General features: G+C 37.8%; 1 protein-coding gene across 2 annotated transcripts; it reads right to left on the bottom strand.

The window, feature by feature from the left end:
* Positions 1 to 16,715: 16,715 nt before the first annotated feature.
* ZFR (zinc finger RNA binding protein) lies at positions 16,716 to 97,964 on the bottom strand. 2 transcript variants are annotated; one of them, XM_036278860.1, is made up of 20 exons: positions 97,846 to 97,964; positions 97,458 to 97,557; positions 73,080 to 73,362; positions 70,218 to 70,362; positions 67,596 to 67,814; positions 61,703 to 61,950; positions 58,135 to 58,326; positions 57,315 to 57,606; positions 55,565 to 55,758; positions 52,689 to 52,808; positions 51,667 to 51,812; positions 47,610 to 47,772; positions 46,104 to 46,309; positions 44,881 to 45,031; positions 43,432 to 43,573; positions 38,550 to 38,647; positions 37,585 to 37,680; positions 19,762 to 19,873; positions 19,558 to 19,655; positions 16,716 to 18,301 (listed from the first exon to the last, which is right to left on the bottom strand). In XM_036278860.1, exons 1-20 carry the CDS (start codon positions 97,880 to 97,882, stop codon positions 18,122 to 18,124), a joined length of 3,222 nt encoding a protein of 1,073 aa, XP_036134753.1. In that variant the 5' UTR covers positions 97,883 to 97,964; the 3' UTR covers positions 16,716 to 18,121. The 2 variants fall into 2 exon arrangements, 1 of the variants encoding a protein (XP_036134753.1); XR_004961633.1 differs by lacking the exon at positions 38,550 to 38,647 and having other exon boundaries at positions 16,721 to 18,301.
* Between the last annotated feature and the right edge of the window lie 3,097 nt (positions 97,965 to 101,061).

Below are 101,061 nucleotides of genomic sequence, written 5' to 3'. Positions count from 1 at the left end.
GGCCCTCCCTGACCAAACCTGGGACTGCTGCTAATCTCTGTGAGGGCAGCAACCGGGCCTCATTGCCCAGGAGGGGTGAGGGAGGAATCTCGAGTTCTGCCATCACCACCCACCCTTTGTCCCCGTGAGTGCCTGGGCAGCAACTAGATGATCAGGATTAGGTACAGCCCCCCAACTCATTCCTGTGTCTCTGGAGGAGATAAGCAACCATCCTTGCCCTAGGCTGGTGGCACCATGGTAACTGGCTGGAACCTCTCATCCACCCCCATTCCGATACCTAGGGTGGCCAGGCACAAAGGCGCCAATCCCTTGGGGATCACCGCTACCCTGTGGAAAGGGAATTGCTTCTCTGCCATGGGCCAGGACCCCACATTTTCATTTTACACTGGGCCCTGCAAATTTTTGGCTGGCCTTGCCTACGCCTTTCACCTGTGTCCTTGGGCAATTTACTTTACCTCCCTGTGCCTCTACTTCTCTCTAGGTCTAGGATGATAGGAGCAACAATAATAATTACTTCGTGGTTGGGGATTATTTTGAAGATTAAACGAGGTATTCAGGTGATGCCTGGTAGGCAGCAAGAACTAAATAGGGCTGGCTGTCCTTAGTACAATCTCACCAAGCAGGACATAGTTTAGCCCTACTCCTGGACTGTAGAAAGAGAAGCAAAGTGATTTCTCCCAATAGTCAGTTATGGGACTCTGTTAAGCAAAGAGGTTTTGTTTGTTTGCTTGCTTTGTTTTTAACTTCTGCCCCAATCCTTGGACTAGAAATAATGGCTTTTATCTCTAATCCACCATACCACATTCCCTTCCCTTCAGACCATCCTGCACTGTAATAATGCCTTGATCCTGCTCTTCAGCATCCAGTGGGTTTGCAGTGTGCAGAGCCTGGAAACGTGACACTTCCGCTGCATCGTCCATGCTCAGAACACTATGGCCCACACGTGAAGGCAGTTCAAGACAGAAAGGCCGCCCTGGCTGGTTTGGCTCAGTGGTTAGAGCGTTGGCCCCCGGACCAGAGAGCTGGGTTCGGTTCCCGCTAGGGGCATGTACCACAAAAAAAAAAAAGAAAAGAAAAGAAAAAAGAAAGGCCAGCTGCTCCCAGGGGCAGTTTCGACTCAGTCAGGAAAAGCCATCCCTTCTTTAGGGATGCAAACAGTGAATGAGGACAGAGAAGAAGCTAACATCTGTTTCCATCTCCCTCTGAAGGTTCCCCAGCTACCAGCATATTTCTACATAAGATTTAGGGTGTGGGTCAGAACTCCTTGGGAGAGTCTCTCTCTCAACTGACTGAAAAATTTCTGTCATGCTGAGGCCAAATAATTCTCTGTCTATTAATAAACACAGATGGTAGCCCTCAGACTTTGAAATGTTTTAATTTACACACAATAGTTTAAGCTCACTCTTTTCTCCTAATGCTGCTCTAAGCTTTCTTGGAGAATTACAATTAGGAACAAGTCGACTCTGAGCTCTTAGCTCCCGCAGGGGAGGGCAGTGGTTTCTCCCCAGGCACTGCCCCCACGGGGAGGCGCAGTCCTCCTAGTGGACGAGTGATGGAGCCTCACCTTGTGTGTTCCCTCCCATTTGGAGTCACTTGAAACAGCCTGCTCATGCCCTGGCCGGTCTGGCTCAGTGGTTAGAGCATCAGCCCGCGGACCAGAGAGTCCTGGGTTCGGTTCCCACTAAGGGCACAGACCTCGGTTGCAGTTTGTCCCTGGCCCCGGTTGGGGTTGTGTGGGTGGCAACCGGTCGATGTGTCTCTCTCACATCAATGTTTCTCTCTCTCTCTTCCCCCACCCTCTCCCTCCTGCTCTATCCGAAGATAAATGCAAAAACGTCCTCGAGTGAGGATTAAAAAGAAAAAAATGAAGCAGCCTGCTTGTGTGTGCAGTCTTCTTTGTCTAACAGGTAGAAATTCAGTAAATATCTGCACTCTGCACCTCAGCGAGTAAAATGATATTAGATGAAAAGCAGCCTGGGAAGCAATTGCTTAGTAAGCAGGAAAAGAAAGAGTTCAAACTCTGGCATCTAGGTTAGAGCCTATACTTTTAAATCTCTTAGATACAAACTAAGACCTGATTTAAAAATATATAAAGAAAGAAATAAAATTCTATATTAGATATAACATTATATAATATAGAATTATATAGAGTCTTATTTATAATTATAAATATATAATATATAAATATAAACCTAATTTATATGTTATTTATATATGACATATGTATACAAAATAGTCAAGGACTAAAATGCATGTGTTAGGCCCGGCAGTGTGGCTCAGTGGTTGAACGTGGACCCATGCACCAAGAGGTCGCCTGTTCGATTCCTGGTCAGGGCACATGCCCAGGTTGTGGGCCTGATCCCCAGTAGGGGGCATGCAGGAGGTGGCAATCGATGTTCTCTCTCATCAAATTTCTCTCTCTCTCCCTCTCCCTTCCTCTCTCTCTCAAATCAATAAAGAAAATAACATTTTAAAAATGCATGTGCTAGTTAATGGCCACTTGCCAAACTTCATTTTAGCCAATGGTCAAGATCTGAAGGTTTAACTGGCCCCAGAAAGTTCCTTAGCCTCTTGATGCAACCATGGATCTTCTAACTCTCTGAAGATGGTTAAGAAAATAGCTGGATTAAGAAGCATTTGGATTATTGTCAGTCCTGTCGTACCATAATCTGAGGGCCTGCTGGCGAGACTCAACAATTATAAACAAGGACTTCCTGGTGACAGCCCCTCCAAAACACACAATCTAAGCTGGTGATAGAGTGGGGGACTTAATGAGCCTATTCTATATAATCTGTATTCTGTCTTTTTTAAAACACAAGTTCACAAGTTCATGGCCTCCAATAAGACTGGAAGTTCTCAAGGGCAGGGATGGTCTCCTCTATAACCAGGACCTCACCGCGCATTAGTGCTACAACATTAAGTGAGCCTGCAGTGAGGAGGGGGAGAAACAGGGGTTCTCATCCTTACTTAGGGAGGAGGGTAAATTGATGGGGCAAGATGGTGGACAATTTTGGAGTATCCATCAAAAATTACATCAGGAATTTTGCTTCTAAAAATGTATCCGACAGATCCATATATACATGTGAAATGCCATATATCCGAGCAAGCGTGCTCACTGCAGCAAGTTTTGTAACAGCAGAAGACTGGAAAAAGCCTAAAACAATCCAACAATAGGGACATGTTGAACCAATTACGGCACAGCCATAGAATGGGACAGTATGCATCTGTAAAAAAGAATGAGAATGTTATTTAGGTAGAGGCTGTCAAGTTTAATCATAAAAGCAAACATTCTGATGTTGGACTGCCTGGGTTCAAGTCCTGGCTCCACTGATTACTAGATTGTGACCTTTAGGCATTTATCTTCTTGGACCTCAATTTTCTTGCCTGTAAACATGAGGGTTATGAGGGTTACAATGGCATCTACCTCACAGTATTGTTGTGAGGATTAAATGAGTAAATAAATATAAAGTGTTTAGAGTGTTGGCACATAAGATACGAGAGTCAGGATATATTCAATGATGAAAGTGGAACGGTATGCAGAATAGGCTAACGTTTGTGTAAAAAAAAAGAGATGGAAATAAAGACGATATATACCTAGCTCTTTATGTTTGCGTAGAACATCTCTGGCTAAATACAAAACTATGGCATTAGTTGCTGTTGGAGGGAAACTGGGTGTTTGGGGAAAAGAGTGAAAGATGAGTTCTTACAGACGAAGGGATAAGAAGTACAGATTGGTAGTTACAAAATAGTCACGGGATGTAAAGTACAGCATAAGGAATATAATCAATAATAGTGTAATAACTATGTATGATGCTAGCTGGGTACTTGAAATATCAGGGGGAACACTTTGTAAAGTGTATGATTGTCTAACTAACCACTATGTTGTACACCTGAAACTAAAAATAATAATGAATGCAAACTATAATGGAAAACTTAAATTAAAAAAAGAAAGAAGACCCTGGCCAGTTTGGCTCAGCGGTTAGAGCGTCGGCCTGTGGACCAGAGTCGCAGGTTCGATTCCGGCCAAGGGCACGTACCTTGGTTGCAGTTCATCCCTGGCCCTGGTCAGGGTTGTGCTGGAGGCAGCCAATTGAGCTCTCCTCTCTCTCTCTCTCTCTCCCTCTCTCTCTCTCTCTCTCTCTCTCTCTCTCTCCCCCCCCTCCATCCCACTCTCTCTGAAGATAAATGGAAAAGTATCCTCATGTGAGGATTAAAAAAAAGAAGTTTTCACTGTATACTTTTTTTACCTTTGGATTTTGAACCATGAGAATTATTACCTAGCTTAACAATAAATAAATTAAAATCTACACACACACACACCTATCTCATGTAGTTTATTTTATAATTTCTCTTTCTTTATTTTTTTTTATTTATTCATTTATTTTTGTTCAGATAGAGCGGGAGGGAGAGAGAGGAAGAGAGAGAGAGAGAGAGAGAAACATCGATGTGAAGGGACACATCGAGTGGCTGCCACCCGCACAACCAACCAGGGCCGGGGACAAACTGCAACCGAGGTACATGCCCTTAGCGGGAACCGAACCCGGGTCTCTCTGTACCACAGGCCAACGCTCTAACCGCTGAGCCAAACCGGCCAGGGCTCATGTAGTTTATTTTAATTGAGGCAAAAGTCACATAAGGTGACTTTATTAGCCATTTTAAAGTGAACAATTAAAATACATTGGATTTAAAATAAAAAACAAGTGACTTTACCAAGACCTTGCCATTTTCTGTCTCTGCTTGTCTTGGTATTTGTGTCCATCCATCAAGGTCTACTCCCAATGCCACCACCTTTCTGACATCTTCCTTAGAGACTGTTGGAACCAGTCTAGACTCTCCTGAATTCCTAAGCACCCAGAATCTGTATGCTGCGTCAACTTGAACATATGTTGGGATCACTAGGTCTCTCTGTCTCCTTCCTTAGAGCTATCCCCAGAGCTTCTCAGGGTCAGAGGCAGCCCTCCTGTGCTTCTTGACATTCCCTATAGTGTTGAACTTGGTGGTTGGAAGAGATTATTGGATGGATGGGTGGGTGGGTGGGTGGGTGGATGGATGGATGGATGGATGAACCTTCAAACCTGAGGGAATCATCCACACTCTGAACCCTGGAAGCCTCTGGGATAAGGTACCAGCGCCCTCTACAGGACTATTTTAAAAGTGGTGAGTCAGGAAGGTATCAAGCACAGGTTGGGTACAGGATAAAGAAAATAATACAAGAGGAGGCTGGGACTCTTCCTTCCAGGCCTTCTTCACCAGGCTGCCTCTGGGCACACTTCCTGGACCCACAACATGAAGCATGAACTAAAAACGTGCCTTGAATCAGCTGCTGCGCCACCCCTAGACACTGTAGAACTGCTCCGAGAGCTGGACACAAATTCCTTTTGGAGAGCCCAGGGGTGGGGGGTGGGGAAGTCACAAGGCCCAGAGAAGAACAACTCATCCGATCTGATTTCTGAATATGAATTCTAATCCACTGTGGTCTAACTCAATCTGGTTATTTCTGAGCTTACTTTGTTGCTTCAAATCTTCTAAGGCGGTCACAGTCCATTTCAGAACCCGTATTCTCTGGGCACAAAGCTCCAGCCAGGCCTGGCGTGGGAGCGGGGAAGGTACCCATCTCCCTCACTTGGGCCCATTACTTGTCCTGTGTGTTCCTGGGCAGGGAAGGGGCCACCTTGGGGCCTGCAGTCCCTGTCCTGCTGCAGTGCAGCTGGCCGGCTGGTGGTTCTTCAGAGGTGCAGCTGAGTTCTCGTCCCTGGGCTGGATTGTGCCTCCACCAGGCAGCCTCCCAGCAGCAGCTTGGCCCTCTCTCCAAATTACTTTCCAGGTCTCACTCAGGGGCCATGGAAACTGTGGGTCATTTCCAGAAGAGTCAAGGGGCTTTTGCAAGTTCTGGAAAGGTTTCACGTACTCTGTGCCTAGAAACAGGCGGGGAGATACCAGCAGGGCTACCGCACTCCAAAAGTCCCAGATGGGATGTAAGACTCAGGCCCACTGGTCTCAGTTCCTGTAAGTGATAGGGTGACTGTGAGGCAGGGGACTGAGTACAGGGACACTACTGCTTCTCTCTCCCCAGCTCAGAGCCCTGGTGTGTGTGTGTGTGTCTGAAGTGGGAGGGAGAATGGGAGGGCGGAACCAGCAGGCAGGATAACCTGTTGTTTTGGTTGGCTTTCTGTTTCCAAGTTCTCTTGACTCATGCCAGGCGAACAGCAGCAGGAGAAGAGAGATCTGGCATGTGATTCCGAGATGACCTCCAGGAGAAAAGAATGAGAAAAGCTGGCTGACGTCTCAAATTCGTATGATTGACGTAACAACACTTTCCATGTCATTCAGTCACCCGAAGGCTGAGCATCACAACATAAAAATAACGTGTTATTCCTTCTTGAATTTTTACTGAGGTCGAAGCATCCAGTTTCAATCTTAGAATTTCTGAGAGCTGGTTGGGGGAAAAGTGAGGGACCTGGTATCCAAGCTGTTTATCCTGTAATTTGAAGGGAAATGGCATTGAATCTTCTGTTCCTTCCAAGTTTTGCTTGGGGCTGAATCTGGGACAACCGTGGGAGGACACCTCTTTTCCACAGTGTTTGGGGCCCAGTGATGGTCTTAGAGGGGGAAGAAGGAAGCTTTTCTGTCAAAGGGCCGGGAGAACCTTCTCAAATAAAAACAGGCCAAGCGTGCCTCCCCACTGGGACAATTTGATCTTTGCTCCAAGTGCGGTCGGGCCTGTTTGGAGCTTGGCTAACCCATCCCCACTCACTGAGAACCTGAAAGGCGCATTGTTCAGGTGTCTGAAAGAACAAACACAGAGGTGTTTTCCGTTTGAAATCGTCGTCTGTCCCAAGGTGAAAATGGATTCAAAGTTGTGTTTAAAAACCTTTTCTGTCCAAAGGCAAAAAGACAATGCACGGGGTGGAAACGGCTGAGCTGCAAAGAACCGTCTCGATCTTTTTTACAGAGTAACTTTCCCGATCAGCCATTTCCCGTTTCCCTGCAGAACACTGGTGTCTATTCACCATTCATTCACCTGGGCTCTGGAACGGATTCTAGGGCGGCCAAGTAAAGCACCAAACAAGTCCGTTTCAGACTTTGTAAACATCTTATGCAGGTTTAAGAAGTCTGAAAAGAAGTTTTATGGCTCAGCTCAACGGGGGGCCCAAAAGAGAGGAGGGAAAAATCCATTTATTCTCCCACCCCATGTGAGACATCAACTGAAGGGAAAATACTAAGAGAAACTTAAACTGGAACCACATAAGGGCAGAACAGCAATAGATTAAAAAAAAAACAATAAAACCTCTCTTTGCAATCTGGACCTTCTGTTGGAGATGGGGAATACCAAGGAAAAAAGGGTTGCATCTTATTCTTATCAGTGGACTTTGATGGAAAGAGATAAACAGGTCTCTGGAGTTAATTGTTACTATGTGTCAAAGGGTTTGGAGAACATTGATTAAGGAAGCATTTTCCTGATTGATGAAAAATAACTCAGTTACGTTCATCTACCCCTGCTAGAAGGTTATGCAGTGTATTATGTAATGTGTAATAAAAATTAAAAAACAAAACAAAACTCTCTTTGCTTTATTATTTTCCTGGTCTCCATGTATGCCAGGGTGACATCTTCCTCCATCCCAAAAGAAAGGCTGTCCCTCTTGGTCAGAAAGGGAGCACCCACACAAGCCCCCGGGGGCTGACTCAGAGCAGCAGGACGTGGCACCAGGTGAAGAGGTGACAGCAAGTGCCCCGCTCTGGGGCTGACACTGTGCCTCCTAGTACAGGGAGCAGCAGGACAAGAGGCTGGAAAAACAGGTGAGAAGGGCGGTGTGTGGGGCCCTGAATACCCTGCTAAACATTTTGGGATTTGTCCTTAAGGCGTGTGGAGATATTGCAGGGTCTCCACAACATTTTCTACATTTAAAGGATTACTATGCTGTAATTATTTAAGAATGACTAGGTATTTATTATGTGGTAAAAGTTATTATAGAAACAGAGATGAGCAAACCTCCTAATCAGATAGAAATAAAAAACCCCAAACTGAACAAAGTCATAATCATACTACACAGAGGTGACTACAGGAAACGTTTTGGAAAATAGTCTCTCTATATATGATTGTCTATTAAAACAAAAAGGGCTAATACTTTACACATGGTTTTATTATCTTATCTTTTTACTAAACATTGTAAATTTCTTCATGTATTATTCTACTACATAGTTATTTTCAACTTTTTTCCAACCCAACATTCCTGAGAGAGATGACACCCTCTCATGAGTCATAGGGGTTGAATAACGAGGATTTTCAAGAAGAGGAACCCCCCCCCCCCCCGCCCCCCCGCCCCCGGCCTTTAGAATTACTGGTCTAGCCCTGGCCGGTTTGGCTCAGCGATTAGAGCTCAGCCCATGGACCAGAGAGTTTCGGGTTCGGTTCCCGCTAAGGGCATGTACCTCGGTTGCAGTTTGTCCCCGGCCCTGGTTGGGGTTGTGTGGGTGGCAACCACTCAATGTCTCTCTCAATGGATGTTTCTCTCTCTCTTCCTCCCTCTCTCCTTCCCACTCTATCTGAAGATAAATGCAAAAATGTCCCCGGGTGAGGATAAAAAAAAAAAAAAAAAAGAATGACTGGTCTTTAATATAGTTTAGATGGTTGAGCTGTATTTCATGTACGTACTTACTGGACATTTCAGTTGTTTCTAATCTTACATATTAGCCAATAGTGCTTCAGTAAAAATATTTGAATTAGTTGTTTTGTATACTTACCTGATTAGGTTTAATTATTTAAGATAAAGTCTTTGAAGTTCAGTTGCTAGGGAAAAGCTTCTCCCTCTTCATTTGTCTATGTATCTTTATATTTAAAAAACAAAAAAGAAAGATCATTCTGATGTTGACTGAGCTAGTGCCCCTTGCCTTTTGCCTTTGCAATCTTGATATTACTAGTTAAGACCTGATTATTTTCAATCTTTATAACCTTTGTCAATCCGGCTGACAAAAAGTCTATTATCTTGTTTTTTTAAAATTTGTATTTCTTTTATTACTAGTAAGGTTAAAATTTTTTCATAGGGCTAATGGCCATTTATCTTTCTTTCGAGAATATATACTTTTTCGAGAATTGTCCACACATGTACGTTGCTCACTTATCCTTTTAAAGAAAGTTCTTCTTCCTCTTCCCGTGTGTGGCCTGAAGTAACCTCTGAAAATGGTTAACTATTCATTTGACCCAGAAAACCCCACAAAATCATGCAAATCAAGAGGTTCAAATCTTTTTGTTCTGCTTAAAAAATGAAGAGTAATGCTGAAATTAGTTTACATGTAGATTCTCTTGTCATTGAACACATCCAGGCAAACAAAGCTCCCAAGATGGGGCACAGAATTTATAGCACTCAGGGAGCATGAACCCACACATGAGCTCTCCCTGCCACACGGAGGTGATCTGTACTGAGAAAGAGCAGATTCTTCCTAAATCAGAAGAAGAGGTTGCACAAAGCAAAAGATATCCCTGAAGAAAGCGAAGAAACAAAAACATATGGCCCAGGAGTAAATTCAGCATAAAATAAATGCCAATAAAAGTACACACACAAAAAAGAAGTTTTTATCTTATTATTATTACCAAAGTATTCCATGTTCATTGTCAAAACATCTGAATCAATTGAAAAAGTCATCCAGGATCTCATAACCCAGAGCTAACCAATGTGAACAGTTTGAGTTAGGACTTCTGCTATGTATGTGTGTGCACATGTGGATGCATGTATTGCAAAAGTGGACACTTACACACATCCTGGTTTTACACTTGATATTTGTGAACATCTCAGCTTGTTGATAAGTACATAGCAACATCATTATTTGTAATGATCCACTATATGGATGTCCCAATCCTCCAATTCTTAATTGAGGTTGTAAATCTTTATGCCTGTGTCCAATTCTTTTCTTAGTGGAATCAGATTAAAATGATTTGAACATCTTTATCAATATCAACTCTTTGGTATATTATGTTGTATGGCTTCCCCAGTTATTTCTTTAGACTTTATTTATTCTAGGATACACTTAGTTTTATGCTTTTAGTAAAATTCATACATTGATTCATTTTCACATATTGAACCAGATTTGCATTCTGAAGATAAATTCCACTTGGTTGTGGTATGTTTTTGTTAATTCTCACCTGAGGACTTTTTTCTTTCTTTATTTATCCTCACCTGGGGATATTTTTCTATTTATCATCAGGTAGAGAGAAAGGGAGAGTTAGATACATCAACATGTGAGGGACACACTGACTGGTTGCTTCCTGCATGACCCAACCAGGCCGGGGACGAACCGCAACCGAGGCACGTGTCCTTGGCCGGAATCAAACCCAGGACTCACTGGTCCATGGCCGATGCTCCACTGCAGAGCCGAACAGGCCAGGGCCCGAGAATATTTTTCCATTTAATTTCATATAGAATAGAAAGGATGGAGGGAGAGAGACAGAAAAACACTGATGTGATCAGTAGGTTGGTTGCCTCCTGGGGCCAGGGATCGAACCTGCAACTCAGGTACATACCCTTGGATCAGAAACCAAACCCACAACCCCTTGGACCTCAGGCTAACACTCTAAACCTGCCAGGGCAGTTGTGGTATGTTTTTATCTGGTTTTGATATCAGGGTCATGTTTGCCTCACAAAAAAACTTAGGGTTGAGCCTTGGAAAAAATTTATTAAATTATTCATGAATAACGTTATGGGGTCCTAGCACCTCCCTCTCCCATCTGCCCAGTATGTTCCAGTTCCCAGGGACTTGCCTTCATCATCCTCTGACCAGAAACCTGGGGCTTTGATTACACCTTGCCATACTCTTCCACGGCTGTGCTCATGTCCAAGGCTAAGCCATGAGTGTACCCTCAGAGGGAGAGACAGCCAACTGTCAGTTTGATAATACTTCATTTGTGATCTGCCCCAATCTGTCTGCCCCTAATTATGTTTCAGAGTCCTCAAATTGCTGCTCTTTGCTGCTCTCAGCATTTTATCCGGATTTCATAGTTGCATTCAGAGGGAGAGACAGTGTAAAGGGTGTTTACTTCATCTTATCTGGAGCTGAAACTCATAAATTGAGTTTCCAAGTACTTTACTTGCAGCTCCCTTTCCACTTTACCACATACTAAGCTCTCTCCTTTTCATCTCTTCTGATGTACACTAATATTTCATAAAAAGAAAAAATTTAAAGAACTTATACAATTAGGAATTTTGCCATCTAGCGTGTCTTATTTTCCTTTTAGTCCATCTCTGTTCTTCTCTTCAACTCCCATAGCCTTTTCTTCTCTTTCTGTCACCAAAGAGCAGACAGAAGACAGGCAGGCTGCTCCAATGTTTCAAGATTTTTAGGAGATAGGGTTTAGTCTCTACTCTGCAAAAAGGATTCCCTTACTGCTGTAGCTTGTTTGAATCTCAGGCCTCCTTGCTGACATTCCTCTGGAAACAATTAATGCAGAAAGTGCAAGTGTTTCTTTATGACACTAAATGTGGAGAACATCAAGTGTACCAGTGCAGGAAACACATGATCACAGAACTGAGGAATTTTGGAACTAAGTAATTTGAGAGATTCTCTGGGACTCAGTTTAGCAGATGTAGTTGCACACTAAAATTGGGAGAGTCCACAGGCAAAATGGCTGGCATCTGAGATGAACAGAGGAGAAAGCGGTGGTAAGAAGAGGCTGTCTCCAATCTATTGCTCAGCTCTAGCTAATTATTACCATGTAGTAACACATGTCCTGTCATCAAAACTGCCAATTTTTCGAAAGAAGTCAAATTAGGATTTTTGTGTGTAAAATCTTCAATATCGGCTCAGAGTTTCAAACAGTGTTTGGGCCAAATAACACATAGCTATATCCTGGATATAGTACGTAAGATATCCGTTCTGACTTCTGGCTCTGGTAAAGGTTAAGATACAGAGCAAAGGAGATGGGATTCCCCTTACTTTTCCATCCTTACTTAGCCACTGACCTTAAAAGAGACACAGCTTCGTACGTTCTTCAGAATAGAGAGGTGAAAGGCTGACGGGGCAGGCCCTTGGAGTAGATCAACACTGGGATCCTTAAAATCTATTTGTACATCATGTCTTGAGCATTTAAATTCTACAGAAAGAGGGTTGGCTAGAAACACATTTATAGGAGGTACATGGCATAAAGATGAAAAGCTCAGGCTGTGAAGTCCACAGAACTCTCCAAGTATGTAGCTTTCTGATAAGCTGAGCCAATTTGAGAGACTATATCATTCAAACAATCTTTTATTACAGCAAGTTACTTAACTTCACATCCTGGTCTGCTCACGTGTCGTAACTACCACATAGCGGTATTGTTTACACAGTGATGTGGAGTCACTTGAAGGTCTTTTGAGTAGAGTAACATGATCAAACAGATACCGTGGGACTAATCTGGTTGTAGGCTAAATAGTGTAGATACCGGAGGGTGGAAAGAAAAAAAAAAAGCAAGACTGGGGTTTGGATAAAGACAGAATTTGGAAATTATTTATTTTTTTATCCTCACCCTAGGACATTTTTCCATTTTTTGTTCAGATAGAGTGGGAAGGAAAGAGAAACATCGATGTGAAAGGGACACATCGAGTGGTTACCACTCACATGACCCAACCAGGGCCGGGGACAAACTGCAACCGAGGTATGTGCCCTTAGCGGGAACCGAACCTGGGTCTCTCTGGACCGCAGGCCGACGCTCCAACCGCTGAGCCAAACTGGCCAGGGCAGAATTCGGAAATAATTTTAACAAAACGAGCATCTAAAACTTGGAAGATGAATGAGATAATCAATAAATAGCATGTACATACACAGAAGATGCTGATGACAAAAACATGGAAAGTGCTCTTTAGAAGCAGCAGAAGCAGAGAAGAAGTGTTCAGAGAGATAGGAGGAAAAACCCCAGGAACTACAGTGCCATGGAAAACAAGGGGAAAATTAACAAGGTATAGCAACACCAGCACCTGTTTTTCCAGTCTTATTCTGGATGCCATGAAATAATTCTTACCAACTTTGAGGCAATTAGCATTTGAGTCCTATTCAAATGACCTTTATAGGTACATGGACTAATAACAGCATATTAAATTTGGAAAAGATCCAATCATGTTATATACTTTCATACAGAATGCAAGAACCTTAACCAAAACCTTACACAGGTGGCTGTAATTATGAACATGGGCAACAACTTCTTTGCAAGTGACCTCCATCCATTTTATTGTTGCAGTTGAACATTTTATATTTAAAAAAAATTTTTTTATCTTCACCTGTGGACATTTTCCCTTTTTTTTTCAGATAGAGTGGGAGGGAGGGGGAGAGAGAGAGAAACACTGACGTGAAAGGGACACATCGAGTGGCTGCCACCTGCACGACCCAGCCAGGGCAGGGACAAACCGCAACCGAGGTACATGCCCTTAGCAGGAACCGAACCCAGGTCTCTCCGGACCACAGGCCGACACCCTCACTGCTGAGCCAAACCAGCCAGGGCACAGTTAACATTTAAAAAAAGCCATTTCTTCAAGTGATATTTTCCCGTAACTATTCATATTAGAAAATATTTACAATTCTTTCTCTCCTCCACATCATCTCTTGTCCCTCCCTCCCGCTCTGTAGTTCTAACTATACATGATATGGTTTCCAACAAATTCACTACACTGGTCATGCTCTTTTGAGTATCACTTAAAAAATAATGCCCCAAACTGAACACCATATTTCAGATGTGGTGTGACCAACGCCAAGCGTAGAACTATACACAGTAGTTCCCCTTATTCATGGGGAAGACATTCCACATGCCCTAGTGGATGCCTGAAACTGAGGATAGTGCCAAACCCTATATATGCTATGTGTTTTTTTACTATACACACACACCTACAATAAAGTTTAATTTATAAATTAGGCACAGTAAGAAACTCTAAAATAGAACAATTATAACAATACATTAGAATAAAAGTTATGTGGCTGTGGTCTCTGATAATCAATCAAAACTAAATGGCTAAGTGACTAATACGCGGGTGGTGTATACAGTGTGGGTATGCTAGACAGAGATGATTCATGTCCCCGGGTAAAATGAAGTGGGATGGCTTGAGATTTATCATGCTACTTAGAACAGTGCACAATTTTAAAACTTGTAAGCTAGTTCCAGAATTTTCCAATTAATATTCTTGGACATGGTTGACTGTGGACAACAAACTGTTGAAAGTGAAACAACAGATTAAGGGGGCGGCGGAACTATTGTTTCTCTCACTTTGGAGATCACTGAGATAAAGGACACAAGTAAGGGTTAAAAGGGTTCTAACGGTATCTCACTAAAATCAGATGTTTGCTAATGTAAATGTTAACTTCCCTCCAACCGCCCACACTGTGCATTAACAAAAGGCAGGCCTGCTTTTATCTGCATTTTACTGCACACTGAAATACAGCTCACTTTTTAAACAGTTCATAATAAAACTGGAGATAAATTACAACCCTGGACTTTTCCTCATAAGAATCTGTCATACTGCATTTTCCTGTTTATTTTTAATACAGGGCCCACACTGATCAGAGCCATAGGTGTGTTCTCTGTTTTTTTCCCTTTCTACTTTTGAACTCTTTAATATTCATGTATTTTAAAAGTGATTAATCAGCTGAGACAAATTTAATTCTCTAGCCTTACTTGGGATTACATTAGGATGAGGTGAACATAGTAGTTTTGTATTTAACATGAAACCAGTTTAAGTATTGTTCAAAAATATTATTCAGGCCCTGGCTGGTTTGGTTCAGCGGTTAGAACATTGGCCTGTGGTCCAGAGAGACCCGGGTTCGGTTCCCACTAAGGGCACATACCTTGGTTGCAGTTTGTCCCCGGCCCTGGTTGGGTTGTGCGGGTGGCAGCCACTCGATGTGTCCCTTTCACATCGATGTTTCTCTCTCTCTCTCTCTCCCTCCAACTCTATCTGAACAAAAAATTAAAAAATGTCCTCAGGTGAGGATAAAAAAAAAATTATTCAGGCCTTAATAAAATGGTTTCCCACTTTCAGATTTTATTTTCCATCTAATAATACACTAAGCAAGATAAAGGAAGGCTAAAATTGCCTATAGCTAATAGAATTGCTCAGAGAACGGGGATATTACGACTTGCGGAATGTTCTAATTAACTTATTGCTACATATAATGTATGGCTGATAAAACACCTTTAATATTAAATTTAAAACATAATTTGTTTTTGCCCTGGCCAGTTTGGCTCAGCGGTTAGAGCGTCAGCCTGCAGTCTGGAGAGACCCGGGTTCGGTTCCCGCTAAGGGCACGTACTTCGGTTGCAGTTTGTCCCCGGCCCTGGTTGGTCGTGCGGGTGGCAGCCACACGATGTGTCTCTTCACGTCGAAGTTTCTCTCTCTCTCTCCCTCCCACTCCATCTGTACAAAAAATGGAAAAATATCCTCGGGTGAGGATAAAAAACAACAACAACAACATAATTTGTTTTTGGACTAGAGTACATTATGGTCACTGCTATAAAGCATGTTTATTAAAGCATGATCTGCCTGGCCAGGTGGCTCAGTTGGTTGGAGCTTTGTCCCATACACCTAAAGGTTGTAGGTTCAACTCCTAGTCAGGACACCTACTTAGGTTGTGAGTTTGATCGATGTTCTCTCTCATCGATGTTTCTATCTCTCTTTCCCTTCCTCTCACTCTAACATCAATTTAAAAAAATGTATCAAGTATGTTTTGTTATGCTGTTGATGTAATTTTGCATTTTTAATTCTAGCTTATTCAAAGAAATAAAAATAAACAATGGTAGTGAAAACAAAATCCTAATTTGGAATGTCATATAATTGGGGGTGGATTAGAGAAATCCATCTGTTTTATTTGGTATCATTAAATTACTAACATAAGCATGCACTAATAGCAGGGGAAGCAGACTGAGATGCAGACAATAACAAATAAGTAAATCAGTTGCCAGAACAATTGGTTCAAGAATGTATTACCAGGATGACAACTAATGCTGCTTTTGACTCGAGTTTAGTTTTCTTTAAAAATTGTCAAAGCAGAAGAAAAGATACTAAAGAATGTTCAATCCATGTTATTTTATACAAGATGGTTAATGCAGGTCTAGCCACAGCCATGAAAACAATTAAGCCATGCAAAAAATACCAAAATAATTATTTTAGTGAAAAACTTAAATGGCACCAACTATATACATGGATAAAGACACCTAAACCAAATGCAAAATTTTGAGACATGAGATTAAAACATTTTAAAAACAAAATTGCAAGAGAAAGGGAGCAGCCTAGCAAAGTGCTGAGCATAAACGTTAAAACCTCAGTTTCAACTCTGCCACTGAAATTGGTGTGCGAGCTTTAAGTTAGCCATTCTGGACTTCAATTTCCTCTTCTGAAAACTAAGAAATATAGCACCTTCACTTATTGTTATGATAGTTTTAAACAGAAAAATGTATAAAAATACTAGACGTGGTATCTGTCATCGGTGTGTAATAAATTTCAGTTCTTTTCTTCTCTATTAAGATAAGCTGTGAAAAACAAAAGAGTAAAATCAGACCCAGAAATATTAAAATTATAAAAAGAAAAAGGCATGCCCAAGTTTCCTGTTCTAGTTCCCCACATCTCCCGGTCCTCTAGAGTCCAGAGGAAGATTCTAACCCAAGAAAGAAATGGAACCAATAAACACGGTACTAAAAATTATCTGGAAATGATGTGCTCAGGCAACAAACGTTTGTCAGGAATAACAAGATGTAACTACCCAATACTTTTGAATATGGTTTTACTAAAGTATAAGTCAATTCAAAGCAAAAGTAGTTTATGATGTCAATTCTAACATATAATACATTTAAGTCATAATATGAATTTAAGTTTTTATTTGTGTATTTCACTGTAGTGCTATGACAACAAAATGACATCTGTGTACCAGAGCATACACACATCAACAGTAAGATGTAACTTTTCATTACACCACTGCTAGAATATTTAGCTTTTTGTAGGACACATAAGCATATAAGATGGCCACACCAAATAATTTTCTGTTTTTTTTTTCCTTAATCTTAATTTTTTATCAGTAATACTTTATCAACCTCACTGTTAATAGAACTGTAAATTATCTGGGTGATAGGGTATGGGGGCAGGGGGAAGAAATCATTTAACTGTGTTATACTGTAATAGTCGCTAGAGTAATCTCACACACACCAACTAGGAACTGTCATCATAATTAAGGGCTAGTTACTGTTGTTAGTTGCACAATGATAAAGTTCTTTTCAAAATATTGGTTAGCCCACTTATAGTATGAAAAATGCCCTCTTCACATATGCAGAAGAAAAAAATATTCAGAAAGTTATTTTTGGCCTTGCTATGTCAAAAAGTCAACTGTACAAAGATCTACGTGTCAAACCTAAAATTATAATTTTAAAAGTCTATTAAAAACAAAATGTCATGCATTTTTATTAATTATGCAGAGGCTTTAAAACTGTTGCAAGACCATATAGTATATATTAGCTTTTATACTGCTAATGCACAACTAACAGCAAACTTGATTAGATTAACAGAAATCTGTCTTAATTACACCTTTATATATCACACTAGAGACAAATGCCACAAGATCTGCAGAAACATTCAGTTCTGAGCACTTAAATGGCAGGATAACTTTTTGTGTTGTAATCCATCACATTTAGAATAACAAAACAAAAGGAAAAAATTCTGCAGTCTCACGTTACAAAAAAATGTACTGCTGTAAAATATTGAGTAAAGGATATCATCTATAACACAAACTAGTGTCAAAGAACAAACAAAACCTCTAAATAAAAATCTCAAAATACACATAGCAACTGAAGCACAAATACTGCATTAAATACAGTAAAGATTTAATAAGACTAGTTAATAAAAGACACAAAAATAGAAGGAACTAGAGCAACCAGTAAATAAAACAAAAATAATGAGGAAAAAATTTGAACCATTGTCTTCCCCCTAGCTGGAACACAATTTTGGGGGTGTCTTTCCATTCATATAACACCTAACACTGTACATGAAGATTTTAATGTCACAGAAAAACTTGGTTCTTCCATGAAATTCTTGATAAATTTTTTGAAGTAGACATTACTATGAATGAAAAACAGCCAACAAATGGGCACCTATTGTTTTTAACACTGCAGATTTACATAAACTTTTTAAAAGTTATCATAATCCTTTTTGTCTTTTTTCCCCTCAGCTTCAAATCCATCAACTCCATCGCTATCCCTTCTTCGTTTTCTGTTGTTGTGGATGTTAAAACGTTGGCTCATTTGGGGTAATGGGTCCATGCCCAGAACTTTGTGTATCTGGCGGAATGCAAGGAGTCTCAGTGCAAACTGCAACAAAAAGAGTTAGAATTTAATTTAAAAAGCCAAAATAATAATTCTTATTAGGTTTACACCCCATATGTAAAAACTCCTCTGTTTAATGAAAGAAATACCTTGAACAATATTAGTTTCATAACTAAAACTAATTCACCCATCCCAGTTAACAACTGATGAACATTTGGGATATTTCCACTTTTGGCTATTATGCATAGTGCTCTTATATAGATTCATATACAAGATTTTGTGTGGACAAAAACTTGGGTTTTTGGGTTTCTCAAACAGTTTTTCAAAATGGCTGCTATTTAGACTATTCTTAACCCCTCTTTATTTTCTTCAGCTGAGCTAGTACATGTCTGGAATCCAAAAAAAAAAAAAAGGAAAGCTATAGCAGTTTTAGATCGATTGACCAATTTTTTTCATTCATTCATTCATGTTCACATATTCTATTCTTTCCCATAATTCTTCTTCTAATAGGGCTGATAAATGATATGATGATAATAGCCAACATAAATCTGGATAGTGAAGGTCAATAGGAAAAAAATTGACCCATTGGAAACATGGTGTTGGAGGAGAGTTCTACGAATACAACGGACCACCAGAAAGATGAACAAATGGGTCTTAGAGAAAATTAAACCTGAAACACTGCTGGAGGGCTGGAAGCAAAAATGACAAAACTGAAGCTGTTCTACTTTGGGCACATCATGAGAAGGCTGCAGGAAAAGAGACAGACAAATAGGAGATGGACTGACTCCATAAAAGAAGTCACAGGCATGAGTCTACAGGAGCTGGGCAGGGCTGCCGATGACAAGACATTGTGGACATCACTCATTCTTACAGTCACAAGGAATCACAGCTGACTTAACAGTACGTAAACACAGCCTTTCACAGTGGCAGGAGAGGCTAAATTATAACAATATTTAGCATAAACCACATAGCACATTACTTCTGTACAAACAGATGACATAGTTTCTCTATTGATATTTGATATATAACTTAATACTCAGATTTAATGAGACACTGAAAATACTACTTTATTTTTATATTTATATAATATACTTAATTAGACACACAAATAGTAAAAATAATTAAGTTTCAGATTACATTAGTGAAATCTAGTTTAAATTACAACCCCTTTTAGGACTTACATATTAAAGAAGCAAAAGAATGAATACTATACAGTATTTCTTATAAAGGACAATTATAAAAAAACAAAACCTTGAAGGCAGTGACCCAACAGAGCTATGGGATTAGGAAAACACTTTTACCTGCGCACTGGATGTGATGTCCTCACGCTGCTGGTCAGTCATTGTTGCCAAGGTATCAAAAGGATCCTTCTCACAAGGATCCAGAAGTCCAGGACTACCTACAGCCATTACCACAGTGAGAAGAAAACATTAGCTTTTTGTAAAAGAAAAAAGAGTTCTTATTCAATTATCAAACACAAACATTAAAAACGAAGTAAAACTTACCTTTCAGAATAATTCCTGAAGAAATGCACTCAAACACTCTTCTCAGTGCATCTCCAGGGCTCTGAGGACTTGAAGCACTACTGATTGCCTTCTCTACTAGTAACTCCATAGCCTAAAAATAAAAACACAACGTGTGCAACAGCTTACAAACCAAACACCAGAATGACAAATTACTTAACAACAACAACAAAATGCATGTAATATTAAAAAGTTAAATAAAACAAATAATGAAAACAAAACTCATAAGGTAATACAAAATTTACACTTAAAATTTTTTTTATAGTTCTTTAAAAATTTTTATTGACTGATTTTAGAGAGGAAGGGAAAGAAGGGGGGGAGTGAGGGAGGGAGGAAGAATAGAGAGAGAGAGAGAAGCAATGATTTATTGTTCCACTTATTAATGCATTCATTGGCTGGCTCTTGTATGTGCCCTGACCAGGAATTGAACCCTCAACCTTGGCATATAGGGATGACACTCTAAACCAACTTACCTACCCAACCAGGGCTACAATTTATTCTTTAACAACAACATAAAAGTGCCCTGGCTGGTTTGGCTCAGCAGTGAGAGCGTTGGCCCATGGACCAGAGAGACCCGGGTTTGGTTCCCACTAAGGGCACGTACCTCGGTTGCAGTTCGTCTCCGGCCCCAAGTGGGGTCGTGTGAGTGGCAACCAGTCAATGTGTCTCTCTCACATAGATGTTTCTCTCTCTCTCTTCCCCCCTTTACCTCCTTGCTCTCTCTGAAGATAAAATGCAAAAATGTCCTCGAGTGAGGATTTAAAAAAAAAAGTGTTTTTGTTGATTTTTTAGAGAGAGGAAGGGAGGAGAGAGAGAAATATCAATGTAAGGGAGAAGTATTCATTGGTTGCCACCTGCAGGCTGCCCTTACTGGGGATTGAGCCTGAAATCCAGGCATATGCCCTGACCCGGTATTAAACCAGAACCTCTCAGTCCAAGGGACAACACTCAATCCACTGAGCCACACCGGCCAGGCTGCAATTTATTCTTAAAAAAAAAAAAAATTATTTTTCTTAATTGATTTTGTTTTTTACAGAGAGAGAGAAAGAGAGGGAAAGATAGATGGAAATATCAATGAGAGAGAACATCAATTAGCCACCTCCTGCATTCCCCCACACTGGGGATCAGGCCCACAACCTGGGCATGTGCCCTGACTGGGAATTGAACTGGTTACTCCTTGGTGCATGGGTCAACACTCAACCACTGAGCCACACCAGCTCGGCTACAATTTCTTCTTCTTTTTTTTTTTTTATCCTCACCCAAGGACATTTTTCCATTTTTTTGTTCAGATAGAGTAGGAGGGAGAGAGAGGGAGAGAGAGAGAGACATCGACATGAAAGGGACACATCGCACGACCAACCAGGGCCGGGGACAAACTATAACCAAGGTACGCGCCCTTAGCGGGAACTGAACCTGGGTCTCTCTGGACCGCAGGCAGATGCTCTAACTGCTGAGCCAAACTGGCCAGGGCTACAATTTATTCTTAATGAAGAAAATGTAAAATAGATTAATACTTTATTTTATTTTTATTGTTTAAAGTATTGCTATGTTTTCCTATTAAAAAAGGACACTCAAAATTCTTTAGACATTTGTTCTTTAATACCTACAGACTGCTGATACTAGGGAATGACAGCAGAGAAGACTTTTGTTTTTCCTTTATAAACAATGTATATTATTTAAATTTTCATTTAATTTACAACTGAACTTCTATTATCCCTGAGGAAAATACAACTTACGCTTTCACTGTAAATTATATTCGAGACTCAAAATCTAAAGCAATGAATAAAAGACAAAAGCAAGCCCTGGCCAATTTGGCTTAGTGGTTAGAGCATCGGCCTGCAGTCCGGAGAGACCCAGGTTAGGTTCCTGCTAAGGGCACGTATCTCGGTTGCAGTATGTTCCCAGCCCTGGTTGGGTCGTGTGGGTGGCAGCCACTTGATGTGTCCCTTTCACGTTGATGTTTCTCTCTCTCTCTCCCGCCCTCTCCCTCCCACTCTATTTGAACAAAAAATGGAAAAATGTCCTCGGGTGAGGATTAAAAAAAAAAAAAGACAAAAGTAAAAGTATAGCCCTGGCTGGTTTGGCTCAGCAGTTAGAGCATCGGCCCGCGGACCAGAGACCTGGGTTTGGTTCCTGCAAAGGGCACGTACCTCAGTTGCAGTTTGTCCCTGGCCCCGGATGGGGTTGTGTGGGTAGCAGCCAATCCATGTGTCTCTCTCACATAGATGTTTCTCTCTGTGTCTGCCCCCTCCCTCCCCCCATTTGAAGATAAATGCAAAAATGTCCTCAGGTGAGAATTAAAAAAAAAAAAGTAAAAGTATACACTTAGAAAGCAGCTAATCCAGAAGTATTTTAAAGGGCCTATTAGAAAATTTGCTTTCATTTAGATTTTTAAAATTGAGATATAATTCCTATGATAACATTCACTTTTAAAATTTACAATTCAGTGGTTTTTAGTATCCTTACAAAGCTGTTCAACCATAACCACCATCTAATTCCAGAACACATTCATCATCCCCAAAAGAAACTCCTTACCCATTAGTAGTCATTCTCCATTCTCCCTTTCCCTCATCCACCCGGCAATGACTAAATCACTTTCTATTTCTCTAGATTTGCCTGTTCTGGATATTTCATACAAATGAAACCATGTAAAATGTGTTTTTTTGTATCTGGCTTCGTCATTTAGCATAATGTTAAGGTTCACCCATGGCGTAGCTTTTAACTTAAATTGTAAATAAGACCACCAATAAAAATTCAAAGCAAATAGACCCAAAATACAATGAAATCCCTAAAATAATACTGAAGCTGAAAATATCTTAGTAAGAATCCATTTTTAGTTGGCAGCTTAAAAAGCTCATAGATTTAATCAGAGGTAAAAAAAACTATGTAAAGCTATTCACTACAAAGCCATTATTCAAACGTTTTAAATAAGAATTCTACACTGTTTGGACATGTGAAGACTGCAGTCCCAAACAAATTAGTAAAACAAATTATGATAGATTGGGAACTTAAAGATACAGTGCACATTAACAGCAATAAAAAAAAAAAAAAGACTGCCCTGGCCGGTTTGGCTCAGCGGTTAGAGCAGCGGCCTGCGGTCCTGAGAGACCCGGGTTCGGTTCCCGCTAAGGGCACGTACTTCGGTTGCAGTTTGTCCCCGGCCCTGGTTGGTTGTGCGGGTGGCAGCCACTCGATGTGTTCCTTTCACGTCGATGTTTCTCTCTCTCTCTCTCTGTTCCTCTCTCTCCCTCCCACTCTACCTGAACAAAAAATGGAAAAATGTCCTCGGGTGAGGATAAAAAAAAAAAAAAAAAAAAAAAAAAGACTGCTGGCAGCATGGGAGATTGAAAAATAAAATAAAATGAATATTCATAATGATAAATATAAATAACTATAAAAACAAAACAAAACAAAACAAAAAAAATCACAGGAGCCCTGCAGTGTGGCTCAGGGTTGCTTGCTCAATCCCTGGTGGGGGGGTGTATGGAGGCAGCCAATCAATGTTTGTCTCCCATCGATGTTTTTCTCTCTCTCTCTCTTCCCCTCTTTCCTTTCCTCTCTCTTTCTAAAATAAATAAAAACATAATAATAATAATAAAAAAAATCAGGGCATTTGGTTTACTCAGTTTAAAAATGCAGAGGATATTCAAGATTTTAAAAGGATGTTCATTAAAAAATTTTAGTATTTCAAGGAATCAGCTTGTTTTCTAGACAACTCCACAAATGTATAGTAACTATCTCCTTGCCAAACAAATGAAGTATTATTTTAAGATGTCCAACACACTGAAATCCTGAGGGATAAGGTCAATGTCATCTTATTTTAAACCCCTTTGCCTAGCATAAATGGCCAGTATACAGAAAATAATAAATATTTGTGAAATGAATACTTTGAGAAAGAATGTGAAAATAATCCTGCTGATAAAAGAAACCAACGGTAATAAGCAATTACTTACTGATGTGCTTAAAATATAAAACTGGAGTAATAAAATAGGCAACTTTTCATAAATAAACTTTCACTAAGTATCTATAGAAAATATTAAGAGAAAAATGAATATTAAATAATCACCTATAATATAGGTCAAGATATAGAATGTGTTTCAAATAGTTCAAATCTTTTCAAAATCTGCTTTTAGACTGACCTCAAGAAGTGGGAATTTGTGATTTATACTTGCATGTAAGTGTAGACAGAACCAAGAAAGAAATGAATTATTTATGAAAAACACTAAGTCAATATATTTAAACATACAATGAAACTAAGTCAACAACCTGACCTCTCAGATCATTTGCTGTCAAGAAAGCACTTTAAAAATATTAATTTTCTGTTCGGCCGGTGTGGCTCAGTGGTTGAGCGTCGACCCATGCACCAAAAGGTTGCCTGTTTGATTCCCAGTCAGGGCACATGCCCAGGTTGTGAGCCCAATTTCCAGTGGGAGGCATGCGGGAGGCGACCAATCTATGTTCTTTCTCATCTATGTTTCTCTCTCCCTCCTTCCTCTCTCTAAAAAAACAATAAGAAAAAATATTTAAAAAAAAAAAATAATTTTCTACAGATCATGGTTATTCTCCAAGCAGTTATCCACAGTTATGAAAACAACAAAAAGCAGAATATATGTGGTTTATAAACTCTGAAATATATGCATTCAAAAGTAAAAGGACAACATCAAAGATGAAGAATCAAATTAGGGAGATGATAATCAGGCTGTACTATAAATGATTTGAAATCAATGATTACAAATAGCATTGGCTTTAAAATACAGCCATGAGCCCTTCCGGTGTGGCTCAGTTGGCTGAGCCTCCTCCCATGCATCAAGAGGTCGCCGGCTCAATTCCTGGTCAAGACACATGCCCAGTTTCAGGCTTGATCCCCAGTAGGGGGTATGCAGGAAGTGCCAATTGATATTTCTCTCTCATCGATATTTCTATCATCTCTGTCTCCCCCGCTACTCTAAAAAAATTCAATTAAATAAAAAAGTCATAAATCATATTTTTCGTTCCCATCTTTAGTATTAATAACAATAATGTTTACTAAGTGGCAGGCACCATGCTAAGCACTTTAAATGCATGATTCCATTAAATTCTCCTAACTAGATGCTATCATACCACAATTTTAAAGATTAAAAAAACTTAGAGGTTAGGTAGTTTGTCTAAAGTCATACAATTATAAGGTTAAAAGACTAGGATTTGTACCCAAGTCTGACTCAAATCCTGTTTTTGTTTGTTTTTCAATATTTTTATTAATTTTTTTAGAGAAAGGGAGGGAGAAATAGAAACATTGATGTGAGGGAGAAACATCAATCGTCTGTCCCGCACACCTCCTTCTGGGTATTGAGCCCTCAGTCAGGCATGTGCCCCCACCAGGAATAGAAACAGAACCTCTCAGTCCATGTGGCGATCCACTGAGCCACACTGGCTGGGCTGTTTTTTACACAACTATATTTCAATAAATACCCTTTTCTAGCTCTGGTATAGGTGAAGAGTCATTAAAAAAACAACAACACAAAAATCTGTGGGATTGTAACGACATGTATTTTCATTTGGTAGGAGTATAAACTGGTAAAACCTTTTTTTTTTTTAAATCCTCACTCCAAGACATTTTTTTGCATTTATCGTCAGATAGAGCGGGAGGGAGAAAGAGAGAGAAACATTGATGTGAAAGAGACACATGGAGTGGCTGCCACCCATACAACCCCAACCAGGGCCAGGGACAAACTGCAACCAAGGCACGTGCCCTTAGCGGGAACCAAACCTGGGTCTCTCTGGTCTATGGGCCAACGCTCCAACTGCTAAGCCAAACTGGCCAGGGCGGTAAAACCTGTTTTTAGCACATAACTGGCAAGCTGAAAGGCACATACCAGCAATGACAGTACTAAAGATTATAATAGAGCTATTATAGTTAAATGAAAACCCAAGAAAATATTCAGTGTGGCTGTTTATCTGTAATGGACTGAAAACAATAGAAATATGTAACACTAGGAATTCTGGTTAAATAATAGTAATAGTAGCAGTTATCCTCTTCACCATTATAACTTATTCTATACTAAGCACTGTTTTGAGCCTTTACATCAACCAATTTTAATCATCACAATCATTGTTAGGAGACAGGTATGGCTGTGATTCCCATTTTACAAATAAATAGGATTTTACGAGTACCATTTGAAACAAGTAATTGAATATAAAGAAGACCTTTCTATATTCCAGCTGACATAGGGTAATATTGATACATGTATGACAAACTTCTATTCCTAAATTCATTTACAGAATGTTATATTTGTATATTTTATTTATGCACAGCACCTTATTTTATACTCAACAATTTTTAGTAAAAACTTAAGTTTTGTGGGGAAAAATAGTTTACTCAGAGCTACTGGTGATTTGAGAGTGTATGGGCACTTAAGTAGATTGTTTTAATTCAAGGGTAGCTAAGTGATGTTATTACTATTAAGCTAAAGTGAATGAGATGATACAGTCCAAGTATAATTTGCTGGTTCTTTTGCAAATAAGAGAATGTATTTGTTATTTGTCCCGAGATATCAGTGTGCTATCATTTAAAAATTCTTCATTGGTTTTATTTTTATTTTTTATCCTCACCCGAGGACATTTTTCCTTTTTTGCTCTGGTAGAGTGGGAGGGAGAGACAGGAACAGAGAGAGAGAGAGAGAGAGAGAGAGAGAGAGAGAGAGAGAGAGAGAGAGAGAAACATCTATGTGAAAGGGACACATCGAGTGGCTGCCACCCACATGACCCAACCAGGGCCGGGGACAAACTGCAACTGAGGTACGCGCCCTTAGCGGGAACCGAACCCAGGCCTCTCGGGACCGCAGGTCGATGCTCTAACCGCTGAGCCAAACTGGCCAGGGCTCTTCATTGGTTTTAAAAGTGATAGAAAGGAACTCTCTTACCATAAGCCACCATCACTAAAATCTAAATTATTTGTATCTATCTAAAATACTCTTAAAAAAAATATGTGAAAAGAAATGTTAAATCACATATTTTAATTGCTGTTTGAACAGAAAGTATAATTATAATATTTCTCTCAGCCTCCTCTTTGGTAATTGTTCTTTTACACTTGACAGATCATTCTTTTTTAACAAATATTTTTATTGATTTTTAGAGAGAGAAACAGAAACATCAATATTAGAGAGAAACATCGATCGGCTGTCTCCTCCATGCCCCCTACTGGGAATTGAACCCAGACTGGGAATCGAACCAGGACCTCTCAGTCCATGGGATTATGCTCAATCCACTGAGCCACACTGGTGGGGAGATAGATCATTCTTTACAAACACAAAAACAAAACAAGTGAGGTCCTGGCTGGGTAGCTCAGTTGGTTGGAGTGTCATCCCAATATGCCAAGTTGTGGGTTCTAACCCTGGTCCAGGCACATACAAGAAACAAACATTGAATGCATAATTAAGTGGGACAACAACAAAAAAAACAAAACAAGAAAAACAAGTGAGGTAAAATTCACATAACATAAAATTAACTATTTTAAAGTGAATAATTCAGTGGCATTTAGTACATTCATTATGTTTTACAACCACCACTTCTGTCTAGTTCAAACTATTTCCATCACTTCAAAGCAAAGCTCCTTACCCATTAAGCAGTTTCTACCCCCTCTCTCCTTCCCCACCAATCTGTACTCTGTCTCTATGGATTTTCCTATTCGGTATATTTCATACAAATGCAATCATATACTGTGATTTTTGTGTGTGTCTGGCTTCATTCACATTTTGGAGGTTCATCCTCATCCGAGGACATTCTTCCATTTTAATTCAGATAGAGTGGGAGGGAGAGAGAGGAAGAGAGAGAGAGAGAGAGAGAGAGAGAGACACACACACACACATTGATGTGGCTGTGGCTACCTCTCGCATGACCCCAGGGCCGGGGATGAACCGCAACCGAGGTATGTGCCCCCCGACTGGAACTGAATCCGCAACTCATTGGTCCCCCGGCTGTCGCTCTAACCGGCCAGGGTGATTTTTTTTTTTTTTTAAATATTCCTCATTCTAATATATACAGTTTAGGAATATACAATAAACACTAAAAATTAACTATATGCTTTTTTGCAAATTATAGCAAGTATACCATTCTAAAGGAGGTTTAGATATTACATAACAATTCTGATGTCAAACCAACCTTACACTAGAACTCTACCTGTATTTACTTCATTACCATGAATTTCGGACAAAGGAAGAACTCATCTGAAGGCAGAGTACATTTTCAGTACTAACTGCAGTGGTAAAAGAGCCTAAAAGCAGGCACTGTTACTTAAGATTTATTCAAATGAAGTAACCTGAATGCTTAAATAAAATTGAAGATAAAAAAATTACTCTCTGGTTAAGGTGACAGCAAAAAGTCAAATCTCAAGATCTCTTCCCTCCAAACATGATTATGATTAAGAAATATGTTACAGCCCTGGCCGGTTTGGCTCAGCGATTAGAGCACTGGCCTGCGGTCCAGAGAGACTTGGGTTCAGTTCCCGCTAAGGGCGCGTACCTCAGTTGCAGTTTGTCCCCGGCCCTGGTTGGTCGTGGTATCCCTTTCACGTCGATGTTTCTCTCTCTCCCTCCCACTCTATCTGAACAAAATGTGGAAAAATGTCCTCGGGTGAGGATTAAAAAAAAAATGTTACAACACACACTACTGCCACCCAAGCAAACTCTAACAGCTTCAATCAAACAGAGAAAAAGGCCAGTGAAAGAACATTTCCAAGAACCTGAGTGGCTTTCCAACTCTCCATGTAGCTCCTAACTTGGTTTTCTAGAGAAAAGATGTGGGTGGTGTTGGCAGTTGAGTGAAAAAAAATACAAAAAAACTTGAAGAACTTCCCAACTTGGGAGAGGCATAAAAAGTCATGTTGCAGATAGTCCCAAGAGAAGAATGTTCCTAAACGTAAAAACCCTCTCTGACCACCTTCTATCTCACCAGAAAAGGTAAAGTAATAGAATTCACCATCCTAAAGAATCTTTATGGAAGTAAGGAAGGGAATAGTACAAGAATCCTAATTATCCACATTGAATTATCTCTAACAATAAACAGACATTTGCCTAACATGCAGATAAAAGAAAAAATAAGGTAATTATCTTCCAAAGGATAAGAGGTTAGGAAAAAGTGATACATAAGATGGATGTGAACTCTCCAACACAAGTCTACCAAAGTGACTTCACAACCCCAATCTCCTGTGGGTTCAGGAGAAAATGTAAGATGTTTCTGAGATGGTGAATAGGCTCACAAAACAAATACAGCAGATTCTGCATAGGCAAAGGCTCCAGGAGTCCGTCCAGGGTTTGAAACCTGAAGCCTGAAGGTGCGCCAATGGAACCACTTCATAGAGTACATTTGATCAAGGCACAAGAAAAACCACAACTCATGTCTTAACAAGGCTGCACATAACAAAACCTTACTCCTTTCCACAAGTAATCCTCAAAGGAGAGCTCGTAATTGAAGAAAAAGGAGAGGTATTTCAAAACGTGTACACAAATTCAAAACAATTCTTGTTCGGATGTTTCAGTACAAAAAACCTGACAATGCTAAGCACTAATGAAAAAAACATGTATTTGGGTGGAACGCTGCATGAAAAAAAGATGAAAAATTTATTCTCTATGGACTCTGAGAGATAATGATGTATGTTAACATAGGTTCATCCCTCGTAACAAATGTACTGCTCTATTGTGAAATGCTGAGGGGGTAAGTTGTAGGTGGTATCTCTTCATACGTTGCTCAATTTTGCTGTGACCAAAAACTAATCTAAGAAATAATGTTAATTAACAAAAAATCCACTCTGGAGAAACTTAATTTAAGGGAATAAAGATATAATCTGCTATTGTTCTGAGTTATAAAAAAACTTGATAAATACAAAAATAAAAAATATACTTAGGAGCTCAAAGTTGAGATGAAAAGATTGAAGAGCAATAAAGAAAACTGAAATGTAAAATAACATTATTATAGAAGAAATAAATGAATTATAACTAGCACAGAAGAGGACACAGTTGAAAAATCAAGTTACTACCAAATAACTCCCTGGCTGGTGTGGCTCAGTTTGTTTATCGTCCCACGCACCGAAAGGTCACCACTTTGATTCCTGGTCAGGGCACATGCCCAGGTTGTACGTATGGGAGGCATTGATCAATGTCTCTCTCTCACATCCATGTTTCTTTAAAAAAAAAACAACTTTTTTTTCTTTATTGACTTTTAGAGAGAGAGGAAGGGAGAGGGAGAGGGAGTGGGAGAGAGAGAGAGGGAGAGAGAAACATCAATCGTTGCCTCCTACGTGCCCCCCTCTGGGGATTTGGCCCACTACCTGGGCAGGTGTCCTGACAGAACTGAACCGATGACTTCTTGGTGCAGGGGTTGATGCTCAACCACTGAGCCACACAGGCTGGGCTCACATCCATGTTTCTTTCTCTCTCTCCCCCTCCCTCTCTAAAATCAATACAAACATATTTTTAAAAAGAGAGACAATTACCCTGTCCAGTTTGGCTCAGTGGTTAGAGTGTCAGCCTGTGGACCAAAGTGTTGTGTGTTTGATTCCTGGTCAAGGGCATGTACCTGGGTTGCAGGTTCCATCCCTGGCCCTGGTCGGAGTCATGCAGGAAACAACCAATCAATGTGTCTTTCTCACAGCGATGTGTGTGTATGTGTCTGTCTGTCTGTCTGTCTGTCTCTCTCTCTCTCTCCTACACAGAGAAGACAACAGATATGCAGGACAAAGGCAATCCAAAATAAGGATAATTGGTGTCCCTAAAATAGAAAATCATATTAATCTGACATAATAAAAGATTGTCCCCCCCCAACTGAAAGATTTCTTTTTTTTTTAATCCTCACCCGAGGATATTTTTTCCATTTTTTGTACAGATAGAGTGGGAGGGAGAGAGAGGAAGGGGGAGAGAGAGAGAGAGAGAGAGAAACATTGACGTGAAGGGATACATCGAGTGGCTGCCACCCGCACGACCAACCAGGGCCGGGGACAAACTGCAACCGAAGTACGTGCCCTTAGCGGGAACCGAACCCGGGTCTCTCCGGACCGCAGGCCGATGATCTAACCATTGAGCCAAACTGGCCAGGGCCCAACTGAAAGATTTCAATGAAATGCTTGCTGACAGTGAACAACAAACAGATTCCAAGCCATAATTTGGTTAAATTACTGAAATTCAAGGATAAACAAGGAATTCTTTTAGGGGCCTGTAAAAAAAAAAAGGGCAAAATAATTAGGCTGAATCTAGATTTAGCAATATTCAATGCTGGAGGATAATGGAGCAATACTAGAAATGGAGAAGAAAAAACTTGACTTAATAATGTATTTTTCATTAAAGTAATGGCAGCTAGCAGAGATTTCCAAACATAAAAGAAATTTTAAAAAATGTAAACACTTTTTGATAAAAAGGATTTGATGACAAATGTAATTGATCAAGAAATGAAAAGGAGAAACCCCAGTAAAAACACAAAACAACAAAAAAATGTAGTGGTTGGCACTGAACTATTTAAATATAGAACATTAAACATGAATCACAGTAAGACTACAGAAGGCAAATATAGTTATTTCTACACTTTTAAGATTTAAAATAGTATGTGTGTTATGTAAATCCCCTCCTTGTCTAAGTGGAATCAGTATATACTAAGATAAATAAATCAAGAAATAAATTTAGATACATTAAAGAAATGCATGAAACAGCCTGACTGGTGTGGCTCAGTGGACTGAGCATTGTCCCATGGACTGAGAGGTGCTGGTTCAATTCCTTCAGGGCACAGGCCCGGGGTTGTGAGCTCAATCCCCAGTAGGGGGCGTGCAGGAGGCAGCCAACTGATGTTTCTCTCACATTGATGCTTCTAACTCTCCCCCTTCCCGTCTCTCTAAAAAAGTCAATAAAAATACATTAAAAGACAGAATTAAAAAAAAAAAAAGAATAAAACAAATGAAAGGAAAAAAAAAACCAAAAAAACGAAGGGAGTAGAAAGAGAAGTATGGCCTTGGCTGGTGTGGCTCAGTTGGTTGGGCGTGGTCCCATGCACCAGGAGGATGCCTGTTGCCAGTCTGATTCCCGGTCAAGGGCACATAATTTTGTGGGCTCCATCCCTGGTAGGGGGCGTGCAGGAGGCAGCCAATCGATACTGTGCTCTTACAATGATGTTTCTCTCTCTCTCTCCTCTCCCTAAAAATCAATCAACTATTTTTTTTTAAAGTACATAATAATTTTCTCAGTTTTTATAGATGAGAGGTTGATAGACATTATCTCAAATTGTTTTTTTTTTAAAAAACAAGAGATGAATGAGAATACCAAATAAAAGTATAAGGGCAACAACTGTTATATACAAAAAAAGTTACCCTCCTTCAATCACATAAATATTAAAAATTCCCTCAAAAGCACTCTGGCTTAAGGATAAAATCAAAACACATTTCAGAGAGCACAGAAAATGAAACAAATATTACACATATAGCCAAAAATTTATGTTTGGCTTTAAATGAGTTTTAAAACCTCTATATCATTAAAATGTGAGTGAATGAAACAAGTATCAAACTCAAGAAGTTTGTAAAAGAACAATAACAATAAACCCAAGGTAAACAGAAATTAGGATTGAATGAATTATAAAAGAGGAAAATGGTAGATCTGGCAGATAAATTCAAAGAGTTAATTCTTTTGGGAGAAGAAAAAATAAACCACTGCCTTTAAAAATACAATACTAGGAATAATTTTTAAATTTCAAAAGACTGACATGTGTGTTTTCAATTACTTAAATACTGGTGTTCTTTATGTTATATGTATGATTTCAAAGATCAGCCAGAAGCTTTGTTCGTCCTCCCTGACTCTCCCATCATTACGCTGCCATGGCCTATGTGCCCATTAATTCCTTTCACCTGTGCACCCTCTTGCCCTCTCTTTTAGAAAAAAATATTTTTCTTTGATTTTAGAGAGAGAAGAAGGGAGAGGGAGAAAAAGAGGGAAACATCAATGAGAAAAAACAATAACTGGCTGCCTCCTGCATGCCTCTCACTGGGGATTTGGCCCACAACCTGGGTATGTGCCCTGACCAGGAATCAAACCTTGGTGCATGGGTCGACGCTCGACCAGTGAGCCACACCAGCCGTGCTCACCCTGTCTTTCCCACTGAGTTCTTACAGCTCTGCACCCTCAAAGGAGAGTGCACTCTATGAAGTTGAGGCTATCTCTGATAAAGAGGAAAAATAAGGTGTAGGGCAAAGCACATGCTGGACTTCCGGACTCCATGAGTGGCTCAGGAGTGGCCTGAGAGACCATTCTCACAAGTATTGAAGTGTAAACTTTCTACAACAGAAAACGCCTCAAGGGCACCTGGGATGAGGGAACAGAAGTTGAAGAAAGCAGGAAGTAGAATGATATATGATGCTTATATCTTAAAATTTTTTTAACATTTGAAGTTATAATGGTTATCATTTTTTATATTTAAAATCTATTAAGAATTTAGTGAATTCTGATTACAAATAAATGCTGAAATACCCATTTGTGATTTTGTTCCTATATGGCAATTGCTATTACTGCCTAGTCTAATCAAACAAGGAAAAATTAAAAGCAGAAAAAGTAATAATAAATATGTTGCAAGATATTTAAAAAACCTGAAGTTAGCAAAACTCTATTATATAAAAATCTGAATTATCTGGCTAAACTGATTTTTCTGGCAAAATATCAGTTACCAAAATTAACCCTAGGAGAGAGAAAATTGGATTAATCAATCACAATAGAAGAAATTTTAAAAAGCTACCCCTAAAAAAGATTGGGAACCAATGATATCATGTGAATTTTATAAACTGTACAGGAACGATGGTCATGATGCCACAAAAAGTAATTTCAGAATTTAGAGAAATAACAAAACTTCCCCATTGTTTTAAAAATTAGTTCATTACTGATTCAAAATCTGATCAAGAGGACAAACATAAAACTATAAAAAATTATTTTATATCACTGCAAAATTCCTAAACTATCAGCAAACAGAACTTAACAGTACATTAAGATCATTATTTACAATGAGACTCAACTCTGGAATGCAAATGTAACTAAATATGAGAACACTTATTTATAATCCATAATATTAACAAATTAAAGGAGAAAAAACTATACATTGATGTCAATAAACCTTGAAAATTTATGTGTTAAAGTTCATTTTCCATTCCTGATTCAATATTACTTAGCAAACTAGGAAAAGACCGATACTTCTAACATGACAAAGTAAATATCTCAAGGATTTTCACTACAATTAGGAACATAACATGCATAGGAAAGCATTATTTCTTTTATTCCATATTTCTTGTAAAAGCATCAATTAGAAAAAGAAGAAAAAATATTGGGAAGAAGGTAAAATATTACTTTTAGGTATGCTTCTTCTTTTTTCTTTATTGATTTTCAGAGAGAGAGAGAAACATCAATGAGAGAGAACATCAATTCGCTGCCTCCTGCATGCCTCCCACTAGGGATTGGGCCCGCAACCTGGGCACATGCCCTGACCAGGAATCAAACTGGTGACCATTTGGTGCATGAGTCAACACTCAACAACTGAGCCACACAAGCTGGGCTCTTTTTAAAAAAAAATTTATTGATTGATTTCACACAGAAACGGAGGGGGAGGGAGGGGGAGAAAGAGAGAGACATTAATTTGTTTTCCCACTTATTGATGCATTCTTTGGCTGTTTCTTGTATGTGCCCTGACCAGAGATCAAACCCGTAACCTTGGCATATCGGGATGATGCTCTAATCAACTGAGCTACCTGGTTAGGACCTAAATAGAATGGTGAGACTGAAAAACCCAAGAGAATCACATGAAAAAAAAATTATTACAAATAAAGGAATGCAGTCAGGTGGTAGGTTACAAAATTAATATCCAAAGCTAATAGTTTTTACATATGTAAACAATAACCAGAAAATACAATGTGAGAAAAAAAACTCTGAGATAAAATACTTAGGTACAAAAAAACAAAAACAAAGAACATGCACAGATGCTATTCAAATCTAAATGGGTACATAAAATTAATTTCAATAAGTAGGACATCCCATACTCTTGACTAAGAAGAGTTAATATTATAAAAGTGATGCTATTCCCCCAAATTAATCCATTCATGAAATGTAGTCTTATTTAGAAAACATCAATAGAGCTTTTGGGAAAATCAACAAAATGGTAAAGTTCATTTAAAAAACAAACAAACAAACATATGAGAGCCAAAAAATTCTGTGCAAAACAGTATTTATAATGGGGGTTAGAAAATGGAGAGGGAGGAACATGATGAAAAGGACAATCAAAATTCAAAACACATTATGAAGCTTCAATAATTAAGAGTTTAGTATGAGAGAAGAAAACAGACTAAGGAGTAAACAACAACTGCAGAAATAGGCCCACAAAAACAAAAATTTGGTTTATGACAGTGTTTCTCAACCTCAGCACTATTGATAACCAGTTTTGATAACTAAAAATGTCTCCAGACATTGCCAAATGTCCCCTAGAGGGCAAAACTACCCCAGGTTGAGAACCACAGATAATCATTATTTAAAAAACCCTGTTAGATGGTATGAAATAATTGGCAAGTGGTCTGGTAAAACATATAGCTGAATCTACATTTAATCCACTTATAATTTTTAAATTTTACAAGCAATAAATGTATATTTTATCCCGGTAAAAACCAAACATTACAGTTCTCTATCCTAATCATCCCTTCCTCTCACTCTTCAGACACAACCATAGTAAGTAGTTGAAATATACTCTTCTAGAAGCTTTTGCTAGGTAGGGGGGGGGGGTGTGTGTGTGTGTGTGTGTGTGTGTGTGTGTGTGTGTGTGTGTGTGTGTAGGAAATGGAATTTGATGGGGGAGAAAAAACTATAAGAAAGCATGTGTGAACTGATTTATAATCTAACCTAAATTAAAAATTTTATAAGTAGAATACAAAACCCAGAAGTCATAAAAAATTAAAGAGTTAGAATTTGCAAAAATTTTAAAATTTTCATATAGCAAAAATTCTATAAAGTTGAAAGGCAAATAAAAAAAGAGAAAAAGTAATTTTTAATAACAAAAAAGAGCCAATTTCTTTCCTTTTTTTTTTTTTAATTCTCAACTGAAGACATCTTTGCATTTCTCTTCAGAGCAGGAGGGAGAGAGGAAGAGAGAAAGAGAAACATTGATGTGAGAGACACGTCGAGTGCTTGCCACCCACACGACCCTAACCAGGGCCCGGGATGAACCACCACTGAGGTATGTGCCCTTAGCAAGAACCAAACCCAGGACTCTCCAGTTTGCGGGCCGATGCTCTAACTGCTGAGCCAAACTGGCCAGGGCAAGCCAATTTCTTATAGAAAGAATATAAATTATTAAGAAAATGATGAGTAACAAAGGAAATGAAATGGCAATTAAAGAGAAAAATAATTACAAATGCCAGCAATCACTCAAAGAAATGTAAATTTGAAAAATGAGACATCATCCGGCTGGTGTGGCTCAGTGGTTGAGTGTTGTTGACCCATGCACCAAGAGGTCGCCAGTTCGAATCCCCGTCAGGGCACATGCCCAGGTTGTGGGCCTGATTCCTAGTGGGGGGCATGGAGGAGGCAGCCAATCAATGTTCTCTCTCATTGATATTTCTATCTCTCCCTCTCCCTTTCTCTCTCTCTAGTCAATAAAGGAAAAAAAAATTTTTAAAAAAAGAGAAATCATTTTTCACTTACACTGTTAATACATATGATAATATCCCACAGTTAGTGAGTGTATGAAGGAAACAATCACTCAGTTTTGGGAAGTTTTAACGATACAACTTTCTGGTGAACTAATCTCAGCACATGTTCTTTGACCTTGGAATTCCAGCCCTATAATTTATCACATGTATAATACTCACAAAAGTTACATAACACTACGAACATTTAATAGCAAAACACTACAAATAACCCAAATGTCCATCAATAGATATCAGTTAAATAAAATATGGCATGTCCACACAAAGAGAATACCATGTAGTCAATGTAGAGAATGAGGCAGACCCAACTGTGCCATTCTCAAAGAACTCCAGATGCATTTTGTTAAGAATAATGCAAATACTATAAATAACACGATCACTCCTGTGTGAAACAGAGAAAGAGAAAGGGCAAGGGCAAGAGAGGAAAGCTGACTTAAGGTAACCCTGGCTATTCAACTCTCACTAACACAACCCAACTGTGGAATCAAAGGGTTCAAATTATATTTTGATGACTCCCTCTCTGAATTTGTTCTATTCAGAAACCAAAAAGGTTCAAATATCAAGGGGCTACTTGCACATATTAAAAATAAAAACATGTATGTGATGTATATGCATACACTCTTCCCCTGGAAGAAATCACAACCAACCGTTAAGATATAATCTGTCTTTAAAATGATAAGATTTTCACTTCCTATTTTGTGCCTTTCTGCATTATTTGAATGGCCTACCATTCTACATTATTTCTGAATAATGTATATTTCTGAATTTTTAAAATTCCTAACCTTACCCATTATTTAAAAGAAAAAGGTCAACAAAACCCTGCAAAGGAAAATTAATAGCTCATTTTTAATCTTTGTACTGATATCTATGTAAATGCCAATTAATAACTGCTGTCACTGTAAGACCAGCAAAGAAAGGAAAGGAAAATATAAAAAAGAAACATCAAGTACAGTTCTTTAAATACTAAATTTTCAGAAAATTAAAAACTTTAAGACCCCCCAGGATTTCTCACTAGAAGAAGAAACTACATTTAGGAAATGAAAACAAATATAAGATGAGGCTATAAAAACTGCAAAAGTATTTCCTATATGTTCATTTTTGACACCATTCAATTGCATACTACTTACCCAGCTTGGAAAATCAGACCAAGTTGGAACTCGCTGACAAAGATCCCGGAGAATACGTATGATAATCACACAGGACTGCAGACCATTAGCTCTAGCCTTGAGAGCAACACAAAAACCAATTGAATTAATCTTAGAAATATTGAAAATATCCCTTGATGAAAAAAAGTTAAAATACCACTGTTCAATGGAAGCTCAGATAAAAATAAAACAAAAATAATCACACTTGAAATTGGATTCAATGAGCTGCCATTTACAGCAATATTTTATGCCAGGGTTAGTATTTAAAAGCTGGTATTTTAGGTCAAAGTAAGCAGATTATACAAGAATAATATTTCTTGATACCCTGTGAACCTTGACCTGTAATCATTTAAATCAATAAACTAAAAAAAAAAAAAAATCTGCCTACATTAGAAATAAAAGAAAAAGTAAAGAGCTAAAAAGTTTGTCTAGGGACTGAAAGGTTAAGGAAATCTGTTTGGTTTCCTTTCTGTGCCTTTGCATGACTGCAAAGTCACTAAACCAAACAGCTGCTTCCTCACCTTTCACTCCCTACACTTATTAACTTAGAGAAAGAGTGGGGGAAAATCTTAAAACTATACACAAAGCTTTAAACACATATTCCATTATTTAAAGCAAAGTTAATCTGCAGCCTTATGGAATATAATATATATACACAAACATGTGATGTTCCTAAACAAGTCAACTTTAAATATAGCTACTAAAAATAAAAATAAAATAACCCAAACTACAAAACACCCCCAAAACCTAAGTTCACTGTCAAATTAATAGTAACTGCAATATGCAGATCTTCAAACCGAGCTTTCTATAATAACATCTTTTCTGAGATTTAATTTAAAATAGTGTTGCTTGGGCAATCTTTTGAAATGTTTAAACACAGTTAAACATGTTGCACTGAACTACTCTCTCATAAGGCTACAATAAAAAAGTAAAATGATGTTCCGAACCTGGAACCACTTAGCGTGGCGTAGAGCAGCCAGAGCGTCAAGGCATTTTTGCCTGTCCAAGACGTCCGGTGGGTCTTTCACCATACCCGAGGTTACATCTAAAATGGATTGAATTGGCAAAATGCAGTGAGGAATGGGTGTTTGACCAGGTGAGCAAGACACTTCCTTAAAGTAGCATCAGTGTCACACGAGCCATTTGAGAGTTTATCAGCACTTTAACGTATCCAGGGAATTATTTTCAACAAATTTATATATTCCAACATGATGACCAAAAGGAGACTTAAACTCTTAATTTAGAAATGTAATGATTTCTGCAAATGTAAACCCTACCCACCAAAATAAAATCAAGAGGAAGGATTACTGGACACAGCGCACCAGCACAAAGATGACAAGACAAGAGGGAACACAAAAATCCACCTTAATAAATGAGAATGCACAATACATTACTGAGTTTATTCCATATTTCAAATGGTGATAGGTTATTCTGGGGCTAACATAGCAAAGAATTAATGATAAATATGAAATGACAACACAATAATAATCATAGAAAAAATAAAGAGGCAAAAATTGGCATTTCTAAGAGTTCAATACCTTCTATTCCACAAGGAGATTTTTAGTTGTAAGGGAACATAAACTGCCTTTTAAAATTCAAAGTTCTCATAAAGTGTTCCAAAGAACAACTGGAGAGAGACAATGGGTAACATAGAAAATAGCAATAGGAACTATTATGGTTAAATAGAGTAAGTACAGAAATAGAAGAGATGGAGTAAGCAGAACATTTTGATGATAATAGGTAAGGTTTAAGGTTATAATAACTGATTTTAATCAGATTATTACATTAAAACATAATGAGCTAAATAAAACTTGAGAAGAAAATCTGAACCTCAATCAGGACAAGAGGTTAACTTTACATTCACAAAAGTAGTTGGAGGGCCAGCTTCATATACACCTAAACATATCTGTAAAATGTGTTTAAATGTAACAGTAAATTTGCTAATCAAAATATTCACAAATAAATAGCAATTAAATCCATTAAATTCATAATTCTTGGTGATTGTAACAGTATAAATATTTTCTAAATTATAGAAATGACATACCAGGTAAGTAATCTACTAAATTTAACACTCTTCTGGCAAAACAGCACCAAAATTATGGGGCATTTAGGATATAATTTAATAAATTATTGAAGGCACCAAATGAAGAAAAAGAAGAAATATGTGACTAAAGAAAAAGTTAAAGGATGATTTTATTTTAAGAGTACTATTGCAACTCTGGGCAAGTTATTGTATATTTTATATGACCATTCAGGAATCTTGAGGCACTTGTTCATATTTTGAGTAGATAAAATATAAAAAAATTGTATTTTTAAGTGATAAAGAATTCTATACCCAGTCTGGATACCCTATTGTTAGTTCCTACACCTCAAATAATCAGGTGGCACAGATTTCTTTTTGTATCCTCACCCGAGGACATTTTTGTGTTTATCTTCAGATAGAGCAGGAGGGAGAGAGGGTGGAAGAGAGAGAGACACATCAAGTGGCCGCTACCCACACGACCCCAACCAGGGCCGGGGACAAACTGCAACCAAGGTACGTGCTTTTAGCAGGAGCCAAACCCGGGTCTCTCTGGTCCGCGGGCCGACACTCCAACCGCTGAGCCAAACCGACCAGAGCAATGGCACAGATTTTTCAGAAGACATTTTAGAAGGAAGATTTTCAGATAATCAAAGAACACTATGTGGTATTCTGAGAATGAACACTAACAGGAACCTGTGTACTAAAAGAAACTATCAAGACAAAATATTACTTATTTTTAAGTAATAATCTCAAAACCTTCAAAGACCAACTACTGAATCCAGAAATTTATTGAATGTAAGAAATGGGCTATTCTGAGATTTAAAAAACCAAGAAAAGCACAGCTAACTTAGGAAGAAAAACAACAACAAAAACCCCACTGCTCAAAGCAGGGTTACACAACATGCTGAAAGACCCTCTTTTCATGACCCTAATAATTTATATTATTTGCTAAAGCTAGAATGCAAATAGGTGATAATGTGCAATCTCTTTCTAAAAATGTTTCTGAATTTCTAATGTTAAATCAGAATGTTATAATTTCCTTCAAAATGTAAAAAAAATTTCCTTTTTGCATATAAGCATTCGTAACTTTGAAAATTTTAATGATACAATTTCAAAGATGTCAAGACACCTACTGCAATTTAAAAACAAATTAAGCTAGAAAATTTTAGTGTGGATTTTTGCACCCATTTTATATTTCAAGTGGATTAACCCCTTAGATATACTGTACTAAAATCATACTTGTTGCCTAATACCCAGTTAAAACAAAACAATTTACTTAAAAAAAAAAAAAAAAAAGGCAAATTCTTACCCTGCATGAATGTATTTCGTAAAATTTAAGGGGTTAATCACCAGTTAGAAAACATGCTGTGTCCACACTATTTCATGATTAAAAGTTAATGGGAATATATTAATTTAAATTAACATGGTTATGTAAAATATATAATCCACCCAGCCATTTAAAAACTAGTGTGAACACTGCTCAATTCTAGAAGACACAAAGACAAAACAGCCACACAAAGGACAATAAATGCCAGGCTCTGCATCCAAAATCTCTTCTTAATCAAATGGCAGGTGTGACACTGAGCTTTTGAAAACCTTGGTCAAAAATCCTTCCGATGTCTTGGCAGCAACCCCTGACAGGAATCAATCCCCTCTGCTAGAAGGCTTTGGACCGGGCCTGATAAGCTACAGGTGAAAAAACACACACACAATACTTGACTTGCTGCAGAAAAGACTCTGTAGCAAGGGTTAGAGCATTTTGAACACGTCAAGCTTCAAGTCAATTAAACGTTTACTTAATATTTAACTGTCAAACACAGCACCATAAAATAGATCTATCATGCGTTTAACAGTTATTTGAGCAATTTAATAATTTCCTTTAAATAATTTTTGGTATTAAATAGGACTATTACGCATGAAAGAAGCTACCACACTATGCGCAAGTCTCAAGTCCTGTGGTTTACAATCGCTGTTCCGGCAAAGCCTTCCTTACCCCCTGTACTAACTCCCCAAAGCAAGCTATAGGCTTTAAATGATTTTAAGACACAGAGCATTGGGAGCTGCAGTGAGAGAGAATACATACCGTTATTCTGCAGCAAGAAAGAAGCAATCTTCATAATGAAGCTAAAGACATGGTTTGCTGCAGTTATCTGCAGCAAGGAACACTCTATCAGTGTTTCTACACTTTTTGCACATCCAACTTTTCAGCTCAGTGTCTTGAAGTAAAATCTTTCAATTTTGGGCTGATCATTTCTCTCAACAATATTTATGAAATTCAGAACAATAATTCTAAATCAAATCTGGGTCAGACAAAAATATAATTTTGTTTCCTTTAAAAGGGATAGGTTATTAAACACTCTACTACAAATATGATACTAATGACTTTAGACTTTTGTAACATAATGAAATGACTTGATACTGCACAAATTAAATAGCCCAAGTTTAATTGGATACAATATGCTCTGAAATAAAGTTAAATGGTTATAAAAATATTAATTTCATCCTAAATATAGCAACTTTTATTTATAATACGTATTAGATTTTTCCCCCAAATCCTAAAATCATAGGCTGCATATGAATTGACCAGATTGACTCAGCAACTGTTTTTCCAGTAATATCCATGACCAGACCTTGAGTGGAAATTCATGTTAAAAGATCCTTTACACAAAACGCATTTATTTTAAAGATGCAAAGCTTATAGAACATACAAGTCCTGATATGGTGTATATACGAAGTATGCAAGTCTTCCAATGATGTTTAAAATAAATTTTTTTCTGGGTTGTAGAAAGCCCAGCACCTTAAAAAGTTGCTTTGCTGTAAGAAAACAAATATAAAGTGACAGTAATTGAGAGCCTACTGATGCTATTTTAAACAAATTTTAATAAATATGTAGTATTCTTTTCTCTTGTATATATATCACAAAGAAATATTATTGTAGACTATAACTCCATAATCAACAAGCTAAGATGTACAAAAACAACATGAAAGGAAACAAAGTAAATTTTATCTGACCCATAAAACAACAGAACCAACATATGGCAGACACTGACCATGCTTTTTGGCTTAAGCTTTTGAAGCTTTGAAAATGTTACAGAATAGTCCCTAAAGCAACATTGCTGGCACCAGCAGGATTTCATATTCTACAATTGTAAAGTAAATCCTGAATTGTACTATATAAGTCACCATACCTACACCATTTATTTTTCAGTATCTCTAGTATAATAGCGGGGTCAAATTGCCCAAATCTACGTGCATTAGGATACTCTGCATTTATGAAAGCACTCCAAACCAAAGAACAACCTCAGAGAACTAGAAATAGTTTTACCACAGGACAAGCCAAATCCATGATTACATATATAACAATGCTTCTAAAAATATAACTTAAAGTGTTTAACCAATTTTACTTCTGAAACTCTCGTCTTTTTTGTAAGAACAAGAACTTCTTAAAAGAAGTTAAATTTATGGCCCCTTACAAGCAACATTTAATTTTTTTTCATGTGTCGTGACTATGCCAGTAGGAATAATTTTGAACTTTTTTTTTCCAGAAATCTGAGGTTAGCAAGAAAAGAGAAAAAAAATCAAGAAAATCAATAATACCATGAGTGTTTTATATAAAAGTGCATTACTAAAAAGAGCATTTACTTTCTGGGAAATGATCTTAAGTAAAACTGGTTGCTATATAAGTCAAATCCATCAAATTCATATATAATGCCAGCATGTTGCCTTCTAGGGCTTAATGCCATCTTAAAGAGTAGGTAAATTTTAAAGAGTTAATAGAAAAGTAGAATGTTTAATGGCTTTCCAACCTCCTTCCCTCATGTTCTCTTCTCGAATAATTGGAGATGTTAGGGTGATAGTGACTTGCATTTTGGGTTCCACACACGAATTCAAAATTATTGCCGCTTCAGACACAGCACATTTTATGTCATACTTCTCAGGACTTATAACCTATGTAATGAAGGGTACAAGAAATTAGTTGGACCTCTTACATTATCAGACAAAGCAGATTTATCATGGCTCTTTCACTTTCTCACTATCATAACCATTTTATAAGGACTAGATCATATACTACTTGCCTTGAGAAACCTTGCAATAAATGCATTTACTATTGCTAAACTATTGCTCCACTTTTCCTTAAGAATTCATTGAACTTCCTTACACCAGTTTCTGTAAAATGGGAACAGGAATTCTATACATAGGATCAATCTATAGGATTGTTGGAGGATTAAGTGAATTAACTATATAAGTCACTGTTTAGATACAGTGGGAGGGAGAGAGGAAAAGAAAAGGAGAGAGAGAGAAACACTGACATGAGAGGAACACATTGACTGGTTGCCTCTCGCAAGACCCCAACCAGGGCTGGGTATGAACTGCAACCAAGGTACGTGCCCTTGGCTGGAATCAACCTGAGACTCATTGGTCCTCGGGCCAACACTCTACTGCTGAGCCAAACCGGCCAGGGCGCATCACCATGATCTAATAAATGGACACCAGAGAAGGAATTCCTACTGTAGCAACATGTAGAAAACTGAAAATAACAATAAAGCTGGGAAAATTTGAATCAGAAAGACTTTATATTTTATTTAAGACATGCATTTAACTAGCCCTGGCCTGTTTGTCTCAGCAGTTAAGAGTATCAGCCCATGGACCAGTGAGTCTCGCGTTCAATTCCGGTCAAGGGCATGTACCTCGGTTTCGGTTCGTCCCTGGCCCTGGTCGGGTCGTGCGGAAGGCAACGAGTCGATGTGGCTCTATCACATCGATGTTTCTCGCTGTCTCTGTCTCTCTCTCCCTCCCTCCCAGTCTATCTAATGATAAGTAAATAAAATATCACGGGGTGAGGAATAAAAAAACAACAACATATATTTAACGAGGCAAGAGGCTCATAATTTTTAAAAATTTAAGTGTGCTATATATACACGGGCTTTGTTTAAAAAAAAATCGCTTTCTGTTCTGAACAACTGCCTTCTCTCTGATGATTCAAATCTTGGAAATATACAAGAAAGAGGACATACAATTTTACATTTTAAAATAAATTCATAAGATGGCTTTATGACAAACACAAGCACTACAAAACCTAAAAAGAAAAAATACAAAATAGCCCTACCAATTCACACAACTAAGAATAAAACTAATATGGAAAGTGAAGCCAAAATTTTAAAGCCTGGTTTACATTTAAGCTGAAGCACAGTTAGTTCTGCCAAAAACTTTTGAACCAGACAAGGGGTAAAATTGAACATTTCCATAATACTTACGGCAAGCTGTTTGGGTAGGTTTTCCGCAATTCGGCTTAATAATGTCTTTGAAGGTTTCTCTGAGCACAGCAAAACAAGGTTGACATTTCTATCTCCTCGGAGAAGTAATCCTTTTGCCAATACACCCACTCGCAAAACTCCTTTTAAAGCTCTGCAGTAAAATCAAATTATATTATGACTTTTCTCTTCTCAACCAGAACCAAGATAGTCTCTGAACACATAATAGTAAATTAAATAACTTTTTTTTTTTTTGTATGTGCCCCTAGCGAGAACCAAACTTGGGACTCTCTGGTCTGCAGGCCAACGCTCCAACTGCTGAGCCAAACCAGCCAGGGCTAAATAACTTTTATACTATTAAATTTTTCATCAACTACTGTATAAGGACATTCAGTACCTTTCATTTACATAAGAAATGTAGATAAAGAGTTAAGTTTTCACAGGAACAAATAAAGAACAAGGAACATTAACACTTCTGTGTCACATTTTTCAAATTAGAGTAAGAGTCATTTCTAATATACTATAAAATTATTTCCAAATAAAGGAAGCATGAAAAGTCAATGCAAAACTTGAAAGTTGCCAAAGCTTGGGCTTATTCATGCTTTATGGTCGACACATTAAGAAAAAAGAAGTTGCTAAAACAAAGACTGAATGTGGGACAGATGCAATAAATAAATAAAAACAACAGCAGATGAATACAATTAGAAAAGTACAAAGGTGGCTTTGAAAACAGACTCATAGTTGTTTTTTTTTTAATTTATCCTCATCTGAGGACATTTTTGCATTTATCTTCAGATAGAACGGGTGGAAGAGAGAGAGAAACATCAATGTGAGAGAGACACATTGAGTGGTTGCCACCCACACGACCCCAACTGGGGCCAGGGACAAACTGCAATGGAGGTATGTGCCTTTATCGGGAACTGAACTCGGGACTCTCTGGTCCACGGGCCAACGCTCCAACAACTGAGCCAAACCGGCCAGGGCCAGACTCAAATAGTTTTATATAAATATAAACAAAATATGTATATTTACAAGGTTGGAGATTGTATAGAACTGCGTATTTATCAATTTAGCAAAAGAGTGGTTGAATACATTAGATATCTAACCCATACCTGGTAAGCATGTAGACTCACACCAGAGTTTTCAGTCTTTGTAACTTTTATTTCAAGTGTAAGTCCATGTACGGAAAAGCAAAAATACTGAAATAGGTAACTCTGAAAACACACCTGTCTTTACCTCCCTCTTTCTTATCATCTCCCTCTTTGCTCTTGTTCTTCTCATGTTCAGACAAACTATCTGAAACAAGTTTTAAAGCACGTTCAGTGATAGAAACAATTTTCTGAACTGCCTGTAATTCCTCTTCAGTTGGGTAAATGGTTGCATGTTTTGTCATCACATAACGGTCATCAGATGAGTCAGGACGACGTAAAGGCTACAGAAAAGAAAGTTGCTTCATTTAAAAAAATTTTTACTGAGCAAAAGTAAACTATTATATTTAAAATATACATATTTTCATCATATCTTCTTAACAACAAAGTCAAATATGCAAAATGTCCATTTAAAACTATCTTCTCTTTTTTTCCATTTTAGTAAAAGCAAAAATGCAAACTACAGAAAGCTACACTACCTAGAGTTTGTACGTATGTAGACATACTTTGCCTCAAAACAAGTAAAATTATAATACACACTAAATTTATGACAACAGTGTTTTACTCAACTTTATTTATTTTTATCCTCACCCAAGAACATTTTTACATCTATCTTGAGAGAGAGCGGGAAGGAGAGAGGAAGGGGGAGAGAGAGAGAGAGAAACATCAACACGAGAGAGACACTTCGAGTGGTTGCCAAATACACGACCCCAATCGGGTCCGGGGACAAACTGCAACCAGGGTATGTGCCCTTAGCAGGACCTGAACCCGGGACTCTGGTCTGCAGGCTGACACTTTAACCACTGAGCCAAAACAGCCAGGGCATTTTACTCAACTTTAAAAACCAGTGACTCTGAAATAGTTTTTTTTTCTTTTAATAAAATGTTTTACTGATCCTTATTCTGTGTAAAGACAAAAGAAAAAGAGAACAGGTTAAAGAGAAATGTGTATTGTCACCTAAGTGCTCTCTAGAAAACAAAACAAAAAGATCCTCCTGTATTCTGTAGTCTGAACTTCTAGGAAATGTTCCTCACACACCAGGAGTCTCTTCTTTTACCCAGATTCCACAGAACACACATTCTTAAGATGCAGATCTTTCCCATAGTTTTTCTAATACATCAACTGTGGTGCTAATCTTGAACTATTTATGTACTACCCCTTATCCTACACTCAATTCAGAAGCAGTAGTAGGTTTCAGATGGTCAGGATCTGAAGAAGGAAAAAATATTGTAAATCACTAATAATGGAAAGATACATTAGTTCCTGCTAATCTAATCTAAATAACAACAAAGGCAAGAGAATACCTAATGTTGGCAAAGAAGCTCTACTCCCATTTAGCTAATACTGAAAGAAAAGACTCATGGAAGCTCAATGAAGTCCTTATACATAAAGATAGGCATTGAGAACTTGTAATAAAAGGATGAAAAATTCTAAATCTGATGAAAAAAATTCTAAATCAGATGAAAGAGTTACATCAAGATTAAGAGATTATTAAATCTAAGAATTGGCCCCCCAAAACTGTTATCTTCTAATGCTGAAACAGTTTCATACTTTCACCCCCACGTAAACAAAGTGGACACTTACTGCAGGCCCCTGTGGCTGAGGAGGCATGCCTGGTCGGACTCCGAGAAGTCCTAATGGACCTGGGGGACCATGAGGATAGCCACCGTCAGGCATTCGGCGGCGATCGTCCCAATGATGTTGTTCTTCCTCCATTCTTCTCCAGTACATATCCTCCTCATAACGTCTGAAACACAGAGCGTGACATTATAAGCCTATAAGAAAATTACAACCCAAGAACTTACATTAATAATGACATAAAAAGCAATTTTAGATATCTGCCTTTCTAACACCCTTGTTTTTTCCTCTTGTATCTGATTTCCCTTATTTGCTTTCATTTAGAAGTACACGGAAGTGAATACAAGTGAAAAGAGGTGAGAAAACAAAGAGAAAAGCAAAACAAAATTTCACAGTTGAGGTCAAAGTTGAAAGAACAAGCATCAGAAACCTCAGTTCCTTCCAACCTCTCCCTCTTTAAGGGAGAAACTATCAACTTGAATGCCTACCTAAAGTGGCCAGACGAATAATGTGTGTGAGTAAAAGATCCAAAGCAAACATTTAGAAATTTCTTTGTGTATCCAAAGAAATGTGATCTCTTCTATTTTTTTCCTTAGAGAGAACCTCTTAAGACTACCTTTAATTTCCCCATTTATGATACAGGTAGAGACAAGACAATGACATTTCTCTACTATGAGTAACAACAACAGTACAAGACAATGATAAATGGCAACTCACATTATGTCTCATTCTTGGGAATATTAGAGTGATGGGGACTATAGTAAAAGTAGAAAGCATATGTTCTGGCTGGAGACAACGGCTGTAATTCAGCCTCTATTAATTACTGCCATAAGGTAATACATGTAACACCAAGGTCACCAGGATTTTAATGTCTTTAAATGTCTTTGATGTTGGTCTTTAAGTGTTAGTCCAGACGTAAAAACACCATGTATATCAAATAAAACACCCATGGGCTTAACTTGGATTGTGGATAGCTAGTAGACAGTCGATGCCTTAATGGTCAACATTTTCAGAATCTAACTCTCACTCTCTTTCAGTTCTATCCTCACTTTCAGTTTCAAACTAGGATACCAATAACTCCCAGGGGAAATCATGTCTCTAAAGAAAGTTTTTGGAACAATAATTTTTTATTAGACAAATGTCTTTAATACAAAAGAAGTATGCTTTTCAAGTAGCACTGTAGAAAACTGCAAATTTTGTCAGACTGGGAATAAGCAGTGCTTTTTAGGTCATCCAACTTAGGACCACCACACTTTCATGTTATTTAGGCCTTGAGAAAAAATGAATAACAACAGCTTGAAGGCTCTAGCAAACCATGTTCATTCCAGTTTCAAATAGTTATTACTATAGATGTTTAAGTTAAATAAGGGCAGGGATCTTTATCCATTGTTTACCAATTCACACTCAGTGCCGAATACTTCAGGTGCAAGAGAGGTGCTTAATAAATATATATCGGTGAAGAGAAAATAACAGCATAATATAGGAATAGAGAAGAAATCTCCAAAGCATGACAAAGGCAGAAACTTTGTAAAAAATGTGATTAGATTTAAATACGTTTAAAAAAAAAAATCAATACAGAAATAAGAAAAACTATTTAAAAGTAACATGTTAATAATGGATTAATATCTACAAGTGTCTATATAAATCAACAATGGGTAAGTAAAAAAAAATTAATAGTTTACCACAGAAGAAATGTTAAGTAGTCAAGCAAGAAATAAAAATTCAATTTGTACCCTCGCCAGTTTGGCTCAGCAGTTAAGAGTGCTGGCCCACGGACTGAAGGATTGTAGGTTCAATCCCCGGCCCCAGGTTAGGGCCTTGTGGGATGCAGCCAATTGATGTGTCTCTCTCACATCAATGTCCACCCTCCCGCCCCCGCCTTCCACTCTGTCTAAAAATCAATGAAAAATATCCTCGGGTGAGGGTTAATAAAAATATATATACTTAATTTGCCAGTCATACAAACAATTCAAATTGAAACAAAAATGTTTTTCACATTTCACTCTCTCCTTGGCAGAGATTCTTTTCTTAAAAGAATAGTTTATTGATTTTTTAGAGAGAAAGGAGGGAGAGGAAAAGAGAGAGAGAGAGAAAGACATTGATGTGAGAGTACAACATAGACCGGCCACTTCCTGCACACCCCGTACCAAGGATCAAGCCTGAAGCCCGGGCATGTACCCTTGACAACAGAAAAAGACAAAAGAAAAAGTCTGGTGCATGAGATGATGCCCAACCAACTGAGCCACACCAGCCAGGGCTTATTGGCAGAGATTTTAGTAAGTTATAGCAGCAGTTCTCAAAGTATTATCTAAGAACCCCAGATGGTCCCTGAGACACCTTCAGGGGAGCAATGACTTCAAAATTTCATAATAATGCTAATACATTATTTGCCTTTTCCGTTCTCATTCTCTGTGTGTGTACAATGGAGTTATCCAGAAGCAAAATATGGTATCATGACATATTGAACAATAACAGATATGAGAATTATACTGCCTTCTTTTAAGTCACACATTAAAGAGATTTGCAAAAATGTAAAACAGTGTCATTGTCATGATTTTGGGGAAGAAATATAGTTAATTTATAGTTAATTTTACATTATATTTATTAACTATTGAATATATTATGTTTACATTTTAACAAGTACAGTTAAAATGTCATTTAAAAATTAAACTCATAAATATTTAAACTTCTCAGTTTTCATTTCTAATACAGTAAATCTTGACGGCTATAATCCACACAAGCAAAAACTCACTGAAGTCATCAATTATATTGAGTACAAAGGGTCCCAAAATCAAAAGTTTAATAATCACTATGTTATACTACCCAGTACAGGCCAAAGTATGGGTATCCTTGAATCAAACATTTCCAATTCTGGGATTTTATTATTAACGACGAATCATGATTTATGCAATAATAAAGCCTCAAGAATGGTCAATATAATTATATTAGAGAAATAATGGAAACAATTCAAATATTTAACAACACAGAACTGATTATAAAGAATATTTTACCTCTGTACAAGACAATATTATGCTACCAACCAAAAAAACCCTGGCTTTTTAAAAAAAAAGTTGCTATGTAAATGAAAAAAACAAAACAAAACAGGGTTATAAAATATGCATACATTATGCTTCTGCTCATATTTTTTTGAAATTATATTTTAAAACTGGCACACAAATACCCATAGCAGCAGTATTAATAACTCAAAAGTGGAAACACCATAAATGTCCACCAATTGATGAACAAAATGTGGTAGTCATAAGGAATGTAGTGACATATACAATGACATGCATGAACCTTGAAAACATTATGCTAAGTGAAAGTAGCCAGACAAAAAATACCATATATTGTATGATTCCATTTATATGAAATCTCCAGAATAGGCAAATCTCTAGAGACAGAAGTGTATTCGTGGTTGCCTAGGGGTGAAAGGAGGGGTTGGGGGAAAAAATAGGCAGTGGATGCTAACACAGGTTCGTGGTTTTTTGGGGAGATGATGAAAATGTTCTAAAACTGATTGTAGTGATGGTTGCATAACTGTGAATGTAAGTGAATTGTACAATTTAAAGATATGTCAGTTAAATCAACAAAAATGAAGATCTCTCTGGAAGATATGTTTCACTTCTTTCCTTTTCTATAGTCTCTAAAGTTTCTATAATAAACTTTCTTTTTAATAAAACAACACTGAGATGTCTAGACTCTACCAAATCTTATATTCAATATTTTTAGAATGTAACCAAATGTTCTGGAATGTAACCAAACGTTTAGTTTTAAACTAAAGCATTTATTTATAACATTCAACTATTTCTTCACATATGTAATACCTATAAGATACCACTTAACCATGTAATTCCTATCACCAAGGCCACAGTCAAATATTATAATAGCCAATAACCTCATTTAATGCATTTTTTTCCAGACCTAGGATCTTCCTAGCTAAAAATTAAAAGTATATTAAATAAATATGGATTGCTCTGAATGGGAGTCACATACTTAAAATAGCTGTTTTTTTTTAAAGAAAGGCTGAACCACTTATTACACTACTAAAAGTTAAAGATATTACCTCATTTCCATTCTCCAGCGTTCTTCTTCTTCTCGTCTTCGCCAATACTCTTCTTTCTGCATTTGTTTCCTCATTTTCTCTTCTTGAATCTTTCTTGCTCGAATACTGGGCTTTACTTCTACTTGCAAATCCGGATTCACTTTTTTCTGTAAATATATATAAGACATTTCAAAAACTCGCACCCCCCCCAACAATCTACACATTTTAAAAATCAAAAATCCCACATATTCTTTCATCATAGAGGCTTTTCAGTTGCAAATTCCCTATTATATAAGAGTAAATTCAGCATATAAATTTAATCAAAGATTCAGAAAACATTCGTTTTCCCCTCCCACCCCCAAAATTCTTAACTATCCAAAGTTTAAAACAATATACTTAGAACGTAGAAAGTATATACCTTAGTGCTGACCAGAAGAGATCCTTACGAAATTAATATTTAATTTTCCTTTATTTTTTGTAAATAGATGATTCTAAATGTCTAAGTATGAAATTAAAAAGTTTCTTTTCATAAAAAATTAACAGACTATTTTAATTTTCACCACCTCTATGTTTATAAGAGAAAACATAGATCTAATGCATTAGGTTAGTCCAGCCTAATTAAAAACTTTACATGCAGTATTTATATTTAACCTAACGCCTGAAGTATTTTCAATGAAGAATTCCTTCTTAAAATTCATTTTAGTAGAAATTCCACCAAGATAACGAAGGTAAATGGAGACCTGACACTTTTTTCAAAACACTTTATTATGTGAAAGAACTATCTTTACAGGATTACTTGATCCAAGCAATGTTACAATTTAGCTAGTCAATAAGAATGATGAAAATGGTTACAATCTTCTTACCTAATTATAACAAACTGATAATCAGTAAAACCCAAACATCTGAATCTAAGAGAGACATAATATGCCAATCTTGGAGGGGGGTTCATGGACTCTGTGAGAGTTATGCTTAGATGCTTTGTTTTACATCTAGAATGTTCCAAGCTGTTTTAAAAAAAGAAAATAGTTGAAATTTTTACTCACTTTATATTGCAGTCTGTGTCTTCGCCCTTTTAAGTGCATTTCCTTAGCATTGGGATCATTAAAGCTGCACTCACATAATTTACAATGGAATCGAATTACTTTTCCCTCATCATTTCGTACCTTGGGGGAGGAAAAAATCCAAGAATCATATTGGGAACGTTACAGCTGAAGATTTCATTGATATGGCCTCCCAGATTCTCTAATAATGAAATGTTGTAGAAAATTAGAGGAAAAAGGCAATGTAATTTTTTGTTGTTATTTTTTCCATTGATTTTTAGAGAGGGAGGGAGGAAGGGTGGGGGAGACAGAGATGTGAGAAAGACACATAAATTGAATGCCCCCTGCACATGCCTCAAATGGGCTGGGGGATCGAACCTGCAACCCAGGTACTTGCCCTCGACCAAGAATCAAACCCATGAATATCTGGTGCACAGGCCAAAGCTCTAACCACTGAGCGACACCAGCCAAGGCTGTCTATAATTTTCTTTAAACTAATATATAAAAATAAACTGTTGGAATCTTTTTAACTGTACTATTAGCATGCAAGGTATGTTCACATACTGCTTTTGTAAGTAACTTTAATATTTCTGTCTCTATGTAAATATTTAAATGCAATGATATACCTTAAATTCTCTAATAGTTACTGAACACCAGGTACTGTTGTTGAGATGAAGATAAAGATGTTTAGAGACATTGTTTTGTCATACAAATTTCTACAAAGCTCTGGATTTTATACATGTAACTTTATGGAAAAATCAATGTCAATTTTTTCCAACTGCATAACCAGTTAGGAAGACAAGTAGACTGGAGTGTTATTAAGAAGTTTATGATGGACCTGGCTGGTCTGGCACATTGGCACAGGGACCAAAGAACAGCGGGTTCAATTCAAGTCAAGAGCATGTACCTGGGTTGCTGGTTTGATCCCTGACCCTGGTCAGAGTTGTGTGGGAGGCAACCAATTGACGTCCCTCTCTTCTCTCTCCCTCCCTTCCACTCTCTCTAAAAATCAATGGAAAAAAATATTCTCGGGTGAGGATTTAAAAACAAAGTTTATGATGTCTACTATGTTCAAATTGCATGGCAAGCTTTAAAGACTGGCTTTGAATGCATACATCTGAAGGATTACTTAATTAACTATTATCATTAGAGATTATGGTATTCTGGAGGTATGCATTTTTTTAGATAACCATACCTTAGCCTTTTAAATTAAAATTATATGTGAACTAATTATAAACTACATCACCCAGTTTTCTAATTTGTAAACAAAGAACCCAACATAATTTGACAAGGAAAAGGATAAAGGAACACGTATTTATCAAAAATCTTCTATATGTTAGATACTTTATTTCATTTAATCTTCACAACTTTGTTGGGGAATAGCCAATTTTTATAGCTATAGACACTGAAGTTCAGAGAACTTATATTTGTTCTACAATAAAGAGTAAAGAACAGTGCTACAGTACTCTATGTTTGTCTTTCTATTAACAGCAAATTCATATAAATACTCTCTGATGTTTCCTCACTTCTCCATTTACTGACTTTACTGTCCTATGAAACAGGAATAGTTTTCTAGTCAGCTTGAAAAACCAAATAAACAGGATCTTTTAAATTAAAAACCCTAATTTAACACAGAAAACTAAGTGATTGTTCAGAAAGAGATTGGTGGAAATGTAAACTGGTGCAGCCACTATGAAAAACAGTATGGTGTTCCCTCAAAAAATTAAAAATTGAATTGCCATTTGACCTAGTGATCCCACTTCTAGGAACATATCCTAAGAAGCCTGAAACATCAATCAGAAAGAATATATGTACCCATGTGTTCATAGCAGCACTATTTACAATCGCTAAGATTTGAAAACAGCCCAAGTGTCCATCAATAGATGAGTGGATAAAAAAGCTGTGGTACATATATACAATGGAGTACTATGCAGCTGTAAGAAAGATCTCTTATCCTTTGAGACAACATGTAGGGACCTTGAGAGTATTATGCTAAGCAAAATAAGCCAATCAGAGACAAATACCACATGATCTCACTTATTTGTGGAATATAATGAACAAGGTGGGCTGATGAACGAAATAGACCCAGAGACATAGAAAGGAGTATGGTTCAGACGGACAAACCTCAGGGTAGGGGGTGGAGGGAATGGATGAGATGAACCAAAGAACTTATATGCATAACCAATGGACATAGACAACAATGCTAGGGGGTGGGAGTGGGGAGCAGGATGGGGAGGAGGGTGTCTAGGGGGTTAAAAAAAAACACATCTGTAACAAAAATAAATTAATAAAAACTGGGGAAAAAAGAAAAAGAAATACTGGCTTTCTTTGTGAAAATTTTTGGTGCTCACAATTTTTAAAATTTTTATGTTCAGCACAGTTGAAAAATACAAGAATGCCTACCAAATAAATGGTGAGTTACTTTATACCACAGTTATGGTGTAAGCAGGAAAAAAGATAAAATTATTGTGATGTCACTTAGGTAAGCTTAAAGGACATGCTTTTGAAAACCCTTTAAAAGATCCCTTTGAGCTCAGCCGGTGTGGCTCAGCAGTTGAGCGTCAACCCCTGCGCCAAGAGGTTGCCAGTTCTATTCCTGGTCAGGACACAGGCCCAGGTTGTGGGCCAACTCCTCAGTGGGGGCATGCAGGAGGCAGCCAATCGATGTTTTCTCTCATCGATGTTTCCATTTCTCTCCCTTTCTCTCTAAAATCAATAAAGAAAAAATAAAATAAAAGATCCCTTTGATATTCTTTCCTAAGTAACCTAAATCTAAAATATAATTGAATTTAGTTTTACATATAAAGCATGCCTACAACAAAGTGACACACTTTTTCCCTTTATCTAATCTCACAGCAATAATATTCTTTAATCAATACCTCCTCCACATAATCATGGCCCACTGGCTGCACATCACTCTGCAAAGCAGCAAGAGATGCAGGCGTGACTGGTTCTGACACTGTGTCTGACTTTACTTCTGAAATCTGTACAGACGTGATGGGAGTGCTTTTAACACATTCGTTTCCTTTTAAGTCTTCTGTTTTATTTCCTGTTGATTGCAGCTTATTACCACCTAGAAAAGCATAAGAGAATTAAAATAATTTTAACTTTCTTTTTGTGTAAATGTATAACCTGACACAACAAAAACTTCTTATGTTCTGGTAATATAGTAAGAATAAGACAATGTAGCTGCTTTTGAGGTGCCAACAATTAAGGGAATATATAAGTAATTATAACAATGTTAAGGGCTGTAATAAGTATGAATAGAGTACTGTAGGATTAAAGCAAAGAAGCCACTACCCTTTAACATGAAAGAAGAGTAACAAGTATGAACTGGCCAGGCAGAAAGAGGAGAATAATGTCTAAACAGAAAGAAAAGCATGTGAAAAAAACCACAACATGAAGTTAAAAAGACTACATTAAATTTAAGTAGATTCAGTAATTCACTATGAATTACTACCTAGGTAGAGATGATAACATATGAGGCAGGAGCCAGAATATGAAAGGGCTTAGATGACATAATTAAGGAATATAGATTTTTTCCTATACCAAGGAGAATGACATTGAAAACTTTTAATCAGGAGTCTAACATAATTTGATATGTATTTTTACAAAATGACTTTGACAAGTGTTGGAGAGACTGATGCAATAAGAAACAAAGCTCTGAGGAGTAGACTTTGAAGGCCTAAAAACAAGGGAGTGGCTATGAAGAAGACATTTTCTTGGAGGGTAGGAATATTGTAGTGATAGAAACAAAAGGACTAGGTAAACAACTAGAGGGGGCAATAAATAGGAAGAAATAATGTCAATGAAGTTTCCCAAGTGAAAAAGCAGCAATTTTATGAGATTATTTCATGGTACTCTTATGAGACAATGGGTTAGAATGAGACACTGTTAAGGATCTATAAAGCTGCACAGATAACGACTACGGAATACCTAGCATATGGCTCTAGACTCAGATGGGGGTGTTGAGTTTACCCAAAAGATTTTCAAGTCACTGCACTTGTGAATACTAAGTGAGCAGAGTAAGAAGAGAATGGAATCAGAATCTTAGGAACACCACCATTTAATGAACATGAAGGCAGGAGAACCAATAAAGATACCTGAGAAAGGGGTGGGCAGACAGATCATAAATAGATAGAGACATATCTTAAGGTTTAAGGTATAGCAGTCAACTGTGTCAAATGTTAGAGAGGTCAACAGAATGAAACTGAAGACTGGCCACTGAATTTGGCAATTAGGTCTTTGGTGACTCCTGAAAGCAGTTTCAGAAAAGGGTAGAGTGGAAATACTGTAACTGATTGAGGACTGGATAAAAAGTATAGAAGTAGAGAAATAAGAATTAGGTTAGCAGATTGAGAGGATAACAGTAACGGTAAAACATCTTTTTAAAATTTAAAACTATGAAAGATAAAGGTATACCTGCATGGCTTTAGAGAAGAAAGAAGAAACAGTTAGAGGACTGACTAAAAATTCAAGAAAAAAAATAGAAATCTGTATTCAACAAGGTCCCAGAGAAGAAGGGAAAAGATAGATACAAGAGCATAAGCAGAAGGGTTAGTCCTAGACTGGAAGAAAAATGTTACTTTGATGGAGTTAGGTAGAACATAAAGAATCTTTAGTACTTGCCAACAAAGTTTATTTTGGGTGTAGATGTCTTCTTGGCAGCCATATTTGTAGGCACTGCTGATACTTTAGTGTTGGATGTGCTATTAAGAGACGAGTTTCCTGTAGTTGTAAGACCTTTCACGGAGGAAGTGGCAATTGATGAAGTATTCACAGTACAATTGCTTGCTGCAATGCTTGAAGGAGAGGCAGTCGGCTTTGAAACAGACACAGCTGTTGAAGCAGTAGCTTGGCTAACAACATTTGGTTCTGTTGAAGGAATGGGTTTACCAAGTTTTGTGTGTAATTTAACCACCTACAAAATAAAAGCACATTTATTCATTAGGAAACTCAGAATGTAGATTTTTAAGTTTGTTTTAAACATTATAAAGTTAAAATATAAACTATATTTTCTTTGCTGTATTTTTTTGTTATATATTTTTAGACACAAACACATTCCTTTCCAAATAATCTCTGTGAAGCAGACAGGGATATATATTCTGTCTATTACCAATGAGGAAACTGACAGAGAAAGATGAAATTACTAGGTCACATGCATACCAACCTAGACTTAAGCATGATAAAAGAGGAAAATAAACATATAATTTTCTAATTGGCAGAATGATGTAGTTGAATTTAAATAAGTCTCTGGTCTTTGCCTCTTTAAGCAATGACTATTTGATGTCACCTTTATATATATGTTAGCATAAAAACAGGGCTCATAACACACTCAGTTTGGGAGCCACTTTACTTTATAACCCCCCCCACCCCCCCACCCCCCGATTAGAAAAGTAAAAGAAAATAGAGTAAGACATAAGGGTGTGTGGGGGAAAAAAACACCTACTTTCTGATGCTTTGCACCACGAATGTGGGCGGCATATGCATCTGCTCCTGTACAAGACACATCGCACAGCTCACAACGTAGCTGATTTTGAGTCCCACGAGTAGAGTTGTTGCTGCTGCTGGTATTTTGTGAGGCTTTCAATGCGGCTTCTTTTTTTTTATGTTTCTGTCCTTCTAAATGTTCTTTGTAGGTCTGTTTCAAACAAAAAAGAAAAATTTTGTTTTATTAATTTTCTAGATACAAATCATTCAATTCTCAAATCTCTAATAGTCATTTAAAAAATGAGCACTAAATAATTTTAAAAGCAATTTAAGAAAAGCATATGGGACTTCCTATGCACATGATACATCTGTGGTTCTCTGTACCTTGTTTACCAAGAATACATTTGTCAACACTTTGACTTGCAAAGAACTTTCACACACAGCCATATTATCAATATAAGATAATTGCTTTCTCTGTCAGTTTCAAGAATTTGTATCTTGCCCTGGCTGGGTAGCTCAGTTTAGAGCATTGTCCCAATGCACCAAGGCTGCAGGTTGGATCCCAGTCAGTGCACATGCAGGTATCAGCCCATGAGTGCATGGAAGGGTGGAACAACAAATTTCTCTCTCTCAAAAATCAATCAATAAATAAATATTTCAAAAAAAAATTTGTATCTTTTACTGCTTATGTATAATGCTGAATAGAGAACACTAGACAGTGATCATTCCACAAAGAAATTAACTAGATTAAGACAGACTAGGGGAAATGTGTCTACATCACGAGAAGGAAAAGTAGTTACTGTACGGTAACAGGACTCTTCACAAACAGGTATGTTTATTTATAAAATTGACTTTTCTAACTCAGAATGCACTATCACATAAAATTCTTGCCACCCTAAACAAAAGCCTATTTAAAATATAACGGTAAAAATTGTAAAATTGCAAGAAAAAATATTATTGTAATACTAGTTAACAAAATAGTGGAATTATACATTAAAAATTGTCTTGAAGCCCGGCTGGTGTGGCTCAGTGGTTGTGCTGACCCATGCACCAAGAGCTCGCCTGTTCGATTCTGGGTCAAGGCACAAGCCTGGTTTCGGGAGTGATCCCCTGTGGGAGGTGTTCAGGAGGCAGCCAATCGAGGTTTCTCTCTCTCCCTCTCCTTTTCTCTAAGATAATCAATAAAAACATTTTTTAAAATGTCTTGAATGCAGACAATTAAGAAGGTATATTTGCCCTGGCCGGTTTGGCTCAGTGGTTAGAGCTTCGGCCTGCGGTCCAGAGAGACCTGGGTTTGGTTCCCACTAAGAGCACGTACCTCGAATGCAGTCTGTCCCAGCCCTGGTTGGGTCATGTGGGTGGCAACCACTCGATGTGTCCCTCTCACATCGATTTCTCTCACACTTCGGCTCTCTCTCCTCCTCGCTCTATGCAAAAATGTCCTCAGGTGAGGGAAAAAAATTTAAAGAAGGTAGATTTATTAAAATGAGAGGAAGTAAATATGGACTGCTGGTTATTCTTTTTAAAAAAAAATCCCCACCCCAGGATATTTTTCCATTGATATTGATAGGGAAGGAGGGAGGAAGAAAGAGAGAAAGAGAGAGAGAGACAGACAGACAGACAGACATTGACCTGAGAGAGACACATCAACTCGCTGCCTCCCGCACGGGCCAGGGTCAAACTGAAACTGAGGTACATGCCCTTGACTGGAATCAAACCCGCAAGCCAAATCGGCCAGGGCAGTTTGTTTATTCTTGAGTGGAGCCAAATAGTTACTCTTGTTTAAGACAGACATGATTAGCATAAAATTATATATTCATCATTGAGAGCAGCATGGAATTTTGAAGTTACCCAAAATAATGACTTTTCTAATTTTTAAATGAGGATCCTTTCTATAAATAATATTACACACAAGTGAGAGAAGCTGCTGTTTTTGAAACAAAAGAGGGAGACCTAAGACCCAGACATTTGATTCTTCTCTCATCTGTGGCAGCCTGAAGTGGCTCCATGAAGCAGGTAAAGCCTCAGTTATTTAGGACAAGTCCCTATTACAGAATTGAAGAAAAAAAAGCCCAAAGAAGTAAAGGTCTCTGACTTGACCAAGGCCACAGTTAGTGGTAGAGCCAGGACTGAAACCATGGATCCTTAAACCTGAACCAACTACTCCCCCACCTTATGTTCACTCCTAGACTCTAACTCACCATCTCAATATTTTTTCTCTAAGGCTCATTTAGCTAACCTCTTAAGGCGCTGCACCTAACTTGTAGAAGTACCCATGGCTTGTTCTTGTGTAACCACTCAGACACCCCAAATCAAATAACCTATCACTGTAGAACCAGCCATGTTCTATCTTTCTATATGGGTGCCACATATTCAATAAATCTCTTAGGTTTACATTTGCCACTCATAGCATCATCCTCTCTAAAAAGCCATCATAGAGTAGGATACACTCCTCAAAAATTAAGACCAACATACTTGTTCCCTTTCATATTTAATCCTGGTCATTTTATTTTATTTTTTAAAATCTTTACCCGAGGACAAACCACAACCAAGGTATATGCCCTTGACTGGAATCAAACCTGTCTCATTGGTCCGCAGGCCAATGCTCTACCACTGAGCAAAACTGGCCAGGGCTAATCCCGGTCATTTAAAATATTCCTCGCCTGTCCCCTCTCCTCTAACCATGCAGTCATAATGAAACCATTTCCTATCACACTCAAAATAGGGAGAAAAAAAGCCCGGCCTGAGTGGCTGAGTGGATTGAGCGTCATCCCATGGACTGAGAGGTCCTGGTTATGATTCCCAGTCAGGGCACATGCCCAGGTTGTGGGCTTGATCCCCAGCAGTAGGGGGCGTGCAGGAGGCAGCAGATCGATGTTTCTCACATCTCTCTTTCAATGTTTCTATCTCTCTCCCTTCCTCTCTCTCTAAAAATCAATGAAAACATATTTTTTTAAAAAGTCAGTTACATTAGAAATGTTATCCCCAAAATTGTACATTGTTAAAATAACTTATTTTAAGAATTTTTAAAATTCCTAAAAGATAATTTTTCCTGCTAGTTACATGCTCCAAAAATAATACATTTGACAAAGTCCTTTCATCTTTAATGCAAGTGTGTAAACTATTATTTCTATAAAATTCTATACATACACTCAATTATGGACCTTGAAGAAGAAATAGCTAGGGAAACCAAGAATTTTGTATAAAGACATTAAAAAACAAATTATAAATGCTAAAAAATAAAATTCAATCTTTTCCCCAAATCCCAATGAATATATATAAACCTTTAAGCTAAATTTAAATCTTATTTGAAAGAACAAAGTATCCTTCTTGAAAAAAAGCTCACTTTGCCCATTTTTACATTACATTCATAATCATTTTTAGTTTTCTCTTAATAGAATTCTTATGTCTTACCACAAATACCTTTTCAAAAATGGCCATTTAGTGAACTACGTATGTGCTAGTTAAAAGCTAACGAGAAAGAAAATGCAAACCTTCTTTGTAGGCGCAAAAGTTACAATATCAACCATACTTAACTATTAAAAATAATCACTGAAAACTTTTGGTAAAACACACAATGTAAGTACCTGTGGTCCAGCACAGCTGATCTTACAAACATCACAATAGTGAATCTGGGGTGGTTTAGGAGGCTGTTTTGGTTTCAGTTGCTTATTTTGGAATGGTGCTTTTTTAGTAAAGGTGGTCCCTGTCCAGGCAGCTGTTGCAGCAGCAGCAGCAGCTGCTGCTGCGGCCTGCTTCTGTTGCTGCTGCTGTTGTTGGTAGTAGGAGGATGCAGCTGAATACACTGCTGCTTCATAACCTGAATAAGACGTACCTTACAAACAAAAATCAAACAAAAATTATGTTACATAATTATAAAAGGCCAAGTTAAATGTTATGAATTCAATAACTTCTGTTAATAAAGGCAGGTTTACATGTGCATATTTAAAAATAATGTTTATCTTACAAACCTAGAAAACATGTATCTTCCTTTTATATATGTCAATCAACAAGTATTTACTCAACACATACCAGGTGTTACAGAGTTATAAAGAAAGTGTAAGGTATAAGATTTGGTCCTTGCCTTCAAGAAGCTTCTAGTGCAATTGAAGGAATGTGACAGAACATTTGTTAACGTATTTAGCTACAGAACCTGTTATTATTTCCCCAAATAGAATTCCTCTACATACAACTGGGGAAGTGTTGGATTTGAGGAAGGGTCTGAAATAGGATACTAAATAGGAAAAAAAAGAAACTCATGAAATTAAAATTTCATATGCTTGGTGGCTAAGATGATGAAAGATATGAAGAAGAAATGATATAAAAAATGATACCAAGATTTTTAATTCCAGCAATCAGTGTGTTGTGTATCTGATAAAAGCAAGGAGCTGACAGAAGCTGGTTTGGAATGGCAAGGTATAAATAAAGCTTAGCGGAAGTGTGATATGGAGCCAGGGTACAGATGAATGTACAGTACAGCAGATAAAAGATTCTGGAATTAAGGACCACTGGGTTTCATTTTCTAAAAGATAAAAAAAGCACTGTATTTTCTGGTTAAATGTATGAATTTTATCCATTTCCGTTGTTCAAAGTCTCTTAATAAATAAGCACATTAATCTAGTTATTGACATAATATGTACATGTTGTTTACATTCAGTGATTTATAGATTTATGAAAGTTTTAAAGTTAACAAAAGTTGCTGATTTTACTTGTAAGCCTACCTTCTAAACTAAGATCTCTGAAAATTTTGTGGACACTCATTCATTATATATTCCACTAAGATTTCTTTTTTTCCCTGAAGTGGAAATGAGTGAGCAAATAGCCATGTAAGGGTTAAGAGTGAGAGATTCCTAGTTGCCAGGATGGTACAGAAGGATTAGTTTCTCAAATGCAGACTGGTATACTGAAAAATAAGAACTTATGACCCACTGATTCCAATATATCTACACACAGGAAAGAAAACATGAATTAGAAAGGTTAGAGTTAAGATGCATGGGACATCACAATCACAGGAATCCAAAACTGGACATATCCAGGAGCAAGAGAGTAGTTGGGCAAAACTTCCATGAAAAGCCTTCCCAGACGTTTAAGCCAGGTTATTCAATTGTATACATTCTTATGAAGATATAAAGAAAGTATGATAAGAAAACATCTAAAAAGAATGAAAGTAGGAAGAAGTAGGTAAACATACCAATAATAAGCATATGATCAGATATAAAACAATTAGAAAACAATCAATGTAACTGGTTAAAAGAAAAACTCTATTGATCAATAAACTGTTTACTGGTCAGTCCTACCAATGTCCTCTATTACTAAAGAATGTGATAAAAGAACATAATTAAGCTCACAGCCAAATGCTTTCAAATTTATGGGCAGAAAAACATGTACAGTTTAAAGTTTGCTCTTAAAACACCACCATAAAATTGTCCAATTAAAAACTAACAAAACTATTTTTACATCACTACCAGTTAGGACCATGATTTATATATAATATCTTTAAAATAGACATTTTCCAAATGACCAGTTGTTGTGTATGAAAATTATAAAAATGCCCCTTTAATATAACTTCATAAATTATGGATCAGGAATATAAAAAGTAGAATAAGGCAACAGCATTCTATAATGCTGGAGGATCAGGAATTTTAGTGTGTGTTTTTTAACTGAAAATCCACAATATGAGAGGCAGTGTTTCAGACACAGTGAAGTTTCAGAACAGATCTTTAAGGCAGGTATTACTATGACTTTATAGGTGAGAAAACTGAGGCTAAGAGAGTGTGACTTCCTTTAAACACTGAGTTATTTAAACTACAAAAATCACCAGGTTAAGCTTAATATTTACAAAATACTCTTCTTCATTTGTACACATGTAGTCTAAAACTAGTAAAAGACAAGCTTAATTATAGCCTACTATTTAGTTTTTGAAATGTCAAAGCACGCACTGAAAGGTAGGCTAAAGATTCTGGAACTCCATTAAAGTCTTTAAATCTTTAAATCTCCTATGACTACTAGCAAACAAATGTACATTTCTTGTAAAAGCAATGTGGAAAAACAAATATAAGGCTATATCTCTAATTTAAGTAAAAGCTCAATTTTTGAATGCTAAAACAGTTTCATTTAAATATAATATTTAAATGTACAATATCTGAAATAAAAACCTACACTTTCTATAGTAAATCAATCATGCTGTAAGTCACTGTTTAGTGACAATACTCTAGAACTCATTTTAATGAGACAAAAAGAATAGCTGACCTAAGTTCTAGTTGATATAATTACAGATACAGAACTTAGATGGCCTAAAAACGATCACTCTAGATGGCAAATGCATACTGTGTATCACTTATTCTTTAAAAAGTGCATATCCTTTGATGTAACAGTTCCAAATATAGGAATTTATCCTAGAAAAATAACTGGCACATACACAAATCTGTACATAAAAGGATTATTTATTTTACCCAGTGTTGTTTTTAATTTTTCTATAATATGAAACTAAACGTCCCCATATAGAAACTTTAAAATAAAATATGCATACAATAAAATATTATGCAGCCATTAAAATTCTGTATTTCTAAGCACAAATCTCCTAAATACCACTGCCATGTAAGAAACCATGGCTCCTTTGTAAAAATGGCTGTGAGTGTAATGCAGGAAAATCGCAGAGTGTATCTGTTGCATCTTACTGTGCCCAAAAGGAAAGAAGTGATCAAAGACTAATGATGCCAAAGCCAAGTCTCAGAAACTGGTTTGAAAAGAATCCCACTGTCCAAATTTGGGGCAATGTGTCCCTCAAAAAGAAAAAAAAAAAAAAAAAACACCAAAAAAACCCCACCCCACAAGAGTAATGGATTATACTACACTGAATAATAAAGAATGAGTGTACAGTAATACTATAAAAGGATTCTGTAAACACCATTCTAAAATCTTGATTCAGTTAAGAGATTTTCAAATGATCTAACACTGTAAAAGTGAAAGGTAGATGAAAAGTAACAAGCCCACAGAATACTTGGTTAATTAAAAAGAAAAAAAGGCATCTTTACAATGGAGATATTTGGCAGTCACCACTTTAACCAGTGATTTATACTTGGTACCATCAATAAAGAATTGACATTATTTGCCCTGGCCGGTTTGGCTCAGCGGTTAGAGCGTCGGCCTGCGGTCCGCAGAGACCCGGGTTCGGTTCCCGCTAAGGGCACGTACTTCGGTTGCAGTTTGTCCCCGGCCCTGGTTGGTCGTGCGGGTGGCAGCCACTCGATGTGTCCCTTCACGTCGATGTTTCTCTCTCTCTCCCTCCCAGTCTATCTGTACAAAAAATGGAAAAATATCCTCGGGTGAGGATAAAAAAAAAAAAAAAAAAAAAAAAAAAAAGAATTGACATTATTTATTATGTGCTCCTGATATGATGAAATGGAAAGCTTATTTAGTTTTATTGACTAAAAAGCTGCCAGAATCTAAGCATAAAGAAATCAGATAAATCCGTATGTGGGAGAGTCTATAACTGGTCTAACTCTTAAAAAATGTCAAGGTCATGAGAGAGAAGATAAAAATAGGGGATTACTCTATACAAAACAAAAAAACAAACAAAAACTCTCAAACTAAGAAGACATGACAACTAAACACAACCCATGATCCTTGACTGGATCCTGAATTTTAAAGAGAAGCACAAACACACAGAAAACCCAACCATAAGACACATCTGTGGAACTTTAGAAAAATTTATTAGATAAAAATCCACATTCAATTCCTTTTTATGACATGTGCATTGTGGCTATTTAAAAGAATGCCCTTATTCTTAGAAAATACATGCTGAAAAATTCTGGGCAAAGCACCATTTCATCTGCAACTTTTATATATTGCTGAACCATTTGAAAATATGTTTTAAGAGAAGAGATGAAGTAAATGTGATAAAATATTAATAATTGGTGAATCTAGGTAAATGGTATATGGGTATCTGTACTATTTTTTCAACTTTTCTGCAGAGGGAAATTTTTCTAAAATAAAAAGCTAGAGAATAACGTTAATAAAAGGAATGTATCTTCGTATTTAGTGACATGAAAAGGCATTCACAATAATAAAGTAGTTTACACAATATAAGACAAATTCTTTTTTATAAAGAAACCATGATGTTTACATATGTACATTCCTATGGGAGAAAAGTATAGCAAGTATGCAGTACAATATTAATGGCAGTTAACATTAACATTATAGTGTCTAGGGCAGGTGTCCAGTGATTTGATTTTTTCCTTCTTTTTTATCTATTGTTTCTAGTTTTAAAATAATGATGTATTATTAATGTAATAGAAAGGAAAGCATACTATTATACTTTGTATTCTGAACCTAATGTGGACATAACAAAAAAAAACTATCCACTCAGATTTCATTGAAATAACCCATTACAGTTATAACTGGTTAATCAGATAAAGAGAGGAAGAAAAGCTGTATCTGGGCAACCCTGAATGACAGATCTAGGAAAAATAACATCTCCTCACTCCAATTCACTTCCATGTGATTGTTCCATTTCATAGGATCTCCTCTTGGCACCCTTTCTATCCACAAGATAAAGACTGACACCACAGCAGAGCCTACAAGTCTTTTTCACAGTGACGTTTCCAGTCTCATCTCCTGGTATTATCCATATATCCTGTATGCCAGTCCCAGTGAACTCTCATTCCCAAATATTCCTAATTCATCATTGTATTCCTAGCATCCATCACAGCATTTGACACAGGGTAACAGATTTTTAAAAAATCTCTTGAGAAATTAAAAAATATTTAATTCAGTAGCTAGGCTTCTAACACTTAAGCTACAACAAAGTATCAAGAGGTAAGAACTGAAATTACCCATGTCACCTTAAATCCTCCATGGAACAAAATAGGGTATATTAAGGAACAAATAAAATGCCAAACAATAAACCATCCAGTAGTATAAGACTAAGTGTCAATAAAAAAAGTAATGTATGATTTAATTATTGAAATACTGCAGGTACCTCAGCCAGAAATTTGCAAGAGAACTGGACATAGCATGGTTTTATTGATTCTAGTTCTCCAGGAAAAATACATTTAAGGAAAATGAAACTACTCTGTCCTTCCGAGATGTGTATTATATAACTATTATCTTATGAATGTTTACAAGTGCTAACCAATATTGTCAAGATTACTTATTCCTGATAATAAATATGAAAAAATAGGTTCTCGAGAGCTGAAATAAACAATATAATTTGTCAGTGGTATTCCTTTGTTAACTTGGAGTTTTCGAATTCATTTGAAAAAGTCGGAAAGGAAACAGAATATTCGTAGAATACTGTTTTGTTTTTTTTTTAACGGCAATGCTAAGCCCAAGATTCATGACTAGCTTTCAAATGCTCAAAGAGCATTTCATGCTCTGCTAAAGTTTTCCTGGCTTTTAAAAAAAACAAAACAAACCATACAACTTACAAAGTGTCTTTCTAATTTCTTTCTTTATTTAAACAAAGTTTATCAGTCTTACCAGAATAAGTAACAGCCGTGGTACTATAAGTAGCACTCTGGGTGTAGGATGGCACCACAGTAGCTGCAGCTGCTACTGGCTGTACGGTGGAAGATACAGGATAAATGGAGAAAGTAGTAGTAGCTGGACTCGGTGTCGCTGGTTTTATGGCTGTCACTTGTCGAGTTTGCTGGGCTTGTGTATACTGAGTTGCACCTTGGCTATAACCTGCTTTGGGGGCTAAATTGAAAAAGAGACATCAGAAAATTAGAAGGGTAAACCACTTATACTGTTAAGTGGTTTTCAACCTTCCTAATGCCACGACCCTTTAATACAGTTCCTCATGTTGTATGTGGCATATTTGCATGTGAACGGACCCACCAGGAGACGAATAGAGGAGTGGTGTCTCAGTTCCTAAGACCATCAGAAAATATGTGTTTTCTGATGGTCTTAGGTGACCCCTATGAAAGGGTCGTTCGACCCCCAATGGGGTCGTGACCCACAGGTTGAGAACCGCTGACTTATAGTATTCACTTTACTGCAGTGGTCTGAAACCAAACCCACAATATCTCCAAGGTATGCCTACAGTTACTGTACCAAAATCATGGAAAACTAGAAAAAGTAGGTTAAATTTTAACTGTAAATTAGATGCTAGCAATCTCTTCTTGGCAAAAAGGGTAAAATTCTTATTACAAACTGAACAAAATATAACATCTATATAAATTACTATCCCATCCCAGGCAAGCGCCACATAATTCCAAAACAGTATTTTGTAAAAATTTACAACTAACTAAAATAGCAGTATTACTTAAAATAGGTATTGATAAATAAGGTTTTTGGAAAAGGAATATGTGTGTGTGTGTATTTAGGTTAGTCAGTCTACTTGAGTTATGCTTAATATTGGGAAAAGAGAGAGAGCCTCAAAGTACACATTTCAATTCACAGTAAAAATTTCAATGTTTAATTATATAAAACTTGTTCATATGCCAGTCATCACATTTTATTGATTTATCCACAATTCCAACTTATAAGGCACTGACAACTCTTCAAATGCAAAAGCTTGAGTGCAGCTATTCTTAAATCGCTACTATTAATGTCTGCTAAACATTCTGCTGCCTCTGATCATATTCAAAACAAATCTTACGAGCCTTAGTATCAATCACTGAATTAATAATTAATCACCAATGAATGATCACTAAAGCATACAAATGTAATTCTAAGAAAGGCCCAAATATCAGGGGACCAAACTCATTTTATGCTCAATTATATAAAGGTTGCTTAAATAAATAGCACAAGTTTATAAAACTTTATTTTTAGAGAGGAAGGGAGACAAAGAGAAAAATGTCTGTTGGTAGCCTCCCGCATGTACTCCAACTAGTGATAGAACCCGAAACATGGGTATGTGCCCTGATTAGGAATAAAACATGACACCTTTTGGTGTCAGGATGACGTTCCAACCAACTGAACCACACTGGCCAGGGCAAGAGTTTATAAAACTCTTCGAAAAAAACATTTTGAAAAAGAAAACTAAAGTTACGTAGTTAATGTGAGAACTTAGACTAAATCAAGGTCTTCTGACTCTTAGATAACTCAGTAATTTTAAGCACAATCTAATCTTGATCATTAAAGATTGCTGTATTTGCAAATCAGAGATCAGACTATAAGAAAATTCAGGGTCATTTTAATTAAAAATATTTTTAAACCACTTTTAAAAACCATATAAAATCTTAGAATTAGAAGTACCATAGACAGATCTAGGTCAAATACCTCATTTACAAGTAAGAGAACAGAGATGAGAGGAGGTAAAGATCACTTGCCCACATTAGTGGTAAAGCCAGTATTAGGAGCCAATTCTACTTTTTCCTAATCCAAGGCTCTACACCCACTCTCTCATGCTCCTTCAATTAAAATAAAGGAATTGTTTACATTTCAAAACCCAGAGAGCTTTGTTTTAAAAGTTGTCAAATCTTGTCCTGGCTGGGTGGTTCAGTTGATTGGAACGTCATCCTGTACACCAAAAATGTTGTGGGTTTGATTCCTGCTTGGGGCTCGTGTGGAAGGCAGCTAATACGTTTCTCTCTCACATCGATGTTTCTCTCTCTCTCTAAAAATCAATAAAAACATATCCTTGGGTGAGGATTAAAAAAAAATTGAAAATGGTCAAACCTCTATGAAAAAAATCCATCTTTTAAAGAGCACAAAATTGTAGGATTCTTTGCAAACAAAGTATTTCCTGCATTTGAGCAAACTGTACTATCGGTGGCTGGTTACAAAATCACCTGTCATTACAGATCAGAGAAAGATGGTCCTGGGCATTTCTGGCGAAGAAGGTGGCCAGAAGTTATCACCACAACTTCTTTTGTATAGCTTATTTCAGCAGAAGTGAACTGAATGCTGAAGACCAAACTGAAATACATTTCCAGGAGAGAAGAGCATGATTATGAGTTGCTTCCATGGCCTTCTCTCTTTGGGACTCAAAGGCATTTTAGTAGAAGAAGAGAAAGGCATGGCTACAACCTGCCTCTCGAGGTAATATAGCACAATGAGTTTGGATGAACTCAAAAGCATATCTTCATTAAAAAACATCCTGAGTAATATATTTCAGTAGTTAACAATGAAGCCATATGTGTTAATAAAACCTACCTGTCTGATAGTAGGTTTCAGCAACAGAAGGCTGAGGCTGGGCAGCAGCAGCTACAGCAGCAGCAGTTGCTGTTGGTTGTTGGTAGTACTGCTTACTATCGTAAGCTACAGCAGGAGCTGTGGATCTTACATATGAGTATGAGTCCTAAGATAAAAGAATGAAAGAAAATCTTGCTGTCAGTGAGGAGGCAGTAAATGCCCCTCATTTTTACTATATAAAAGTATAATAAAGGAAATAATTCAGTTACAAAGTGGATTCATTTTGGACTTCATTAAATAAGGTCAAAACCATTTCAAGCAGCATATTTAACTTTTAAAATCAGAAAAATTACCAAAAGCATTTAAAAATAACGCTTATTTTTTTTTAAATGTATTTTATTTAAAAATTCAAGGCAGTTTTTCCTTAAAGATGGATCCCATCTTTTGTGATTGTTCCAGCTTTCTTTTCATTCTTCTTATTTACTACCACCATTAACATAGTAATGAATAGGAGCTTCCAGATAAAGGGAAGGGGAACAGAGGTACCAGGGAGAAGGCCCATTATATATAAATCTCCAAAACAATGAAGATCAAGGTGAGCTGAGTGAATTCTGGTACTGCGTAAGGTGAGAGATGGGAAGGTATATAGGCAGAAAGACTGAAGAAGTAGGCAGGGTGCAGAAAAAGATGCGCTTCATACACCCTATTAAAAAATTTGAACTCATTATATTCTGTCTCTGGACATAAAACAATCACAAAAGTCAAAAGGAATCCCATGTTTAGTAACTTGCCAAATATTATAGCAAATACTCATTGTTGATTCACATGTCAATTTCTTAACAAAATAAGTTACTATAATTAGAAAGAATATAAAAAACAAGGCTTAGTCCAGAAGGATAAAAGTTTAAAAAACAGATTCTAAAAACACACAAATGAAAAAGAGGGATAACATATTTGCCAATGATACATTTGATAAGGGGTTAATAACCAAAAATTAATAAATAACTTATACAACTCAACACACACACAAAAAAATCCAATTAAAAAATGGGCAAAGGACCTGAATAGACACTTCTCCAAAGAGGACACAGATGACCAATAAACAAATGAGAGGATACTCAACATCACTAATCAATAGAGAAATGCAAATTAAAACCACAATGAGCTATCACCTCACACCTGTCAGAATGGCTATCATAAGTAAACCAACAAACAAGTGTTGAGGAGGATGTGGAGAAAAGGGAACCTTCGTGCATTGTTGGTGGGAATGCAGACAGTGCAGCCACTTTGGAAAGCAGTATGAAGTTACCTCAAAAAATTAAAAATGGAGCCCTGGCCAGTTTTGCTCAGCGGTTAGAGTGTTGGCCTGTGGTCCAGAAAGACCCAGGTTCGGTTCCCGCTACGGGCATGTACCTCAGTTTCGGTTTGTCCCCAGCCCTGGTTGGGTCTTATGGGAGGCAGCCACTCAACGTGTCCCTTTTACATCGATGTTTCTCCCTCTCTCTCCCCCACACTCTATCTGAACAAAAAAATGGAAAAATATCCTCAAGCGAGGATATAAAAAAAAAAATTTAAAAATGGAACTTCCTTATGACCCGGCAATTCTACTTCTAAGAATATTATTTGAAGAAACCGGAAACACTGATTCAACATAATATATGTACCCCTATGTTCCACTGCAGCGTTATTTACAATAGCCAAGATTTGGAAGCAGCCAAGAGTCCGTCAGTAGGTAAGTGGATAAAAAAGCTGTGGTACATTTATAAAATGGAACACTATTTGGCCTTAAAAAAGGAAATCTTACCCTTTGCAACAGCATGAATGAACCTGGAAAGCATTATGGTAAGTGAAATAAGCCAGTCAGAGAAAGACAAGTACATACGATTTCACTCATATGTGGAATCTAATGAACAAAACACAAAATAGAAACAGACTCATAAAGAAAACAGACTGACAGCAGTTAGAGGGAAGGAGTGATAAAGGTGAAGGGGTTAAGTAAAACAAAACAAAAACAAACAAAAAAAACCTCACAGACACAAACAACAGTATGGTGATTACCAGAGGGTAGGGAGAGATGGAGGAGGGTAATGGGGGGAGATAAAGGGTGATGGAAGGAGACTTTGAGTTGGAACACACAATACAATATACAGATGATGTATTATAGAATTGTACACCTGAAACCTTTATAATTTTATTAACCAATGTCACCCCAATAAATTCAATAAAAATAAAATGGGTTAAAGAAAAATAGGACCAAATTAGTTACGTAGTAATTTAGTACCATAATAAATGTAATACTATAAAGATAATTAGGTCTTTATTCCCCATAGGGCTGAACAAAAGACAACTAGATGAATAAGAGCAGGATTATTTTCTGTTACATACTAAGGAAGAACACCTTGAGGGAAAGAATATAGACAACAGAAATTCCACCCTTGGTAAGTTTAAAGAAGACACTATAATTTGTATGTCCTGTATAGCTTATTCTCATGGTTCTCAAAATAGGAGACACAGCTGTGTTCCAAGTGGACAAATAATGCCATAGTACAAACAAGGGGCATTTTCCCTATATCTTAATTTTTCTCAAAAACTTTTGGTAAAATTAAAATATCTAATAAATGTAAAATTTTCAAAATTAAAGCAAACAGATATACTGGAATAGACTGGGGGAGATTAGTAATATATAACTCACAGCAAGGAACCTTAATGCTTGGACTATGTATGCCCCTAAATTACCTAAGAATACATATTTACTTTTTTCTATCTTTACAGGTATATTTTGAAATACCAAAGTTTGAGAAGCACGGGCTTGTACATCACATCATACATTGAGGACACTGAAGTCTGTATGTCAAAGGCTATTGAAACTAACAGTTTTCTTACCTGGTAGTTTTGTGTAGTAGCTGGAGGTGGTGGTGGTGGTGCTTCTTGTTGTCTCTGGGTATAACCATAATCTGTTGCTGTGTGTGCAGTGGGGTAGCCTCCATAAGCAGCAGCTGTTGCAGCAGCTGCAACAGCTACAGGAGCAGGCCGGGCAACTGCAACTGTGGCAGCTGCTGGTGCATAGGCAGCAGTAACTGTGTGAGCAGCTACTGGAGCCTGATGGACAGTGTAGCTAGCAACTGTAGTTGGATGAGAGTAGGCTACACCCGAAGCTGGCTGCTGGCTATATTGTGGAGTAGAAGAATAAACACAATACAATTTATTAAAATCTAGGAGTTTAATCGACGTAAATAAAAAGTACATTTTCAAGGAAGTGACTCATGGACTACAAAAGACACAGTATTTTATTTGAACTTAATAAACCCCCCAATCAATGCCATATTTGTTATTATTATATAATTTTGATTCTTTCATCTCAATACATTAGATAGTCACACATTATGTTTCAGATCACAGATCATATCACAGAGTAGGGATGACGAACTGGTATAAGAAGCCGTATTAGAAAAAAAAGTTGATCAAACTTGGAGTTTTAAAAAATATTTGTTGTACATAATTCTTTGTTATGCTCTACAGTTTAAAAAAAATCTCTGAAGAGAGATGTTAAGAAAATTATTGTATTCTAACTCCAATTATGGAAAACATTTAAGGTAAAAACTATTGCCCTGGCTGGCTTTGCTCAGTGGTTAGAGAGCACTGGCCCACAGACCAATGAGTCTCATGTTCGATTCCAGTCAAGGGCACGTAAGTTGGTTGTGGTTGGATCACCGGCCCTGGTCGGGTCATGTGGGAGGCAACCAATTGATGTGTCTCTCTCACATCGATGTTTCTCTCTCTCCATCCCTCCCACTCTATCTAATGATAAATGTAAAAGTATCCTTGGGTGAGGATTAAAAAAACTATTATCCAGTGGACTTAAGAAATACTTCTCCTGCTCTATCTAGGGCAGTGGTTCTCAAATGGGGGAGATTTTATTGTCCCCACCATCTTCCCCCTCCCCCTGGAACACCTGGCCATGTCTGGAGATATTTTTGATGGTCAAACTGCAGAGAAGGTGTGGTGATGTGTTACTGACATCTAGTGGGTAGAGGCCAGAGATGCTGTTACATATCCTACAATGCACAGGATAGCTACTCACAAAAAAGAATTCTGCAAAGAATGTCAATAGTGCTGACATTGAGAAACCCTGTTCTAGGGTACAAAACCTACAACGCAGTATCTATTATTTTAGATAAATTTTCCAGATTATAGGCAGAATTTTATCATACACATTTATTTTTCTCTTTAAAATGTAGATGTTGCAAAAGGGGACCTAAGTCAGATATTTGCAATTATAACCATTTAAATCTAAAAGAGGCAAAAACATTGTCCAAAACTGTAAATCAAGAAATTTGCAGCCAAAATTCTTAATTTTTACTTTAACTTTTATTTATTGATTGATTTAAATACATTTTTATTGATTTTTTGAGAAAGATGAAGGGGGGGGGAGAGAGAGAGACACATCAATGTGAGAGAGAAAGCATCAATCGGCTGCCTCCTGCACACCCTGTACTGGGGATGGAGCCCTAAACCCAGGCATGTGCCCTGACCAGGAATCAAACCAGGACCTCTCAGTCTATGGGACGATGCTCAATCCACCAAGCCACACTGGCCGGGTTTACTTTAACATTTAAATTGAAAGACTATGTCACAAAAATACAAAGCCTAAAGATGCTATCTCTAAGTAGTACATTCACAAGTACATACTAAAGCTATATTACCAAGACAGAAATGCCTTCTAAAAAATTGAGAGTTCCAAAGTTATTTAGCTGACAGTGTTTAGCTGACCATAAGTTTTAATACGAGTCAATAGGTAATAGTACAGGGTATTCTTCACTGGTGTTCACAATACCATAAAAACATGGCACAGAATTACATTTTGGGGCCATCATATTTTAACTGTATCATGGACATCACTGATAATTAGGAATTACTAAAAGGGAATCAAGCCCTGGCCAGTTTTACTCAGTGGTTAGAACATCGGCCCACGGACCAAAGGGTTGTGGGTTCAATTCCAGGTCAAGGGCACGTACCTGAGTTGCAGGTTTGAACCCTGGCCCTGGTTGGGGTCATGTGGGAGGCACCAATCAATGTATCTCTCTCACATCGATGTCTGTATGTCTGTCTGTCTCTGTCTCCCCACCCCACTCTATCTAAAAATCAATGTAAAAAAAAAAAAAAAAAGTAAAATAAATAAATAAAAGGGAATCAATATGGAGCTTATCAGTATAGGCATAATTTCATATAAAAAGTGAAAGACCTGGGAACATTCAATCTAGAAAAGGTGACTGAAGAAGATATTACAGCTGCCTTCTAATAGAAGAGACTTACTCCAAGCTGCTCCAGAGAACAGAACTAGAACCAATGGATGGAAGGGTGGCAGAATTCAGCCCAATATGAAAAAGAAAACAAACAAAAACTTAGAAAGGAGTCCAAAGAAACTCTTATAATTTCTATTTGGATGAAGTTTTCCATATTTTGATATTAAAATTAGCTAACATTTTCTACATATATGCCAAATTATAAGACAGAAAAAGGGAATTTTAAATTGTAATAATGGGAAACTGGTTTGGGATTGATATTTTCTATGGATAACTCCACATCCTTAAGAAAAAAATGCCAGTAACATATTATGCTTCTTCAAAATTCCTAGAACTAGAAAAAGAATTATATTTAAAATATAAGTACTCCAGTTCTGTGAAACTTGTATTTAACATTTACTGATAAGATTTCATACCATCCAGACTACATTGCATATATAAAAGGGGTTTTGGTTATGTAAAAATTCAGATAATTTTGGATTCCTGTACTATTTCCATTCATTTCACTGCTCTTTATCAAGTGTCTGTTCACAATTATTTCTCCCCAAAATTTGTCCTAATAGATAAAAAGCAAGGTGGGAACAGAATAGGAATGGCAAGTCAAATCGGCAATCTGACATACTATCTCTTACATAAAGTCACGTGACTCAGGATGGGCTAACTACATGCTCTGGTTTATGTTCACTGTCCCAGCATAATTATTAATAGTACTCTCTTTCACTCTTCTACGTGTCTCAGTATGAACAGTAAACTTTATAGTCACTTTTCCGAGAAACTATATAAAAAGATACCAGTGCATTTAGCAATTACCATCTACATCTCTAAGACTGCTTAACTAACTCTGCTCTGTATAGCCAGGTCCCTACCCATCTTCTGGGCTGACCATATCCTCCACCAAAAGCATCATGAACAATGATGATCTAGTCCCAGTTCCCAGTGGGTCAAGGCTAGGGTAGCTGACTGCTTGCTGTTCAGAATAAAGATTCTAAGATTCTCTGGGTTGTTGTCTTAGACCCATCTGGGAATATCTCTTTCAGTTTCAAATATCCTTAGAGAAACTGTCCTTTATATGACATAGATGACCAGACTGGACTATACCAATTTAATTAAGTATCCAGTGACTACATCTAAATAAATAAATATTTAAAAATTTAGGTCAAATCAAGTTCAAATTCATTTACGTAAAACTTATCTAAGTAGAAATAGTTCAAATAAAGGTTTTTGCCTAACTTGGGATAGAATAAAAGGTGTTAAATTATATCCCTACATAAAATATAAGACTTACTATCTTTAAATTATATAAAGCTGAATATAAAAGAAATAACCCAAATCTTGTGCCATAAAATACATTTGTGAAATATGAGAAGACTTTCATTTACTAAGCATCCAGCAGAGTGAAAGTTTCTATTTAGATAATATTATCTTTTGTGACTAAATTAAATCTAACCAGCCTCAGTTTTTAACCAGAACAAACTAAATAATAAATGATGAAACAAACATTAAAAAATGGGTAAAAAGGTTAAGAAGTAATTGAAGAATCAGACATAAAATGGAAGGATATTTCTCTTGAAAGGAAAAAGAAAAAGAGAATTTAGGGTATTATTAATATTAAAGAGTAAAAACACTTTATAATATTCTTGGTTAAGTCTACCTGCTTACCAAAAAGTGAAGCCAGCCAGAGGGCTTACCAAAATAGCCAAACAAAATTACCATATATTTAAAGAAAGCCTAATACAAACTGCCAAAAACAAAACAACAACAACAACAAACCCACCACGAATGACCCTGTGGAAATCAACTATTTCAAGGCAACAGACAAGAATTTTCAAAAGCTCTAATGTGTATCCATAAAACAAAAACTTTATACTAGTTAGAAGATAAAGTTGAAGGATACATACAAGACAAAGATATGAAAACTATGAAAGAAGAAAACATAAATCTAAGACGTCCAATATTCAACTAGAAGGATTTCTAGAGGAAAAAAAAAAAATGAAAGAAATTAAGAAATAAAATTTCCCACACCTAAAAGGAGGCACAAATTTTCAAATTCAAAGGGCCTACACAGTGCACAGCAGAATTAAAGAACCATGTCAAGATACATACAGCAGCCCTGGCCAGTTTGGCTCAGCGGTTGGAGCGTTGGCCTGCGGTACAGAGAGACCCAGGTTCGGTTCCCGCTAGGGGCACGTACCTCGGTTGCAGTTTGTCCCCGGCCCTGGTTGGTCGTGCGGGTGGCAGCCACTAGATGTGTCCCTTTCACATCGATGTTTCTCTCCCTCTCTCTCTCTCTCTCTCTCTCTCTCTCTCTCTTTTCCTCTCTCTCCCTCCCACTCTATCTGAACAAAAAATGAAAAAATGTCCTCGGGTGAGGATAAAAAATAAAAAAAAAGATACAGCATTTCACAACATCTCACAACGGAAAAAACAGGTCACCAAAACAAAACTAAATGTAAATCAGTATCTTATTGATAACACTAGTGTCTAGAAGACAACTGGATGTCTTGAAAATTCAAGGGAAATTGATTATTAATGTTGAATTCTGTACCCAGATAAACTATTAAGAACACAGATTTTTCTTGGTATTCAAGGACTGCTGGGATTTATCTCCTATATACCTTTTCTTCCTCTTCTAAAAAGAGTATGTTTTTATTGATTTCGGAGAGAAAGAGAAGAGAGAGAGAAACATTAATGAGAGAGAAACATCAATCAGCTGCCTCCTATGTCCCCTACCCAGGACTGAACCCACAACCTGGGCATGTGCCCTGACCAAGAATCGAACCTGCGACCTCCTGCTGTATGGGACAATGCTCAATCCACTGAGCCACATCGACTAGGCCTATATACCTTTTCTTAGGGTGCTACATGACAATGTATTTCAACAACGACAACAACAAAAATCAACCAATCAAGAAAAAAACCTGTGGAATTCTACAAACATGGATCCAAACCCAGGGGCAAGATGAAAGCCCAGGTCAGCAGCTGTATAGCAGTCCAGAAAGGCAATGAGCTTAGATTGGAATCAAAAGAAGGACAGAAGTCTCCAAGAGCAAGATGTTCAGGAAACAGGAATGGACAATAGACAGTAGACTGGGAGCCTGAAAATATCTTAAAATATAATCAAGGCACCAAAAATATTTGGGGGGGGAGGGAGGTAATGAAAGACTTCAAGAAATACAAAGCTGCTAAAGAAAGGCATGATCCTGGTAAAAGACACCACAATCGAACAATTAGTAGGGCTAAAAAAGGGGGGAAATCCATTTTAATTTGAGTCTACTATTAAGCAGTGCAGGGCTGTAAAAATGAAACATATTAGGAATTACAATCATAGGCCAGTACTTGGCTCACAGTAAATACTATTTATACAGTCATAATAGTGAACATTTTTGCTTTAAAGTTTTAGACTCAACCTAAATTACAGAAGGTAAACTATGAATATAGAACATAATGTAAATGGTATCACAAGTAAAACTAGCTAAGAGGAGGATTGGAAGGTGAAAGCACAAGAGTTTCAAGATTCTTTTCCTAAAATAGTACTGAGATACTGTCTACCTCTGATGAAACTAGAAATGGAGTGAATTGTTTATAGTAACAGAAATAGCCATATCACTGAATTTGGGAGGAGAAATAAGCAGTAAGATAGAGTATGTACTAATTCCTAATTATGATTGTAGGAAATCAAAATATAATGTATAAAGCCAACAAAATAAGACATAGAAAAGCAAGTTATTTAGAGATACAAAGGTTAGAAATAAAACCAGAATGCTTAAAAGGTGGGGGTCTCTAGGAAGTAGAATTGGGAGGCAGGGAGGAGGAAAATAAAAATGTTGTTTTCATTATAAGTCCTCCTATACTACTTTTTTTTTAAAAAAAAGCATAAAGGTATTGGAATAGAACTCTTAAACTGGCAACTTGAGTGACTAACAAACCCCAAATTTAAATACTACTTTCTAGCCCTGGCTGGTTTGGCTCAGCAGTTAGAATGTTGACCTGCTGATCAGAGTCTTGGGTTTTATTCCTGGTAAAGGGCATGTACCTTGGTTGCAGGTTCAATCCCTGGCCCCGGTTGGGGTCATGCAGGAAGTGACCAACTGATGTGTCTCTCACATCGATGTTTCTCACTCGCTCTCGCTCTCTCTTTCTCCATCCCTCCCTCCTACTCTATCTAAAAAAATCAATGGAAAAATATTCTCGGGTGAGGATTAAAAATACATACATACATACTACTTTCTAGTTATTCTAACTCAACTCTAACATCTACATTTCTAGCCTCAACCTTAACCTATATCTAACTCTGGACCCATTTTTAGTGTTTTCAAATTCCATTGCCATGATATGGCTTTACATTATACTAAATTTATAGTCACTACTGAAATTAAAATAACTTATGTGTACAAATAGCTTGTCCATATAAGTGGCATATGGTTAACAGGGAAAATAGTTCTATACCTCCTCTAGTTTCTATATAACAGTGATTCTCAAAATGTGATCCAAAGATCACTAAAGGTCCCTAAGGGACCTTTTTGAGGGTCGGGGAGGTTCCCCCTTTTTCAATTATAGATTGCCTTTGTATATTTTAATCTAAACAATTTTTTAGTACAGACTGAATGCAGAAGATTTGAGAATTCAACCATCATAACTGAGATATTAAAAGGATTTGTAAAAATGTAAAACAATTCCTCTCATCTCACTATTTTTTGGGAGGTTGGAATATAGGTATTTTTCACAATGATATTTTTTAGTTAGCATATAGTAATTTATTATTCTTATTTTAAGATGATTTGCTAAATATATTTTAAAAATTTCTTATAGTATTATATAACCCATATAAACAAAAGCTCTCAGGATCTTTAATAATTAGAAGTGTCAGAGGGGTCCCAAAACCAAAAAGTTTGAGAACTGCCATTTCACGATACAGAACATTCACAGAGTAGTCACCTTTCATTTTCCTGCTTTTTAATTACCTTTAAGCAAAATGTTTCCTTCTATCCAACAGGGAAACGGTGTCAGTTCTCAGGGAAAAGGAGCAGTGCATGAGTGTCCAGAGCCCCAAGCCTGTCATCTGCAACTGCAGTATCTTTAACCAGGGCTTCAAATCGCCCTGTTTACCCAGTGTGCTGCTATACAAATATTTTCTGTGTTAACAAACACATGAAAGGCATTGGGAAGCAATGGCCCAGAACTCTGGGACTCACACAAGAAACCAGAACATAGGGTGAATTACAAAAAAGTGAACTTTGTCCCCCTTTAAGAAACAACTGTAAGGAAACTTTCTTGTCTCAGTCCTGGCTCTGGGTAAAGAGGAGGGAAGTCTTCCCTGATGATTGTTAACCATAAGCCAACCCTCTCCCTAAATTTGGGCTCTGGAATTCACATTATCTGAACAGGAAAACGCTAAGCCAGGAAGTTAGTTTAATGTATCTCTTGGATGGCAATGTTTCCAAGTGCCACAAAAAATGCGTTTTCCTCTCTAAATGCTACAATGTTCCAAGAAACAAGAGAGCTCAATCCAAAAAAAATCACAACAAAACCCATAAAGAAGGTACAACCAACAAGAATTTGCAGAATTAAAAATTTTTTGAAAAGACTAAAAGTATTAGAATAACTGGAGACAAAATATAAAATAAGTACAAAGAAGTAAAAGAGGCTATCAAAACCAAGACCAGCTCTGGCTGGTTTGGCTCAGTAGTTAAGAGTGTAGGCCTTTGGACCAAATGGTTTCGAGTTCAATTCCCAGTCAAGGGCATGTACCTGAGTTGCAGGTTGGATCCCCAGGTCAGGTTCATGTAGTAGGCAACTAACTGATGTGTCTCTCTCCCTATCTAAAAATCAATGGAGCCCAGCCAGTGTGGCTCAGTGGATTGAACATTGTCCCATGGACTGAGAGGTTCTAGTTCAATTCCTGGTCAAGGCACATGCCTGGGTTGCAAACTCAATCTGTAGTAGGGGGTGTGCAGGAGGCAGCCAACGGATGTTCCTCTCTCGCATCAATGTTTCTATCTCTCTCTTTCTTCCTCTCTATCTGGGGGAAAAAAATCAGTAAAAATATATTTAAGAAAAAGTTTTGAAAAATATCCTCAAGTGAGGATTAACAACAACAAAAACCACAAACAAAACTAAGACCAAGGATTGATCAAAAACAACCAGATAATTTTTTTTTTTTATTTCTCACCCAAGGATATGTTTTTATTGATTAAATTTAGAAGTGAAGGGAGAGAGAAACATCGATCGGTTACCTCCCATAGGCACCCCAACCGAGGATCAAACTTGCAACCCTAGGTATATGCCCTGACCAGGAATTGAACCCACAATATTTTGTTGTAAGGGACAATGCTCCAACCAATTGAGCGACCTGGCCAGGGCCAGATTAATTTTTAAAAGAACCAAACAGAAATATAGTATATAAAAATTATCATTAAAAACTCAGAAAGGCATTACATAGTTGATTAGACATAATTGGCAAAAAAATTAGTGAACTAGAAAGTGTCTATAAAAATTACCTAGAATGTACAGAAAGACAGAGATGAAAAATATTAAAGGTTAAAAGACCTGGAGAATAGAATAAAAAGTGGTAACATATCTACTTAGAGTTGCAAATGAAGAAAAATAATGGGAGAGGGGGAACAAAAAGAATGTCTGAAATTTCCCAGAATTAATAAAAGATAAAAATCATCAGATTCAGGAGCCTCAACAATTGCCAAATAGTAATAAATTAAAAGGGATTCTCACCAAGATACCTCTAAGTAAAAGAGAAGCACTTACAAGCAGTCTGAAGGGGAAACAACTTCCTACAGAGACTTAAGTGATGATTTCTCAAGAATGAGGGTGAATAAAGATGTTTTAAAATTTTTAAAAATATATATTAGTAGACCCACATTAAAGGACATTCTCAAAGATTTACTTCAGGAAGAATGAAAATTTCAGAATGAATGAATGATAAGTAAAAAAACAAAAAAAGTCTTAGCCCTGGCCGGTTTGGCTCAGCGGTTAGAGCGTTGGCCTGTAGATCAGAATCCCGGGTTTGGTTCTCCCTACAGGTACCTCAGTTGCAGTTTGTCCCCAGCCCTGGTTGGGGTCATGTGGGTGGCAACAAGTCAACGTGTCTCTCTCACATCGATGTTTCTCTCTCTCTCTTCCTCCTTCTCTCCCTCCTGCTCTATCTGAAGATAAATGCAAAAATGTCGAGTGAGGATAAAAAAAAGTGGTAAATTTAAATAATCATCGACTACATAAAATAATAATTTTGTTCAACAATGATTGGTTGTGGGATTAAAAAAAATCTAAAATATTGTAGAATAGAGCAAAACTAAGAAGGGGATTGATCAAGGTTAAAGCATTTTAAGTTCTTATAATGTTTTAGGAGAGCAAAGATAATGATGAACTCGTCCTAGCCCCGGGTGGCTCGGTTGGTTGGATCCTCATTTTGTACACCAAAAGGTCGAGGATTCGATTCCTCGCCAGGTCATGTATGGGAGGCAACTGATCAATGTTTCTCTCTTTCTCTCTAAATTTAATCAAAAGAAACGTATCCTTTGGTGAGGATTAAAAAAAAAAAACAGGATAATAATTAACTTTGGTCTAAATGAAATATGCTACATTTGTAGAGGAACTACAAGGACAGAAGCAAAATGTTTCATTTCTAACCTTATAAAAGAAATGGGGAAAAGTCTCCATCAAGAAAACATACGCCCTGGCCGGTTTGGCCCAGCGGTTAGAGCATCAGCCTGCGGTCCCGAGAGACCTGGGTTCGGTTCCCACTAAGGGCATGTACCTTGGTTGCAGTTTGTCCCCGGCCCTGGTCGGTCGTGCGGGTGGCAGCCACTCGATGTGTCCCTTTCACATCGATGTTTCTCTTCCTCTCTCTCCCTCCCACTCTACCTGAACAAAAAATGTCCTCGGGTGAGGATAAAAATAAATAAATAAAAGAAAACATAGACATTTTGAGTTTCTTAAATTTGTTGAGTGGGTGTTATTGACGGCTTATCTTTAGTGTGATAATGCAGAGGAATGCATGGTGATTACTCATAGAAATTACAAAAAATAAAAAAATAAAAATGTAGTCCGGCTGGTGTGGCTCAGTGGTGAACACTGACCCATGCATCAAGAGGTCGCCAGTTCGATTTCCGGCCAGGACACATGCCCAGATTGTGGGCCTGACCCCTAGTGGGGGGGCATGTGGGAGGTGGTCAATAGGTGTTCCTATCTCTCTCTCCCTTTCACCTCCTCTCTCTCTCAAAATCAATAAAGGGAAAAAAAATTTTAAAAAGAAAATGTAGACAGCTTCTGTCACTTACATTAGATGGAAAACGTGTGTGTGTGTGTGTGTGTGTGTGTGTGTGTGTGTTCCCACACTGGTTACAGTGTTGGATATCAAAAGGTAACTGATGGAAATAGTATTTTTTTTCTTTTTCATGGCACACAAAACACAATCTAACCTTTCCATTAGTCCAAATGAATGCTCAACATTGTTGGACTTTTCTAGGTCAAATTATGCCATTTTATGTATCTACAAGATTACTAACAGATTTAACTTCTTTAGATTTAATGTTTTGTAATGTTAAAATTAAACTTTTTCACTGAGTCATTCCAAAGACAAACCACCTTTAACTATTCCTTATACTTGATATTATAACGTTAGGCCTCCCTCACCTTTATAATGTTATTAAAACACTAATTTTATCATTGTACAATTTTAGAAATTTAAATTTAGGCTCCATGCCTTAAAAACTAAAACACAATAACCAACCCTACAATTTCTAGCAATTGGTAGACTGGTACACTGCAGAGGAGAGGGGTTGTTAAGTATCACATAAAAACTGTATATAGGGCCTGGCTAGTGTGGCTCACTGGTTGAGCGCTGACCCATGCACCAAGAGGTCACCAGTTCAATTCCTGGTCAGGGCATATGCCCAGGTTATAAGCCTGATCCCCAAGTGGGGGGCATGCAAGAGGCGACCAATAGACGTTCTTTCTCATCGATGTCTCTCTCTCTCTCTCCCCCTCTCACTTCCTCTCTCTCTAAAAAAATTAATAGAGAAAAAAAATAAAAAAAAAACACAACTATATAGGGCTCTGGCCAGTGTGGCTCAGTTGGTTGGGCATGGATGGTCCCATGCACCAAAAAGTTGCCAGTTCCATTCCTGGTCAGGGCACATGCTGGGGTTGCAGGCTCCATCTCTGCTACGGGGTGTGCAGGAGGCAGTCAATCAATGTTTCACTCTCACATAGATGTTTCTTTCTCTCTCTCTTACCCCCATCTCCTTTCCTCTAAAAAAATCAATAAAAATATTTTTAAAGAACTGTATACAGTCATATCTCTTTTTATTGTGCTTTTGCTTTATTGTACTCCACAGATCCCCCCCCCTCAATAAATCAAAGGCAAGACCCTCCAAAAAAGATTATGATTCGTTTTACTGTGATAGTGGCTTTATTGCTGTGGATTAGAACTGAATGCACAGTATCTCCAAGGTATGCCTATAGTTTTCTTGGGATCTTTAACACTCAATGTGCCAGGAAAAATATCCATTACCATTTACGGTCTGGGTCCATTGCACCTTACTTTTTTTTTTTTTTTTTTTTTGTAGTTTTGAAGTCATTTGATAAGAATGAGCAATAATAAAAAAGTAACTGTTATAAATTTTAAATAAGTATAATAAAGCCAGATTTTTATTCCAAATTATCCTGTTTTTAAAGGTATAGCCCTGGCCGGTTTGGCTCAGTGGGTTTGATTATTACAGTCAAGGGCACGTACCTAGGGGTTGCAGGTTCGATCCCCGGCTCTGCTCAGAGCTGTGCTGGAGTCAACTAATTGATATGTCTCTGTGACATCAATGTTTCTCTCTCTCTCTCTCTCCCTCCCTCCCTCCCTTCCACTCTATCTAAAAATCAATGGGACAATGTCCTTGGATGAAGATTAACAACAACAAAAAGGTATTTACACACAATGGACCATGTGTTTTTTAACATAACAGCTCATCAACTTTCATGAATGAACCTGGAACATGTCCATCTCATTAATGCTAATTCCAGATTTCAAATACATCTCTAAAGAGTTCTAACTCATCATAACTTCTGGTTTTATTCCTGTACTTGAAATGTCAAAATGTACTGCTTAAAAATTTTTTTGAAACACCTGATGGTTCATATTTTGTTGAAGAAACATTATCATATTCTTTGCTCCATAATCATACATTTTCAATTTTAGGTTTGGAATAATTAATAAATCTTTTCATTTCTAACTCATCTATCCTTCCAATTACCTTTGTATACACATCTGCCTTCAGCATTTGTCCACTAATGAATCATATCAAGTAAATTTCGGTGCACAAACATCACAAAAAATGGAAGAAAGAATTCTGCCACAAATACTTTTAGCAATATGGAATGTCACAGAATATTACACAATGAAGTCCTTCCTACTGAACAAATAGATGAGAATACTGTATTTCCATTCTTATCCTTAGAAATATTGTTCATTCATTGATATCATATATGAAGACTCTTAGTAATGAGACTTTGCCTACACAATCAATTTCACCATCATAATTAGTCCTCAGAGTGGTGCTGTATTTTGCATTCATCTTATTTATCTAATAATTGTCAAACATCTTCCTGTGTTACCTTCTTCTGTTAATATGGGAGAGAATGAATAATTCTGAATACTCAACTGTGTTGAAGGAAAACTAAAAGCCAACTATAAAGATAGTGTATCTACTGTCTTTCATACCTCCTTGAAAGATGATTCAGTACTTTGGGCAATGCAATATCCTCTATCGATTTCACTATTGTACCATCCTTCTAGGTGATTCTAACATTCTTCCATTTTCCTATTTTATTAGTCTTTTTTAGCATCCTTAGAAGTAAATTACAAGTAAAGAGAAAATAATTCCAAGGACAATGAAATAGCAAAATGTTTCAAGACAGAAAAATAAGATCACTATTAAGATTCCATACTGTAAATCTTAGACCTTATAAAAAATATAAACTGGGAATTGCAAGATAAAATATATTTTATTCAATTTTTTAAAACAATCAGATTGACCCAGCTGGTGTGGTTCAGTGGTTGAGTGTCAACTCATGCACCAAGAGGTCTGCTTGTTCAATTCCTAGTCAGAATACATACACAGGTTGTAGGCCCGATCCCCAGTGGGGGGCCTGCAGGAGGCGGCTAATCAATGTTCTCTCTCATCAATGTCTCTCTCTCTCCCTCTCCCTTCTTCTCTCTCTAAAATCAATACAGAAAAATTATTTAAAAAATAATCAGACTGTGCCCTGGCTGGTGTGGCTAAATGGTTAGAGCATCAGCCCACTCACCAAATGGTCTCAGGTTCAATTTCTGGTCAAGGGCACATTCCTGGGTTGCAGGTTCAATCCTGGACCAGTCCAGGTGAGTGCAGGAGGCAACCAATCCATTTGTCTCTCTCACATCGATGTTTCTCTCTCTTTTTCTCTCCCTCCCCCTTCTACTCTCTAAAAATCAATGGAAAAAAATATCCTCAGGTGAGGATTAATAACTAAATAAATAAGCAAATTGTTTTCATTGAGGAGAAGAAAAGGCCATGAAATGTCATTCCTCGTAACTATTTGTAAATAGAACTGCTAAAAATAAAAGAAACTCACAAACTACTGGGTACAATAAAAGCTGATGGATACCATAGGTTATTTAAATCAAAGAGCCCTATATAACTTTTTATACTCAAGAAAAACACATCCTTCATTATTTCTCAAACGCATTAGCATTTCTTCAGGGAAAGGTATAAATATTCACACTAAGTGAGATTAAAAAAAAGAATAACTAAAAATAGCCTCTTGGCACTTCAGGTCAGTTTTTACTATCAAGGCTAAAATAGTCAGATATTCCAAAAGTAATATGTAGCCAACGAAGGATTTTAAGCATGAATATTGTGATTAAACTTACATTGTATGATAACCATTCTGCTTATACTAAAAACATGGTTTGGGATGGGTAAGACTGGGGGAGTGAGAGAAGCTATAAAGCCTTCTTCATAAATCAGAACATTCTTGCCCTCATTTATATGGTCATTGTTAAAAAGACTTTATTGTTTTTCTTATAAAAGTGTCAGATTTCTTCAACTCTCAAGGATGGTCTCTGCCCATTTAATGCCGACTACCATATCCATGTTATACATTTCATACAATACATCCAGTAGTCTTCCCTTATCTGCAATTTTGCTTTCCAAGTTTTCAGTTATGGGCAGCTAACTGCAGTCTGCAAACATTAAGTAAAAAATTCCAGAAATAAGCAATTCATGCTTTAAATTGTGCGCCATTCTGAGTAGGGTGTAAAGTCTCATGCAATCCAATTCTGTCCCACCCAGGATGTGAATCTTCCCTTTGTCCAGCATTTTCACACTGCATATGCTACCAGTCTGTTAGTCACTTACTAGTTGTCTCAGTTATCAGATTGACTGTTGTGGCATCATGTGCATGTTCAAGTAATCCTTATTTTATTTAATAATGACCCTGAACTGCAAGAGTATGATGCTGGCAATTCGGATATGCCAGAGAAGCCATAAACCGCTTCCTTTAAATGAAAATTAGAAAAAAATGTATGCTGAGGTTGCTAAGATCTTAGATGAGAACAAATCTTCTACCTGTGAAATTGTAAAGAAGGAAAAATAAATCCATGCTAGTTTTGCTGTTGCACCTCAAACTGCAAAAGCTACAGCCACAGTGCATGGTAAGTGTTTAGTTGACATGGGCAGAAAATTTGTCCTGACCAACAGCACCACGTTGCACCAGAAAGCACTGAGCTTACTGTAGTCCCTGCTTATCATGTGGAATACATTCCAAGACTCTCAGTGGATGACTGAAACCATGGATTGTACTGAACCATATATATATATTTTTTTCCTACACATACATACCTATGATAAAATTTAATTTACAAATTAGGCACAGTAAGAGATTATTAATAACTAATAATAAAAAGAACAAAATAGAGGTTATCTGAACACAAGCACTATACTAAGTGACTAAGGAGCAGGTAGTGTCTACAGCGTGGAAACGCTGGACAAAGAAACGATCACGTCCCAGGTGGATGGAACAGGATGTACCAGATTTCATCACATTACTCAGCATGGTGTGCACTTTAAAACTTATGAATTGTTTATTTCTGGAATTTTCCATTTAATATTTTCAAACTGTGGTTGACCATAGAAAGCAAAACCACAGATAAAGGTAGGGACTACTGTATATAAAGACTTTAGCAAGGGTATGTATGTACAGGAAAAACATAGTGTATATAAAGTTTGGTACTATCTACGGTTTTAGGCATCCACTGGGGGTCTTGGAACATATGCCCTGAAGGGAGAACTATTGTATATGTCATTTCCTAGAAATAAAAAATAAATTAAAAATTTTTAATTTAACTGTTTCAACCAGGTGCTTCCCTTCCTAATACGTTAAGCCCATTTGACCCCTAGCACCCGCAAGAATTTAAATATTAAAGTAAAAAATGTATTTTAAGCAAAATTGTATGCTAGTCTTTCTGTAGCTCCAAACGATCCGATTCTAATTTTCCTATAACAGCTACCCATTAAAATTATACCAATAATTTGATAACTCTCAAATCCTTAATCTAATCTCTCTAAAGCCCTAACACTATGACATTGTTGACTACCTCTCTCCTGATTTTTATGACACAACATTCTCCCAGCTCTCTGTTCACCCAGTATTTGTTTCTTTCTCTGGCCCTACCTTAAACACAAGCGTTACACCAAGTTTGTAACCATGGCTCTATTTTTTCTATTTTTCATTCATTTAAAATATGTTTACTAATATTTGATATATGCCAGACACTGTATGTTTGAACCATACTTATAGCTATTAATGGTGGATCACCACCATATGCATAATATCCACATTTACATTACCAATCTTTATCCCTTTCCTAAGCTCCATTTCCAGCTGTCTGCTGAAACAATACTAACATTGATAGGGATGTAATATATGCCAGGAACTGATCCAGGCAAATTACAAATATTACCTCATTATCTTCTCAAAACTACACAATGGGGACTGTATAGACCTCCCAGGAACTCTGGTAATGTTCTAATTTTGATCTGGGTGCTGGTTATACAGGTGTGTTCAATATCTGACATTCCATAAATATACACATACACACACATATACATATTATACTTCAACAAAGAATTTTTTAAAAATCTCAATCCCACCCTGGCCAGTTTGGCTCAGCGGCTGGAGCGTCGGCCTTTGGATCAGAGTCCAGGGTTCAGTTCCCAACAGGGGCACGTACCAAAAAAAAAAAAAAAAAAACTCAATCCCATGAGGTAAGAATTATTATTATCTCCCATTTATAGATGAAGAAACTGAAATATCAACTGACTATTTGCCTAAGGTCATATTACAGGTAGTAGAGGGAACCAGGATTCAACCGAGGTAGGCAGACTTCAGAGCCCATCCACTCTCAAGCATATCAACCAATTCTTACCTTCCTGCCTTGCCTGAACACATTTCCTTTGTCTAAAATAACATTCCCTGGATTTTCAGAAATAAAGACTATGAAGTCTACCTCAAACTATCCAGAATCCTCCAATTCCCATTTTATTATTTCATTAAAACTCAGTTATGATCCTTAGCATGGCATAGTTATTTGTAGGTATATCTGATTTGTTCCTACTTTCACCCCCCAGAAGTGTCAAGTCCTTGAGAGCAGGGACCATGCATATTGTAGATGGTCATTAAATATCATGTGAGTTACTCCCTACAAATGTATTTTAGTATACATATCATACAAAAAGACTAATAATAAAACAAAAAAGCCCAATATTCTTCATTTAGTTAACTGGTGTTCTACAAATATGAAAGAGCCATATTGCACACAGCTTTAACAAAACACTAAGAAATGCCACATTCAGAACAATGACCTTAATACTGATAGAGGGGTGCCAAAGACAATTTACAGACAAGCACAGCAGGTACACTCCTCACCTTTAATTATATATCTAAGTGATTTTAACATACTATGTCAATTACTACATTATAAGCCCAAGGATTGTCTTGATTAATGTATTTCTGAATAATAAATTGGCTGTTTTTTTTTAAAAAAACACACAAATACCTCTATTTAAACAACTGTACATTTTAATCCAACTGGCTACAAGCATAAATCTCTGAGATCTCTATTTTAATCCATTACCAATACCACATTTTCCTGTTTAACAAAGTTTGGATATCTGTTAATACAAGACCTTCCTTATTATACCGTACAGATGGTCACGACTGCTTTTGACCCAATACTCTCTTCAAAACCAACATTAGAAGCACTTTATCCGGTTACCCCAAAAATCCTGTTGAGATTTTTATTGAAAATACATTAAATATATGGATTACTTAGGGGAAAATTGATAACTTGATGGTATTGATTTTTTACACTCCATGAACATAGCTCATCTTCATTTATTTATGTCTTCTTTTATGGCCTTTATATCCTAATGTATTTTTTTCCTTAAAATGTTTTGTATATCTCATTAGTTTTTTTTCTACTTACTTAATTGGTTTTGTGGCTATATATAAACAGGACTTACTTGACATTGAAACTGAGGCCTACCAATACTCAAGTACCTACTTTTAAAACATTTTACTTTGAGATTATGTAGTTCTATATATTAAGTATATGATAAACATCAACTAAGGAGTTCTTTAAAAACCCTTATAGTATTATTCAAATCTCTACTTTATAGAAAACTAGCAGTGGTAAAATTCCTACTGGAAATAAGGCACTAGGTTAGGAAGTTTTATATTTAATCTTTTTTTTTTTTTTTTTATCCTCACCCGAGGACATTTTTCCATTCTTTGCTCAGGTAGAGTGGGAGGGAGAGAGAGGAACAGAGAAAGAGAGAGAAACATAGACGTGAAAGGAACACATCGAGTGGCTGCCACCCGCACGATCGACCAGGGCCGGGGACGAACTGCAACCGAGGTACATGCCCTTAGCGGGAACTGAACCCGGGTCTCTCAGGACCGCAGGCAGATGCTCTAACCGCTGAGCCAAACTGGCCAGGGCTATATTTAATCTTTACCTCAAGGTAAGTTAGGTAAGAAAACTGAGTCTCAAAAAAGTTAAGCAAATTGGCCAAGTGACAGAGAGCTAGGATTCAAATCCTAAGTCTGACTAGCTATACAAATTCATGCCCTTTTCATTATAGTATATCGGAAGGTAGTTTACAAATCATAGTCAAGCACACACTTTAAACATTCTATACAAGGCTATTCTGGCTCACCCTACTCTTAAAACTATTAAAAGGAAATATCATTAATAGCAGCAACCCTTTTGGAAAGAAATGTTCATTATTTCAAACTCATTCATACACTACAAATTTTAAAATCTCTGATTCAACAATAGAAGAACTGATATAATTAGCAGCTGCAGTAATATTTTTGTAGAGCTAGTAAATTTCCATCACCACGATTGGTTTCAAAAACCTGTTCACCTGGTTTTTGCAGCTTCTCAGTGAATATTCCTTTTCTACCTTACTAGTGTTACTTTTCTTCTTTTCTTCAAGACACAGTATTCTTAACACTACATACAAATAAAAAGTTAAAAAGAAAACAGAGGTGAAAAAGGAAAAATTCACCAGCTTAATCAGCCTACATCACATTATCTTAGTGATGTGAGATAATTATCCTTTAGGAACAGATTGTTCTAAAGATATCTCAAGAATCATTAGACAAGATGCCTTCTTTTGACTAGCAGATACTTAAACTACTGTCCAGAAAATAGTCAAGTACCACTTAAACATTTATCAGTTAACATTTGCTAAGACTCTAAGAATATGGAGGTAATTATTTTGCACCTTTATACAATCTCTAGCCTTCAAATCCAATAAACAGTGGATATAAAAAGTGTAAAAAAATGTTGCCAAATGATTATTTTTTGATTGTTTGTCTGTTTTGTTTTTTATCCTCACCTGAGGACATTTTTCCATTTTTTGTACAGATAGAGTGGGAGGGAGAGAGAGGAAGAGAGAGAGAGAGAGAGAAACATCGACGTGAAAGGGACACATCGAGTGGCTGCCACCCGCACGACCCACCAGGGCCGGGGACAAACTGCAACCGAAATACGTGCCCTTAGCGGGAACCGAACCCGGGTCTCTCCGGACTTCAGGCCGATGCTCTAACCGCTGAGCCAAACCGGCCAGGACATGATTATTTTAAATAGCTAACTATATCGAAGGTATACCAACATTCAGATACCAATTAGACACTAAGAATTATATATAGAAAAAGAAAATTAGTTTAATTAAACACAAGCTAAAGATTTAGGTTATCCAGGTAAAAGACAAGTACCTTGACTAGATAGAAAGATGACAAGGAACTGTCGTAGCCAAGGCTTTTCTAAAGAATAAGGCATGCTGCCTGTTTAAAACTCTCAAAGAAATGGCTGTTGTATTGATAGTGATATTTAATGGGATTACCTTATTATATATTACATATACATATATATTTGCATATACCACAAATCCCCTTCAAAAACTGAAGAACTACGACAACCTCTGTATCACTGCCAGAGAAAGCGTGATAATGATTTTGATCATATGAAACTATTTATTAGAAAGTTTGTCTATTGAGAATTATCTTTCCTCACATTCTTTGCTACCCTAAGTCCTTATAACTATTAAAATATTTTCCAAGACTTATTATAAAATTAGATTTGTCTAAAAACTTTTTTGATTTCTTCATTTCCAAGAGGGGAAAAACACAAATGAAAGGTCAGAAAATGAAAAGATTACATTTGCAAGAGTGGTGAATGGCATAATAGGTTTATTTACTTACTTTAAAAAAAATAACACAAAGCAGGAAGAAAAACACTCAGTAGCTGATAGAACATGTAGCACAAGGACTGAATAAATGCTTACCACAAAAATGTTTCATATGCATTTATATAAATGAAAAACTTAGTTTATCTGGAAGTTATTAGTAGCAAACTTATGAGATCTTTATAAAATCTCTTTTAAAAAACCTTAGTTTTTTAGTATGGCATTATGAATCTCAAATATTAACAGGCAATAAAGTTTAACCTCCAAATAAATGTAATTAAATACCTTACATAGTTGTAACCAAAATAACTTAGAACCATAATTAAATTTAGACTTAGGAGTTACTTTCAGTTATCTGTAGTCAATGACAGGTGAAGCAACTATTCACAGCACCCACATGTAAATGCTTAAGATTTCCTCAAGTCTGCATCCTTCAAATTAAAAGAATTTTTTTTTTTGCAAAGTAGGCCTTGCCTTTTATGTCTAAAAGTTACATTGTAACAATTTCTTGACAGGAAGAAAAATGAGCATCATCACTGCACTTTTTTGCATATGCTTTTATTATTAATGCTACAGTAAAACCTCAATATAAGAGACTAATTCGGGCAAGGGGGTGTCTGGCCAAAAGTCCACCTATAATAAAATTGGTTTCCAAATGTGTGCGCTAAAAAACTGACAAATTAGCCTGGTTGGTGTGGCTCAGTGGTTGAGCGTCGACACCATGCACCAAGAGGTCGCAGTTCAATTCATGATCAGGGTACAAGCCCAGGTTGCGGGCCTGATCCCCAGTGGGGGGCATGCAGGAGGGGGCCAATCGATGCTCTCATCGATGTTTCTATCTCTCTCTCCCTCTCCCTTCCTCTCTCTAAAAATCAATAAAGAAAAAAAAAATCGACAAATTAGTTTCTGTTTTCACTTATGTAGACACGTTTGTGTAATTAAAATTAAGTATGTATGAAAAGTTTAATTTCACAGAAAAATTTTCTGTATGTATTATGGTAATTGTAAATTTATACTAATATGTCTAGTAAATGGGTACACTCACCAATCACCAAGAATAAACAAATGCACAATTGGGGCTCGGGTGTGGCTTAGTGCCCTCCTTAAAACTACTGCAGAAAGTCACAGAAACAGAACCAATTACTGCATGCAATGTGGTGTGATCACGTGCTAGTCATTCTTGAACACTGTTTCCAAGAGATGACTCTTGGATTTAAATATGTAGACTATAGTTGTACATATGTATTATTTATCTATGTGGGCGGAATTACTACAGTGTTTATCCAACATATACCTATTCACTAAAATTTGTTAAAAATAAGTGAATTAATAACAACAACAAAAAACCTGTTAACTTGATTATAAGCAAATCTTGGTTAAAAGTATTTTAAAATTAACAGGATGTTAATTTTCACATATGACATGGACCAGAAATTTTGTCCATTAAATCAAGGTCCACAAAATTGAGGGTTTACTGTACTTGTTCATTTCTGTTGAGCCAACGTATTAGCTTTATTGGGCCTCACTTATTCCCATTAAAAGCAAACAATTTCCATGTACTATACTTATATACAAGGACAAAGCATCTTAAATAGTTTTCCTGATATATGCATAAATAACATAAAAAAATAGTCTTTTCTCACTAGCCACACATATAACAAGTAATAACTCAATTGTTGTTACAGTTTACTGAAACTATAAGACTCAAAGCCACAGAAAGATTAGGTACAGAAATTATTTAATAGTTTCCTATATTGGGATAAAATACATACATGTAACTATTTAAAAAATAATTAAATTGGCATTTCCTTCTTGTAGGTTCGCATTAGAAAAATATTTCAAAACTGCCACAAAGAACAAACCCACTACATTTTCAATAAATAAATAGTTAGTAATCCAAAAACCTACCATTCTGCCCATAGTAACAGAAAAATACTGGGTAAAACAACTAAAAATTTTCATGGTTAAATACAGCCTTGTCTAGAACACTTAGTACTTGGTAGCACTGGATTTATGGCACAAATGCTGATTAGCTATCTGTTCCCCAGAAAAAGAAAATGGCTAATTTTTTCTCTCTCTCCACAAAAACTATTAGTCCTAGAAGGTTTTAACAAAGTAGCTGAGACTTTATTAGTTGTTTACAACTTCTAAGTAAAAGATTTGTTAATATTTTAAAAACCCCAAGATTTTGCTCCAAATATCTGTCATCTCCCCCCCCCCCCCCCCATAGAGTGGGAAGGAGGGAGAGAGAGAGGGAGAAACATTGACATGAAAGGGACACACTGAGTGGCTGCCTCCTGCATGACCCAACCAGGGCCAGGGACAAACTGCAACCAAGGTACGAGCCCTCAGCGGGAACCGAACCCGGGTCTCTATGGACCGCAGGCCGACACTCTAACCGCTGAGCCAAACCGGCCAGGGCAATATCTGTCATCTTGGTCTTCTTTATTTATTTTTGGAATATGGGCCTCAAGATAAAAGAGATTTGTAAAACAAATTCCACATGCATTCGAAGTATTCAATAATTAGTAAAATATCAATTTCATCAATCAAACGCATTTATACATTTTAACATCTCTTAAGCATTATCATATTAATGGTCTTAAGTATTATCATATTTTAATTGGTAGCAATTTTCTTTAGTGACATAGAAAATAATGATACCCCTTACAATAAATAGCATCATAGAATTCCATGAAATATGGCAACTTTCTCAGAATTACAAATTTTAACCCCAAAAGATGACCAAGTATCTCATTTTACAGATGAGGCCAAAAAAAAAAAAAAAGGGGTCAAATAGCCCAGCCAGTGTGGCTCATGGTTTAGCGTGGACCCTGCACCAAGGAGTCCCTGGCTCAATTCCCAGTCAGGGCACATGCCCAGGTTGTGGGCCAAATCCCCAGTGGGGGGCATGCAGGAGGCAGCCAATCTATGTTCTCTCTCATCGATGTTTCTCTCTCTCTCCTCCCTTCCTCTCTAAAATAATAATGAAAAAATATATATAAAAAACCAAAATAAGTGATGTCCTCAACATCATAAAATCAAGAGTAAAAGAGATTGGAATCCAGGTCTTCTGGTTCTCAATGATGCTCTTTGCATCACACAACCTGCTGCCTGATTTGAATGAGATGAAAAAACTAAAAGATAATCTAACAGTCTCTTTCTACTTAATCGTGTTAACAGCCCTGAGCTTATGGCCTGAATCTGAAGAGAGACTGTCTCAGACTGACTCAAAAAAGTAACAGCAACAACAACAAAAGACCTACTTTTGGGGAGGGGGGCAGTCATGAACTTCGGACACTTCAGAAATCAGAGCTTCCCTTAAGGCAGGAATTTCAAAAGGTGCATTACAGTAACAGTACAATCTCACTCGCACATTCTTTTTCCCAGGGGAAAGATTCGCCGAGGGAAACATGGGTCCACAAGGAGCCTCAACTCAAAAGCTAGAACAAGGCTGTGGACTCATTTATCAGCACTAGAAACTTCGCACATCTTTCGCAGTCTACCAACTACAAATTCACAGGTGGTTGCTATGTTTACGTCTCTCCTCGGAGGGAAAACCGAAGGAACCCAATGACGGTAGTGACACCCGCAGTTTGTTTCCAGGGCTCGCGTGGAGGGCCAGGGGAAGGCACAGGCCAGAGGAGAAAATAACCGAGAAAACGACACGTTATCTGGGCTCAGGGTGCCGGAGCACCGGGCGAAGGCGGCTGCACGGGAAGCGTCGCCGGAGAGGCCAGGGGCCGTGCGGCGCCGCACTCCCCGTCGCCCACCCGCTCCGAGACCAAGGGGGAGGGGGCCCGGAGGTGGGGCCCGGGCAGGCGGGGAGCTCGGGGCCTCGGCCTCTGTTCCCTCCATCAGCCTGCCGGGCGGGGGTGGCGGCTCCCAGGCCGCGGGAGGCCATTTTAGCTGCGGGGCCGCCGAAAGCCCGGGAGGCCCTCCACGTCCCCAAACCTCGGCCATCTCTCGTCCCGCCCCCGCGGGGGCCGCTCCCCACCGCGGGCTGGGTGGGGCGCGGGAGGCCCGGGGCCAGGCCCGCCGCGAGGGCGGGCGGGGGCTCGGGGCCGCGGGGCGGGGGCCGGCGCGGGGGCGTCGTGTCGGCAGGATCCCGGCGGAGGAGCGAGCCCGGGGAGAGAAGGGAGAGGGCGGGGAGCCGTTACCTATACTGGGCCGCAGCCGCCGCCGCCGCCGCCCCGCTGTGGGTGAATCCAAAGTAGTTGCCGGTCGCCATTTTGGCATCTTCCCCCAGCCGGCTGGGCACTGCGGCGGGCACGGAGAGTCGGGTCCCATGGCGGGAGGGGAGGCGCGGAGACGCCGAGGGGGGGAAAGGGAGAGAGAGGCGCCGTGAGAAGCCGCCCTCGCCCGGCCCGGGCCGCGGCCTCGGCCGCGCCGCCTCCCCCTCCCGCCTCGCACTCCCTCACTCACTCGCACGCCCCGGTGGCGGCCGCCGCCTCCTCCCCGGAGCCAGCCCCAACCCCCGCGCCTCCCCACCGCCCCAGGCCGGGGAAGGAGCAGAGCAGGGACCTCGGCGGGGCACATTATACTCACCATAGGTGAAAGAAACTACAGGGCATATGGGAATCATGGGCTCGGGCTGCTGCTGCTGAACTCTGAACTCTCACCCGCTGCCTCCCTCCTCTGCCCTGCTCCTCCTCAGCGGAGAACAGACCGCCGCCTTCCGCCGCACTGCGCAGGCGCCGCCGCGCTCGGCACCCTGGGAGCTGTAGTTCCCGCCGCCTTCGCGGCTCCCCCGGGCGCGTGCCAGGGCCTCCGCAGAGGCTGGCTGCGGGGCGCCCCGGTGGGAAGGCAGGCCTCATCTCCTCCGAAGTGGTAGTGACAGCGAGCCGCCATCAGGGCGACAGAGGAGCGTGCGAGGAGCGCCTGGCCAAGCCCGGGGGATTAGGGAGAGTGACCTAGAGAGCGACGTCTGCTAGCCTTTTCTTCCTTTCACTCTTCTTTCACTATTGCGTGTGCATTTGTTCTCCACCTTTCAGTCCTCGCCTGTGCACTTTTCATCAATCAGCATTTGAGCTGGACTAATTTGGTTCTTCCTTACTTCCCGCTTCTTGTCCCTAGCCTCTAAATTGGGGAGGGAAAGACGGAGAGGAGAGAGAGAGAAAAGAATGGCAGGTCTGCTATTCTGTTGGATTGGAAGCACACCCCCAAACACCCCTATCTGACACACCTCTAACGTGTACTCTCTCCCACTAGCAGCCACTCCATGACTCATTCAACGTATATTGAGCCCAAGTGTCAGGCTAGGTACTGGAGATAGATCGGTGAATAAAACAAAGTACCTGCCCACATGGAATTTAGCTTCTGGGAAAGGGGGTAGGGTGTCAGACTATAGCCAAATAGTAGTGATTGCAGCTTTAAGAAAAAAGCCAGGGTAAAGAAGATAGAGAATGGAGGGAGTTGCTATTTTAGGTAGCGTGTGGCTAGGGCGGCCTCTGGAGTCGAGCCCTGAAGGAAGTTAGGGACTAGCTCGGTAGGCACCTGGGAGAAGGCCGGCAGGTGCAAGGTCCTAAACCAGGAGTGCCCAAGAGCAGCAGGGAAGTTAGTCTCGCTGGAGTTGAGTGATAGGGAGAGCTGATGAGAAGGAAGGAGCCTTGGTAAGGGTGCCGGATCTTTCACTTACCGACAGAGCTATACTCTTACCCCCATGCAAGTATTTCTTTCTTTCCTTTGCTTTCTCACGGTTTTCTCTTGACTTCTCCCATCTTTCCCAACCATTCTCTTTCTTCTTGCAGTCCCTCTTCTGACTGACTATTTTCTCTCACTTACCTCTTTTCTGCCTTCCATTAATGCATATGTTCTTCATTTCACCTCTTCCTCACCTTCTCCATGGCTATTCCCCAGACCCTCTGCTACTGGGTTCTCCTCAATGTTGGATATGAGCATTAAAAAGAAATGCAGAAGTGAAACGAATCATTAAGTTAGGGCTTTATCCCACCTTTTTATGCCATAGCAGAAACAATATCTTAATTACTGTTTGTGCCAACTCTGCTCCCCCACACCTTCTACAAAGGTACTGGTTCCAAGAACCTGTCTGATTTAGCCTCTTATTCATTTCATAAAAGAAAAAATATAGACCATTTGAGAAAAGTCGGTATCATTGTTTTTGAGAATACTGATGTTTCCCTAGGCTAAAGTTATCTGCTCTCCAAGTGTGTTGCTAGGAAAAAAAGTTTTAACACATACGATGTTAGAACTGCATTTTAAAGGTAATTTGCCTTGAACTTTATGGAACAAGCAAACCTTCAAGGCACTGTCTGTAAGTGCTTTGATGAATTTGCACTATTCGTTACCAAGCTATCAGAATAAAACTGGAGGGGAAAAGACAGGTGTTAATCACCTGCCTAAGAAGATTCTTTATTAGGCCAATTTTATGCTTGTTTGCTTGGCAGGCCTTTAGAGGATGGACGAGGGCTGCTGGCACGCCCCAGTGAGCAAGCAGGGAACTAGAAAGAGGGAGGCGTGCCTCTTCTCTTTGGTAACTGTTCTTAGAGGTCAGAGTAGGTGTGGCAGGGGTGACAAGTGGTGACAACAGTGCTCTCTTCACAGAGGGAATCTGGAGGGAGGGCCTCAACGTATCCCTGACTTGGGCTTATTTAGAGAAGATGTTTTCGAATGAATTTGGAATCCAGAAGGCTTGGGTCCTTTCTCTGGCACTTAGTAATGGAATGACGTTATTTAGCCTTTTCAAACCTGTATGGCAGGAATAACAACATCTCTCTCACAGGACTGTGGTGGGGATTAAATGAAGTAGCATTGCTGTAAAACAATACCAAGCACAAGGTATTTATGTGAAAAGAACTAGGCTGGATGATTAAAAATCTTTTTTTTTGTTTTTATCCTCACCCAAGGACATTTTTCCATTTTTTGTTCAGATAGAGTGGGATGGAGAGAGAGGGAGAGAGAGAGAGAGAGAGAAACGTTGACGTGAAAGGGACCCATCAAGTGGCTGCCACCCTCACAACCAACCAGGGCCGGGGACAAACTGCAACCGAGGTACGTGCCCTTAGCGGGAACCGAACCCGGGTCTCTCTGGACCGCAGGTCAATGCTCTAACCGCTGAGCCAAACCAGCCAGGGCATGATTACAAATCTTTTGAAAATGTACCTTCTAGTAAGTGAATGTACTGTGTAGGTCACTCATCGAAAACCAAAAAGTAGGTGGCTCTGCCCTAGAAGGGTTTTTGTCCTAGAGTAGTGCCCAGTCTGGGCAACACAGCAGTATGCAATCCTGTGGACCAACTACAGAAGGTGGGAGACTTGACTGGAAGCAGCCAGTTATAATATCTGTCATCCTTCATGTCCAGAAATGGCTGGCATCAGAATACACAAAAAGTATACTTAACAGTCATTCTCCACACTTCGGCTGGAATTATGGGTTAAAAATGCAAATCTTATCAAACCCTTCTGTGTTTCCGCTCCCTCTTAGGATAAAGCCAACTCACCCTTATGGCCTGCAAAGCCCTGTGTGGTCTGGCCCACCTGCCTTTTCAACCTCTTCCTCCTTATTCTCTCCACTACCTTGGCTTGCTGTTTACCATGCTCCCTCCCACCACAGGACTTTGCATATTCTCCCTGCCTAGAATGTTCTCTTCACCTAGTTGCTTCAAGATCTGCACTCAGTGGACTCCTCTCAGCCTTCCCTGGCCCCTTTATTATGCTCTCAGCACACCAGTCCATCTCCCCTTAGTTGCCTTCGTCACTGTTGCAATCTCTAACTCACTGTGTGATTATTTGCGGGGGGGGGGGG

Source organism: Molossus molossus, unplaced genomic scaffold (assembly GCF_014108415.1).
Source record: "Molossus molossus isolate mMolMol1 unplaced genomic scaffold, mMolMol1.p scaffold_m16_p_3, whole genome shotgun sequence".
In the NCBI taxonomy this organism is placed as follows: Eukaryota; Metazoa; Chordata; class Mammalia; order Chiroptera; family Molossidae; genus Molossus; species Molossus molossus.
The sequence above is the reverse complement of the archived record's forward strand: the minus strand, read 5'-3'. Positions and strand labels throughout refer to the sequence as shown.

Coding starts and splice junctions, on each gene's coding strand:
- ZFR (XM_036278860.1), bottom strand. CDS start 97,882: ATGATTCCCATATGCCCTGTAGTTTCTTTCACCTATG. Junction 58,327..61,702: donor TCAGCTGTGCTGGACCACAG/GTACTTACATTG, acceptor TGTTTGAAACAG/ACCTACAAAGAACATTTAGA. Junction 57,607..58,134: donor GTGGTGCAAAGCATCAGAAA/GTAGGTGTTTTT, acceptor TTTATTTTGTAG/GTGGTTAAATTACACACAAA.